Source organism: Peromyscus californicus, unplaced genomic scaffold (assembly GCF_007827085.1).
Source record: "Peromyscus californicus insignis strain IS unplaced genomic scaffold, ASM782708v3 Scaffold_18__1_contigs__length_77618521, whole genome shotgun sequence".
NCBI classification, from domain to species: Eukaryota; Metazoa; Chordata; class Mammalia; order Rodentia; family Cricetidae; genus Peromyscus; species Peromyscus californicus.
The window spans coordinates 264,948-394,487 of NW_026294480.1; the positions used below are offsets into that span (position 1 = coordinate 264,948).

The window sequence follows — 129,540 nt, forward strand, 5'->3', positions numbered from 1 at the left end:
ATTTACTAAAAGTTCATACCAGTTCAGACTTTCCCATGAAAGTCTCTGTGGCTGCAGAGGTAGGGAAACTCGTAAAAAGTTTCTGGCTGTTCCTAGTTGCCAAAGCAACCTGATGCTTCCTTGCTTGCTTCAGCTGGAGGAATCCCACCAGCTGTTTTTGTTTTCTTTGTAGCTGCTATGGGCTATGTTAACTATAAGCTATCCACAGCACTCTACTCTCTGTGCCTCCATCGACTTGAACGCCTGAATCTACCAGCTGTCAGAAATCTCTGGAGGACAGGTGAAGGCAAGGTCAGCAAGAAGAAACAAATATACGAAGTGTAAGTAGTGCAACTTTGAACACACGACACAGCAAAGAGATAGAGAGGTGTGGAGAGACCGAGGTGGCTAAGGAGAGGAACCGAGCAAGGGCAGACGTGAGAGGTGAATCCAGAGAAAAGGGGTGGGTACAGCAGATGCTATATCAGAAGAGAGGGCCGGGAAAGGGCCAAAGGTCAGAAGGCTGAGCCAGGCCAGGATCCGCAATCCCTGGTCATTTTGAGTCTGTCACAAGGGGCAGGACATGCCTCCAAGGAGACTCCCGAAGAACTGCCCGCACAGCAACAGCCTTCAAGGCTACCCTGGTCCCGTCCTTCCGACCCAACCTCGGAAACGGAAGTGACCTCGCTGCACACTTCCGGTCGGGCTCCGGGAGGTGGAAGCAACTTCGCGGACGGTGAGGAACCTCAGTTCTGACGGCCTCGCGTCGTTGAGCTGTGGGCGGGGTTCTGGGCTGGCATAGTGGGCCCCTTCGCGGGTTTGTACTTCGGCGGGGGCCCTACTGTCCGACGATTTTGGCGGCCTTTGGTGTGGCGCCCTGGGCGGGTTTGGGTCTGTCCTCGATGTGCGTCCCCCCTTGGGCGGGGCTGTTTCAACCCTTGAGTTAGTTCCCATTTGCCCCTGTGGCCCCAAATCTGACCGTCCTCAGGCTGCCATTGGAGCCAGGCTTGATGGAGATCCCGTGTCATTTCTTACCGTCTGATTCTCTGTGTTCAGGTTTATAAGTGTATTCTTTCTTGCAAAGGTTTTGTCCGCTTTCCTTAAGCATCCTGTACCACTGCCACTGGACTGCCTTTCACCTGTCAGCTGGAGTGGGTGACACTGTGCCAGCAGGAGTGGTTGGATGTTGAGTTTAACACCTAACCCTGTAAATAAAATTATTTAAAGTAGAATATAGGTTTTAATGTCGTTGGGAATGCTGAGAATAACATGTCAAAGCAAGAAGCAAAAACCTGCAATTGCAATTATTTTTACAATGGAACCTCAACTTTTAAAGAAATAGAGAAGAAAAAATTAAAATAGTCTTGTTAGAAGTGGTTGCCTCTAGAATCCTATGTCTATTGCCTGCTCAGATTTTCTATTTGAGTATATATAATTTTATAATCAGAAGATGAAGATAGTATTTGCAATGCTGTTCCACTTGAGTGAGAAATGCAAAGAGATACACAGGGAGAAGTTACATGACTGAAAATCTACAATGGGTTTTAGTGGTTTTCTGAGACTACATGGGAATGGAGAGTGAAAAGCTCCAGGAGGAGGGTTTGTTTTTTTTTTAAATCACATCTGTGAATATTGAGTAGCTGAAATCAAAGGAAACAATGTTATTAATTTCCCTCATTTGCTAGATACTCAGCACATAGCCTGTGTTGGTCCATGACTAAGGTAGGATTGGATCTCAGATTGAAGGCTGATTGACCTACTAGCTGAACATCAGTGCTTAGGGGAGCAAACTACTTGAGTAAGGAGAGTATGTACCTTTTGCTGTCTTAACTTTATTTTAAAGGTGTTAAAAAGTAAGAAATGGAATCTTGGGTACCCAGAGCAGTGCTAAGGGGGAGTCATAGAACTCATGTTGCCCACTGGGCTGCTGAGGTGTATGTAATAGTCGTTGTCTTCCAGTGACTACTCAATGGGCATGGCCAGCAATGGGGTGACAGCTCCAGAAATGAAAAGTTGGTCTTTTATAGGACGAATACTTGTGATGGAGATGCCTTTGACATAGTCTTAAGTCCCTGTATAAATATCCTGTGTGTGTGCCTCTCTCGTGCCTGTGAGATATCCCTGCTTCTCTCTGTTAAGGTAAAATCTTCCCAGCACTTGAATTCCAAAGATTTGTGGTTTTGTTAAGTTTAGGACCCAAGTTCAGCATTTATTTCTGTGTACTGATTTAAATATCATAGAAATTCTCCTTTAGTTGCACTGTGATCACGTGACCTTTGCATGGTCAGTTTGGTGCCCATCACTTCACCCTTTTTAACATACCTTCTCCTTTGTGTACATAGTGTACCTGTGGTATGATATGTGCAAAGACTCTGCCTGCTTTTTGACCATGAAGGAGACAGACCTGGAGGCTGTTGCAACAGCAGTCCAAAGGGTTGCCGGGATGCTTCAGCGCCCAGACCAGCTGGACAAAGTGGAGCAGTATCGCAGAAGGGAGGCTCGGAAGAAGGCTTCTGTGGAGGCAAGGCTAAAGGTAGGGCAACATAGAAATCACAGGACAGAGTCATTTGTCTTAAGTTTCTGCTCTTCCCTATCCTGCTTGCCTACAGCCCCCTATTTTATGGAGATATTTGTCTCAGTTGAGGTTCCCTCCTCTCAGATGACTCCATCTTGTGTCAAGTTAACATGAAAGTTAGTCAACACAATATAATATATATTATGTGTATATATATTTAAATCTAGATTATGTATATGAGAGAAAACATGGTATTTTTGTCTTTCTTCTTTCTCACTGTTTTCTCTAGTTCCTTTCATTTAGACCAACAGTTCTCAAACTGGGGGTCACAACCCCTTTGGGGGTTGAATGACCCTTTCACAGGGGTTACCTAAGACCATTGCAAAACACAGATATTTACATTACGATTCATGACAGTAGCAACATTACAGTTATGAAGTAGCAACAAAAATAATTTTGTGGTTGGGGGTCACCTCAACATGAGGAACTGTATTAAAGGGTTGAAGCGTTAGGAAGGTTGAAAACTGCTGCTTCAGACTCTTTCTTCACACCTGCTAATCTCCTTTAAATTTCATGGTGTGTTTATCTTTGTGTGTGTACTTAATCTAGTTTCTGCACTTCTGAAAGAAAACATGCAATATTTGTCTTTCTGAATCTGACTTATTTAATGTAAAATGATTTCTAGTTTCTGTCATCTATTTTCCTGCAAATGACATAGTTTCATCCTTCTTTGCAGTTGAATAAAATTCTATTGTGTACTTTATCCATTCATCTGTTGATGGACATCTAAGCCAGTTCTGTGTCTTGGCTCTTGTGAATAGTACAGCAATAAACACTGATGTGCTCATGGTTATCTCTTTGGTATGTGACTTAGACTCTTGGATATATACCTGTGAGTGATACAGCTGGATTGTATGGTAGTTTTATGTTTTGAAGATACCTCCATACTGATTTCAGTGACTATACCAGTTTATAGAACAACCAGCAATGTATAAAGAAGGTTCCTTCCCCACCCCCACCATTGCTATCATTTGTTGTCATTTGTTTCAGTTTAAAAAAGAAAAACGTTTCTTCTTAGATTCATTTATTTCATTTTATATGTATGAGTGTTTTTTCTGCAACTATGTATGTGTACCATATGCTTGCCTGATGCCTGCAGAGGTCATAAGAGGGCATTGGGTCCTCAGGAACTAGAGTTATGAATGGTTGTGAGCCCCCATGTGGGTACCGAGGACTGAAGCCAGGACTGCAGGGGCAAGAAGTGCTCTTAATCACTGAGCCATCATCTCTCCAGCTCCCAGCATTTTTTTTTTTAATAATAGCCATTGTGATCAGAATGAGATAGAATATTAGTGCACTTTTATCTTTTATTTGGCTATTTTTGTTTGTTGTTTTTTTTGTGTGTGTGATGTTTTTGGACATGTACTTCTGGCTGGCTTTGTACTCCCTATGTAGACTAGACTGGCCTCAGTGTCACAGTAGTTCTTTTGCTTTGGGCCTTGACTGCTGACTTTACAGTTGTGTGTCAGTCATCACATCCACATTGAGTATAGTTTTAATTGCATTTTCCTGAAGGCTGATGTTGAACTTTTTGGGTTTTTTGTTGTTGTTTGTTTTTGGTTTTTTGCCATTTGTATTTCTTCTTTTGAGAGCTGTCTGTTTAATTTGTTTGTTTTTTAATGGATGATTTGGGGTTTTTGGTGTTGAATTTTTGAGTTCTTTATGGATGGTCAATATTAATCCCCTGTTAGATATAGAGAAGGCAAAAAAATCTCTTGTTCTGTAGGCTGTCCCTTGACTTTTTTGATTGTTTTCTTTGTTGTTTAGAAGCTTTTTAATTTCTGGCTGTCCTATTTGTCAATTCTTAATTATTACTTCTTGAGCCTGTTTGAGTTCTTTTCAGTGTATGTTTGCCTGCGCTTATATCTTACAGTGTTTCTCTGTTTTCCTCTAGCATTTTCAAAGTTTCAGGTCTTATATTTTACATACATCTTTGATCCATTTTGAATTGATTTTTGTGCAAGGTGAGTGGTAGGGATCTAGTTTTATTCTTCTGCATGTAAATACTGCATTTTCCCAACACTGTTTGTAATGAGACTGCCTTTTCCAATTGTGATTTTGATACCTTTATCAAAAACTAAATGGTTGTAGTTATAATGCATTTATTTTCTTTCCTGTATCATTATTAGCCTATTCCATTGGTTTGTGGGTCTGTTTTTGTGTCAGCACCATGCTGTTTTTATTTCTTTCACTTTGTAGTATAATTTGAAATCCAGAATTGTAATGCCTCAAACTTTGTTCTTCCTGATTAGAATTGCTTTGACTATTTTGAAGTCTTGTGCTTCTGTAACAATTTTAGGATTGCTTTTTATTATTGTTGTTTTGTTTTTACATATCTCTTAGTTCTTTGAAAGTTTTGAGTTTCGCATAATGTGTTTTGATAATATTCATACCTCTAATTCTTCCCAGACCCATCCTCATTTCTCTGTCCAGCCAACTTTGTGTCTTTCTAAAAAAAAAAGAAAAAACAAAACAAAAACAAACAAGCAACAACTTTCCAAGACCAATTTGTGCTGCCCAGATATTCTTAGATGTGTGGTCTTCCGCTGGAGTGTGGTCAACTTACCAAGAGCAATGCTGTTAGAGAAAACTGACCCTTCCTTTCCCAGCAGCTAACAATTGCCAACTGTTCCACTGCTAGGGGTGGGATTGTGTGCCCAACTCCCCTCACTATGCTGGAATTTGGTCTGGTTTGGGCTTGCACAGGTTTTGTGTAGGCTGTCAAAACCACTATGAGTTCAAATGTGCAGCTTCCCTACTATATCCAAAAGATGTTTCCATGTGGTCATCCACTCCCTCTGGCTCTTACATACTTCTGTCACCTCTTCCACAGTGGTCCCTGATTGAACACTGTGGGGAAGAAGGAGCAGTGTACAGTAGATATGTTCCCTTTAGGGCTGAGCATTCTACAGTTTCTTATTCTCTTTTTTCTTTCTCTTTTTCTTTTTTTTTTTTAAATTGGTTTTTCAAAACAGGGTTTCTCTGTGTAGCTTTGCGCCTTTCTTGTAACTCACTCTGTAGCCCAGGCTGGCCTCAAACTCACAGAGATCTTCCTGGCTCTGCCTCCCTAGTGCTGGGATTAAAGGTGTGCACCACCACCGCCCGGCTCAGCAGTTTCTTATTCTCTGCACCTTGGCCAGTCATGAGTTTCTGTGTTAAAGACCATCTACTGAAAATAGAAGCTTCTCAGATGAGGATTGAGTGATGCATTGATCTATCTGTAAAATGATAAATCAATTAGTAATCAATTTAATACTGTGTCCCTTTAGCAAAATAATAGTAGGTTCTCTTCTAAGTCCTATGAACTGTTTAACCATAGGTTCTTGGCCCAGTAATGATGCCAGGTATAGGTTTCATCTTGTGGAGCTGGGTTTAAATCCAAGCAGAAAGTAGTTGGTTACTTCCATGGTGTTTGTGCAATGACTGCACCAGTAGACATGTCTTCACAGGCCAATCATTGTTGTAGCTCACTGAGTTTACGGCTGAGTATGATTGATGATTACTCAGTTTGGGGACATAAGCTTTCAGAGCTTCTGGATTTCATTGGTGTTTATTGTCCCCCTTGTCATCTCTAGTTTTATTAGTTTGGGCCTTTTATCCCCATCTTGGTTTTGTTTGTTTGTTTGTTTTATTGTTTTTTGTTTTTTTTCAAAGAACTAACTCTTTAAATAATTGACTCTATGTATTATCCTTTTAATTTTGATTTCATTAATTTCTGTCCTGTTCTTTATTATTTTTTGATGTCTACTGTTTTTTAATTTTTCTTGTTCCTGTTTTTCTAAGACCTTGAGGTAGATCCTTAGCTAATTGGTTCGAGATCTCTGATTTTTTTCAGGTTCATTCAAAGCTTTTCTCAAGATAGTCTTAACTGTATCCTAAAGGTTCTGATAAATTGTGCCTTCATTTTTACTTACTAAGAATTTTTACATTTCTATCCAGATGTTTTTAATGACCTACTGATCATTCAAGAGAATTTTTTCAGTCTTCCAATTATTTTTATAGTTTCTGTGGTTTCTCTTGCTGTTGATTTTTAGTTTTATTCCATTGTGATATGATAAGATATAAGAAATTATTTGAAATTTTTGTTTTTGTTAAAACTTACTGTATGGACTGAAAGTGATCTATGTTGAAGAAAGTTCCATCGCTTAATGAGAAAAATATTTATTATTCAAATGTTGGATAGGATACTCTGTAGAACCAGGTGTGTCTGAACTGTTATAATGAGTAGTTATGAATGCAGCCCAACATAAAATTATAAGCTTACTTAAAACATGAGATTTAAAAAAAATCCTATTGTGCAGTTGTTGACCAAAAACTTTGTAGGTAACAATATCATGTTGCGGTATCAATAGGTTAGACATGCCTGTGTATAGAAAACCTCTTAAGTCCATTTGATCTGTAGTATAGTTTAACACTGAAATTTGTTTATTGATTTTTAGTCTAGATGATCTATTGATAATAGTGGGATTTTTGATTAAACCATTATTAAAGTATTAGGACCTGTCTGCCTTTTTATGTCCAGTAGTATTTTATGAAATTATGAGACCCATATTTGGTGTGTATATATTTACAATTGTTATATCTTCATATTTTTTAAGATCTTTTTTATTCATTTATCTTGAATTATGTTGTTATTATGCCTCACTTTAAATTTTTTCTTTTTTATTCTTCTTCATATATTATATCCTGACCATAGTTTCCCTTTCTTCTCCTTCCAGCCCCTTTCCCACCACATCTCCTCTCCCCCAGCTCCCCTCCTCCTGCTATTTCCCTTCAGAAAAAAGCAGGCTTCCCAGGGATATCAACCAAACATAGCATATCAAGTCTAGGCACATATCCTCATATCAAAGCTGGACAAGGCAACTCAGCAAGAGGAAAGGGTTCCAAAAGCAAGCAAAAAGTCAGACATTCCCCCGCTCCCACTGTTAGGAGTCTCACAAGAACATCAAGCTACACAACCACTACATATATGCAGAGGACCTAGGTCAGACCCATATAGGCTCCGGGACTGTTGTTCCAGTCTCTGTGAGCCCCTAGGAGCCCTGGTTAGTTGATTCTGTTTGCTGTTTTCTTGTTGTGTCCTTGACTCCTCTGGCTTCTACAGTCCTTCCTCGCCCTCTTCTGCAGGATTCCCCATGCTCTACCTAATGTTTGGCTGTGGATCTCTGCATCTGCTCCTATCAGTTGCTGGATGAAACCTCTCTGATGGCGATTGTGCCAGGCTCTAGTCTATGAGTATAGCAGAACCGCATTAGGAATCATTTCATTGACTTTATTTTTTAATTGGGTCCTAAAAAGACACTTGGTAGAATGTTGCTCTTCACAATCCTCTCTGGATCTATTTATGTTAGAATTTGGGTTTAATTCTTAAAGGAAAAGGCTCTTCTAACTCTTCCAAAGAGTCTTTCCTTCAGCCCTTTGTCAGATATGGGGTTGGTGAAAATCTTTCCCATTCTATAGGCTGCCATTTTGTTGATGATGTCCTTGGCTTTATAGAAGCTTTTCAGTTTATGAGGTCCCATTTATTTTTGATGTTCTAATCAGGAAGTTGTCTCCTGTTTAATGCATTCAAGGCTATTCCCTACTTTCTCTTCTATCAGGTTCAATGTATCTGGTTTTATGTTGAGGTCTTTGATCCACTTGGACTTGAGTTTTGTGCAGGGTGATAGATATGGATTTGTTTGCATTCTTCTACATGCAGACATCCAGTCAGACCAGCACCATTTGTTGAAGATGCTTTATTTTTTTCTGTTGTTTATTTCTGGCTTCTTTGTGAAAGATCAGGTGTCCATAGGTGTGTGGATTGATGTCTAGGTCTTCAGTTTGATTCCATTGATCAACCTGTCTGTTTTTTATGCCAATACCATACAGTTTTTATTACTATAGCTCTGCAGGACAGCTTAAAATAAGGGATGGTGATACAGCTTAAAATCAAGGAACTCCAGAAGTTCTCTTATTGTATAGGTTCATTTTAGCTATCCTGGGTTTTTTTGTTTTTCCATATGAAGTTGAATATTATTCTTTCAAGGTCTGTAATGGATTGTGTTGAAATTTTGATGGGGATTGCATTGAATCTGTAGATTGCTTTTTGTAGTTGGTTTTATTTACTCTTTGGGGGCCCACCACCCAGGTCCCAAATAAATACATGGAGACTTATTCTTACTGATGAATGCCTGGCCTTAGCTTGGCTTATTTCTTGCCATTTTTTCTTAAATTATCCTGTCTACCTTTTACCTCTGAGCATTTACCTTCTTCTATTCTATATACTTTTCTTTCCTTCTTACTCTGTGACTGGTTGTATGGCTGGGTGACTAGCCCCTGGCCTCCTCCTTTTTTCACTCCTCCTTCTCTTTTTTCCTTCTATTTATTCTCTCTGCCTGGTAGCCCTGCCTATCTCTCTCCTGACTAGGTATTGGCCGTTCAGCTCTTTATTAGACCAATCAGGTGCTTTAGTTAGGCAAAGTAACACAGCTTCACAGAGTTAAACAAATGCAACATATCCTTGCATCATTAAACAAATATTCCACAGCATACACAAATGTGACACATCTTTTTATTATTTATTTATTTATTTATTTATTTGTTTGTTTATTATTTTTTGGTTTTTCGAGACAGGGTTTCTCTGTGTAGCTTTGTGCCTTTCCTGGATCTCACTCTGTAGACCAGGCTGGCCTCAAATTCACAGAGATCCGCCTGGCTCTGCCTCCTGAGTGCTGGGATTAAAGGCGTGCACCACTTGACACGTCTTAAATTAATATTCCACAACAGCTTTTGATAAGATGGTTATTTTTATTATGTTAAACCTGCCAATCTATGAGCATGGGTGATCTTTCCATCTTCTGATTTTCTTCAATTTCTTTCTTCAAAGACTTGAAGTATTGTCATACAGGTCTAGTTTGATTGATTAGAGTTACCCCAAGATATTTTATATTATTTGTGGATATTGGTGAAAGGTGTTATTTTTGTGATTTCTCTCAGCCCGTTTGCTATTTGTATATAGGAGAGGTTTTTTTTGTTTTTTGTTTTTTTTTTTTTTTGCTAATCTTGTATCTAGCCATTTCACTGAAGATATTTATCAACTGTAGGAGTTCCTTGGTAGAATTTTGGGGGTCACTTATGTATACTATCATACTATCTGTAAATAACAATACTTTGACTTCTTGCTTTCCAATTTATATCCCCTTGATCTTCTTTAGTTGTCTTATTGCTCTAGCTAGAACTTCAAACACTACATTGAATAGATATGGAGGGAGTGGACAGCCTTGTCTTGTTTGTGATTTTAGTGGAATTGCTTTGAGTTTCTCTCCATTTAGTTTGATGTTGGCTATAGGCTTGGTGTAAATTGCCTTTATTATGTTTAGGTATGTCCCTTGTGTCCCTGATCTCTTCAAGACTTTTATCATAAAGGGATGTTGGATTTTGTCAAAGACTTTTTCAGCATCTAATGAGATGTGGGGGTTTTTTTCTTTCAGTTTGTTTATATGATGAATTACATTGTTAGATTTTTGTATGTTGAACTATCCCTGCATCTCTGGTAGATGATCTTTTTGATGTGTTCTTGGATTTATTTTGAGAGTATTTTTTACATCAATGTTCATGAGGGAAATTGGTCTATAATTCTCTTTTTTTTGTTGAATCTTTGTGTGGTTTGGGTATCAGGGTAATTGTAGCCTCATAGAAAGAGTTTGGCCATGTTCCTTCTGTTTCTATTGTGTGGAATAATTTGAGGAGTATTAGTATTTGCTCTTCTTTGAAAGTCTGGTAGAATTCTGCACTGAAACCATCTTGCCTTGGGCTTTTTTGATTGGGAGACTTTTAATGACTGCTTCTATTTCCTTAGGGGTTATAGGTCTATTTGAATTGTTTTTCTGGTCTTGATTTCATCTGGGTATGTGGTATCAATCAAGAAATCTGTCCATTTCTTTTATGTTTTCTAATTTTGTGGAGTACAGGTTTTGAAGTTTGACCTAATGATTCTCTGGATTTCCGCAGTGTCTGTTGTTATATCCCTCTTTTCATTTCTGATTTTGTTAATTTGGATATTCTCTCTCTACCTTCTAGTTAGTTTGGATAAGTGTTTGTCTATCTTGTTGATTTTCTCAAAGAACCAACTCTTTGTTTCATTGATTCTTTGTATTGCTCTCTTTGTTTCAATTTTATTGATTTTAGCCCTCAATTTGATTATTTACTGCCATCTACTCCTCTTGGGTAGGTTTGCTTCTTTTCGTTCTAGAGCTTTTAGATGTGCTGTTAAGTTGCTAGTATGAGATCTTCCCAATTTCTTTATGAAGGCACTTAGTGCTGTGAACTTTCCTCTTAGCACTATTTTCATTGTGTCCCATAAGTTTGGGTATGTTGTACATTAATTTTCATTGAATTCTAGGAAGTCTTTCTTTCTTTCTTTTTGCCTTGACCCAGTAGCCATTCAGTAGAGAGTTGTTCAGTTTCTATGAGTTTGTAAGCTTTCTGTGGTTTCTGATGTTGTTGAAATCCAGCTTTAATCCATGGTGGTCTGATAGGATATAGGGGGTTATTTCAGGTTTTTTGTATCTGTTGAGACTTGCTTTGTGACAGAATATGTGGTCAGTTTTGGAGAAAGTTCTGTGAGGTGCTGAGAAGAAGGTATATTTGCTGTGGGATGTTCTGTATGGCAAATGTGTTGCTGATTGGTCAATAAATAAAACACTGATTGGCCATTGGCTAGGCAGGAAGTATAGGCGGGACAAGGAGGAGAATAAAGCTGGGAAGTGGAAGGCTGAGTCAGAGAGACACTGCCAGCCGCCATGATGAGAAACAGCATGTGAAGATGCCGGTAAACCACGAGCCATGTGGCAAGGTATAGATTTATAGAAATGGATTAATTTAAGCTGTAAGAACAGTTAGCAAGAAGCCTGCCATGGCCATACAGTTTGTAACCAATATAAGTCTCTGTGTTTACTTGGTCGGGTCTGAGCGGCTGTGGGACTAGCAGGTGAGAGAGATTTGCCCTGACTGTGGGCCAGGCAGGAAAACTCAAGCTACATATATTCTTTTGTGTTTGGGTGAAATGTTCTGTAGATATGTTAGGTCCATTTAGTTCATAATGTCTATTAGCTCCCTTATTTCTCTGTTTAGTTTTTGTCTGGATGACATGTCCATTGGTGAGAGTGGGGTATTGAAGTCTCCTCCTAATAATGTGTGAGGTTTGATGTGTGATTTAAGCTTTAGTAATGTTTCTTTTACAAATGTGGTACCATTGCATTTGGGGCATAGGTGTTAAGAATTGAAACATAATCTTAGTGGATTTTTCCTTTGATGAGTATGAAATGTCCTTCCTCATCTCTTTTGATTAATTTTGATTTGATGTCTATTTGTTAGATACTAGAATAGCTAAACCAGCTTGCTTCTTAGGTCCATTTGCTTGGAAAATCTTTTCCCAACCCTTTACTCTGAGGTAATATCTATCTTTGATGTTGAGGTGTGTTTCTTGTATACAGCAAAAGGATGGATCCTGTTTTCATATCCATTCTGTTAACCTGTGTCTTTTTATTGGGGGAATTGAGTCCATTGATATTGAGAGATATTAATGACCAATGATTATTAATTCCTGTTATTTTGTTGTTGTTGTTGTTGGTGGTGGTGGTGGTGGTGGTGGTGGTGGTGGTACGTGTGTGTGTGTGTGTGTGTGTGTGTGTGTGTGTGTGTGTGTGTTCCTCTTTTTGCTTTGCTGGTGTGAGATTATTTATTTCCCATGTTTTCATGGGTGTAGTTAACTTCCTTGATTTGGAGTTTTCCTTCCAGTACCTTCTGTAGGGCTGAATTTGTGGGTAGATACTGTTTAAATTTGACTTTGTGCAATATCTTGTCTTCTCCATCTATGGTGATTGAAAGTTTTACTGGGTATAGTAATCTGGACTGGCATCTGTGGTCTCTTAGAGTCTCCAAGACATCTCTCCAGGCCCTTCCAGCTTTTAGAGTCTCCGTTGAGAAGTCAGATGTAATTCTAATAGGTCTACCTTTATATGTTACTTGGCCTTTTTCCCTTGCAGCTTTTAATATTCTTTCTTTGTTCTTTATGTTTAATGTTTTGATTATCATGTGGCAAAGGAACTTTCTTTTCTGGTACAATCTATTTGGTGTTCTGTAAGCTTCTTGTACTTTTATAGGCATGTCCTTCTTTAGGTTAGGAAAATTTTCTTCTATGATTTTGTTAAAAATATTTTCTGGGCCTTTGAGCTGTGATTCTTCTTCTTCTGTTCCTGTTATTCTTAGGTTTGGTCTTTTCATAGTGTCCTAGATTTCCTGGATGTTTTGTGTCAGGAATTTTTTAGATTTAATATTTTCTTTGATCAATGTATCTATCTCTTCTATCATATCTTCAGTGCTTGAGATTCTCTCTTCTATCTCTTATATTCTGCTGCTGATGCTTGTGTCTGTAGTTCATGTTCGCTTATCTAGATTTTCCATTTCCAGAATTCATTCAGTTTGCGTTTTCTTTATTTCTTCTATTTCTGTTTGCAGGTCTTGAACAGTTTTATTCATTTCCTTCACCTGTTTTGATTTATTCATTTCTTCCAATTGTTTGTGTTTTCCTGGATTTCCTTTTTTTAAAGATGTATTTATTTATTATGTATACAGTGTTCTGCCTACATGTATGCCTGCACGTCAGAAGAGAGTACCAGAACTCATTATAGATTTCTTTAAGGGATTTATTAATTTCCTCTTTTTTGTTGTTGTTTTGTTTATTTTTTTATTTTTTGAGACAGGGTTTCTCTTTGTAACAGCCCTGGGTGTCCTGGAACTCACTTTGTAGACCAGACTGGCTCTGAACTCACAGAGATCTACCTGTCTCTGTCTCCCAAGTGCTGGGATTAAGGGTATTCATTTCCTCCACCATCTTGATAAAGTTGGTTTTAAGGTCGTTTTCTTGCACTTCCACTGTGTTGGAATATTCCAGCCTTGCTGTGGTAGGATGGCTGGGCTCTGGTGGTGGTATAGTGCCCTGTCTGTTGTTGATTGTGTTCTTACATTGTTGTCTAGGCATCTGGGTTTGGGATGATTGTAGATCTAGGTGCTGATTTCTGTGTTTGTCTTTGTTGAATAGGTGTTTTGTTCTTTGGTTTCTGTTTTCTTTCGTCTTCTAGTCTTTGTGGCATGGATTTCTGGTGACTGGCATGACCTCTGGTCTATCAGGGAATCACCATCTGAGTTGGGGGCTGGAATTCGGGTGGCTAGCTTGGTCTTTGGTTCAGCAGGAAGTCTCTGCCTGAGTTAGGGGATGAGACATGGTAATGAGGAGGAGGAGAGTGGGGATTGGGGGTAGTAGGCAGGGGCACTGAGAGAGTGGTAGTTCTGGGGATGGGCCCACCTATCTGGGGTTTGGCAGCCCACACGGTCTCTGGTCCGGTAGTGAATCTCTGCTTGAGTTAGCTTATCTGTTCTTCTGAATGGTGTGGCCTGTGCCTGAGCAGCTAATATATGCCTGTGCGGGCGGGAGCATAGCAGCGGGTGCTGGTGGTGGTGTGGGAGGGGTGTAAGTGGGGTGGGTCGTTAGGATTCGGAACCAAGGGTGTAGGAGGGTTCTCGAGGGCAGGTCGGCCTCTTTTCTCTGACTGGCCTTGTTATACCTTCTTGGTGGATTGTTCCCTTAATTAATATGCATCTGTATTTATATCTTCTGACTAATTGTGTTTTTAAGACTACTTTATCAAATCTCAGAATAGTGATCTAATTTTTGTTTGAAGTCTACTTTATCCTGTTTCAGAAAAGCTAAGTCACCTTTTCAGCTTTCATTTGTTTGGTAAATCAACCTCTGTCCTGTCATTCTCGTTGTGCATATCCTTGCCAGTAAGGCTTGATTCTTGTAGATAATAGATACTTGGATCCTCTTTTCTCAATCCAGTCAGTTAGTTTGCATCTTTTAATTGGAAAATTAAAGCCATTTTATATTTAGTTATTGAGAGCAGTTGAATTAATGTTTGGTCTTTGCTCTCTCCCTAGCCAGATAGAGTTTTGCTGGTTTACTGAGTTGGATATGATAGAATCTTTGTTCTCCTTTGTTAATCTATTACTTTTTAAATTTATTCTTTACTGTACTCTCCTGAATGAAACATTCCTCCTCCCATGATTCTTTTAAGTATCATTGAAATGTAAAGTATCATTTAAAATGTAACATTGTTCTGTTCCCAGGCAGTATTGAAAAAAAAATTCCTGTGTGAGTCCATTAAATTACTCCTTTTTTTTTTTTTTGAATTGGGTGGTTTTTGTTCTCCTTAAATGATTCTTTCTGAACTTGATTCTCCCTGGGAAAATTTATTCCTTAGGAAATCGTATATGGCTGTCATTGGCTCTGCTTACCTGCATGATGTCTCCCTTAGGCCGCAATCCAGTCACAGCTAGATGGGGTACGCACAGGCCTGAGCCAGCTCCACAGTGCCCTGAATGATGTCAAGGATATCCAGCAGTCACTGGCGGATGTCAGCAAGGACTGGAGGCAGAGCATCAACACCATTGAGAGCCTCAGAGATGTAAAGGATGCAGTGGTGCAGCACAGCCAGCTGGCCGCAGCTGTGGAGAACCTCAAGAATATATTCTCTGGTGAGTGGCAGATAGTAGAGGGGAGTTGGGGGAGGATTGGGGTGGCTGCTAGAACACTATGATGGTACCTTTCCAGACACATACCTGCTTTTCCTACACACACTGGGAGCTCTGTGAGACATGCAGAGGCACACCAGCACTTCTTTGCAATGTACTTTTTAGGCCTATCCTCGAGTGCACAGTAAGCTCGATTCTGCCTGCTCAGATAACTTCTCTGAACATGATTGGAAAGGGTCAGCTGAGCAAAGGTAAATAAGGACCAGTAGAGAGCACACTATTCTGTGTCAGGTGGTGGTACAGTGCACAGCCAGTGCTTTTGGCTGTGGACGAGTGTCTAGGAGTGGTCTGTACAAGAGTAGAGGGGTAGCTGACTGGGTAGGATGAGAGACAGGCCCTGAAAGAGAGGACCTGGAGAACAGCAGTTCTTAAGCTAGGGCAAGTAAGTGCACAGGCCAGCGAGCAGGTGGGATGGGAGCCAGGTGGGTAGAAGAGAGCAGGGTAGGAGTCTCAGTGTAACAGCCAGAGCTGGGAGAATCCTGGGAAAGAGGCAGACTGACTGACTGACTGGCCAGAGCTATCTCTTTGCTACCTGTGTTAGGGAATGCAGAATGCTTCACAGCTCATCCATGTCAGCAGTCTCCAGTCATGAACTCTTTTCAGTATCTAGAAAATCTTGAGAAACATTGGCCAGTTCGCTAGTGATATGACTGGATTAGGGCTTTTCTTTGTAGAGAGATCTGTTCAGATTTTCTACTGTTTTGTTTCTCAGTCTGGTAGGGTTTTGTTTCCAGGAATTTGTTTGATCTGGGTTGTCCAGTTTCTTGGTATTCAGTTTTTCATTGTTCTCTCTTACAGTCTTTTTTTTTTTTTATCAATTTTTGAAAAATTAGTACAAATATTCCTACTTTCTTATCTTAATTAGAATCCTTTTTCTTAGACCATTTGAGCTAAGGGTTTGCCAGTTTCCTTGATCTTTTCAAAGGACCAAGTTGTCTCTATTGATTTTTATTTTCTGTTTTTGTATTCTCTATTTTGTTCATCTATTCTGATCTCTATTATTTCCTTCCTTTTAGCTTTGGGGTTAGTTATTCTTTTTTTAAGATTTGCTTATTTTATGTATATGAGTGTTTGCCTGCATTTATGTTTGTGTACCACATGCATGCTTAGGGCCTACAGAAGTCAGAAAAAGGTATTATATTCCTGTAACTGGAGATGTAGGTGATTGTGAGCCTCTGTGTGGGTGCTGGGAACTGAATCAGGTTCTCTGTAACAACAGCAAGTACTCTTAACCACTGAACCATCTCTCTAACTCATCTTCTTCTTCATCTCCTTAAGTTGTAAAGTTAGGCTGTTGGTTTGAGATCTTTCTTCTTAATGGAAGCTGCTCTAGAAACACGTTTTTCATTGTATCCACTGCTGTGCTGCATCCTCTAAGTTTTGTTATATTTTTATTTTCATTCTTTTCTACATACCTTTCAGTTTCCCTAGGGTTTCTTCTTTTCTCTGTTGATTAAAAGCATTGTTTAATTCAACAGAATTTGTAAATCTTTCAGTTTTCCTTCTGTTACTGATTTCTAACTTTATCTGTTTTCTTTGAAGAAGATACTTTGTACAGCTATATGTTTAAAAATCTACTGAGACTCAATTTGTTACCTAAATGCAGTCTACCTGGAGTCTGTTCCTGTGCAGTTAAGAAGAATATGCATGCTGTTCCATCTTCAGATCTTAAATTCACTAACATTAAAAAACTTTATTTCTACATAACTTCATTCCATCCTTCTTCAGTTTCTTCTTTATACCTTGAATATGTCCAAAACAAAACTGACACTGTATTTGTTTTTCAGATCATATAGAAAACAAAAAATTGTGTTAAATGCTTGCTCTTGTTTTTACTTTTGTTGAGATTTTCCCTACTTCATTTTTTATTTGTTTGGGTTTTATTTTATTTTATGTATTTATATTGATTTTTTATTGATTTTTAGGTGGTCTCATGTAGCTTAGGCTGGTCTTGAACTTGCTATGTAGCTAAATACAACTTGAATTCTTGATCCTCCTGCCTCTATCCCCTAAGTGCCTAAATTACAGGTGTGTGTCACCATTTCTAGCTGAAATGTCTTCATGACTCCCAGTTATTGTCTTTTTACAAGTTATTGTCTGTCTTTCCATTTCTCTCATAGGATTCCCTCTAGCATGTCCTACAGACAGGTCTAATTGTAAATAAAGGTTTTTCAGCTTTTTTTAATTTTGGAATTCTAATTTCTCTCTCACTTTTGAAGGATTGTTTTGCTATAAAAGATAAAAGATTCTTGGTAAAAACTGGGCTTGATGGCTCACCACTGTAGTCCTAGCACTTGAAGGCTAAGGCAGGAAGATTGTTGCAAGTTTGAGGTCAGGATGGGCTATGGATTGAGACCCTATCTTTTAAAAAAAAAAAAGGAAAGAAAGAAAAAGAAAGAGGAAAAAGAAAAACCATTGCTAGGTTGTTTTTGTTTGTTTGTTTGTTTGATTGGTTTTAGTTTTTTTTTTTTTGTGCTTTCAGTATATAATCCCCAAATACATCTGGTGTCCAAAATTTCTGATGAGATATCTGCTAATGATATTTTTTAGGAGTCCTTTTATGTGATAAGTTTCTTCTCTTACTGCTTTCATGGTTCCCTCATTCATTGATTGATTGTATTGCATCTTAGTATGGATCTCTTGGTTTGCCCCTCTTACAGGTCATTGAGCTTCTAAAATATTTACATTAATGTCTTCTACCAAACTTTGGAAGCTCCTAGCCATTATTTCTCTAACGGGTCTCTCCCCTCTTCTCTCTTCTTCTTTTGAGGTTACTACAATATATATGATGGTCTGACTTATCGGTCCATGAGTTCATCTGGGCTCTGTCTACTTCCTTTAGCCTTTTTCTGTCTGTTCCTGATAATTTTCATTATCCTCTCTTAACATTTTCTGGCCCCATCTCCTGCCTGCTCAAATTCACCTTGCACCTACTTTAATAAAACAGTTGTTTTAATTTTTATGTCTGGTAGACCTGCCATCCGGTCTTTTTTGAAGCACTGTGTATTGATTTTTTTTTAAACCTTTGAATGGGGCATGCTGGTAGTGTGTTGTGTGTTCTGTTTCAGGCATTTGATTCTAACATGATAAACCTGGATATTGGGATCTGCCAGAATTCTGGTTTTGGATTGTTTTACACATGATCCATTTATGTCTTTTCTGAGCCTTTTCCTATGCCTGAGTATGCATAGTGATTTTTCTGACATGTCCTATATGTGTGTGTGTGTGTGTGTGTGTGTGTGTGTGTGTGTGTGTGTGTGTGTGTGTATATAGTGTGTGTGTGTGTGTGTGTGTTTGTGCGTACGCGCTTTTGAATGCCCTTATCTGATAGACTTCCAAAGAGATAAAGGAAGGTAGTCATCCTCTTTATTTCCTGGAATTCACATCAGAAATAGTAGCTATAAAATAGTTAGAAGCAGCCTTCAATAATCAGAACATGGATCACCATACTTAAAGCATGGGATTTTTTTCTGAAGCCCACCTTAGCTTGGGAAAGATGACATTCACTGGCTTAGAAAAAAACACATGTAGCTGGACTTGACCATAATTATTTAATTTCCATCTAGGCCTTCTCCTGGGAGTTACTAGCCTTTCATAGACTCTAGCGTTCAGAACCATTAGGGTCTGTTGGGCTGCAAGTAGAGAGATAGATGTCAGGTGCCTCCTGCTTTACCTGCTGTCATCTCTATGTGTACACACAGCCTTTATGCGTTTTAACTGAGTCAACTTGTACCTTTCTCTAGTGCCTGAGATTGTGAGGGAGACCCAAGATCTCATCGAGCAAGGGGCTCTCCTGCAGGCCCACCGGAAGCTAATGGACTTGGAGTGCTCACGGGATGGGCTAATGTGTGAGCAGTACCGCATGGACAGTGGGAATAAACGGGACATGACCCTCATTCATAGCTACTTTGGTGACACACAGGGGCTCTCTGATGAGCTGGCTAAGCAGCTGTGGATGGTGCTGCAAAGATCACTGGTCACTGTCCGCCGCGATCCCACCTTGCTGGTTTCTGTTGTCAGAATCATTGAAAGGGAAGAAAAAATTGACAGAAGGATACTTGATCGAAAAAAGCAAACTGGGTTTGTTCCTCCTGGGAGGCCCAAAAACTGGAAGGAAAAAATGTTTGCTGTCTTGGACAGAACTGTGACAACTAGAATTGAAGGTACACAGGCAGACACCAGAGAGTCTGACAAGATGTGGCTTGTGCGTCACCTGGAGATCATCAGGAAGTATGTCCTGGATGATCTCATCATTGCTAAGAACCTGATGGTCCAGTGCTTCCCTCCCCACTATGAGATCTTTAAGAACCTCCTGAGCATGTACCACCAGGCCTTGAGCACTCGGATGCAGGACCTCGCGTCAGAGGACCTTGAGGCCAATGAGATCGTGAGCCTCTTGACATGGGTCCTAAATACCTATACCAGGTAGAACTGATTTCATGCCTTATGTGTTCTTTTATCTAGAACTTCTAAAAGCACACTGACCAACAGTTTACAAACAGTCACATGCGTTTTGAACTGGTGCCTTTTTCTGGTTTGTGAAAGTCTTTCTGTTCTGCCTGTTGGGGATTACCCTTGAGGATGAACCACATGTGGTTACAGTTGTTTCTACAGGATACTTGATCGAAAAAAGCAAACTGGGTTTGTTCCTCCTGGGAGGCCCAAAAACTGGAAGGAAAAAATGGTCTCTGCTGTCTGCCTTGAGCACTCTGTTGTGTGCCATGGCATTATTTTCTGTGCTCACTGTGTGCATTCTTGCTTCTTCACAGTGATTCCCTGACACAGGTATAGTATTGGAACATTTTATAGATTAGGAGCATGTGGCCCTAGGAAATTCAGTGACTTGTTCAGAGTCACCAGGCTGGTGAAGAAATCACCAAGTTTAGTTTTCCTTACTAGTCCACTGCAACAGTTAATCATCCAAATATAAGCAGTTGTACACTAACTTAGTAGTCCATACCTGTAGTTCCTGAACTCAGAGACTTGAGTGGAAAGATGGTTTGAGCATAACCCGGACAGAATAGCAAGACCTATCTCAAAAATAAAGAAATAGCAACAAGAATATATAGAAAAATATGTAAACCATATATAGAAAAATCAGCTATTCCTTTTGCATTGCAGCTTGAGACTATTACTTTATGTGAAAGAACATGAGCCACTTTATGCATGAAGTAGTTGAAGGTGGACTTTGAAAAAATGTCACTGGGAAGCTATTATGAGATGCTTTAAGATTAGGTAATTAAAATGGTTATTAATTTTAACTTTGCTTGGTTTTATGGGTAGAAAACAATATTGAGTAATATACTGAAATTTCTTTGTTTTTGCCCATCTTGTTACTGTGGAGAAAGAAAGTATGCTTTTAACAGTGAGGTTTATTTTGTCTGTGGTTTTAACTCCTTAGAGTAGTGTGTTTCTTTACCTCAATATGGAAAAATGTGAACAGAATGAAATTGTCAGGCATGGATGATGATCATTATTTGATACCCTTTTTAAAAGATTTATTTTTTAATGCTTTTAATTATATGAAGTTATGAATGTGTGCATATGGTTATGTACATGTGAGTGCAGGTGCCTTTAGATGCCAGAGGTGTTGGATCCGCTGGAACTGGACTTACGGATGGTTGTGAGCTACCTGACATGGGTGCTGAGAAATGAACTCAGCTCCTCTGAAAGAATAGCAAGTGCTCTTAACCACTGAGCCATCTCTCCGGCCCCATTATTTTATAACTTTTACATGTACAGTCCTGGACCTTAGTTTTTAACCACTGTTGGGAGGTCCAAGTAGTCTCCATTATTCCATTCTATAGTCTTTCACCTTGCATAGCTTAGACCATAGTATGTCAGGTGTCCTAGACTTTTCTGAACCCAGTTGCATGAACAAATACATTTTCTCTGAAGTTTAGTATTTGTTTCCCTGCCTTCTGCACAGTAAAATGAATGTTGTCTTTCTTTCCTTGAAGACATGTTTCCTTCAGTAACATTTATTCTTTGCCTTAGTCTCACCTTCATATAGAGATTAGTGATTTTTATGACAGTGCTTAGTGTTCCAAATAACAGTACTTGTCCATTATCTTCTTACTTAATGAGTGTGACAATGACAATTCCTATTTGTCTGGTCCTGGTCTCAGCTCTGGAGACAGTGAGTTAAGACAGACAAACCTTTGTGGACTCTTCCCTGCATTTGAGTGAAAGTTCCCTGTGCATCTGGCACAGTATGATGAGGCCATATTGAGATTATATAAGTGGCTATATAGCCTGCATGGTGACATCATGGAGGGACCTCCAAATCCTTGACAGTTCACTCTGTGCTCTCCATGAGACCTCTGCTCTTCCTGATTTGTGGAGTTGTAGAAGTGTTAGCATCCAGATCTCTAGGATAGTGCATTTACATGTCAAGCCAGACATGTAGACTTACTTGAGAGTGTTCTGTTGTAGTTTGTCCTTTACATCTGGTTTTCACTGTAGTGCAGAGATGATGGGGAATGTGGAACTAGCCCCAGAAGTGGACGTTAATGCCCTGGAGCCTCTACTCTCTTCAAATGTGGTCTCTGAGTTGCTTGACACATACATGTCAACTCTCACGGTGAGTAGAGCAGAAAGTGCTTAGTGGTTGTCTATCTGAAATGTGGTGAGACATCTGAGCTAACTCTCCTCAATAGACTAGCTGTTCCTCTGGGTCTTGTCATGTCCATTTTCTGTTAAAGAAGGGACACCCGACTCTGGTTCTGGAGCTCATTTGAATGCATTTCACAAATGTGCGAGTCTCTTCTGCTGGAGGAGCCAACCTGTGCCACCCACTTGGCTGGCAAGGCTTATGTCTAAGGTAACATGAGCCACTTCAGCACTGTGTTCCAATGAGGGGTGGCAATTTGGGGACCATGGGGCCAGTCTGACATCAGTTTCACAACCAATAGATGGTCTTAGTAAGATGGAAGGTGCAACAAGATGGCATCTAAGCCACTACTGAGGGTCCCTGGGGTCTGGAGACCTGTGTTTTGCTGTGGCCTGAGATGACTGGGCTGCCAAGTCTGTTCTCTAATGGCCTGGGCCTAACCATCAGATGCTGGACATCTGGTTTTGTCCTCCAGCATAATGTTCATCCATAGCCTTCTTGATTGTTTCCCCTCTTTATCTGCAGTTAGGGTTTTGGTGGTCCACATATGCAGAGACCAGTATGAGCACCACACACTAGTGAATTGCATGTGAGGAGCCTGCTCTAGCAGGCTCTATGCTTGGGAGCAAGGGTTGCTGTGAAAAGCTGTATCTGGTCTGGGCAACTGTAAGTGCTGTGTAGAAAAGTGTTAGATATAACTCAGAGCCTGTTCTTTCCTTTTCCATGATATCCAACTCCTAGTCCAACATCATTGCCTGGCTTCGGAAGGCACTGGAAACAGACAAGAAAGACTGGAGCAAAGAGACAGAGCCAGAAGCAGACCAGGATGGCTACTATCAGACTACACTGCCTGCCATTGTGTTCCAGGTACAGGCCCTGAATTTGAAGGTTCCGTTTCCCATGTGGTTAATAGGATCTGTTGGTTTCATAGGCGGAGAATACCTCAGTCTTTACAATGTAGCAAAGATGTCAAGAACACCTCTCCCTGACGTCTCTATCTCTGCTTTCTGGAGCTAAAGAAACTGAGGCTCAGGATTGTACTCACCAAGTCATGTTACCCAGGATCACTGGAGATTTTCCAGAAGATCTTTTTGGGTCTGAACTGGAAGCTAATTATGTGTTGGTTGTGCGTAGTGCTCCCATTTCTGTGCTTATTTACATTCCGTGTTGGTAACAGGTCAAGTCTTGTCTTCAGAATGCCACAATTGAGTTTAATCTGGTGAAATCCAGGGAAGTTGTATAGCATTTTAAAGATACTTTCTTATCACTAGACTGTACTGGATATTAGGTCCATGTTCGTATTGAAGGGACCTGTATTGGCCCAAGACACCCTAAGATCAAGTTCTTGGCCCAAAGATTTATTTGCCCCAGAGATACAAGGGGTAGGGAATAAGAAACAATGGCAGGAGATAAAGGACTAGGGAAGGGGGGATGTGAATAAGTGGGTGGGGAGGAGTATTTGTCCCAGGGGGACAAAGGACTGCCTCTGCTTACAGAGGAGACAGACATGGTCTCTGGACAAATAGCAGTTTATAAAGGTGAAAGGGGAAACCCGGTATTAGGATGAGGTGTTTAATTTTGATTGGACAGGTTAATTTGGGCAGCCACTAGGGACCTTGGGAGTTAGCCTCAGCAGGAGGAAGTGGCCAAATAAGGGAACAGACCTTGATGGCTAGCTTTAGGAATATAATCTAACAGTTTTTTAGCAAGGTGGAGGGAATGGGGGAGAAGGGCAAGGCCTGTCAGAGCCATGTTTGCCATGGTCAGGCTGCCTAGAGTCTTCATGCATAACTAGACATAACTATCATCATAGGCCCCAGCTCTTTGTCAGCCCTCCTGTCACACTGTAGAGGTCTTCATTTCCGTGGTTAGGTTTATTCCTAGATACTTTGTTTTTTGGAGGCTATTGTGAATGGGAATGTGTCCATGATCTCTTTCTTTGTGTATTTGTTGTTGGTGTATAGAAAAGCTCTTGATTTGTTCAGGTTGATTCTGTATGAATTTATTGTTTCTAGACATTTTCTAGTAGAATTTTTGGATCGCTAATATATAATACTATGTCATCTGCAAATGAGATGGTTTAACTCCTTTTCTTATTTGTATAGCTTTAATTTCTTCTCTCGTCTTGTTACTCCAGCTACTGCTTCAAGCATAGTATTGAAAAAAGTGGGAATAATGGACAGCCCTATCTCATTCCCAACTTCAGTGAGATTGCTTCATTTTTTTCTGTATTTAGGATGAAGTTGGCTGTGGTTTTCTTATATATAGCTTTTATTATGTTGTTGTGTTCCCTCTATCCCCCATTCTTTAGGACTTTTATCGTGAAGGCATGTTGGATTTTATCAAAGGCTCTTTCTGTTTCTTTTGAGATGACCATATGATATTTGTCTTTAAATCCATTTATGTGGTTTCTTAAGTAAGTATTTTATTGAGCATTTTGAATCTGTGTTCATCAGATATTTTGGCCTTTAGTTTTATTTTTTATGTTTTTGTTGTCATTTCCTGGTTTTGGTCTCAGAGTGATACTGGCTTGATCGAAGGGTCTCGGGGTCTCTCTCTCTCTCTCTCTCTCACACACACACACACACACACACACACACACACCATTTAAGAATGATTGGCGGATCTCTGTGAGTTCGAGGCCAGCCTGGTCTCCAAAGCGAGTTCCAGGAAAAGGCGCAAAGCTACACAGAGAAACCCTGTCTCGAAAAACCCAAAAAAAAAAAAAAAAAAAGAATGATTGGCTGTAGAGCTTTATTGAAAGTCTGGTATAAATAATTCTTCTGTGACTCCATCTGGTCCTGGCCTTTTTTTTTTTTTAAGCTGGAAGATTTTTATTACTATTTCAATATCCTCATTTGTTATGATTTAATTTTGGTGGTTTGCTAAATCTAGAAATTCATCCATTTCTTTTAAGTTTACCAACCTAATGGGGTACAGATTTTTGAAGTATTCCTTTATAATATTCTAAATATCTTTAGTGTCTGTTGTAATGTTTCCTTGTTCATTTCTGATTCTGTTCATTTGGATCTTCTCTTTTATTTTTTTAAAATTTTTATTGAATTCTGTTTTTCAAGTTCTGGGTTATCTTCAGTATTTCCATCAGCCTTATATTGGTATTTTCCTGGGCATTATTCAGATTTAAATTCTTTTTCCTTAATTTCATTCAGCTGCTTCTTTGTGTCTTCTTTAAATTCCTTGAATTCTTTGATGAATTTTATGTGTTCTTTTGAATTCTGTTTCTTGAGGTTCATCTAGGTAATCCTCAGTGGCAGACATTTTTATAAGGTTTGGTAGATTTTGGAGGAGAGATCAAGGCTTGGTCTTTCATATTGTTTGTATTTTTGTGACATATGGACTTCTTTGTTAGTTCTGTGCCTGACGTGACAAAGCAGGTTGCGGGGGAAGGAAGAGAGAATATGCAGGTGGATTAGGCCTGGAGGTTGGAATTGCTAGGGAGGAATGAAAGCTGGCGGACAAAGGAGACTGGTCTGTGTGCAGGATGTGTGTCTTGGTCCAAGCCTGGAGTGCAGGAGTAGATCTGGCTGAGAAGAGAGGTTGGATGTGGTATGTAGGGACCAGTGGGTCAGGAACAGGCCGGGTGGGTCATAGGAGAAGGCTAGAGGTGGGTTGAGGTGAGGTAGGGTTGGCTAGACTAGGCCAGGGCCCTGGATGAGGGATCTAGACTAGATTCAGCAGGTTGGAAGGGTGTGTTGAGCAGGAAGAGTCAGGCAGATTCACCAAGGTAGACCTTGGAGAAGGATGTCCCAGGTAGAATTTTATTAATGGTGAACATTTTTCTGTACTCTTGTAAGACTATTTCAGATTCTTAAATTTTTCAATTTTTAGATGTTTGAACAGAATCTTCAGGTTGCTGCTCAAATAAGTGAAGATTTGAAAACAAAGGTACTGGTTTTGTGTCTTCAGCAAATGAATTCTTTCCTAAGTAGGTATGTATTTTTGCCATTGATCTAACTTACAAATTATGTGTTTTAAAATTGAGAGCAAAATTTGTTGATTCTAGTATACTATTATTAAAAGATTAACCCCCTTTTGTTGTCCAAAAATACAAAAATATTAAAAAGAAGAAGAAGGGCTGGAGAGATGGCTCAGAGGTTAAGAACACTGGCTGCTCTTCCAGAGATCCTGAGTTCAATTCCCAGCAACCACATGGTGGCTCACAACCATCTATAATGAGATCTAGCGCCCTCTTCTGGCCTGCAGTGCAGACATGCCTGCAGGCAGAACACTGCATACATAATAAAAAAATAAAAAAAATAAAAAAAAATCTTAAAAAAATAAAAAAAAAAAGAAGAAGAAAAAGAAAAGAATGCTAAAATGAAAACATCCTAAACAGATGGGACATGTGACATACTGTGTCCCAGTGGGCCTTTCCCTGTAAATTGTTCACATAAAGATTTTCAAGCCTAGACAGAATACCATGAAATCTGTTCTCCCATCCTATTGGCCCAAGTTCTTCTAAGTCACCCTGTTCTGTTATCCTATTGTCCCCTTTTTGTGACTCCCTTCTACCACTCCAATTCCCAGATGTTGCCATCCATGTCCCAAATTCTCTGCTATAACCACAACAGCATCAATCATACAGTGGGTATCTGATATCTTGTATTAGAGTTCCACTGTGTATTCAAGACTCTCCTTAAAAAATGAAAGAGTGGCATCCTAGGTGTTTGTTTTCCAACTATTTCAGGAATCCAGTTACTATTTTTTTTGTTTCATTTCTTTATAGAGTTTTAAAAAGGGAAATCTTATCAAGTGTGTGATAGTGTTTCTCACACCATTGAGGGTTTTGTGGAGGAGTGGCTTGGGGGCATTGTACTATGGTGTACATGTGGAAGTCAGAGGACAACTGTGTGGGTTGATTCTCTCCTTCTACCTTTATGTGAGTTCCAGGGATCTACCAGATGGACAGGCTTTTGTGACAGGGACCTTTACCTACTGAGTCATTCTCTAGTCCTGTTACATAACTTGTGGAATGAATTGTTCATGAGATAAAGTAAGGTGATACTTTCTTAGTTACATGTTTCAGAATATCTTCATGTCAGAATACCAAACCCTATTTCAAAGCCTGCTACAAAATTATTTTTTAAATTCATTTAACATGATTGACTCTCTACTCTACCATTAATATGGACCATCTAAAAGTATGTTGATGTTTAAAGACTCCTCTGGTCTAAAAGTGGTGATATGAGTTCCCTGACACACATGATGTCTACCTGTCACTAGAGACAGCTTGGGGTTCCCCAATGTGATTTCAGATACAAAGATGAAGCCCAGCTTTACAAAGAAGAACACCTGAGAAACCGGCAACACCCACACTGTTACGTGCAGTACATGATTGCCATCATCAACAACTGCCAGACCTTCAAGTAAGTGGTGTGTGGAACAGAGTGCGACAGAGAGCATGTAAACGTGTCGCTACTTTCCTGAGCCCTTGATGTTTCCTTGCAGAGAATCCATCGTCAGTCTGAAAAGGAAGTACCTAAAAACTGAGGCAGAGGAGGGCCCATGTCTGAGTCAGCCAAGCATGGATGGGATTCTAGATGCTATTGCTAAGGAAGGCTGCAGCAGTCTACTAGAGGAAGTCTTCCTGGATTTAGAGGTGGGCTTGGCTCCTCCACTCCTGGGGCTAGAGCATGGGGTGGTCTCATGCTCTTCTTCAGGCTACACTGTAGCCTGCCTCATGTAGAAGCGATGTGTGAGCTGAGATGTTCCCTTGCATCTGTACTAAGCTACAGTGGGAGGGCCACTCTCAGGGAGGGGTGACCCCGGGCATTGTGCCAGATGAAGATTTATATGATCACTTTGTGCCTTTCAGCAACATCTGAATGAGCTGATGACAAAGAAGTGGCTGTTGGGGTCAAATGCTGTGGACATCATCTGTGTCACTGTAGAAGACTATTTCAATGACTTTGCCAAAATTAAAAAGCCATATAAAAAGGTAAACAAATGGGTTGTAGCACACTGGAGCCTGCCTCCCATCTGGTTTATAATTCAATGTCAAAATAGCTCTCTGCTTACGATAACACGCCAATGTTCGTGTGATCTAAAGAAGGTGTGGTGATGGGCTTGGGTAAAGACTGGAATGTTCTTTTGAGGAACATAATGGTGTCTGACAGTCTTGGTCTAAAGTCTTTGGGCTTGTTGGTTTGTTTCTACCAATGTTAGAGCTTGTTGTCTTTGCCAGTCGTCTTTACCTCCTGGTATGTTTGTGATCTCTGATTTTTATTTTATGTGTAGATGATGGGTGTTAAGGAAAAAGGCTATTATCTGGGGAAATTATATGCACTTCCCAGGCATGTCTTAGCTCCAGTCTTGGCCTCCTTACAATTTGATTTAGTTGATGATGTATGTTCCTTTGTCTTCCTTAGAGACTTGTGCAGCCCTTCCCCAGTGTGATAGCAAGCCTGTGGGTCTAATGGTTATGTGTGATTCTCCATTTTGAATCAGGGACAATAGCCCACCCCATTCGTGGAGAGCAGACTCCATTACAAAAGCTACAGCCACCAACCATCACATCAGTGGTTGTACAGTTAAGGGATCTGACTGACTTAAGTATCTCCTTCAGTAAGGCTCCATCACCTCTGTGTAGGGAGTCTGATCTCTTTAACAAGCCAGCTTTCTCGTACTTCTACCCGTGTTGGTTCTAGACTTTTCCTTTGCTTTGTAATGCTCCAGAGGTTTCTTTTCTCCTTTGAGTCTTTCCTAAAGATTCATAAGATATTCTGTGGTTGTTTTGTTTTGTTTTAGCAGAGGTACATGTTGTTTTGGTTTTTCTACTAATCTGAGGCTGCCTATGGATGAGGTACCACTAAGGAGCTAAGCTCCTCCTGCTAAAGCCAGCCTGTCAGTCCATGAGTCCAAAGTTTGTTGGACTCCGGCAGTTCCTCAATTCCAGCTCTACTCTGTATTGGGTTGAGTGTCTCAGGGGCAGGCAGAGTTGGAGCCTCCAAAGGAGTTGGCCCTGAGGCTAGGGCACACATCAAGCAAGTACTAGCCTGGTGTCTGTTAACGAGGGTCACTTTGTCCATGATAGGATGTCCCTAGAATAATGATGCTGGAGGCAAGTTCTCCTAAGTCCGTCTGATTTTCAGATGGAATGTAAGCATCAAGACTGCACAGGCCATGTGTGAGTCCTTTTTTGCTCCTGTGTGTAACGAGTCTTTTTCTGTCCTGCCAGTCAGCTCCCAAATAATGGCACAGAAACTTCTTATTAATTATGAAAGCTCAGCCTATAGCTTAGGCTTGTTCCTAACTAGCTCTTATAACTTAAATTAACCTATATTTTTATTAATCTATCTTCTACCATGTGGCTTTTACCTCTGTCTCATTCTGTGTGTCTGATTCATTCTGCGTCTGGCTGGCTTCTCTGCCTTTCTTCTTCCAAGAGTCCTCTCTGACCCTGGAAGTCCCACTTAACCTCTTCCTGCCTAGCTATTGGGCATTCAGCTCTTTATTAAACCAATCACAGCAGTATATCTTCACACAGTGTACAAATATCCCACAACACCTGTGCACATGCTGTGCTGACAGTTGGCCTATCATAACTCCTGTCACCATGTGCAGCCAGGAGAGTCCAAAACTTTATGGTGAAATTCAAGTATGCTTAATTGGCTTAATATACTTACTTTAAAATCCCACCAAAAATATGGCCAGGTGTGGTACTCTGGAGGCTAAGACAGGAGTGTTGTGAGTTTGAGGCCAGCCTGGACTATATAGCTAAACCATGTCTCAACAGAAAAAAAAAATCCAAGTAAGTTGTTGAACAGGACCAGCCTGTTTGCAGGTCATCTTAGGTTTGATGAGAACATATGTGTGTCTTAGCACCATGTAATCTGCAACTGACTACACGTTTCTCTACAGAGGATGACAGCTGAGGCACACAGGCGTGTGGTGGTAGAATACCTTCGGGCTGTCATGCAGAAGCGTATCTCCTTTCGAAGTGCTGAAGAGCGCAAGGAGGGTGCTGAGAAGATGGTCAGAGAGGCTGAACAGCTCCGCTTTCTGTTCCGGAAGCTGGCATCTGTGAGTATTGAAGCCATGGGCTAAGCTCCAGGATGGTGGATGTCAGGTTACAGAGTTGTGTTGTCCAATAGCTTGCTTTTGGTTTCTATGCCTGGACTGTTTAGGCCAGTTTATGGGATCCAGCAGCATCAAGAACCAGTAGACAGTTAGTTGTGTCTGTCAAGAGGAGAGTCTTGTCCAGAGCCTGCCCAGCTTCACAACTGATAAATAAATTTCCACAGAGGCTGACACTTTAAGGCAACTCTCAAGACTTTTCTGGTGGCAGCCCATATGTACTTCATAGAGTAACTCATCTCTTCCTGTCCGTCTGCCCTCACCTGTTTGCTCTCTAAGATTCTAGTTGCCTAACTCCTAACTCAGTAACCTAACTAATAACATAACTCCTTGGCTCGAGTGGCCATGACTTGATACTACTCCACCAGGCCTTTTTCCTTTTTCCTGGCTAGAGACCAAGTAGTGACTGACCAAATCACCTTGTGAGATTGGCCCCTGATCCTTGGTCAAAATGAATCTTGGGGTGTTTACATAGAAGAGCAAGGTGCCCAGCCTGAAAAGGAGTTTGGAGATGTCAAGATCAAGTTGGGACTAGTGCAAAAGATTGTGTTTAGGGCTGTCCCTCACACTGGTACTGTTTTCCAGGGATTTGGTGAAGATGCGGATGGACACTGTGATACAATAGTTGCAGTGGCAGAGGTTATTAAGCTCACAGACCCTTCTCTGCTTTATCTAGAAGTCTCGACTCTGGTCAGCAAATATCCAGACATCAGGTAAAGGCTGAGCATCTTCATCAGCAAGTAGCACAACAGGTTATTCCTACTGCCCTCAGGGAGATAAGCTGTGAGCTTCAGGAGTTAGACAGTACATGCATGCCAACTAGATACGAAGAGAAAGGTTGTCAGGGCTGTAGTGGTGAGGTCTGTGTAGCCTTCCACCAGCCCTACCTGATGTTAGCAGAATCTGGCTGAGGTCTGTAGCCTTGTAGCCAAGCTTTTGTGCCTGAATGAGTGGAGGTCAGAAGGCAAGCCTAATGGTATAAGTTAGGTAGTGTTGGCAAGTGTCTTAGTTAGGGTTGTATTGCTATGAAGAGACACCAGGACCATGTTATTAAAAGGAAAATATTTAATTGGGGCTAGCTTACAGTTTCAGAGGTTTAGTCCATTATCATGGCGGAACATGGTGGCATGCAGGCAGACATGGTGCTGGAGAAGGAGCTAAGAGTTCTGCATCTTGATCCACAGGCAGCAGAAGCAACTATGTCACTGGGTGGTGTAGCTTGAGCATAGGAGACCTCAAAGCCCACCCCCACAGTGACACATTTCCTCCAATGAGGCCACAACTACTCCAACAAGGCCACACCTCCTAATAGTGCCACTCCCCATGGGGGCCATTTTCTTTCCAACCACAACAGGAAGGATTGAGTATTGCATCTTTGATGAGTGGAGTGGGGAAGGTTGTGATCACTGGAGTGGTCTGAAAGGTGATCTTAAACCCTATGATCTAAAGAAAGAAAGTGACATGTTGTGTGTGGCCAGGACTTCCTCAAATATATGTGTACTCAGTATCAGGCTGAGGGAAGGGGTGTCTGCTCCATGTCCTTCTACATGCTGTGCTGGCTTCAGGCCATGCCTTTGTGATCTCCATTCTAGGAACCTGCCATTTCCTTTAAGGGTGAGCATGGCTAAATTGTCTCATTGGCACTATTAGAAGAGCAAGAGTCCTAAACCCTCCAGAGTCATCCTTCCCTGGTTAGGCATTCTTGACACAAATAGTTAGAAAAGCAGAATTTAAAATGTCCTTTGCATGTTGCAGAGAGAAAGTAAGATGAAATTTTAGATATCTCTCTTCTGTAAAAGAAGAGAGGCCTTTTGTGGCTGTCAGTTTCCCACCCTGTGAATGTCACCTGTGGAGACTGAAGGAGCTGAGAGAAAATGGAGGCTCATGCTGATTTCTCTCCCACAGAGATGACCACATTGGTGCACTGTTGGCGGTGCGAGGAGATGCCAGCCGGGACATGAAACAGACTATCATGGAGACACTGGAACAGGGCCCCATGCAAGCAAGCCCCAACTATGTGCCCATCTTCAAGGAGATCGTTGTGCCAAGTCTGAATGTGGCAAAACTCCTTAAGTAGCCCTGTCCTCCACTGCCTCATGTGTCTTCGCTGTGTGTCTTCCTGTTGCCACCCTAAGAAGCAAATGTATTAAAACAAAAGTCCTTCTCTGGGTGCTCAGTATAACATCAGTGTCATGTGCCTGTCTTCTGTGGCATCATACTGTTCTCTACTATGAAACCTTCTTGGTGACTTGTCATTGTGAAAAGATGTGTAATGGATGTCACGTGCTCTTCCCTGCTGAAGTCTTGCTCTGCTTAGTCAACACACTTTGAACCTCTGCCACTTAATTAAAGGAAAGGAAAGCCAGAGAGCTTCTCATTCCTAGTTGTAGGTTGTTCTGACTGGTTGTGATGCTGCCATGTCTAGAAGCTACAGGTTATCAGGTCTCAGCTGACTTGTGAGTAGTCCTGAGCAGTCTCTGGGGCCAAGATCTACCCTGGCCTTTCTGCCTTTCTGGCTGTCCCTAGACCAGCTGCTCAGTCCTCTTGGCGGGGGGAAAACAAAACAAAAACCTTACCTGCTGAACCAGTGATCCCTACCCAGGTAAGCACAACCTCATATGGGTTGAGTGCCATCTTGGTCAGTTATACCAGAAGAATGAGAATTGTCATAAGTAAAAATTTTGCTCAAGGTATATATGAAAATGAGTATTTAAAATATGTGTTAAGATCTATATAGCATGCTTAGTGAGCCAAGGTCACTACAGTCCTCTCCCTAATTTAGCCCGCAAGTGTTGGCCTTCAGTGGTGGCATTATTTTGCACATTAACTTTAAGCTAATTAATAGGATTATATTCAGAATAAATATAGTTCTATATTTAGGCCCCATGTCTTGTGGACATGGTCTGCAGAGGGTGGTCTGCTTACTTGTTACCTGGGAAAGGTAATGCCTGGGTTCCTTTGTCCACAGCTCTCCGTGTACATAGATGGTTGTCCTTTCCTCCTTGTTCCAGAGCTCCAGGGACTACCTAAATTAAACACTGGTGGAAGGCCTGGAAGGACCTGTCTATCTGCCGGGCCTTGCACTACATGGCCACCCTTGAATGTGTGGGCTAATGCTGTATTTTCTTTCTACTCTTGATGGCAATGTTAATATTCTTTTTTTATTTAATTCTTACAAGGTATGAAAAATTCACAAATAACCCTTTTTCTAAGTGGAAATAAGTAAAAATTCCTCTGGAACTCAGAAGAAACATGGATTTCCTGAGGGTCTGGCTGGTATTGTGTGGCTCCAGGGCCTGCTGAACAGTCTGCTCAATGTGAATGACAACTGGGCAGTGCTTATTAAATGTGCACTGAGAAGTGTTGACCAATAGCAGTGACCCTTGTAGTGACAAATTTCTCACTGCAGGCTGATGCTGCTGTCTAGGGTAGACATTAGGATGACCATTGAATGCCCATGTGGTTAAGCCCATTTGTCTGTCTGGCCCTGGAGGTCAACAGAGGACAGAGGAAATCATGTTCCTGAACAGTGGGTAGTAGGATCATGGAGACAGGATAGGGATTGTTCAAAGTCAAGGGGTGATACCAGGCTATGTACCATTGGGTAGACAGTGTCCATTGTGATACCAGGGGAAGGCAGGGACGGAGAACCTTTTTAGAGGACACCCATGTACAGGATTGGATAGGCTATTCCAGTGAGTGGGTTGTGGCTGTATATATACCAAAGTTTATGATGTCTGCTTCCTGAACAGGGATGTAGGGCTGCCATCTGCTAACAGGGAAGTGTTTTGAGAACACTCACCAGGTATTGGTTTCATCCTCCATGAAATGAGCTGTTACCCCATGAAAGAATGTCTTCCAAATTAGCAGAGTCCCTTGATTGTTGACTGTCTTAATCACTGATTCCTCTGCTGTGAAGAGACGCCATGATCCAAGGCAACTATTATAAAATAAAGCACTTAAATGGGGACTTGCTTACAGTTTCAGACTTTATGAGTTGCCCTGTCTGTGTTCTTTGCTAGTTTACCCATTATATCCAGTTATCATGGTGGGGAGCATAGTAGTATGCAGTCAGGTGCTCTGAGTTACTGAGAGCTGTGTCCTGGTCTGTAGGCAGAGAGAAAGAGAGACTCTGAGCTTGACATGGGTTTTTGGAACTTCATAGCCCACCCCCACCCCATGATACACTTCCTCCAACAAGGCCACACCCCCTAATTCTTTCAAATAGTTTCACTCCCTGGTGACTAAGCATTCAAATATATGAGCTCATGGAGGCCATTCTTATTCAAACCACCACATTTATTTTATTTAGTGGATTCCAGAATGATTAGATGTCCCAGGTCATGCTGGGTACCCAGTGAGGTGGAGAAACAGCTACCGGATGCTATTTCATCCTCCTTTCCTTATATCTGTTGATGCACAGTTCAGGTTGGTGGGTGAGGTTCCTCTAAAGAAAGAAAGGATGGGCATCCTGGGTAGTTGGGTGCAAGTTGCCAGAACCAGGCCACCTCAGCAGGCCTTTAATCTAGAGTGCAGGAAAAGCTGAACAAGCAGAGCCACCCTGGCTCACTTCCTTTCTTACTTCAATGGACTGACTTGTGATCCCTAAGAAGAAAGAAATGAGGTCTTAACCTTAGAACCTTGAGTCAGACTTGGGTTGAAAGTAGAATCATTACAAGTGTGATGTATATCAAGGTATTATAAAGTCACATGAGAATAGTGTATGTATTTAAGTGGAGATGCCAGCAGCCCTTAAAACCAAGACAAGACCTTTTCCGACCCCTGGACTTCAGATTTCTGCCTCTATGGCATGAAACAGACTCTATGAGTTGCCCAGTCTGTGTTCTTTGCTAGTTTCCCCATTATATCCACTTTAGATAACTGTAAACTTAACAGTTGAGACTCCTCTTGTAGATAGCCAATATTGGGATTCTGCTTTGATATGCAATTTTTTAAATAGTATCTTTAAATTAAAATAAAAATGTGTTGCGGGACCTCTAGACCTAATGTTTAACAGGCTCCACCACACATCTCTGCCTTGTACTGTCTTGTCTCAACCCACAGAGACCCTCCTTGGCCACCAGGCTTGGTGCCCTTTCTCACCATTCCTTCCCACTCACCCACTTTGATGTCTCTAGCACCTCAGCCACCGCCTCAGCCATGATAGGTGCTGTTTCCACCACCCACTGCCCATTCGGCCACAGGAAGTTGTTCCGTTGGAAGCTCCACCTCAGTCCCCCTTCTTCCTCTGCAAACCCTGCCCCTCAGAAAGCCCACCAAGCAGGGTATTTAAACTCAGTCCATAGAACTGCCATGGGATTTCTCCTCCTCCCTCCCCCACCTCACTTCTGGGGGGCTTGAGAGTCACCAGAGAGTGCTTTGCTCATTAAACCTAGACTTTTAATTCAGCTTGATCTGGCTTATTGTGTTGGCAGAGAAACCTACTACTGGGGATTCAAAATATCAGAAGTCTCTGATCTATTTTATATCTGCAAGATGCTAAATTGGGGGCTTTCCATAGATGTGTTCAACAGCTTCCCACCCCTAATAGGGTGGCCTCAGAAACACCATCTGTTGATCTTAATTTTTAATGCATAACAAACTGTTCCTAAATTATCCTGGATATTATTTTCATTTATAAACAAAGTTTGCACCCAGAATGCCTTGAAATGTTTTTTTAATAGACTTAGACAAGCAGTCACTGCAGTTCTGCTGATGGACTTCCTGTACAGATGCTGCCCAGTGCACAGGAGGGGCATCTTAAGGCACATTATTCTGTGATCAGAATTAAACAAAGTTAAACGATGGTTATGTTCACAACATTAATACACATTTTTAACCACTCAAAATATATTTCTAGTTTTGATGAAATTCTTTAAATTTCCTTTCACAAAAAGATCAGTAATACATAGTATATTGAACACTGTAATAAAATTATTTTCAAGAAAATACAGATGTGGAAATACAAATTTCCTAAATTTGTATACTTTGCAGTACCACAAAGTAGGTGAAAGTTCAGTATTAAATAAATAGATATTCTCTCCTAATAAAAAACTTTTACAACAGTTTTCCTAAGGAAATACATTCATAGGATTTTACATTCTATTGTACAACAATGACAGGAACAGGGGGGTCCTCAACTATGAAATGGAGCCACTGTGTCATCTAAGCACAGGAAACAGGTTTTTGTGAATGAGGCTTTCTTGTCAAAACTGATTCCATGTGGCTATGCCCAGGTGTGGTTCACAAGCTCAAAGGACATGGCCTGAGCACAGCTCAAACACAGGGACAGAGTGTCCAAAGATTCATCACCTGGCTGCTAGCTTTGGTATCTGTGGGTATCTGTTGCAAGGTGACAGCCGCTGAGGTACTGTCTAGTCAGACCTGGCTTCTAATTCTGCAGTAGGAATTAGACCCCAGGTCCAACAGATCAGGTGGTGTGTTAAGGCAGTGTCCTGGCACAGACAGGCATGAGGAACTTGTCTTCAAAGCAGGGGCTGGCAGGTGCCCCTCAGAACACCCCTGGTACAGTAGCCAGGCACAGCCTACCTAGGAGGTACTCAAGTGGCAGCTCCAGAGCAGTCTGGTGGAATTACTGGCCACAGCATTCATTTTACAGTGGCTGGACTTCATTTCAGAAGTAGTCAAAACGCTGCAAGGGAGAGGGCTGTGGAAATCAGATGCTGAGCATCTAATGGCTGAGTCTGAGCTAGCCAGTCAACAGTGTACTGACAGGTTCAGTTAGGGAACAACACTCTGAAGCAGAATGCAGTATGTTGAGCAAACTTGCTTTGTTTTCATTCACTTCTCAATTTGTGAACAGGAAATTGTCCACTCTTCCTAGCCATGATTCAACTGCAGCATTAATACAAATTGACGGACCTTCCTGTGACTCCTGTGAACGGAACTGTCAGCCTTGTTCCTGAGACACAGTATTTAGTTTCCTGAGCAGAAAGCTGCGTGGTTTGTTTCAGAAGTCTCCAGGAAGTCCCTAAGTCCACCTTTAGCCTCATCTCAGTCTCCCTCAAGTGAGATCCTGTGGTGCAGGCCAAGTGACCTGGAAGCAAAACTCAGGTGACTCTTCAAGATTGGACTTCTGAGGAAAGGTAATGAGGGATGAGGGCCCGCCCTCTTACCACTCCACAGGGACAGTGCTCTAAGACTGAGGCCCTGAAGTCCTGGAGGCAGGGGGAAAATGCCCAGACAATGGGTTCCTGTATGCCCCCTCCTGGGTGATGTAGAGCCCTTCTATGTCCCCAGCTCTCCCCTGCCATCAGTAGATGAAGCCAGAGAGCTAGCTATAGTTCTGACCAAAGTTTCTTGTGGACACCCTGTAGTCCTCTAGCTCAGGCAGCCGGGCCATCTGCAGTGTTCCCAACTTAGGGACAGCTCAGGCGAGAAACCTTGTTTGTGCGGGCAAGGCTCAGGGTGGGAGGGGCTGAACAGATATTTCTGCAGTTGATCCTACAAGCCACAAGGTGGTGGGGCAGTCTGGAGAACTAATTTGGAAGGAGTCAGAGAGGGGGGCCTCGGGAGCATGTATCTCTGGGGATGCACAAGAACCTGCTGTCCATTTAGTGTGCGGCTGATCTGGGCGGTGCAACTTCCACAAGTCTTAATTTTTAGACCTTTGTACCAGCAGTGATAAGAGGTCCGCCACAGGCCTCTCAGGGGTCTTCCTGCAAACACTAACAAGTACGCGCCTGGGCCGTGTGTGTGTGTGTGTGTGTGTGTGTGTGTGTGTGTGTGTGTGTGTGTGTGTGTGTGTGTGTGTGTGTGTGTGTGTGTGGAGTTGGGGCAACACTAACAAGTACGCGCCTGGGCCGTGTGTGTGTGTGTGTGTGTGTGTGTGTGTGTGGAGTTGGGGGCACAGCACCTGGGCCGTGTGTGTGTGTGTGTGTGTGTGTGTGTGTGTGTGTGTGTGTGTGTGTATGTGTGTGTGGAGTTGGGGGCACAGCACCTCGGAGCAGTAGGGACTGAACCAGGGCAAGAAAACGGCGGAGGCAGTGTGGTATCCTAGGGATGCCCGGTGGATGAAAAGTTCTTCCTAGGTCATAAGACTCCCAGAGAGCAGTGGACCTTAAGAAACCTTAGCTGGTTGAGGGAGGGACCACTAAGGAGACCCTCGGAGCTGGCCGCCGGCCAAGCAACGATCACAACGGCGTCTCTTCTTGCTCCAGAGCGTGTGGCGGCAGTTCTGTAGAGCCCGGAAGAGAAGCGAGCTTAAGCAGGGCAGGGCGGCGGCGTGGGCGAGGCCTCTGGAAGGAGCGCCGACTGTGTACACGGCGCGCAGCCGCAGACCGAGCATGCGCGCTGGGCAGGGCCCGCTGTTCTGGACCCGTCCCGGGTTCACCAGAGGCAAAATTGGCAGGCGAGATGCGCTCAGGTGGGGCGGGGCTCGGGGCACGTGGGCTAGCCAGCCGTAAGGGGAGCACGAGCTGCTGGGCCGCAGCGGATGGCCAACGTGGGGACAAGCTTCCGGTAAGCGGCGTATCCGAGCCCGTGTCACCTGCGGGAAGACAGGGTGTGAGTAGCTCCCAGTCCAGAGGAACACTGACCTACGGAAACCTGTACTCAGCCCAGGATTCCCTTCCGCCTGATTTTGCTGTTCCCCTGTGGCATGCCCAAAACTAGGTGCCGGCTCAAGTGCGAGGAGGGACCCCTGACCTTCCACACCATATGGGGCATTTTCTGTTGTACACTACTGTAGAGCTGCAGGAAGTTCTAGCCAGTGTCAATGAACCTTCCTAGGCAGCTGTGCACCTGTGCACCATGCAGCCAGCAGATCTGGATTACTCCCGATTTTCTGACACTTTCAAACCCTGCCCTTGATAGCAATCCCCTCTATAGGGGCATCAGTGTCATACCCACCCCCTGGGTACTACTGCTCTACCCCAGAAACCTATCACAAGCTTCTAGGCACACAAGGCTCTGCTTCAAAACAGTAGGGTTTAAGAATGATGAAAAAAGCTAGGCCTTTAATCCCAGCACTCAGGAGGCAGAGGCAGGCAGATTTCTGAGTTCCAGACCTGCCTGGTCTACAAAGCTAGTTACAGGACAGCCAAGGCTACACAGGGAAACCCTGTCTCAAAAGGGGGGTGGAGGGTGCTCAGAGACAGAAACAAGGAGCAGGTGGAAGAGCACTGGAGCCATGCAGGTTTCCTGTCCCTGCTACATCATTTCAAAATTGGATTTTCTTAGGAAAGAGCCACTGTTTATATATACACCCATGTAAAGTGCTATCAGGCCTGGCCAGCAGGGCTGGCCAGAATTTCCAATTGTGAAGGAGTGTGCTTCATTTCATTTCCCACTAGACTAATAAAAAGCTTCTACAAATGTCTACCAGACGGAAAAAAAAATTTTCATTTTCATCTGAAATGAGCATGAGACCTGACCACAGGATACTTCTGTTGCCCAGGCTGGCCTCAAACCCTTAGTCCTCCTACCTATCCCTTGTAAATGCTGGGGTTACAGGCATACACCACCATGCCAGGCTTCAAATGTATCTGGCTGCTGCACATTAGCTAGAGAAGCAGACTCAAATGGGAATCCTCCATCAGTCTCCTAAGAAACACACAGCAGGACAGAGGACTAAGACAGAGTCTACAGAGTGAAGAAAGCTGCTGGAGTCTGAAGAAGTGCAGGTCCAGGAGAGAGGCCTGGAGGCAGTAGCTGGGAAGAGAGCAGCGTTAGAGGAAGAAGCCAGTTACATGTGTGTGGACTCAGGGGAAGTGGGTTGGAGCTGTTCCTCGGCGCCATCGGCCAGCAGGAAGGAATCCACTGATTTGTTGCTGAGGCGGAATGGCGTCAGACGGCGGAAGTTGCTGGGAGAGTTGGGAATCTGGACACGGGCCCTCTGGGAGGGCACCACGGTCTCCCCAGGGGACAGCCAAGGTGGCACCCTGGATAGGATGCTTGGATCCAAGTCCTCGTCAGGGGAGAACACAGGATTATCAATTCCTAAGAGAAAGGGCAGGTGGTCAACCTTTGAGAACTACCCCCGGGGCAGTAGGAGACTGGGTGGATAGGCTCTGTACTGGGTGACTATGTCAACTCTTCTTGTGGCTACCACCTTCAGGGTAACCTGGATGGTCAGACTTAGTCACTTAACCCTCATCCCATACCTTTTCTCTACATTTGAGACCCATATAGTCTAGACAAGTTGGGCAACATCTTTCCTCTCAGAGCTGGCCTATTCTTCCAGATAACTTGCCATCTGCTCTGGGGAGACATCTAGGTGAGGAGGTGACACCTCCTAGACCTATAGTAAGCCTCCCAGGCCTTTGGTTTCTCCAGTGACTCACTTGGGGCAGCAGGGACATCTCTCCCACTGGCCTCTCCTATCTCACCTGCCCCAGAGTCAGAGGTTACATCCTTGGTGACATTGGCCAGAAACTCGATGCCCCCACTGGTCTCTTCATAGTTGGTGGCCTCCTCAGGCTCTGAAAGTTCCAAATCTGGATAGCAGAGGGAAAAAGTACTTTGGGTAAGGATAACTCAAGTTTTTTATGGCTGGTGGTATCCCTCCCTTAACTGCCACACACACACACACACACACACACACACACACACACACACACACACACACACACACACACACACACATACACACACAGGTGGATTTTCACAGCACCTGGCCAGCCCAGTGTCCAAGTGGCTGGGGTCAGCTGTGCAAAGGCCTGAGCCACTCCTATGGCTTCCTTTTGTGACCCCAACCATACATGGCCTTTGGGAAGGTCTGTTAGATAGGAGGGGCAAGGACCTCAAGGCCCTCAATGAAAAGGATAGAGAAAGACCACTTTTAAAGAAGATGTGTGTGTGTGTGTGTGTGTGTGTGTGTGTGTGTGTGTGTGTGTGTGTGTGTGTTGAGTGCCCATGGAGGCCAAAAGAGGTTGTTAGATTCCCTGGAGTTGGAGTCACAGGTGGCTTAAGCTGCCGTATGTGGGTGGTAGGCCCTGAACTTGGGTCCTCTGGAAGAGCAGCGACCACTCTTAACCAGTGAGCTGCCTCTCCATCTCTACGGTACAGCAACAGGAGGGTCAGAAGAGAGCACTAAGAGTGTCTGGCCTAGTTGTAACCCCCAACAAGGGATGCATGGAGGCCCATGTCAGAACCCCTGGGTACAGCCACCGGTAGAGGCTGGAGTCTCTCCTGAATGAAGCACATGCAGAGAAGCAGGTCTTACCTTTCTCCTTGATGATGAAGTTGTGTGCCAGGTTCTCCATAGGCAGCTTCCCATTAGGAATGCTGCTGTTCCTCTGTGGACAAGTATGAGCTCTTACAGATGTACCGACAACCAGACCCCTACTTGCTGGCACTTTGTCTTTTGTCCTAGACCCCAAGGGTTTCTACTCTGCTGTTCACCTGGCAGTTTGCCTGGCCAGCAGGATCACAGAGAGTTCCCTGACCCTTCCCAGTATTCAGAAACCCACCAACAACCACTGCCCCCACTGTCCCCACCATCCCTCACCCGCTTCTGTGCACGCTCCCTCTTGTACAGCTTGGCTCCCTTCTTGTTCTGGTTGATGCCTAGCTTAGCTGACTTAAAGGACTCCAGACGCTTCTTCATGGTCCTGTGAAAGATTTCCTTGTCCTGCTTTTCATCCTCGTTGGGTGTTAGCTCATGCCGACTATAGAGATGCTTGTACTGTGGGAGCAACTGGCAGTCAGTTGGGCCTATATGGCCCAGGTGGGTCACAAAGTCTCCAGCTCAACCCTGTAGACCCCTTGTCTGAGAAGGAGGCAGACATTGCTCTAGGTGTGGGCTTGGTTCCACCAGCCACAGCACACGAAAGGATGACAAAGGCTTACCTTGTGGGATAGGAGGGCTCTAGGTGGTTCATCCCCTGGTACTCACCTCCTGCCGAGGCTTATACAGGTACTGCTGCAGTGTGTGGTGGGTAACCATGTCCTCAGTGTCACGGATGCTTCTCCGCCTCTGCTCCAAGGACTGCATATCCAGGCATACAGTACTGACATTCTCCCTCCTGCATGGACCAGCATTGAACCCAGGGGAATAGCTACATAGAGGTCTCCTGCCATGCCTAGATACCTGGTAGTCCTTTCCCACACTGCTCAGATGGTCTCCCAGAATGACTGCATATCCAGGCATATAGTACTGACATTCTCCCTCCTGCATGGACCAGCATTGAACCCAGGGGAATAGCTACATAGAGGTCTCCTGCCATGCCTAGATACCTGGTAGTCCTTTCCCACACTGCTCAGATGGTCTCCCAGAATGCCTTCTAGACTTCTGTTAGGTTGAACCCCATTACCACCCATTCCCCTCCACAGCCCAACTATGAGTCCTAAGGCCCACAGCCTCTCCTAAGCACTAGAAAGTTAGAACAGCCACCATCATAAGAACTGGCCATTAGTTCCCAGGGGCAAAGGGCATGAAATGCTGGACCAGATATGGCATCTGCTGATATCCCTTCTTGCCCTTCTCCTCTCTAATATCAGTGCACCACAAACACAGTCCTGCTGACTGCTAAATAAAGGTTTGCTCCCACAGATGGGGATGCAGGCATCTTTCTGTACCTGTCTCCTACCCTGGTCCACTCACACTGTCCTGACTCAGTTGCCTTAGGACCTGCAGAAGGAGCTAGTAGGCTTAAGAGTCATGAGAGAGATGCTTTTAAGGAGTACCCTTTCCCACGGTTTATAAACTGGTCACGTACAAGAGATAGGAGACAGATGCTTCCACAGTAGATGGGCGGGGTGTGCTGAAGTCCACATTGACCATATTGTCCGTACTTGGGGAGCGAATGAAGGCCAGGGACCCACGGCGCTCTCCCTACAAGGAGGACATAGATTCATTAGTACTCAGGTATGACCCTTAGGCAGCACCTGCCACATAGAAGACAAAAAATCCTGTGACCAAGCTCAAGGGCCTGTGGGCTCTGGGAGGCAGAGATGGACCCTGTCTACTGTCAAGGGACACCTCACAGCTCAGCAAGGGCCAAGATGCAGAGTAGGAGCTAGGGTTAGGTTCATGTAGAGGTCATCAGAGCATCACTTTCGAGAAGCAGAGCCTTAGAGTTGAGCAGACAAAATAGTAGGTAGAAACAGAATCTCTTAAAGGACACTGAAAAGTCTAGGGTGTACCACCCCCACTTGAAGGTTGGGGAGAGAGAGTTTTTGTCCCCACCAGAGCCACCAACCCACAGGCCTTAGTTTGGATGCAAGTCAAAACCACACAGAACAGAGCTGGATAGGAAGCAGAATTACTGGAGGATAGAGAAGCTGAATCCGCAAAGTGAGCTGCTTCTGAGGGTCACAGACAACAGTACACTGTGGCCTCAGGTAGAGTCCCTAAGGGACAGCTTGTGCCAGGGTTAGGAGGGTGTTGGTGTGTCAGGTGTGTTCCATCCTTCACCATGTCAACACATCATTGCACTTTATAGTTTGTGAGGTTCTCCCTTGGGAGCCCTTCAAAGAGGGTGGGATTGTGTAGATATCCTGGTGATAGGACTTGGGACTTGGCTTGGACTACCTACTCCAGGGTATTTGACTTATCACTGGTATGGGCTGGGGCTTTTGGGTCTTTTTCTTCCAAATCCACTGTTCTTTGTATTCTTTTTGCCACTCATCGTCCTCAGGTGTGGACAGTCATCTCTCCCATGTCATCGATGATGCCAGGCACTCCCCACCCCAAGGGGATATCAGGAAAGAAGTCAGGTGACCCTTAGGGCAGAGGCTTAGGGCTGAAATGGTGATGGGATTCCTGGACAGATGGTCAAGGTAATGGAGACAAGAATCACAGGACTGATATAGACAAACCACCCATGTAGGACTTGGAGCCATCTCTCCCAACAGTGATGGGAATGATGGCACAAAGCTCAAGACATTCTGGCTGGTGCAGTGGGGAACAGGAGTGAGGCTCAGGGCCCTGACTAGTGTGGAGTCAGAGCTAAAGAGCCTCTCAGAGACTGAGAGAAAGTGACAAGTAAATGCTGCCAGAGACCTCAGCCCACCCTTTCATTCTTATCCTCCATCCATGTCATGGTGCCAAGGTCACCCAGGGTCATAAAAGGTTGGAATTCTTTGTAAGTTCTGACTAAGACTGGAGGCATCTTGGATTGAACACCACAATATTATTTGGGTGGCAATGGCCATGGGGTCATATGGTGCCTTGTTTGACCTATGTCTATTGATGAAGGATGCCATGGGGCCCAGATAGGAGTGGGTGGGTCATGAATGCACTTGCCACAAGATAGTCGTATGTATGTCATTGGAGGAGTTAATATGAATGTATAATGTGTGTCTGTGTTGTATCTATGTATACGCATGTGTTCCTAAGTACATATGTATGTATGTATGTATGAGTGCACATATACCCAGGTATGTGTGTGTTCATATATGTTTATGTGAGCATTCCTATAGATTTGGGTGTGTATATATCAGCCATGTGTATGCACATGTAAGGCTGCTCCTTAAGGTTGTCAGCCAGTAGGAAGTATCTACCAACTTGTTGCTGAGTACAGCATACACGTGTGAATGGGTAGAGGACCTGGGCTCATTACTGTCTATTTCCCAACCTTTTCCATTCTTTTTAGGGAAAATCCAGGCATTCACACTCCTCCAGAGCCTGGTCACCATGCTCAGTTCCACCAAAACCACAGTATATAGTCACTGTGCCTGTGCCTCTGATGCCTGAGTGACAGAGCACTCTGACATGCCCTGTTCCCAGAGTACAACTCCAAGCCTCACATGAGCCTTTGCAGTAAGCCATCCAGGCACAGAGGACAAGGGTCACTCACCACTGCCCTCTGCCCATGCCCTAGACCACAGGTATGTCTTACTTTAGCTCTCAACTGTAGCAAAGGGACAAATGTGATATTTTAGTACCTCAGCCACATAGCTAATAGCATCCTTCAAATTCAGCTCATGGAAAACGTTCAGAATCCGATCTCGAGATTTTTGAGCCGATCTTCTCATGAGGACTTTGCTGAGGAACTTCCTATCAAAATTGGACCACCTGGGGGACAAAAGATTGCATCAGCACTGGGAGTCTGGGGCTGCTTGCCCCACATGGACAAGAACAAGGTCAGAACAGACAAATGTCTGCAGAGCTAGGCCCAACATGGGGCCATTTTTTTTTTTCTCCTGGGTTTTATTTTTTGTAACAACCGGAAAGTGAGTTTTAAAGTGAAAAGTTGTCAGGCCACCTCAGGTCTTACTCTTTGCTTTCTCCTATTTGACAGAGGCTGGCAGTGGAACTAAATGCCATTTTCGAGTGACACAATGATCAGGTTTCCAAGTGGCCACCTCACCCTCCAAGTGCTATGAGGACAGGACCAAGATTAAGACAACAGCAGCTATAGTTCCAACTCCTGACACATCACTGTCTAGGGTGCATTACTCAACTTAACTCTGCAGCCTCACATGGACTCTAGGTAATTATCTCAAAACAGGTATTAACAAGTGTCAATTAACTGCTTTAGTCATATAGTTTTAAGTACCACTTTATGTTGTAGTAAAATATAAATGAGTGATTTCTATTTCATAAACAAGGTAATTTTAAGTATCAATAAACACACCTTTCCTCTGTGAATGAAATAGGGAAGTGATTTATTTTCCTGATTTTTAATATCTACATTATTTAAGTTTAGCATTAATTGGTCAGTAAAAGAGTATCTCTATGCCTGGGAAGATCATCAGGAATAAGATTCAGGTCCCTGAATTGGTGACTGCTCTGTCCTCTCAGACAGTATTAACTTTGTTTTCACTTGCCTGCACCCACTAGTCTAGTGCACACTTAAGCCCTTAACCTGGGAATGGGGACCTGAGAAGGTGTCCATACGTTGTCCTCTGTTCATTTTTCTCCCCAACATAAACACTTCAGGACCAGCCTACGACCCAGACAGTTTGTCTCTGGCTCTTTTGAATGGAGAGGTCCTCCAGAAATGGTGTTTTGTGGCTCTTGACTTGTGGCTTCCAGTGTTTTTAGTGGCCCTGTCTGTACGTCTGGGACCCAGCGTTCTATGTTTGAGGGGTCACTGGTAAAAGAAGGAATGTTACAGCTTAGGCTACTTACTTATCTCTGAGATAATTGTGTCCAATTTGTCCTGAGATGTCCTCAATGGCTGAGAGGATGTGGTCGAAAGCCTTTCAGAGGAAAGAAACCAGTTGGCCTCCATCCTCACCCCAGCCTGCCCAGGCTGTTCACGTCCACCCTCTCCTTACCCGGCCATGGAGCTTCTCGTTGAGCTTCGGCTCACGCTGCTCACTCCTCTTCACCTTTAGCCACTGCACCAGGGGCTTGATGGTCAGGCCCTGAAAGACCACCCCACTGATTCTGGTGCCAGGCAGGATCCCCGTACCCCTCCCCAGAGCCCTCTAACCCCAAACCAGACAGACATTAGATCTCTTCTCCCACTGTAGACAGCACAGGGACCTGTGTGAATCCATTGGCACTGCTCTATAAAAAGATGCCCCAAAGCCCCTGTGCTGTGGGCGTCCGTATGGACATCAGAACCTCCCTGCTGTCACTTTGACCAGCCAGATGCAAAGGTGTAGTAGGTGCCTGTTAGGGCCTGACCAATCAGCAGTCAGGAAGTAACTAGGTCTGTTCTCATAAGTCCTGGCCAGAAAGTAACACTTTTAGGACAAATTATGCTATGTCCCCTGTGGGGCCACATGAAAACCTACAAAATGCTCCTAATTACTAAAATTACAAAAACCAATTAAAGTATGGAATCTGGAAACAATCAACCTACAGGGTTGAGGTAGGGCCAGTTGCTTAGGATCAAGGCTCGGCACCCTGCAGCAATGCCCTGGGCAAACTGAGCCACACCTGAAAGATGACTGTGAAGAAGACCACGATGAGGGTGGTGCTAACAAACAGATTTTTCTCCTTGACTTTTTTCTCATCCAGAAGTACCACCAAGGCATAGGCCACGGCCCCACGCAGGCCACCATAGGACATGACCACCTGGTCAATGGTCTCTAGCTGCACCATGCGGTAACGATTCAGGATCCAGGTCTGCAGAACAACACCTGTAGCGAGAGGTCACTCAGCTCCATGGCTGCTTTCCCCAGGGTTCCCTAAAGCCTTTTGACCCTCTGTCCTTTTGACCCTTGGCTGACTGTGAAGGCCTGGGCAGTGGGTCTATCCCCAGGGGCACCACTGGCCCTCTGTAGGACAAGGCAACAGTGCTGCTCTCACCACAGCTTCTATCTCCCATTCCTTGATCCTGTGCCTTGGTACCTCATTGGTCCCCATGCTGCACCCTAAGAAATCTTGGCCTTTTACAGTGGTTGGACTTGTTACTGAGCTGCCCTGGGGCCCTCGAATCTGTTATCTAAACTAAGGGAGCCTAGACACTTCCTTGAGTGCTCCTAACCCTCACCAATGGCTCGGTATACAGAAATGAAGACCAGCGTCAGCAACACAAAAGCCGTGTTCCATGTCCAAATGAGGGGGTCCACAGCTGAGATGCCCAGGAACATGAAGATGATGGTCTCTGCTCCACTGGCCAGCATCTTCATGGTGTAGCGCACAGTGGTGGCCGACTGCTCTGAGATGTTGGCCTTCACGTACTTCTGACAGCAGATGCCGCAAAAGGTGATGCTGGAGGAGGGGCAGTGTGAGGTTTTCCTGCCGCTAGTCAGGCAGGCTGATGCCTCAGACTAGATGTTTCCAGGCCCAGATCCTGCCATCCCTACTTCCTCGGGTGGCATTATAGGCCTTTGCATCCCAGAATGTAATCTATAATGGACAGTCCTGTGTTGTGTGAACCCTGTTCTTCCTGAGATCAATGCCCTGAGCTGGGTCTACCCAGCTGCTCTCATGCTCTAAGACTAGATGCGAAGTTTCAATGAAGAAACAGCCTTCAAGCCTTGTGAGCCTATTGGTAGCTGATTGGTAACCAGGTCATATTAGCCTTTGGAGAAGCTTGGGGCCAACTTTGGGGTCAGGAGGCTTCTGCCTGAGTGTGAGGCTGCATGCCAGCAGAGGCTCTGATGGGGTTTCTGGACAGATCATTCTTGAATCACAAGCCACAGCACACACCTACCCCATCCTCTCAGTAGGCACCTGTCTAGCCAAGGACAATTCTGAGGACTTATCAACTTCTTATTTTAAAAAAATTAGAGCCGGGTGGTGGTGGCACATGCCTTTAATTCTAGCACTCAGGAGGCAGAGGCAGATCTCTGTGAGTTTAAGGCCAGCCTTAAACTACAGAGCTAGTTCCAGGACAGCCAAAGCTGTACAAAGAAACCCTGTCTCAAAAGAACAAAAAACAAAAATTAAATTGACTTCTTTGCCCCTGCCAATGACTTTTACCCAACTATGAAAGCCATGGAAGTGGAAACTACACAATGATCTTGTTCCAAGGAGGAGACAGTAGGCAGGGACCAGGCTCACTCCCACCACCCCTTCACCAGGATGATGGCAAGAAACCCAATATACCCTTTGCTCACAGTGGCACCTCCTGCCAGGGTTTGAGTGCAGGGGATCTCTGGCACACCACCAGCTAGAAAGCCACATACCCAGCCCAGCCAACAGCAGAAGGTTATTCCTTGAGGAGACTTACGCCAGGATGGCTGACAAGGACAGCATCTCGGAGGTCAGATAGGACAGGTAGGAAATGACAAAGACGAAGCCAGGCTCGATGATACGCACATGCTTGGTGAAGCGAGTCACCAAGGACAGCAGGAAGGCGAAGATAACACCCACCAGAGTCCCCCCTAGGCTCACCACGAAGAAGGACACTGTGAAAGAAAGGAATGAATGGTCCTTTGTGGCTGGTGACCTGAGTGAAGCTTACCAGGTTGGCTGGTCATTCCTCATGGAGGGCTCCTGGTAACTGCTCACAGCAATGCTGAAAGTTTAGGAAATGAGGCAACTTTGCTCTCTATGGAGAGAGTGTCTTGTCTCCAAGCTTAGTGCAGGAGGCAGAGGACAGAGGCATGGTACACAGGAGACAGGATCCCATGGTAGGGGGCATTGCCTTGACATCTCTGCAGGCTTGGGTCAGTAACAAGGTCTGAACCCTGTGTCCTTATACACTGTCCATCTGTCCTTGCCTAGGGAGACCTGGGTTGACTGTCCATATCCCTTCTCAGGAGAACACACAGGATCCCCCAGGACCTTCATCCAGTAGTGTTTATGTGGTGTTCTGGGAAAGGAACCCAGCCTGGTAAGTAACCAGAACATAGGTTAGAAACCCCAGGATAGCAGAAGCCTTAGGGATTCTATTCTGGAGAGGAAACAAGCCTCTGTACTCTCTGACCACTAGATTTGAGACAGGCCAGGCAGGAACCCTCCCAATACGTACCTATGCCTTTCACACAATCCACGCCAGTCACCTTGTCACCACCCAGCGTCACAAAAGACTCAAAAACATTGTACAAGACCTAAGGGTACAGAAGACAGGAACACATCTGGTCAGCCCTGCATCCACACTGATCCCTCCCTGTCCAATGCCCCCACTTTTCTGGATTTGGGCCCCAGAGTTGACACCTGAAATAACTAAAAACACTTGTAAAGCCAGCACAAAGTGACAATGTTCAACAAGAAAGGATCAGAGGATCCAGCAAATGGGATGTGCAGACAGATGAGTGTCCCAGATCCAAGGAAACAGGCCCAATCTCTGACTCTTGTTCTATGCTCTTGCAGATGTGTTCAAGGAACATTGAGGCAGATGTGCAGACTGTTTAAGCACAACCGTGATGGGCACTGAGTCTCAGCAAGCCCTCTGTGGAGCTGTGCTTGTTTATAAGGATGAAGGTAGGCAAGGCATGAACCATGAGGGCAGGAGTAACTCTTGGTCCACAGGAGGCATTGAGGCCACTGTGGCTCAGGAATGCTGAGAGCTATTTTCTGAGTTTCAGACTAGGTCTCAAATAGGCCATCAGAGCCTCCTGTACACACAGAAGTCTGATACAATGCACCCTGAAGTTCTCCTACACTCCAAGGGAGCATAAGACATGGGGAATTTCTTAGGAACTACAGGCAATTTCAGAGGGCAGAAGAAACCAAACACACTTCCTCAGGTGTCAGCTAAGTGCTTGGGTCCATTCTTACCAGTTAATCCCTCATCCCCTCCCACAGACCTGTAGTCCATCGGGGGACAGGTAGGGCTGCACTGAAGCAGCAGCAGTGGTCATGTTTCATGAACATGCTTCTCGTTTCCAGCATAAACACAACCTCATCTTTGTGGAGACCTTATGCTTACTCCACTGCATGGGTCTGAGAAGCCCCAGATGCCATCAGGGGAATCTTGACTCACTGGAGGAGCTGAATGTGTTTCCTCCTAGAGTCCTGACCACAAGGCCTCAGAATGCAGCTGTTTGATAGGAAGTCTTCAAAGAGGAAGCTAAGGCTAAGGTTAAATGAGATCAATAGAGTAGATCTTGGTGTATAAGAAGAATGCAGGAGAGAGAGAGAGAGAGAGAGAGAGAGAGAGAGAGAGAGAGAGAGAGAGAATGACCATGTGAAGACACAGAGAAGATAGCATCTGTAGGCCAAGGAAAGAGGCTTCCAGAGCCAGCTGCCATGCTTGGTTCTCAGCCTCCAGCCTTCAGCATGGAGACAATAAATTCTCACTGTTTAAGCCCCAGGCTTCTCTGGTATTTTGTTATGGTGGGCCCAATAGATTAATGGAATTCCTGCAAGATTTTGTTGTTTGTTTATTCATCTGTTTCTTAGGAAATAGTGTGTAGTAGCAAGTGTGGGTCCAACGTTATAGATCTCCACTCTGGGGGAGGTGGATATGGGTATTTCAACAGGGCAGCATTACCTCTAAAGGCATGAAATGGGTGGGCCTAAGACTGTAAAAGAGAAATTGGATGGAGCTGAGTTAGGAAGCCAGAAGAAGGTCAGAGCCTGCCCCCCAACTTATACCCCAATGCTGCTGCACCAATGAGAAGGGACAGATGAAGGACACACCATGCAAGGGTCGGACATCCTAGGTTGCAAACATGAGAGACCATGTATAGCTAGTGACCCTCTTACTAGCTTATCTATCTGAGGCATATTGGTAATGCCCACTTGTCAGGGTATTCTAGAACCTCCAAGCAAGTGAAATGTTCTGAAGCTACCCCAGGGACCCTGCCATCACTCACCACAGTCACTGCATCATTCAGCAGTGACTCTCCAAAAACAATGATGAAAAGAACTTCATTGACATGGACTTCCTCAAACACAGCCAACACAGCCACTGGGTCCACAGCAGCAATGAGACTACCAAAAAGCAGGAAATCCAGTAGTCCAATCTTCAGCTCACCTGCAAGAGATGTGGACCATGGGACAAGGGCTAGCCACCTGGCTCCCTCTGTCCAAATCCCACATCTACCAGGTCCCTAGGAGATCGGAGGCATCAGGAATAAAGGCTTGGCACAACTCTTCCCAGGAACACCCAGTGACAGAGAATCTCAGAGACTGGAGCTCACAGCCAGACACCTCAGAATGTGTAAAGCTACACAGTTCCCCATGTAGTACTTTTTTGAGCTTGGGCAGAACTTGCCATCCCTTGGGGCCAAGGAATGAACCTTGGGAAGTAAGTGCCCCAGGTATCCAGTATGCCCCAGAAAAGAGTAGAGGGCACAGGACAGAGTGATCTCTGTAGTGACTTGAGCCCCATATGTCTATGATTACTAAACTCTGCTGCCTTCAGCTAGGACCAGAGCCTTCTGGAGTTTCCATTTAGAAATGGACCACACACTTGACTGCCACACTATATATGCCCTGCCCAGCTTTCCAGAGCAAACTAGCTTCTGGGCCAGCCTTGAAATACCTTTGCAGGCCTGGCCTCTTGTTCTAGAATCTTGACTGAACCAGAGTACATTCCAAACATAAGCTGGATCCCACAGATATACAATCCACTGAATCAGGACTGGCCTCCCTGCCTGGACAGTGCGCCCACATTTACCTTATGCCTGGAACTAATGACCTACAAGATAGCTGGTCCAAGCTGACTCTCCCAGTAAGGGTGAGTGAGCCCCTCCTTGAGCTGCTGACTACAGAGACTGGCCACTGCCTAGGCAAACCTGGGTATTATACCATCAGCCAAAGTCACAGAGGAAAGGGAGCTCATGGGCTAAGTATGATCTTTCTGGTCAGCCTTGACTAGCTAGGTCCCAAAGGTGGAACACAGGTCAACATCCTGTGTCTATCATGGGAGTGTCTGTAGGCAGTGATGTACAACAATACTGGTTATGAAAAGACACTGTGGTATAACAATTCTTCATGGCTATGGGGTAGTAGGAAGATGGGCCTAGATGTCCCTGGAGATTAAAATGCTCTAGATTTTGGTGACCATGTAATTTCTAGTGTAAGCACATTTGCCAAGGTTCAGTCACCTATTTAAAGGCCTGTGCTTATACCATAAGTCAGTCTGCTAGAGGCTTCTCCATGTACCCCAAAAACAGCTCCAGGAACATCACATGCCGGGATCTTGTGGGTGACAGGACTGTCAAGAGAGGGCCAGCATGACCCTGGAAGGGGTGTGGGTATTAGATTACAGAAGTCCCCATTCTGTATCCCAAGATATCCTCCAGGACCAGAGGCATCCAGCCATCTTAGATGTGTCCCATCACCTTATGGCATCACCAATGTGACCAGCAGTACCCACCCCACAGCAAGATGCCTAGTTTTAGAAGCCAGACAGGTCCTTACCCTTGGTATCTAGTGATGCTGGACAGCAGAGACTCAAGGGAGCTCCCTAAAATGATAAGATCCCAAGAAATTGATAGTTCCTGGGTTTACTGCTCCCTGTTTCTCATTGGTCTCTAGGATTTCAAGGGCCTCATTCACTCAGTGAATGTGCCAAAGGGAAAGTCCCGACTCTGAGTCCTCCTGTGAACACCTACTCACTTCTGTTCAGGCATCACCTGCTGCCTTCCTGCTGAACAAAGATTCAGCACAGAGGGTGGGGGGTTCCCAGGAGGTAACCAAGGCTAAGTGAAGTAATCACTAGCAAATTTGAGCAGAAACAGCACAAAACCACTCAAGACTTTGGGGTGCTCTACTCTGTAATTCACTCATGAGTCTAGGAACAGTCCACTTTCATCTCTGCTGGTTTACACCACTCTGCCAACTATGACAGGAGTAAGAGCAGCTGCCTATGCATACCTACCCACTCTACTAGGCTGTGTGGTCACAAATCTGTTCTGAACATGACACAAAAACTTTAGCTTGCAGATGTCCCAAGGAAGCTAATTATAAACTGAACCTTCTTACAAATACCAGGCTATTTACATAAGTAGTTCCCAGAGACAATGCCCATCATCCTTAGACCCAACCCTTCTACATCTGTGATCTGCACCCTTACCTTGGCTCAGCAAAGTAACTTGAACTCACCCAGAGGGCAATATATAGACTTACCCATTAGGCCACTGAGGAAGACACCATAGAGGGACAATCCTGTGGTGGCTGCATTCCATATAGTGCCAATGACAGCATATAGCAGAATGGTGCCCAGGTTACCAAAGAAGAGTCGATTGGGCATGAAGTATCCAGCATCCAACACAATAGGGGGCAGCAGGTAGAAGAAGAAGAGCGTGGGTGTGAGTGTGAAGGAGGCAATGTGGTCAGCTGCCCAGACGATGCCGCCTAGCACCAGGCCCAGAACGATGAGCAGAGCGCTCTCAGGGACGATACTGGTGACCTTGTGGGACAGGTGAAAGACTGTGGGAAGGAAAGAGGGTCAGGAAGATCAGGGCTTATAAGGGACCACAATGGCAAAGAGAAGATCTGGAGACAAAGTCCCCCAGAGGAATGGGAGGGGTCGGGGAAGACACACATACACACACCCCAGCAAGGTATCCATGAGATCAGTGTGGTCACTGGTTTCTTGCAAGCTTGATTATCAAGAAGCCAACTAGTTTCCACCCAGGGTTTTGAAGACCCTTCCTGTAAGAGCTGCTATCAGTGGTTCTCAATCTGTGGGTCACAACCCCCAAAACCATTAGAAAACACAGATATTTACATTAAATTCATAAAGTAGTAAAATTACAGCTGTGGCTTGTTCTTCGTCTCTGATCTTCCAGCGTTCACCCCAATACCGGCTCCAGGTTTGATTTTATTAATAAGTACCTTTAAGATTCATGCTACATGAAGTAGCAAGAACTATAATTGTATGGTTGGGGGTCACCAACCATAGCATGAGGACTGTATTAAAGGGCTGCAGCATCAGGAAGGCTGAGAACCACAGCAATAGATGGACCTCTTCCTTGGTACCTGGATAATGTAAAGTTTTCTGTCTCCCCAGCCACCCACAGCTGATGGTGGATGAGAGCAATGTTGATGATGAGAAGGTCCTTCTGGAGATGAGTTGTTCCCACCCACAGCTGGCACACATAGACAGAGCCAAGGCCAAGAGCTGGATAGAGCTCAGCCATACCAAGCCAGGTCTCTACCTTTTGGAATTTCCATGTTCACACAAGGGTGACAAAGTTTGTGCACTGGATGACAGAACCTCCCACCCCATGACAGATTCCACAGGTGGAGGCTACATAGCAACTGAGAGGAAGTGACCTAAGTTGGACAGATGGACATCCCTTGCCTCCCAGGTAGGAACCCCCTCCAATTTGACCTGGCTGTTCCTTTGCAGTCACCTTTAGGAGACCCATGCTCCTCATGTCCCCCATTACTCCTTTGGGGTCACAGCCATTTAGGAGTAGCAGCTCCTACAGCAAGGGTCTCCAGAACCCCAGGCAGAAACTGGTTGACTTCCTGATATTCAAGCTTGCAGGAAACCTGTGGCCACCCACCTCAAGCCCTTCAGACCCCTCAGTCTCCTCAGCCATCATCAACCCTGCTAGAGTTTGACAGGTGCTCAGCTCCGCCCTGTAAAGAAGCACAGCAATTCCCGTGAATCTTGTGTCTGATTGTACTCAAAGGAAAGGTGATTATAATTCCTAAGCTAAGCCTGATTTTAACACATTTGGAATGCTGACAGACAAGGCTGCCTCCTTTGGCTTAAGAAATGTTTTGTATAATCAAATTCATTCACCAAAGCTGTTATGTTGATAATATCTCTGAAATCTAAAAAAAAAAAAAATGTGTGTGCTCCCCCAGCCCCCCACTCCCCACCCCTACCTGCAAACATCCAAAATCCCTCTCAGGCCAGGTAGTATGGTAATCAACCAGAGTCTGACCTCAGAAAAAGCATTTCCTGATTGGTCTGATGATGGTGGGGCCTGCGGGATGTTTTTGGACCCACCCTTCTAAACTGGATAGCCTGGACAGGGCTCCCTGGCTGGTTTCTCCACAGATGATTGCAGAGATTGCAGGGATTAGGTGGGCCCCTCCACCCGTGGGGTGGAGGTTGCTACTGTCCTTACATAAAATGATGTCTAAGCCCTTTCCAAGCCTGGAGAGAAGCAAGTGTGAGATCAGGTTGGCACCTCAATATCAACCTTCTAGCCTATCACCAGAAATCACCGACATAACAGAGACTGTGTCACATCATTGGTTACCACCTGTAGTCACCAGTCCAGACTCTGAGTTCCAGGGAAGGTCAGGTTTTAGCTGGCATAGACAGGTAGGTTGTGCTTTGGGGGTTTGAAGGACTGTCTGCCTATGCTCCACAGATGCTTTCCCCATCCCAGGTGCACATCTTACCAATTTGAATCAAGTTTCTCTTCTCCCCTCTGAGAGTTTCCACTAATACAAGGTGGAGTTAACTATAGGGCCTGTCCTGTAACTAAAGGCTGGGCAAGCCCACAAACATGATGTAATGTCCAGACCATGCTGGATGCCTGAGACAAGTCTATAAGAGAAGGTACCAGCTCAGAATGAGGGAAGCTGCTGAAGGGGGGTTGCCCAGGGAAGTTTCTTGATTCCTTGGGGCCCTGCCCAGGGTTATCCAGTCTTTTGAGGTACCAGGGCCACAAGCAGGAAAATATCTGGAAGGTCTGGTACTGTCTCTACTCCAAGGAGAGGCCATGATATGGATGAGAAGATCCTAAATATGTCCCCCCAGGGAGCTGGGGACAAATATGTGTGGCATCACCATCTGCATACAGAAAGCTTGCCTCCTCACTCTGGACCCTATCTATGGCTATGGGCAAGGGCAGCCCAAGAATTCCAGCAAGATTTGACAACCAGCTTGGGACTCCCAGACCCAGCGGGTCCTGAACCGTCCTAGGGTTCTGCATTTTTAGACCCAAAGGAGTTGTGCTGAGGAGTTCCTATGGACAATGGGGTGAGACTGTGATGCCAGAGGAATTCTAAGAACCTATGCCTTGGCATTCCACCTCCCTGAGTCGTCTTCCTACTAACTATAAAAATTGAGCTCTGGGTCCAAAGGCTGTGTTCAGAAATGTCTGGAGCCCCTGTTTCCTCAAAGATGGGCAGCAGCTGCTCCATGACCATAGCTTCCCAAGTGTTCTGGTTGTGGTTCAACTTCTTTTTCAAGGGTGGAAGCCATGCCTTACCTTATCTCTGTCCTCCAATCCCACAAGACCCATGTGTACCAGAAGCTGTGTAGAAGCCACAGAGTCCATATGCATGTCCTGCCTTTCTTCACACCCTGGACTGGCTCCAGTTGGGGGGTCATGTTTCTGCCATGCCCTACTGAGAAATCTGGTGGCCTGTCCCTTTGAGTCACTAAAGTGTGAGACTCTTTGATGAAGGGCCATGAAAAGGGACCAGAAAACCTCTGAGCTCTGACCACACCCAAGCTGTGAGGTTGCCTTCTGCTCAGGACTTTGATCTTTTCCTACACCCTCTCTCCATAATATAGACCACAAATCTCTCACCTCTGTGGAGTTCCCTTTGACAGCTGAGACTAGGGAAGGTACCAGAGTCATTCTTATCTCTAGAACAACAAGGCAAGTCTGCCCTTTAGACACTATCAGCTAATCCCTCCAGTGTGGTTGCTGGTCACTGTAAGATCTCAACAACTGGAGTACAGGTAAATGGAAGACAGGCTGGCTTCAGATCACTTGCTCTTCTTTGGAAGTAGGTCCTGAAAAATCCCAGGAAAATGATAACCTCTTTATTTCTCTGAACATCCATCTATGTGTGGTGTAGATGGGATGTACCTCTGTCCTTTGCCATCTCTGTGATAGAAGGACCAACTTTTAATATACATTTCCACACATGAAAGAAGCCAGAAGAGTGATGGACTATATGTTCTTAGGTCCAAAGTGTCTCCTTCAAGAGTGCTGCTGCCCCCTGCCTACCTCATAGTCCAATACCTCATTGGGGACTGAACCCTGCTTTCTTTTACTATTTGTGGGTGCTGGGTATCTTTTCATGTTTAAGATACTTCCTGTTATTGTCTGTGAGCTGTTATTTACAGAATTTGATTGCTTCTTCATTTGGGCGCTAATTCTTTTCATAAACTGAGCTGTAAAATCCTGATCCCTTCCTTGACTGCCCACAACCATCCTTTCAAGCATGCCCGTGCAGGCCTGATGTGTCCTGGTCCTATCAGGGTTTGCCTTGATGTATTCTGGGTAATATCTGTTCCTGGAACCTCAAGTGGACATTGCTCCTGGTGCTTCAGGAAGGGATCAGGTCAGTCTGTTCTGCTCATTTTATTTTCAATGTCACAAGTTTTCTGTAAAAGACTCGTTTCATCCTTAAGAATGACCTGAGAACAGATCTTAACATGAATGCCCCCACTATCAGCCTGTGGTTTTTGTTTCTTCTATTTCCAGGGAGCTTCCTGAACTCCAGAGCAGGTGGCTGGCTCCATGACCTTTGGTAGTTCTCCATGAACTGGTGGAGTGGAGGTACTGGCAGTTCCTGCGATGGTATGAAATGGAGCAGCAGGCATCCACACCTGGACAGTCCCAGGCTTCCTTCCCTGCGTCCCTCTGATCATCTCATTTTCACTGAAAAGTCTCACGCCGTTCACCGTGCAGTTCTGTGAGCTGAGCCATCTCTCGATGCTTCCTGCTGTTCTCATTCATTTCTCAGTCCTGACTTTGGTGGGCTCATGCACCATTCTCAAGGCTCTGAAATCACACCCAGGTTATCTTGTCTAGCAATGGACTCTAGGTTCTGGAATCTACACTCTGACTCTGGATCTGGTGAATCTGGGGTGTTGTTCATCTTCCCTGGGTCTGGAAACTTTCCTGGTTCATGGTGTCACTAGTTGCCCCTGAGCAATCTCTGTGCATTGTGTTCTTGCTGGACTTGAACAGTTTTTCTACTGACCTCAGCCACCTTTTCTGGGGCCTGTGTGTTCTTCTGGGCTGGATGCCTCCTCTACTCCTCATTCTTCTGTAGCCAGTTTTGCCATGACCATAGGGCAAAAATCTCAGAGATCTTGCTCTGGGCCTCAGTGGCCCTGGGCTGGCAATTAATCATCTGCTCTAGGCTGGGATCATCCTCACTCAGTGGTAGAATACCTGGATTGGGGCCCATAGGGCCCACTTGTCACAGCCTAGAGCAGCCTAGTCTGTGCTGGCTCTTGTGTGTCCCTATGACTACCTCCTAAGCAGCAATCTGCATTGTAATTAGCTACTTAAGCCAGAGGTTCAATAGGCTTTAAGTAGCAATTTGCTAGTAGCTCAACAATTACAGACATAATGAGCATTTTAGAAATTAGTAAGCCAGCTACTGCAGAGCAATCCTACAGTAAGTAGTACCTGCTTCCTGGTGCTGTAAGGGTAAAGATCTGTAGTTGGCCACACAGGTCTGATGTCATTCACATACAGGAAGGGCCTGTATGACTCAAGTATGAGTTATAGTGGGTCTGGACCAGCATCTTGCAAGGTGCTGGGTGCATTTCTGCTGTGGTCTGTTGCCTTAGGGATGACAATGTAGGTTGCAGGTTGCTGGTGAAACGTACACTATACACCAGGCCTTTCTTCCTTCCTGTACCCTCTGCCCATATCACAGATGTGTCTACCAGAGGTGCACCGGTACAATCTGAGAAGTAGGTGCTGCTGCCCCTGCATTGTGGCTTTTGAGGAAGCAAGGTAGGAGGAGGACCTGGTGGAGCCTAAGGAAGCGGTTTCAGTGGCTCTTCACAATGATGGTCTTTATCTGTGTATGACTGGTCCTTATGTTGCCTGAAAGCCCAGTATTGGGAGCATGGAGATGCTGTACAGAATGGAAGGAGAATTTCTTCCCCACAGGGGAGACACACACACACACACACACACACACACACACACACACACACAGCCCATCTACCTGCACAGGACAGGAGCTGGGTAACTGACATGAGGATTAGGCATGTAGTGTGGCCTTCTACACTGAAATTCTCAAGTCTACAAGCTGTTAGGGAAAGTGTGACCTATAGGCTACAAGAGCTGTGCTGGGCTTTACATCCTAAACATACCCAAAGGCTATGAGATAAAAGCTTGGCTCCCAGGATGGTGCTGTTATAGAGCTTGTAGAAGGTAGAAGCCTAGATCATGGGAAGTCTAGCCTTGAGGGAGTTTATGACAGCTTACTCTCCTTTATTTTTTCCTTTCTTTCTAAAGATTTGTTTTACTTTCATTTATGTGTATATGTGTAACTGCATGTGTTTTTATGTGTGCCACACAGAGGCCAGAGGGCACCAAATGCCCTAGAACTGAAGTTACAGGAGTTTTCAAGCTACCTGATATGGGTACTGGGAATGGAATTTGAGTCCTCTACAAGAGCAGTAAGTACTGTTAACCCCTAAGCCATTTCTCTAGCCCCTCTCCTTTGTTTCTTTATGGCCCTAGTCATGAGGTTAGAGGTTTTGCTTGATTGCATAACATGTTTCTGTCAAGATTTGTTGCCACGGTTCAAGAGCAATAGGCCAAGCAGGGTCTGGAACCTCCAGAGCCACGAACCTAAATAAGTTATTTATCCTGGTAAGTAGTTCATCTCAGGCTTTTGTTATAGTGATAGAAAGCTGACCAGAACAGCAGCAGAGGATATCTGAGACCCTGAGACAGAAAGAGCAAACACCCTGCTGCATTTGCTGTCCCAGGGATTGACAATGGTCCAGAATCTATCAGAATGTATTCTACTGGGGTTGGGCTCAGTTGTGTAACTGCCAAAGCCAGAACTAAAGCAAGCTTCATAGAAACAAGAGCCAGTAACAACAGGCAACAGGGAGAGGGTCTTCTTAGAGAACAAATAAAATATTCTAGGAACAAGGAAACCAGAGAGGATAGAGTTGGGTCCTGATCCCCGGTGTCAGCTGAGGATATTCCACTGGGCAGGTATAATAGAGGGACATCCAAGCCCACGAGTAACTTATTGCTGAGGCTCAGAGTCACAGTTAATTAAGCACAAAATGGTACAGCCATCTGATGGTGACAACAGACAGCAAATGCTTTAGTTATAATTACACTCTCTGACTGAAGTGAAAGGTCTAAGCATTCATAAACAGATACTTTGGGACTAGGCACCAGGAAGAGCAGACACTTCTCAGGGTCTCCAGCTGACCCTGACCCCCTCACACTTTAGCAATGCAGCTGGGGACAGGCCTTGGTCAGGCCCAGAGTCAGCCCCACTGCCAAGGATCTTTCAAGGTGACAGGCAGATTTAGCTGAGTCCTTGCAAATGCAGCAGCACAGTAAATCCCTTGGTTTTACTTTAACAGGTACAAGCCTTAGAGAATTAAACTCTGCCTAACAGAGCAACTGGACCGAGCAGTGAAAATCTGCCCGGAGGAAAGAAGGGGAAGCGCCTGACATGGGCCCCCTCCTTGTGCAGCAGACCAGGTCAGGGTCAGACATGAGCTTACACATGCATGTGCAGTTTCCTGTGCTCACGTGGGTACATAGAGAAAAGCACATAGATGGCATAAGCACACTCACACACTAGACATAAGATCCTCAAGTGAACCACGGAAAAGGGCCAGAGTCTACTGTAAAGCCAGCAAGTCAGACCAGCTGCCTCGCCTGCACACAGAAGACCCTGTTTTTCTGACCTCAATATTACTTCTGTTTTCAGCTGAGCCCACTGGGCACCTTGCAAGAATTTCAGTAAGTATGTCAGGTACAGCTCCAGGGCAGGAGGTAAAGATATTTATAGTTCACCTGGAGTCTAGCCAATTCCTCCTCCTGCCTGCATCCCACTAGGCAAGTACCTGGAAGTTCACCCTGGTCAGGGTGGACCTGGTTTCTTCTGTTGTAGGCAGGGAGCCCCTCTATGAGCCAGGCCTTCTTCAGGCCTGATAAGTTTGGAGAACAACATTCTAAAGTCTAGCCATGCTGCTTACAAATGGCAAGGTATTTTCAGCACTGTTCATTTACAAAACCTAGGGAAACACTGCTCATTTCTAAATTGGTAAAATGTCGGTGGCTTTCCAGGAAAGCAGTGTCTCCTTCTGCTCTAAGCCATGGCAAGCAACAGAAGCAAGGTTCTCCTGCAGCCCCACAGATCTGTACTGAGAGATGGCTCCAGAGCCCTTCATGTGTTTGTAGGGTCTCCTTATTGGCTACCAACTATGGAAGTTAATATTTTGGCTTATTTTATATCCTCATTACCATACAGCTCTATTTTACATCTACTCAAACTAATATTTTTGTGGAAAATTGCTCAGATAGGCTGAAGTACAGTTCCTTAAAGAACCACTGTGACCTGAACTAACTCAAAATTCTGCTCCAAGCTGAAAACTTGGAGACTGCTTGCCTTTGGTGGCTTCTGAGGGTTACAACACAAGATTGGAGTAGGGTATTGACTCAAACAGAATATAAGGTAAAGTAGTTCATCAGAGTCTAGTCAGAGTCAGGTGAAAGTAAGAGACCCATGGCTAGTGCCTCATCCTGTGCTCCTCTTGTTGCCCCAGGGTACTGCCTACCAACATGGCAGGCATCTACCACTTCGCAGTTGTTTCTAATGGTACTGACCACAAATGTGTGCCTTAACAGCGACAGGTAACTGCTTATTAAGTGTACAGAGTGGGGACAGCTTGGGCCTGCGGTATAGTCAGAAGCCAGCCAGGTATCAGCCCTGCCCATCCTCTCCAAAGTGTCTCCCAAGAGCCACCATACCCTCAGCCTGCTTTGAGGTCATGCTACTCCTATAATCCACCACTTACAACAGATGGTGAGTTTCCAGGCTTAGTGTAACACAAATCTTACAAGGTCTTTTAGTGAAAAAAAAAAAAAAAAGCCAGAGCCAGATATTGGGGTGAAACCTGAAAGATCAGAGAAGCAGAACAGCCAGCCACTAGCTTACCTCTAGTTACAAAACCCTCAGCCTCACAGCTTACTTTATGATCTCACAATTGACTGTAACTTAAAACTTGAGAGAAAAGTTTTAATAATCACATCTAATGATTGGTTGCTGGAGCAGCTTCTGTTGTTCCAATTCACCCACAAATAACAGTTACAAACGTTGAGAGAAACATACAAACAACAGGCTGAAACTAGGGGGACAGTCAGACCTAAGGAAGGAACAGCCTGGAGGCTTCCATGCCATCCTGAATCTTCCTAAGCACAGGTCCCAGCCACAGCTGAGCAACCAGATGAGCCTACCAGAAACCTTCTGGCCACTGGCTAGAAAGCTAGGAGACAAAGATCCAAGCAGCAAATAAAAAGAGAGCAGCAAAGCTCAGTAAGGAAAGAGCCCGATACAGGAACCTCATAGTCACTGAAAAATCCTAACCACCAGTCAGTTCCTGTAATCTCCTGTGAATCACACAGGAGTATGGTGGGTCCCATGCTGTCAACTAGAGCTAAAAAGCAGAATAAATATCAGTCAGAATAGGAACAGACAGTACTTGGAGTTTCAGTCCACATAAAGGTCAGTTGCCTGGCAAGACCATTGTGGTGACATATTGTGTACCCTAATAAACTTGCCTGGGGATCAGAGGACAGAGCCAGCCACTAGATTAGACATAGAGGTCAGGCAGTGATGGCACACACTTTTAATCCCAGCACTTGAGATCTCATGCCTTTGCTTAGGAAGCACACATGCCTTGAATCCCAGGAAGTAATATGGCAGGGCAGAGAAAGGTATAGAAGGCGTGAGGAAACAGGAACTCACTCTCTTTAGGCTGAGGATTTAGTAGAGGTAAGAACTAGCGGCTGGCTGTTCTGCTTCTCTGATCTTTCAGCTTTCACCCTGATATCTGGCTCTGAGTTTTTTATTGTAAGACCATCTAAGATTCGAACAACAGACCATCACCTTAAAAAGCAGTTATCTCCAGAGGGACATAGTAGCACACAGTCTCTGCAGGGTATAAGTCACAGTGTCTTGGACACAATTAAAAATTATTAGACATATGAAGAAGTAGAAAAATAGGACCAGCCATAAAACAACTGATGAGGACCTCACAGTGATGCAGACACTGGAACTATCAAATAAGGACTTTAAAACAGCTTTAAAAACAGTAAAAATATTCGAAGAAAATGTAATTATTTGAAAAAAATCTGAGAATTGGAGTAGGATATAGGTTAGCAATTTTTCTTTGAAAGAGAAATATTAATGTCACAAGATTCATGGGATTCACAAATGATTAGCTCTGCAGAACACTGCTGTATTGTATGCAAACAAAAGGGCAAGGCTGTGAAGATTTGTTCTAATAAAATTTTATTTAAATAAATAGGTGACTGGTCCATGGACCATGGTTTCTTGACCCCTAGAATATGCTATCAAAAAAATTCAAATGGAAATTCTGGAGTTGAAGAATGCAATATCTGAAATAAAAGTGTAGACTAATTTCACAGCATAGAAATGGAGCTAGAGTTTGCAATTTGAAGGCATGCCAGTCGAAATGACACAACCTGAGGTAGAAGGAGAAAACATGCTTTTGTTAATTAGGAAGATGCCATGGTCTGCAGGACGGTATCAAAAAGTCTAATGCATGTGTGTAGTAGGGCTCTAGAATGAGGGGAAAAGCAAGCAATGAGAGAATTTTGAAAAAAAAAATAGTAGTAGAAAATGGCCCCAGCTTGGTAGGAGACATGCTTATGGAGTTGAGAAATTCTGCCAACTTCAAACAGTGTAAATTTTTAAAAGTTACACTCTATAGGACCATTAAATTCAAATAGTTAAAAACCAAAACTGAGAAAATAGTAAATACAAATAACTGTTTCTTTTTGTTTTTATCCCATCAAAGGACAGGAAAAGAACATAGGTCTGTTGTAAGTCTACCAACACTGTTACCTCTTTTGTCTCAGAGATCATCTGTCTTCAGGATAGTTTTTACAGAGGCCTGGAGCCTGACTCTGACATATCAGATGTCCTCAGGACCCCTCCTCATTTCACTTTCCACTGCACTACACTTTTAGAACATCATGCTTTTGAAGCAGATGCCATGAATGATGTTCTAACTGATCACAAACACTCAGCAATTCTGTTTTTCCTTTGGTTTATCAACAACCACATAGTGCTGTGTTGAAGCTGCAGATGAGCAGGACAAAGTCCCTCATGCTACTTGTAGGAAGGTCATTGCCAGCACATCCTGTAGTGGCTGGACCTCAGACATGGGCACCCTCCACACAAGGGGCACCCACATCTCTATGATGTTGCAGAAATATTTTTTATACTTCCTGTAAACAGTGGGCATTTCAGGAGAAGTTGGGGGTGGCTGGGATACTGACAGGCACACAGTGTCATCTGAGGGCAGAGGCAGCACTCAAGAAGTACCTCCACTATCTTGGTTTCTCCTTCAACACTTGAGCAAATGGTTACCTGAGAGGACTTAAGGAGCTGGACACATGTAGGATGGACTGGGCTTTGGCTCGCTAAGGTATCTATGGTAGAGAAGTGGGGCTGTGCCTTCCTATGTTGCTTCAATGTGCTAGGCACCCATCAAGGAGGTCCCTGCAATGAGAGGTTCTGTGTAGCCTCCACAACTGTAAGCTCTGCCCTCATTCCTATCATATCTGGTCCTCCCTGAGCCCATAGTCCTCCAGGAGATCCTTGTTATTTATCATGATGGGCTGAGATGGCACTGAAGGAAGCCTCTCGGGTGGGAACTGTGGACAAGCCCTGGCTTTCTGAAGCAGATCCCTTGGGGACCTCAAGGACCTGAACTTCAATCTTTACTGCTGACCAGGTTGCATGTTTTAAATGTAGAGACTGAAAGGCAAGTAGAAGATACAACCAGCTCCTAGACAGCAATGAGACATGGCCAGAGTGACTTTTTTCCCTTGTCCCTGAAGCCCAGAGAAGAGCCCTTAGGTCCCTAGTCTTCTTTTCACATAGACCTCCAAACCTGTCCTGTCTGTGCCTACCAGGACCTCACAAACTATGAGTTATCTGGCCATCAGCTCCCTAAGGGCAGAACTGACTCACCGGGTACCTGGTAGGGATCTTGGATAGAGAATGTAGTCTTAGGTTCTTTTACACAGGTGACACTGTGAGGTTGAGTCCAGGGCCTTCAAGTTTGGAAGGGAACCCACTGTCAGGTTGGAGATTAGGGGTAAGCAGTGGGCAAGGCACACCAAGACTCAGTCGGTACAGGAGGGTAACTGTGCATAGTGGCATTGAGACAGGGTAACTGAGCCCAGCTATGATGGCTGCAGCTAACATACATGAGGACTGGAGGAGCAGAGTTCACAACTAAGCCAACACAGGTGGCCTGGCACCACCCAGGACTTCCCTAAACCATGAAAAGTGCCAGAGGCCAGGCAAGCCAGGGCCACCTCCTTTTCAAGAACAGAGTCTGTCATATCACAGAAAGCCACTGTGAGAGGAACATGGGCCTGACAGAAGAGTAACCCCAAGGTCAAATCGACATAAAATTCACTAAAGCAAAGATTCTTAAAGGACAGGAGACACAGGTGGATGTTCTAAGAGCTACAAAGAGTTTACAAGCATACTCCCTGTGGGGGAGAAGGTATGAACCTTGCTGACCTTCATACCTTCATGTGAAAAATTCCAGCAAAGCATTTTCTCTGAAAACTTCTTTTGTGCAGATAAACTGTGTGGCAATGTCCCAAGGCTGCTGTTCATTGGGCCTGTGCCCATTCACATGGTCATGGTCACTACCACCTGGGAGCTTACAACTTGTCTCCAAAGTCAGGACTTTGTCACCATTCACTTCCTGGATACAAAGCAGGAACTCATCAGGACTACTGAGCTTTGCTGTTCATATGGCACAGGCAGATGATAAGTTGGAACTCTGAAGACTAAAAAAAAAAAAAAGCCATAGAGTGGCCCAGAAGCACAGGCCCTCACTGAGGGCAGGGTTTGAGACACTGGGCATTGGTACGTGAAAATGTTGATGGGTTGGTGGCAGACTTCATGTCAGCAGCCCACCCTTCAGCTAGTTGCTCCTCTGAGACAAATGGTTCAGAGCCCATAGGGGCCTCCTGAGGGCCCCCACCAACACCTACCTCCCTGGGACAAGGTGACCCTGCAAGGTACAAACAGCCCCTATCTGTGGAGCCAGAAGGGCACGGTCCCTGCACACCTAAGGGCTCTCTGTTCCCAGGACTTGCCTGTTCACTACCTAATAGGTAGTTCTATCTTTGGACTTGGTTTCCTGGTGTAAGATGACAATCTCATCTTTTGTGGATGTTGTGAAGATGAAAACTGGATCCCCAAAGAGCAAGTGCATTACTTTATTTTTGAACCCAAAGAAAATGAAAGGCCAGAGGGCTTATTTATTGTCTTTATTCCCAAGGATTTTGCATGGGCCTAAAAGAAGTAGGGAGCTCTCCACACAGATACAGCACTGACATATCCCTGTTCCAGGTTCCAGTGAAGTTTTGTACCTCCAGCACATGGCCCTTCCCAAGGACGGACTCTAAGACTCTTGGGAAATAGCAAGAGATGCTCAAACATAAAGGGCTAGAGTAGAGGAATGATGGACACTAGCATGCTGAGGAAGAGTGTGACATTGAAAGGAGATACATGCAGGGACTCAAGACCTCTTGGGGTGGGTGTGGTGGTGCATGCCTGTAATCTTATGGGGAGGCAGGCAGAGGGATCATCAAAGAAAGAAAAAGAAGAGAAAGAGAAATGGGGAAGGGAGAGAGACCTCTTAAAAGTAAACAACACAAGAGCAGTAATTTTAAAAATCAGCAGAAGACCTGAAAGATGAAATTAAGAAATTCTATCAGAAAAATAGAAGAAAGAGAATACATATGTTGAAGAGCCATGCTTCTAGACTAAATGGCAGAAAATACATGACTCCATAAAGCAAGTAGACCTGCCCCCAAGATACTATTATAAACAGAACGGATACTACATCATGGAGAGGAATCCCTGTACAAACAATGCTGAGGAAGGCTTCCAAGGTCAGAAATCAACCATGAAAGAAGCCAAGCAGTATCTCCAACTCCACACAGAAAAGCGCTTACAGACTGCACCTCTTTGTCCCCAGAGTGGCCAGGCTATAACATCTCAATAACCACCAGGTTGCTTCCTAGCCCTGGACCTGTGGCCCTGACTAGAAGGCTCAGGGAACGCTGCAGAAGAACATACATTAAAAAGAGGGACCTCAGTACAAAAGCATAAGATGCAAAGATGGCCCAGGTCAACCGGGACAGTGCCAGGGGACCAGGCAAGGCTGGGCAAGGAGGCTCTGAATCTCTAAAGAAGAAAATGAGAGCCTCAGAACTCAAGCAGAGCACAGCAGCATATGGCTTGAGCAAAAATTCCCTGACTAGCACATAGAAAATGATGCCAACAGTGCTGGTCAGATGGATCAGCAGGTAAAGGCACTTGCGACTAAGCCAAGTGACCTGACTTTGATACTTGGGACCCACATGGTAGAAGGAGAGAACTAGTTCCTGAAAGTTGTCCTCTGGCCATCACACACATGCTATGGCATGAGCACATGCACTTGCACACGTGTGTATGCACACACAAATATAATTACATCAATAACAAAAAGAGGCCCAATAACTTCAGGTAAAACAGAAAACTGCATGGACAATGGAGAAGCAATTACTGTGGAGAATTTTGCAGTTAGAGTAACTACACCCCTAGAATGTAATGGAAGACAGAAGACCCAAGATCATAGTGTGGGTTGGGCAGCCAGAGAGCATTCCAAAATCAACCTGGACAGGAGGATAGTTGAACATGACACTCTGTCCTAAGCTTACTTAGTCATCTTGGGAAGTAGGGACAAAGAAGCAGTGCAGAGGCTGCCTCTTTCCAAACAAATTCTAGAATTGATTGAGTCTCTGTGCTGATAGCCAAAAGATGATACAGCGGCTGTACTAGCAGCACTCTGCTAGCTGATGAGAGTTTGCAGGATGTAGTGTTTACTCAGAGATTCTGGGCCCTCTCCTACCCTGAGGGTACATGCAGTACAATGAAGACCGAAGCAGGAAGCCATGGGATAAAGGATCAGCAGCTTGATGGGAAACAGAAAAACACAAGGCAAGAGAAACAAATGTGTAGAGAAGAGTACAGAAAGGCCCAATGGTGGTAGGGTATATCAAGAGGTTTCATCGTAGAGCATGCCACTTCCTCTGGTAACTACAGTACTCCAGGATTCCCTATGGCTCCCACTGTCCTGTATCTGTGTTGTGTATCTGTGACCCCATCACCTGTTAACCCAGATCTTCTGTATTTTTTGGCCAGATTCTCTTCCCCCATCTCTGTAAGCACCATCTTCTTATCTCATGGGCTCACATTAAAATTCCTTCCCAGGAGGGAAGATCATTCATTTACTTATTCATATGTGATATTTTGGCAAAATACACTTAATTACCTAACACACAGCAAAGCCACAGGCTACACCCAAGTCCCTATAGGCCTTGTTTGCTGATATCAAGAGTGTCACAGATGATATGTTTGCCTATGTAGAAAGTCCAAAAAAAATCAACAAAGGATTTCTGGAACTAATGAGTGACTTCAGCAAGGTAACAAAACGCAACACTCATACAAAAAATCCACTACTTTTCTACACAACAGCAAAAGAACTATTTGAAATTTAAAACACTCTGCTATATACCTTAGCACAAACTGAAACATAAATCACTCTCCTCTGAAATGAGAAGATACACATTTAAAAAGCCATAAACTTTGATGGAATAAATCAGATAACAATAAATTAGGGTGTTCCATGTTTGTGGATTAGAAGTCTGAATTCTGTCAAAATGCTGGTTCTTCACCACTTCATTGCAGCAGGTTACTTTGTGTAGTCAGACATCCTGGTCTGCAGTTCATCTGGAGAGGCAGAAGCCTGGAAACAAATGCTCAGTGCTGAAGGAAGACAAGTAAAACTGACGCCACAGTGGCCAGACCTGATGCAGTTGGGCTTTTGGAACTGCCCAGTGCTGGGAGAGCAGACAGATCACTACCTAAGATGACAGCAGAGAGACACCTGCAAATACCACTTAGGGAGATTCAACAGAAACAGATGGTTTTCCAACAAATAGGACTGAAATAATTGGACATGTAGATGTGAAAATATGAATCTAAACACAGATCCTACAGCCTGCCTTTTAAAAAAAACAACAAAACTAACTTAAAATGGACTAAACACATGAAAGTAAAACACAAAAGCCCCAATTAAATTAATTAAAAACTTGGGAGAAAATCTGTGGCTATTCACCTGGCAAAAATTAATATCTAGAATATATAAGATATAAAACAGCAAAAGAACTTCTTAAAAGAAGTACAAGTGGCCAATAAATATTAACACATTAAAAAATGTTCAACATCCTTAACTATGCCATAAACACAATTAAAACTACACTGAGGTTCCATCTTTCTCTTTTCAGAATGGTAGTCAAGAAAACAAGCAACAGACACTTCAGAGGACGTTGTGGAAAGAGACCCTAACTGCTAGTGGGGATGTAAATTTGTCAGTCATGAAAATGTGGTACAAAAACAAATGAAGTTTCATTCAACCATTAAAAAAATTAAATCATTTGGAGGAAAATAGATGGAGATCCTCATATTAAATAAAATAATCAAGACACAGAAGGACAAATAGGACATGTCTTCTCTAACATGTGGTGTGATAGTTAATCTTGATTGTCAACTTAATGGAATTTAGAATCTCCTAGGAGGCGTATCTCTGGGTGTGTCTATGAGGGTCTTTCTAGAGAGGTTTAACCAAGGTGGAAAGACCCACCCCAAATGTGGGCAGCACTATTCCAAGGGCTGGAGAAAGTAGGCTGAGCATCAGCATCCATCTCTCTCTGCTTCCTGGCTATGGGTGCTCTACCTACTAACTGAGGACCACCTGGCAATTGATGGCTGCTTGTTGGGGCTGGAGTCATGTTTCTTCAAAGGTATGGGCACTGGTAGATTGGCCGGGTTCTGGTGGATGGATCTATATCCATGTGATTGCAGGCAGCACTATCTGGACTGGGTGAGTTTTAAAAAAATTAAATAAGGAAAGGAAATAAAGGTGGGAAGGGAGGTGTGTGTGTGTGTGTGTGTGTGTGTGTGTGTGTGTGTGTGTGTGTGAGAGAGAGAGAGAGAGAGAGAGAGAGAGAGAGAGAGAGAGAGAGAGAGAGAGAGAGAGAGACTGTGTGTGTGTACTAGGACATGCATGTAGAGGTCTGAAGATAACTTCCAAGAGTCAGTTCTTGCCCTTCTACCACTTCTACCATCTGGGTTCCAGGAATGGAACTCAGGTGATCAGTCTTTTTAAAACCCGGGCTAGTGAGCAGGTAAAGGTACTTGCTGTCAAGCATAATGGCTTGAGTTCAATCTCCAGGACCCACATAGGGGAAGGAAAGGACTGACTCCTACAAGTTGTTCTCTGACCTCCACAAACATTCCTTAGCATACATACATATGGTGTCCAGCTTGGGAATGGCGTTTCTATCCACTGTGTGTCTATCTTGGCATTTTTGTTTATTGACTGCCATTATGTTCTGTAACCCTCTCAGATACCAGGTACCTTGTAAGTATCTCATCTGCTGAGCCCATTTCTTACCACTTCTCCATAGAGAGATGCAGATGCTGGCGCATGTCCTGTGACGAGCCTAAAGCATTGGGGAGAGAAGAGCTTGTCCCTGTACAGACAGTTTAACCAGACTGCCGTGAGTGCTTTTCAGGTGCTGTGACATATACAGGTAGGAACCAGCAGTGTCCAAGTTCAGGTGTAGGAGGCACTTCATTGACATCTGTGTTTCCAGGAGCCTGAATGCACAGTGTTTCCTTGGAGAATATACCATCTATCTTCATTTGTCCCTCCCTGAAGTCCTGGAACTTTACTCCAAGTCTCATTCCTCTCAGGATTTCTAATTCTAGAGGTTGGAGTCACCTCCATGGACTGACTGGATGGGGAACCACTGGTCTCTTAGATGAGGTGATGAAATGGGGCCCAGAGATGGCACTACCTGGACAAAGTATGCTTATACATTCCTTCAACAGTCTAGGTGTGGGGGCAAGAATGTGAGCAGTATGAATATGCACACGCAAAATCACCCACACTTATATACACACAGGTGGCTGTGTGTGCACTCACATGCTCAGCATAATCAGTAATGGGTCTGTGCTGTTTGCACACACAGGCATACTTCCTAAGAGGCCTATGGACTCCTGGATCCACATCTCACTGGCTAGCTTATATCCTCCATCCCCAGTTCTCCCAGTCTTTCTTGTGTGACTAAGATAAGCCACATTGCTTCCACCTGGCAGTTGGGGCTCCCCAAGTTCCAGGGTCCTCACTTGTGTTCACTTCCCTGCCTCACTGTCTCTTGGGCAGCTACCCCAAAGTTGGAGCTCAGGAGGCCCAGAGAGGGCTAGGAGAAAGGCCTAAGATACTAACTTCTATGGGTTCAGGTTGAAGGACAAATCAGCCCTAGAACAGCAGGAGAGCTGCTATGGGTCCCCTGAACAAGCCTGGGCCAAATCTAAGAACAAAGCCTTCAGCAACTAGTGATTTTCCACTCCTCCTTTTCTTCAAAAAGTCCCTAAAAACAGGCTTTTTAATGTTCCCATTTTGCCTTGAAAGAAACTCTTTCCCAGAAGAGAATACAAAACTAACTGGACTTTGGCACATCAACTCAGCAGGTGGTAAATCCTGCAGGTTTCCCAACTTGCCCAGGAGGGGAGAGAGGACCAGGCCACTCCACCTCATTGGAGACTTCCCTCTTTAGGGAGAGCCTGAAAATCTGACCTGGAAATGATGCTGGTTTTGCCCTCATCTAGAGAAAGCTCCCAGAGCTGCATTGCTGGCTCCACACAAGCCTTCAGGATATATGGCTAGGGAAGTGAGCCTGGCAGGTGCTCCTAAACGCCTCCTTCTCAAGGGCTGAGTGTTCTTCAGGGGGCCCCAGGCAAAGTCCACACCCTTTACCCAACAATGAGCCGCCTCCATCTGTCCCTGACCACACCTCCTCCAATCAACAATGCAACCCCAATGATCCTGGTCCTGATATTCTCAGAGTTTACCCCATCTGCCCCTACTTCTTGGGTCTCTAGGGCTTGAGCTCGTGTCTAATCCCTTTACTCTGAAGCTCTTCTTACAGTGTTCAAGATGAGCTACTCCCTCTGAATTTCTAGCAGCTCTCTAGCCCCTCAGTCTGAACTCTGTCCCCTGTAGCCAGCAGTCTGAGGGCTCTTCTTCAGATAGGAGATCCTTCTTAGAGAAATGACACTCAGTGACAGACGTGGACAAGAGGAATAACCATCTAGAAGCAAAAGCCAATGTACACACGCCTGACAGACCTCACCTGTCCAGATGCTAGATTGACACTCAGATGTGACACCCATACTACTCTAAGCTTATGGCCCCTTGACTGCCATGCCTGAAAACATGTCATCAAGGATGCCATGCACAGGAAATTGGGTGGAAGTTTGGGGAAGAATTTCACTAAGGACTTAGGAATCTCTTCCTTGAACTCAGAACCAAAGGGGTGCTGGGAACTTAAGGTAGGAAGCCAGGTTCATCAGCATGTCATTTACTCATCTATGCATAAACATATCCATGTACTCAACCAGTTGTTTATGCTCAATCTCGCATGCATTCACTCCCAGACCTACAGAAGCCTTGCTAGGTACAGACAGATTAGCCACCAGAGACTCAATAAGAAGAAAATTGCACACTTGCTTGAGTCAAAAGAGCTTGGAGTTAGGGAATACCTTCTTGAGAAATACCTTCCTCAAGAGCTGGAGTAGCCTAGAGATTTCTAAGCTGGGAAGAGGTGGGGTAGTAGGAAGCCGGGCATGGAAGGATAAGGCTAGGAATGAGGGAGGTAGTCTGGACTCCAGCTGGAGCTGAAGAAAGACTTAACTGAAATTCAGCTGGCACCTAGCTCAGAGCCATGAGACACTCACTGGCAGCCTTCCCCCTTATTCCCTCCTATCCCTCAATGATGGCATTCCACTTCCAGGCTAGGAAGAGCTGTGTAATGTTCTCAACTCACCAGTACTTGCCCATCCATATCCCTGGCTAGAGGCCTGAGAAGAGTAAAGCCTAGAGAAGAGCAGAAGGAGAAGGAGATGAGAGGAGAGGGAAAGAGGTTAGGGGGCATGAGGGACAGCAGGGTAAGGTGCAGCTCAGGCAGGCAGCTGGGCCTTCTTAGCTCCTCATGGTAGGGAGGTAACCAGGAGAATGGATAGGAACTCCCAGCTGCCCACTCTGATCAGAGAAGCCACACCTACCCCAACTTTGAGAGGAGATGAGGGGTGTTGTTCAGCCTCAGCACTGAGATGTGGCACCCTAAAACATGGTGCCCTGAACCCTACAAGCCATGGCACAATAATCCCAGGGACCTCTATATCCTACAACACAGAAGATAAAAAGCCTTTCTCTAATGGAAGCTCCAAAGCTGGGTGGAGACAGGACAGCTGAGCTGATCCTAACCTTGGCAGACTCATCCCAAACACATTGAGGACCCCATGGAAGACTCAGGACATGCATATCCATGGGAACCCTAACTATAAAGTACCCCAAGCTAAGACCCTTGTTCCCAAAGAAACCTAAAGGAAAGTCCCAACAGATGACAGACTATAGGGATAGAGAAGAATCCCACAGCCATGACGTGACATGAAGCCACCTGAATGGTTAGGTTATCTGGGCCCAGAGGTGCATTGTAGCAGCCTGGCTTGTTAGAGTGAGCAGTTTGTTGAGGGCTAGAAGGGTACTTGTTCCCCATAGTGAGGTTTTCCAGGACAAGGGTCCTAGAAGGCCTAATGGTTCTCTCTAGGTGGCAGCAGGAGGAGCAGTGTGGCATAGTCACCCATACACATAGGCAGGACTAGTCAGGGCACACCCCTGCAGTGCTACAGCACGTCCTAACCTTTTCTCTCTTTCCTTAGGAACCTTCAGCTTCAAATGCTGCATGGTATGACAGCTCAAGCAACTATCCAGGGACAGTTCCCAAAATAAGACTTTATACCGTCAGTGACTCCCAGCAGATTCTAGAGAATCCCCTCAGCCACATGAGTTCTGCTCTATGGCCTGCCCCTAGGCTGTCTCCCCCTACTGCCTATGCCTCACTGACATAGCCCTCACACCATTCTGTTCTGGTCTGAGAGGCTCCCGATTCCTTACTGATGGGACTCAGCTGGGTTGGTCGCTATTACTGGATCCCCTTCACCGAGCACCTCTGGAGGACCTAGGGGATGTCATTTTTGTAGCCATACAATGACCTCCTCCCATACTTTCCCCAGTTTTAGAGGCGGCACTGCTCCCAGCACAGCAGCAAGGACCCGAGAGCTGTGTGATGAAAACCCTGCTGTAGCCTCTCCTCTCCATGAGTCTGGGCAAACTCCTCACCTCCCTGAAGCCCAGAAGAAGCTCTGATTGCTCTCCCCACAGCCTCTCTGGTCTTACATTCTGTCTTGCAACCAAAGCAGTGGTCTGAGAGGCCAGTCATGACTGAGGCCCACCCACTACACAGCTCAGCAGGGACCAAAGTCCTCTGAAGCCTGCAGGTAAGTTGGTTGTCTTCCCCAGCACTGTCTTGGCCTCTTCCCAGTTTCTTTTCAGTCTCTCTTCAGCCTTTCCAGAAGTTCCCACTAGCCTTTCCTTCTACTCTCCTTCCAATCTCTCCACCAACTCCCCTGGCATCCCTTCAGACTCCTGCCCTGCTTTCCCTACCCTCCTTCCAATCTCTCCACCAACTCCCCTGGCATTCCTTCAGACTCCTGCCCTGCTTTCCTTCTACCCTCCTTTCAGTCCCTACCTGTTCCGCTTCTCTCTTTTTTCTCTTCCTGCAGGACAGCTTCCTCCTATATGCTCCTGAAGCTGCCTAGGCCCGCCCTCGGTAGAGTCTGACACCGAGTGCTGCCTGTGTCCTGACATGGACCCTTGTAGCATAGCACCTACCCAGCCTTGAGTCCCAACATTGTGGCCATAGGTTAGGGACTCCCAAATGGGAGTGTGTGGACAGAGAAGGGAGCACCTCACCCACTGAGGATGAACTCTGGCCTTCCACCACAGACAATCAGACCTTCCCAGTCTACCACCCCTGTGCTGTAGACAGGTACCCTGGCCTTGACATCCCTGCCCTTGGCCTTCCTCAGTCCCCTACTGCAGTAATCACACTACCTGTGTTCTAGGGTCCATGTCTTACTCCCCAGCTGGGTCAACACCAGCTGGAAGAATTATGACCTCCTAACCACAAGGTTGGGCTGGGAGTTACAGACAATCAGAAGAAAACATGAATCCCATCAGTATAAGGCCTTCCCATTGTCTCCTGGAAGGTAGTTCCTGTACAACTTGAGGATGAAGTAGTGTGGACAGTCCTGAACACTTTTAAAGTACATAGTATTTAACCAGTGAGAGCCATGTCCTTGTCTGGGAGCTGTGGAGGAGTTAGCTATACTACCCAAATTCACACATGTATCAGCTATGGGCCTATGTTCAGGACAGAGCTGTGTGTGAGGGGTCTATGATGGGGCATCTGAGGCTGGTTATACAGAGAGGGAATCTGGGAGGTTTCTGAAGAACAAGTCAAAGTCAGCAGGGATCTGAATGAATCCAGAGTTCACAGCTGAGGGAAGAGTTATAAGGCAAGAGCTAGGTGTGGAAGTCCCTGTTACCAAGAAGTTGGTTCTTAAAGCCAGGCAGGGTAGAGCTGAACCTGCAGATTGTTTCTCTCAGCTTCTCTCTCTTCTTGCTTCTGTAGTGGACCTCCAGGGTGGACAATGGGTGCCTGGTGGGGTCTGATTAGAGTAAATCTTCCCTAAGAGCTAGTACTGGTGACGATGTGATGCAGTTGCCTATGGTTGGGATTGAAAGAGATGGAACTTGGGGACAGAGGCTTTGGTCCTTAGAGGAGAGGGTCTTGTGGACTGGTGGAGTCTGAAAGGTGAGGAGATGTCTGCTCCCTGGAATGCAGCTATATTTGAGGAACCTCCTTGGAAAAATCCCCAGTGCCAGGGTCTTGACTGAATATGCCGGTGACTTGCAGTACAGTGCAGGGAGTTGGCCAGCAAGGGCCAACGCCTGCAGGTTTAAGCAGGGAAGGATGTTGGAGGACAAAGCAGGGTCTGGTGGGGGTGCTTGGAAGGATCAGCAAGAGCCACCAGGAGGCCTTGGGGACCTGGGAAGGATTGTCTCCATAAGTTCTAGAATTCAGGTGTGAGGTAAAATTGAATGACAGGGAACACCTGGGCCCACTAGACTACTTAAGATAGAGATGTCCTTCTGCAGAGCTGCCTGTCCACTGGTGATCCTCTTGACTAACACTAGTGGCCAGTCCTTCTGGGGGCAAGTTCAAGTCCCCTAGAGACCCTCAGAGCTATAGCCCTTAGGGATCAGGCTACCCCTTAGTTAGTCAGTGTGCTGACCCAATATGAAGCATGGCAGATAAACCTGGCTGCTGCTGACTTGAGACACTAAGCTCCAAATCTGTACTCCAGAGGTACAGAGAGTGGTTCCTAGATAACACAGAAGGCACACACCCACTCAACATTGGGATGCTGCAGCCCATGGAGAAGCAAGTGAGCTGGATGTAAGGGCCTTCTTGGAATCTCCTGGACCTTCCTAAACACTCTGTATGAAGAAGTCAGTACTGTCTAGTCACAGCAACAGACAGCACCGACCTTACTGAAAAAACCCAATCAGACAGCATATGCAAGGAGAAGCAAGTGCCAGATCCACAGGCTAAACAGATGGGAGGAGGAGGAGGGGGGGGGAGGAGGAGGAGGAGGAAGAGGAAGAGAAGAAGGAGGAGGAGGAGGAGGAGGAGGAGGAGGAGGAGGAGAAGAAGAAGAAGAAGAAGAAGAAGAAGAAGAAGAAGAAGAAGAAGAAGAAGAAGAAGAAGAAGAAGAAAAAGAAGAAGAAGAAGAAGAAGAAGAAGAAGAAGAAGAAGAAGAAGAAGAAGAAGAAGAAGAAGAAGAAGAAGAAGCCTTCATTAACTAGGCGCTCTGAGTCTGAGCTCTCTAAATGTTCTCTCCATAGCTCACCCCTCCCTTTGCTCTGCTAAAGAGGCACACTCCATCCCAGGTCACTGGAGGGCCTCTTCTATTCCAGATCCCCAATGGAAACTGGCAGGCTAGGGATCTCTACATCTGTTCTTGCTCTCCTCACACAGGGGTCTAGTGAATTCCACAGGGACCACATCCTCACCACCTCCAGAAAGATTATGAAGATTTGATCTTCTTAAAAATTTTAAGAAGTCTGACCTTCCTCTCACCTTGCCAGGAACTCCTTCAATCCCACTTCCCAGATTCACTGAGCCAGTTGAGAGAGGAGAACCATCCTCCTCTTCAGACAGGAGGTCATGAGTTTCCCTGGATTTAATCAAAAGCTAGTTATTTAGTTATTTTTACTACTCTGGACTGAGACTTCATGCCAGTGCCATTTACAAGTAAGTTCTCTCAGTGCAATACCAAGCCCCAAAGTACCCAGTAGGGCAGCAGCTAGAGAAGGATTGGGGCAGAACAGGGCCATGAGTCTGCGACTGTGGGGTCAACGTTTACCCTGTAGGACCGGAGTGTGATTCCTCCAGTTAGCTGGTGTGCTTCTCCAACCAACACCAGCACCAACTCTCCCTGGATGTGCCTCTTCCCCAGAAAGGGATACATTCAAGGGCAAAGGCAGGTGGTACAGACTCTAAGGGCATGTCATGAGATACCATGATCCATAAAACCCCAGGCCACTTACCGATTTTTGCCAAGCTTGCCACGAGAATCCAAAGCGCGATGATGTATGGATCCTGGACGTGGTGCCATTTGAAGGTAATCACCTGGAAGGTCCCATCTGCGCTCGGTTCTTCCTCAGCAGCCCTCGCCCCTCGCAGGCTGGTCAGTGCCAGCACCAGCAGCGGCTTCCAGCCTGGTCTCAGAACCCAGTGCCACATCGCGGCTGCTCAGCTCTGGGAGCCAACAGGCATACCGTGGTGAGTTCCTGCTGCGTTCTCTGCCGCAGCGCTCTGCGCCGATCCGGGAGCTGGCAACAGTCAGGTCCCCCGGCCCGGTCCGGCCGGGTGGCCTTTAATCCCGCTGCCCCCCTCCCGCGCCAGGGCGGGGCTTTCCCGCCCCCGCTGCGCACACGTGAACGCAAACAGTTCAGCGTTAGAGGCACTCGCGCCAGCCTGCTCACACCCACCGAGTTGGTTGAGCCCCTGCCTGGAAGTGTGGGCTCTCCGGGTGCTGTGGACTCCTGAGCTAGCAACCAGGACCAGTGGATTTCGATGTCCTCGAGGTCGCTCGCCCCCAAGGTCGAGCGGTACCCAGCCCACTGACTCTACCTGATAAATGGGACCTGCTTCTCCTACATTGGCTCCCTCAGCAGCCGGATGGTTTCGCTAGTTTCGCTGTTCGCTGCATCCTGTTATATACACACAGCAAGGCCCCTCTTCATTGAGAACCTGGAGTCTGTGGGTATCACACTTTGTCATCTAAGTAAACTTGAAGCAGTATAGAAAGACAGAGAAAATGAAGTGGACATGGGACAGGAAAGGGGCTTCTCATTCCAGAGTATCCTCAAGCCTCTGGCGAAGTGAAAGTCAAGAATTCCATCACAATTAAAAATTGCTGTGAACTTTGCATAAACAGACAATATTCCTTTTATAGGGATTTTTTTTTTAAAAAAATGGTAAAATGGCAGTGAACCATGTTTAATGTCCAAGCATATATGACTTTAATCCCTTTCCCAGATATAAGCCTGCAATTTTCTGGAAATCTCACAAATAAGATTGTAGACTTTGTTTATAGAAAAAGAAGAAGAAAAATAGTCATAGTGTGGTGCTGCATGGCTGTGATATCAGCATTGGGAGGTGAACGAGGAGTCCAAAGTAAGCCTTGGCTGTGTAACAAAGTTGAGCCAGTTTGGGATACACGAGACCCTGACTGGAAGAGACACAACAAAAAGCCGTGTTTTAACCCCCTTGCACAATCCTAATCACCTGTAACCCTACTCAGTGCACCTTAGAGCCCACCCACAATCTCATTTAGGAAAAAAAATTCATAGCAACCCTTAAAATATAACTTCAGAAGTCACCACCAAAATTATATACGTGGCTACTATCAAGACACTCTAAAAGTGACTCCTGAGAACCCCATACCCATACACTTATATTGTCCTTTGTACATATGCTGTCTGTTTCCCTGAATTCCTTTTTCTGTTAACCCCTAGGCCTAAATCTGTTACAATCTTTTAATAAACTACAGCTTTGCTTCACACGGACTTTCTCTAAAATTCTTTCTGTCACAATCAAGAAGCCCAACTTCACCTGAGTGGAGTTCTCAAGCTACAGATGCTGTGCCTCCGGCCCTTGTTGCCAGCCAACTTACACTCTGTAACACAATGCAGTGCTTATCAGCTCCTAAGTCCTGTGTATTGTGGCCTGAGAGTCTGCTCTCCATGACAGCAATCCTTACCTGTGGCCTGTGACCACAGAGCACACTCCCGTTGTCCCCTCTGTCCTTTCTGTCCATGGGCGTTAGAATCCCTCCTTAGTCAGGGTTGCAATCTAGGTGCTTACTTGTGTATCTTAGCTCCCTGTGAGAGCTGACTTTCCAAACCCCTTCTCCCCTCCCAAGCCTACCCTTCAACCATAGACCCTGGCAGCTCCTTTTCCAACCACACTCAATCCTTGGAAACCCTTGGCTAGACACCCTTCAGGACCTTCAGACATATTCTAGGACTTTCTATTGGGGTACCCAACCCAGAGGACAGGTCCAGTTCTCCCTGGATTCAGTCCACCCTCAGACCATAGTCCCTTGCTGATGCCCCCCTACTTGCCCAGGTAGGCAACACCCTTCTCTGAGGCTCCAGACATCCCTCCTCATGTTCACTACCTGGACTCCCTGAGGTCTTGCTCTAGTATCTAGTGTTTTGATACTGGGCTCCTGACTCCTTGCCAGCTCTGCTCCTCAGCTTAGCTCAGTCATCAGCTGCTGGACTGTCTATCCATGGACTGTCTGTCCTCTCTGTAGAATGTCTACTTCATAAGTGAGGGGCTGCAGCAGTGGCAAGGCTGATCCCCAGGACTTGGAATAGTGTCTGGTCTACAGTACCATGTATGAAATACTGAGTAGGTGAATGGGAGACTGACTAGACAGTGATTGGTGGTTGGACCCAGGACAGGCAGGGCTACCTTTTAGCATCTAAAGCATACAGATCAGGGCTTCTAGGAGGGAAGTACTGGGCTGAGTGGCTTTAGTTTTTGTCTCCCTGTTTTATGCTGATGGGTGTTGGCTTGAACGATGGTAGGGTTAAGTGGTAGGTGATGAGTGTTGGGGCAGAGGATGGGTGGTTGGACTGAGCCAATCACAGGGCCTGGTATAGAATGGGGCATCACAACTCTGTAATTGGCCACCAGGTTTGCTTACTTGGGTATCTTGTATGGTGAGTTTCTGGAATTGCTCCTGTGGTCAAACTGAACCTGCTGTTCCTAGTCACATTCTCAGCCTCCTGTCCCAGAGGAAAGCTAGAAGAATGAGAACAGTCTTATTCACAGTTCAGATGTTCCTGGATAAAGCCTAAGGTGAAGCATACTTTCGAAATGCTCTCCTTGTATTACACAGGAAAGTCAGATCCCATGACAATAGTGTGTCCATGATGTCAAATGGCCCTCCAAGGATTTTATCTGTTCCTGCCTAACCTGAGAGCCTGCAGCCAAGAGCCCACACAATTCAAACAGAAGCTGAACAGCATTACAATGCACATATGGGAACTCAAGATGAACATTGGTTCCATCCCTGACCATTAGTGTGAGGTACCACTTACACTACAAGCCGTCTAAGAGAAGGGAAAGTGTGTCTAATGGAGGCAGAGAAAGCAAGGAGCCCCTGCAATGTCACAGAGAAGAGCAAGGCACCCTCATAACCCACTACCCATTGCTCAGGTGAGAGCTTGGCTATGTGGCAGGGCTTGTGGGCACTTGGAAACAAATGGACATATGCCTCAGGCTTGCTAGAAGGCTCCAGTAATTAGTGTTCCCACACTCCGGTGACTGAGAAAGAGTTATGGACAACAGCCATGGTAAAAAACTGTCATGATAGGTATGTGATATTGCATCTCATCAGTGGACTGGGGCCAGGATGCAGGCAGCTCTCATGGCCTGCTTTTATTCTGCAAGGCTGTGGCCTTAGAAAGCCTAAGCCATCCCACAGGCACCCATCCACATTTGGTAAACCGTATGAACAGTGACGCCTGTGGTGATTTGATAGCTGCTGACTACCTCCTCCTGAGCTCAGGCTGGCATGTGTAGCCTTCTTGAGGCCTAGACCTTCTGGAGCTCTTGGGCGTTTTCTTGTACACACCTGGAGGGCCCATGATTAAACTGGAGCTCAGAGATATTGAGAAGCAGTCCAAGAAAACTAATAAACCCACAAGCCCCTGAGCTTCAAAATTAAGGAAATGAAAGTGCACAACATCTCGTTTGACATATTAACTTCTGATTATGAAGTTCATTTGCATGGTTTGTGAAAACTTGTGTATAAAGTGGCTAATGGTTGCAAATCTACTTGTTTGTTGACAATACATGAAAGACAAAAACGTTAATTTTCAGCATAAATTCAAGAGGTTTGAGAACCTTATACACACATTGCCTACAGATTACCACCTTGGGTGTAGAAGAAGCTTGGAGGAAGAAGGGTTCGTTAGAGAGCTGCCCTTGCCTCCCATCTTGTGCTGTGTATTGAAGGTGCCCACGGGTGCAGGCACTTAGAGTTAGAAGAGGTCCACCTGGGAGCTCTTCCAGGAACCAAAACCCAAATCACCACTCAAGGCAGAGTTATTGTTACTTTTTTTAATTTTTTTTTTTTTTTGGTTGCTAACATACAATTGCAAATTGCATTTCTCAAAAACAAATGAGCATCATGCTTTTGAGTCTGCCTATTGGTGCCTTTAACATTCCCTGTTCAAGCCCGGGCCTTTGCCCAGTCTGGAACTTGCAGGAGAGTCACTCCGAACACTTGACCTGTATTCTTCTCCAGCCTGTGTTATATAGGCCTGGGATAGTCAGGTTGCTGTCACAGCGGTGTGTGCTGTGGCTCTGGATCCTTGGAAACCTTGGAGCTGATAAGGCTAGGCACATCAGAGGCTAACCCAGCAACAGAGCCACTACAGGGTAACAGGGTGTTTGCTGTGTTGCCAATCCCAGATGGCTCTCAGTGGGTGGGAGCTGAGGCTAGAGGCTGCTCTGTCTCTACTGCATTGCATTCCAAAGTAAGGGTTAGAGCCAGTAGGCTGCCAGGTCTCAGGACCAGGACTTGTACAGCTCCTAGCCCTGCGCTGCTCTTCCTGTCACCAATAATCTCCCAGTTGTCACCTGTCACCCACCCAATAATCTCCCAGTTGTCACCTGTCACCCACCTACGCCCACTCCATGAGGCTTCATGTTTCCTGAGAAGTCTCCTGGTTCTTGATCATCTTCACGGGGTTTTCAGCTCTCTTCCTTGCTAGATCTGATTCCTACATTTAGTGCCCCAGTTCAAGGGCCATCATGATGTACCCCTCTTTTTCGTGGCCCCTGGGCCGGGTCCCCACCTGTATGGTCCCCTATTGGGAGAGAACTCCACAAATCGTGCACAAGCCCTGTAGTGCAGCCAAGACTCTGACAGCCTTATAGAAAAAGATCACATGGGCCTGGGACCCGTATTTCCCAACCTGACCCCAGGTAGCAGGGTGCCCGACTGTCCCCAGGCTAACCACTATGGGAAAGAACAAGGCCTAAAACATTCTGTAGACTGAACTGTGACACAAAGTCACCAAACTGCATTCAGCTGATGAAAAACTCAACAAGCTGTGGCCAAGCTGGGCAGGCAGGCAGGACAGCTTGCAAACTGTAAAAAAATAATAATAATTCCTCCAACCTGACAGCTGGAAGACGAACTTCCTCCGAGCAGCAGAGGAAGCATGAGAACAGGGGACATCGTAGGTACCTCCAGCACTCTACGCATCCATGTGTCTCAGTTGAACCTCCTGTTATGAAAGCTGCACTTGGAGAATAAGGAAGGGAATAGACCAAATTCCAAAGAACTCACAGGCAAATCACCATCATGCAGGCACAACTTGCACCACATGGGGACCCAGTACACTATAGTGTGTCATCGTTTATATGGCCTGATGACTTCACCTTAGGCTTAGTTGGTATGGACACACTGTGATGTTTGCAGAAAGCCAAATTCCACCTTCAGCCGTGCAGGTTGGCTCTCCTCTCTGCACTGATGTGCTCTAGGTCTTGTTCACACAAATATTGGTGGTAATTTATGTCCCCCAAGTCACACACTTGGGTGATCATCCAGACATTCTCCTCTGACTCCCTTCGGAACCCTCAGGATCTTTGGAGTGTGTTCAACCAGATTCAGGCCAATCTTGCATGCTGAGCTTGTGCATCTGCCTCATTACAGAAACTGTGATCTTGATTTTTTTCTAATGTTTTCCTGTAGGTGGGGGGGGGTGGGTGTCATGAATCACACTGAAGACAAGACAGCTCTTTTACCTGTGGGCTTGGCTGACACACCAGAACCATCTCATGGTCTTCAAGGCCCCCACAAACACTCATAATCAAGTGTATCTGGTAGGAGCAGACTGAAAACAAGCAGCCCTGGTGTCTCAGGGGAGGGGTATCACGAAAATGTCCCACCTCTCTGCATTTCCTATTCCACTCTGTAAAATGAGGAGTCCTTGACATCTTCATGAGGTTTACTATTGGATACCAGCCTGTGTGTGGTGTTGTCTGCTTAGCCTACTGTCTCGGTTGCTCTCAGACAGCCTACCGGTTTTAGAGGCCCAGCACTTGGTCACTAGTACAAGCCAAGCCTCTCCGCTCTGGATGGGTTCTGTTAATGGAGCATCCATTCAACCAATCTTAATTTAATTATTTTGTGCAATTCTAACCCTCCTGGAGAAAATCTGAGACCTTGGCTACTCTTTGGACTTCCATTTTTGAATCAGAAAGGGAGGGCAGTCCCCAGGTACTCCTGAACAGTAGCCTAACATAAGAGTAGAGTGCTCTGGACCTGGCTGATCTCAGATCCCACCTGTCTGAGACAAGATCTGATTTTATCCACCAGCTTTAGTTGCTCCATGTGTCTGTGTTTCACCTGCATGAGCAGCAACAAGTAAACCAAGAGGCCTTCTCTGCATTTGTATTGTACCCCTTGAAGATGCCTGACAACATAGTCATGACCCATAGCAGGCAGTGCCAATCCAACTCCTGTACTTCAGACCTCCTGGAGCGGGAATGACATGCAACTCCCCTATCAGCCAAGGAGAAAGCTCCAGAGACGGGAACAACCCAGGGTGCTGGAAAATGGCCAAGTCTCCTTGGGCCTGAAAAGTGCAGCTGTCCCAGTTGTCAAGGGCCCCTGCCTTGTCTAGAGATCAATGGTCTTAAGCCTTGAAAAGCTGGATGACAATAGGCGCAACAGAGGAAAGCTGCTGGACTTTGTCTATGTCTGATATGGTGTGTGCTGAAGGATTTAGGGTGGCACTGCCTTTGGAGCACTGTGCACATGAAGAGATCCCATCCTCTGGGCCCAGCATGGACCCCTGGATGTTGGGATGAGCTCTACTCATAACAAGCAAACACAGTTTTGTTTGCAGAATTATTCCTGATATTCTTTCTTAAGAATGCTGGGGAATTTCCCTGATGAATGATACTTTTGTTCATAGGAACAAGTCCAGAGATCCCAGTAGCATGCTATAAAAAATGGTCATGCACTTGTCACCAGTGGCATTCTTAAGTACAGCAGAGGCTAAAGTCTGTCAGCAGGCTTCCACATCACAGTGTGTTGCAAATCCACAGGGAACCAGGAGTCAAAATTAGCCCCCAGTTAGACAACTTCCCTTGGTACCAGGGAGACTTGTTGGGGCAATAAAGTTATCCTCTGGAAGGTAAGAAGTGGCCACCCCCAGAAGCAGGGTGGACCCCACTTTTCCATCAGAAGCTCAGGCAGGGGCTGACTGCAGTGGGTATGACAAGCTGCAGCCGCTGTCACACCACATTCGCCTCCTCTGTTTTGCTTTTAACATAGCCGATCTGGATTGGTGGGAACCACAAGGAGTAAATGAGCCAACTGGTTGCCCACCAAGCCCAGAGCAATCAGACTAGGAAGAAATCTGTCCACACACCTGGCTTGGAGGGCCTCTTTGAATACTGGAAAAGAGATTAAGGACTTTTACTAACAGTCTCTGACCCAGATCTGCACTCCAAAGGCAGAGGACATCAGACAAAGGGCCTCAGGGAAAACCCCAGGTCTTATGTTCCTGGCCACTACTGTCAAGGACTCTGTCCACATGGAAGAGAAAAGGCATCACCTAAACCGAAGGTAGTGCTGGACCCTGAAAGCAGGGCAGCATCAAGGTTGCTCAACAGACGGTGGAAATTTTTCAGAGAGGAGTATCTGCAGTTGTGGAAGGATGGGGAATTCCTAGGCAGAGGCCAGAATACAACTCATTTGCACACATTAGCCTTTCAGATTGGAATGTCACTCATGCCAGACCCTGGTGGCACAGAATAGTTTCTGGGGAAGGACTCTGTGTCCCAGCACATAAGGGCCCCTTGGCTCCTTCCAACCCCACAGACTCTTCCCTTAAATCTGTCATCACATTCAAGGACTACAGACGTGGGACTCCACATACTAGCCCAACTCAAGCAGGGAAAGGAGAGGAATGCCAACTGAGCCAATCATTCCAGGGGACAGCAAGTGGGCTGCCAGCCAGCCTTCCCTGTGAGCTGGGCCTGGGAACCCTGTGGGATGCACACAGCTCAGCTGGAGCTGGCCCTTCCTGAGACCCTGCTTCACCCCAATCCACTGTTCTTTCTCCACCAGGAGGGGACCTATTCCATCAGGAGTGCAACTCTGCAGCCCCACCCAGACCCACCTGAGACCTTGCAGGAGGAACTCAGCCATACTGTCACCCCAGGTGGGTACAGGTTGTCCTGGACCAGCCCTGGCTGGGCTTAGGTCAATTGGGTTATAAAGGAGACATGGTCGTGCTGGGCATAAACCCTGACTTCTTCCTAGAACCAGGATTTGTGGGTTTATGGAGTGTAATCCCGAGGGAGGATTAGGCTGCCAGCACCATCTGAGTCACCATTTTAGTGGCCCTGGAGAGGGTGTGGGAGCCTCTCCCCACCTGGGCAGCCCACCTGGGCAAGGGGAACTGGGAGGGAAGAGGAAGAGACCTCTTTCAAGATCTGCTGTGCAAGACATCATTCAGAAATATCTCCCCCAGCAGCTTTAGCTGAGGAGAGGGGGGCACCAGTAACCAGATTTTGAAGTCTTGCTGCCAGGAACACCAGCTGTGAGTTTATATTTCAGGAATAATATTTTCAAAGATCAATCTCATGCTTCCACTATTTCAGCTTGTGAAAACAAGGGTGTTTTCCTTGGACATGGGTGTGGGGTATGTTCCCCTCCCTGAGTGAAGTGGCCTCTTGGCAGCTTTAGATGCAAGATGACACATCACTCATACCCTAGCCATACTGCCCTAATGTCAGAGTGTCTGAATACACATCGCATGGATTCTGGTTTCCACTCTAGCTCAGCAGCACCTCCCTGATAAGAATATCTCTCAGGGTCTCTCTTCAGCATCTGTCCTTATGGGCACAGCCAGGGTGCTCTGACTGCACAAGATAGAAGGGACTACTGGGAAGGAATGTGCCCTCCTTGAACTGAACACCCACTAGTGCTCCCTGTCTCCTACAGCACTGGCTGCTGTGGGCCCCTGTAGTAGGCCACGTGGATGGCCCTTTGTGCTTGTCTGCACATGAATGCACTCATTGTTCTGTCTATGAGTTTCCCTATTTAGAGACTGGTATTATATACACAGAAAAACAACAACAGCCTCTAGCTGGCACCCCCTTATGTACCCTCACCTGGATTTCATTTGATACCCCTGGGAAACATGAAGGCAGGCTGGCCTGGCATTCACATTGTATTCCTAATCCCATTTTAAAGCCAGGAAGCTGAAGGCTTTGGTAGCTGGCCTAGGGCCGCTGGATCACAGAACCAGTGTTCTGCACCCATCCAGCCCTGATGCCCACCCTCTGCTGCTTATGCCTTGGACATTTTCACTAAGAGGCAGAGATTCTGCCCATACCAAGGGCCTGTGGAATCTACACCACATTTGCCATATACAAGGACAAGTTTGTAGCTATCTACTCTAGGAAAAAGTCAAGAATCCAGGCTCAGTGAAGGCAAATGTAGGTAAATGGCACCCTGAGTATAAGTCCTATAAGGGTGTTCTATAGGCACAGAAGGCTATTTGTAATGAACCTAAACAAACCACCTTCCAGGCACAAGGCTAATATGGAGCTTGGTCAGTATAACACACTCACCCTGCTGAGCTGCAGGTAGCTGGTAGACAAGGGTGGCAAGGTATTAAAGAAGTTGATGACTGGGACAATGAATTGGTTTATTTATTCCAATAGCTCTGACAGCAATGTTCTGTTAGTCATTGGTTGGTCACAGACTGTGGTGATTTGAATAAGAAGGGCTCCCATAGGCTCGTATATTTGGATGCTTCGTCACCAGGGAGTGGTAATATCTGAAAGGATTAGAAGGATTAGTCGATGTGGATTTGTTGGAGGAAGTGTATCATGGAATGAGGGTTGGCTTTGAGGTTTCAAAAGCTCATGATGCCAAGCCCAGAGTCTCTCTCTCTTTCTCTGCCTGTGGATCAATACGTAGCTCTCAACTACTGCTCCAGCACTATGCCTGCTACCATACTCGCTGCCATGATGGTCATGGACTAAACTTCTAAAACTGTAAGCAAGTCCCCAATTAAATGCTTCCTCTTCTAATAATTGCCTTGGTCATGGTGTCTCTTCATATACTTAGAACAGTGACTGAGATAGAAGTTGGTACCAGGGAGTGGGGTATTGCTGTGATAAGCCTGCCTGTGCTTTCATTTGGAGGAATAGGGAATACTTTGGGACTTTGGACTAGAAAAGTGGTTGAATGCTTTAGGCTGGGTTAATGGGCCACTCTAGTAGGAGTTTGGAAACCAGTAGTGCTAAGAGTGATATAAATTATAATGGCCCAGCTCCAGAGGTTTCAGAAGGAAAAAAATATCAGTAAATGGCCTAGAAACCATTCTTGTGATATTTTGGTAAAGAATGTGATTACTTTTTCCCTTCATAAAAATCTTCCTAAGAATAGATTGAAGAGTTTTGAATTAATGACATTGGAAGAGAAGATTTCAAGAGAGTCTAGTATTGACACTGTCCTGTGGTTGTTAGTAATCACTCTTATGCAGATCTATAATGAAAAGAAACAAGCTGAATAAAGAGAAATACAAAAATCTACAGTTTGAGGAGAAAAGGAACACCAGGAAAGGTGATCTTGGAGCCAAATCGTGTGCTCAAGGAAAAAAAAAAAATAAAGAAAAGCCTGATACTAAATGGGATAAAGGAAACGGTGACCTCAGGGCAAGACCCCCACCCAGTTAAGCTTCCAACTTGTGAAAAGGAGTTAAAGAAAAGCTTAATCAGTGAAGGAAACCATCAACAACAGAAAGCTGATGCAAATGCAATTGAGCAAAAGAGCGAAGTTCCAGCACCACATCAAGCAGCAGAATTTGGCAGCTTCAGCTACATGGTTTTGGCTTTGTCAAAAATGTAAGACAGGGCTTAACAGATTCTCCTTCCATGGCTAAGGAAAACTGTTGAGGTCAGGGTGTGACAGGGGTATCTCTGCATGGAGGCCCAGAAAGGCTATTGCATGAAGCTGCGAAGATGAAGCCTTGATTGTGTTAGAGATCCCAAAATGTTGGAGATGCTAGAGTCATGGGATACCTGCTGAGGAAAGCTGCAGACTGGGTATAAAACCAGCCTAAGAGAGAGAATATGTTGCAGCCAACAAAGCTGAAAGGAGTTGGAGATCTGAAGAGTACTTTGACATGAGACATAGAGATGTAGAATTTGGAGTTTGCTTTGCTGTTTTTTGGTTTTGTTTTGGCCCAGTATTTCCTTACTATGCTCCCTTTCCTCCCTTTTGGAATGCATAATCTGTGTGATTGTATGTTGGAAGTATGTGATTTGTTTTTTTTATTTTGATTTTACAGGGGGTTACAGTTAAGAGATTGCCATGAATCTCAAAAGAGACTTTGAACTTTGGACTTTTAAACAATGTTGAGACTGTGATAGACTATGGGGACTTTTGAAGTTGAACTGAATGCATTTTTTTCATTATGATATGGTCACAGGCCTATGGGGGCCAGGAGTGGAATGTAGTGGTTTGAATAAGAATGGCTCTCATAGGCTCATATATTTGAATGCTTAGTCACCAGGGAGTGACAGTATTTGAAAGGATTAGAAGGATTAGGAGGTGTGGATTTGTTGGAGGAAGTATGTCACTGGTGGTATCTTTGAGGTTTCAAAAGCCCATGCCAAGGCCAGAGTCTCTCTCTCTGCCTATGGATCAGGATGTAGCTCTCAGCTACTGCTTCAGCACCTGCATGCATGCTGCCATGCTTCCTACTATAATAATAATGGACTAAACCTCTGAAACTGTAAGCAAGCCCCCAATTAAGTGCTTTCTCTTCTAATAGTTGCTTGCTTTGGTCATGGTGTCTCTTCACAGAAATAAAACAATGACTAAGACACAGACCATGGTCATTGTCCCCAGCTTCAGCACAGATTCTCAACTCAGAGCTACCTAGTCCCCTGCCACCAGTGGTTCATGCTCCTCAAACCAGTAGTCAGCATGCTCGAGACATTACGTGGGGTGCCTGTTGGGTGTTGGGGTAAGGGTCCAGGAGTCTTGGTTGTCTCTGAGCAGCATATGGACATACATGGAGAGCAGCAGGGTCATCAGTTTACCACACACACCTTTGTGATGTTGTTGTCTGGGTTAGGGTTTGACTTGTCAGGCATGCATGGGCAGAAGGACAGCTATACACAGGCCACAGCTTCTTCTGACTTCCTTCAGGCTCTGGCTGGCCAAGTGACTAAATATTTGCTGAAGAGCAAAGTTGTTTCTCTGTTAATGCCACAAGTTCTCCAAGCTACAATCCATGTTTCAAGGCTGTGGCAGCTGTGGTTCTGATCGACTGGTGATTACAGGGCACCGAATATTTTCTTCTAGGTTTGTTTTCAGAGATTCCTAAATCTAGGCTCATGAAGCCCATAATATGGCTACAGTCAACTGGGCCAGATATCAGAGCATCCAACACCAAGTGATGGGGCTTTCCCTGTTGTGCAGCAGCTCCTCCAAGCAGCTTTGATCACTAGACTGAGCACAGGAGATTGTTCTGGTGGAAGCTCCACCCCAGCCTCTGGCACCCTGGCATCCATATACCCGAAGAGTCTGGAATGTTCTGGTGGAAGGTCCACCTCAACTCCCCTCCTCCATCTATTTCCCCAAACCTGCCCCCTCAAAGCCTGCCAAACAAGGACCCTCCCCTAGAGATGCTCAAGACCACACTCATAGGGTATTTAAACTGCATCCCAGAAAACAGACTCGTGGTTTTCTGGTCTCTCATCCCCATCTCCTCCCTATGGGATTGGAGAATCACCCGAGAACACTTTACCCATTAAACCGGGGCTTTTTCTAAATTCGGTCTGATTTGGTCTGGTTTGGCCTACTGGGGTGCAAAAACTTTTCAGAGATGTAATGGGATAGGACAGGGCATGGAGCCACAATCCTCAACTGTATCTGCATGGAGACTGTCCTTCTCAGGACTTGCTGTCTGAAACAGAATAAGTTAAAGCATATGTGTGCTGGTGTAAGTATGATCTAGGGTGCAGACAGGAATTTTGCTTCAACCTCTTCAGCTTAAGGACCTCAGGTAGGAGCTGACTCTGTGGTACCAGGCTCATGAGTCTGTTCTCCTTTTATTTGTTGTTGCCTGAACAATTTTCCCTCCTATATCAGCTCATAGAAAGCTCAAAGGGTTCTACCAGGGGCTCTGCCTGCCTTCCCAAGGAACAAAGTGACTTCACTGATGGAATGATCATGACAGAAGGGCAGAGTTGAAAAAAGTTCCCATCAGCTCCCTTTCCTCGCATTAATTCTTCTGTGCCCTGGGAAGGGACAGAACACCTGCCCCCAGAGCCTCTACTTCTCTATTGGCAGCCAGGTCTCTCCATAGTCCATACATCTACCATAGCACTCTATCATCTCCCATACTCTCAGGACTGTCTGGGAGGGACCCAGTTTATGGCAGACTATATTCCTGCCATAACCTGCCTGCAGGAAGGGAGCTACTGACTCAGGAACTGAATAGCTGTGATGAGAAAAAAAAAAAGGCTTCTCTAGGCAGGAAGATCCTGACTCAGCCTGGGCTCCTGTGGTGGGTGGCTGCTTATATAAATGAGTACTTCACCGTGGCCTGAGACTAGGTGGACAATGAGATAAAGTCAGTAATACAACTCCCAGAAGAGTTTCCAATAGAGCCAGGTCCAAAGAATCCCAAAGTGGGCCCCCCAGTGTGGTGGGTACAGACAGGAGAGGGGCAAGACCTAGGTAACTCCACACCTTTCCCTGGTGTGTTGTCAGGGGTCATTGGCTCCCTTCCCTCATGACCTTGGCATCTCACAATGAGAGAAGGCTCTTATCAGCTTTCCTTCTCCTCATTAAATCCTTATCGAACAATAGCTCTGGCACTGATGAGATACTGAAGGGTGTGGAATTATATATTAACTTGTTCTAATTAATGTTTATGATACAGGGTGCTGTGTGCCACTAGCCACAACAACAGCTTTCATTCAATGGTGACCAGCACCTCTCTTACCCTCCTGGGCCATAGGACTAGCCAGCCTGGAAAGCTGCCTCTATAATCCTTGGCCTCCCAGGCTGACTGAGGTTCCCCACCAGAGGCCTCCCTCAGCTCCCATGAAGCTGTCCTCAGATTCCTTCCCTGCTTCACTTCTGAGCAATGTTGGGCAGTGGAGATGCCACTACCTTGAACCCAGTCACTGTCTCTACACTAACCCTGCAAAGGGTCTGGTTGAAGTGGAAAGAAAAGCCTCAACCCAGCCCAAGTTCCTCACTTATTTCATTTACCATGACACCAGCTACAAATGGTCCCCTCCCCTCTCTGTGCAAGTGTTCAGTCTCCACCTCCAATTCTCTCTGACAAGCTCTCCAAAAGCAGTTTGTTCAGGGTTGCATGTGGTTTCCATGCTGCCATCTCCCACCACTGGAGCAAGATTCCGTTGCCCTCTACCTCCTGCCCGCCTTCCACTTCCAATGGAACCAAGGACGCTTCTGTCTTCATGGTCTCCAAACAGTATCTCTCAGGCCTCAGGGTCTTTTCTTGATGAAGGGTCTCAGTTTCCAGAGGTATCCTCTAACCTTTGGACCCTCCCAGCCTCTCTTCCAAATACTCCAGTTTCTCTCTTGGGATCCCAGATTCATCCAGACATGATAAGATTTCATCCACAATAATGAAGACAGCAGTCATGTCTGTGTTAAGTAGGTCAGGACAACAGTGAGCTGCTCACAAGAGTGAGCTTTGGAGATCAACACAGAATGCCCCAAGAGAACTCAGTGAAGCAAGCTGTGGAATAGGCCCCACAGAACACTGCAGATTGCTGTGGCCATGCAAAGGGCACTTCTAGGAGCCCAGACGCACTGCAGACCTGGACAGCTTGAGTGAGGAAGGTGCATACTGGGAAGCCTCAGGGTGACCTTGACTGAGGAGAAGCCAGCTGCCAAGTATGACCATGAAGGCCAGGAATCCTCAGGGTAGGTACGCTAGACATCAAAGTCAGGGGGCTACCAAGGGACAAGAACGTCACCAGTATAGGGACATACACTGCCTGGCTTTGAGGAAGTCTGGGAACACTAGAATAGAAGTGACTCTAAAGGAGGAAGCTTAGTGCTGGGGATCACCCACTGATGTCCTGATGGCCTAGTGCTGGGAACCACCAAGAAGGGATTCTCCAGGAGATGCACTACCTTTGAGAATTTTTCCCCCTCTGGAGCTGAGGACCAAACCCAGGGCCTTGCGCTTGCTAGGCAAGCACTCTACTACTGAGCTAAATCACCAACCACCCTTTGAGAATTTTGCCTCTGTGATCAGGCCTCCAGTTCATCAAAACACAGCTTTCAGTTTCCAAGAGCGTGCGATGCAGATGGTGAAACTACCTATGGGCCCAGCTTACAAGGAATTTTTTCTTGGCATAGTGAATTCCAAAGTTCCAGCCAGGCCCGCCAGGGAGAGAAGCCTCAAGGTGAGACTACAGAGGCAGACTGTGACACAGGATGAGATTATGCTGAAAGGTAGTTGGGTTGTCCTCACCAGTCTGTCACTGAGCCATCATCAGGTACCCTGGCTCTTCTCCATTAGGGCTTCTTTTCTCTTCCAGTGAAGCTTCTAGTATCCCTAGGGAGGGACTCTAGGGGTGTGTCCCCAGCCTTTTCAAAGGAGAGCACACTGTGAACGGCACAGGTCCTGCTGCCTGCTGCCAGGCCATACCACAGCAAACCTGGGTGTGTGCCCACTTTGTGGCATAGCTCTCCGACGGACTAGACACAGCCCAGTGTCTGCAGGGGTAAGACCTACCTGGGCTGACCTTTGTGGTTGTTAAATTTGTCCGTAGAATCAGTCATATATGGGTACTATGACAGGGCTAGGATCAGGCTCTTCTATCTTAGCTTCCTGGTATTCTTCCAGTCCACAAGGCATGCTGGACTGAGGGGATCAGATATGTAAAAGGAGGAAAGAGGTGGGACAGAAAACCAGAAAGCCTGGACCTCTGTCTGTAGACCTCATATACACTCATCAGGGCAGAGCTGCATCTAGATAGCTTTTTCTTGACAAAAATCCCAACTTCATACTGGAGAGCAGCATGCATTTCTCAGAACTCAGAGGGTGGGACTGTGTTCCAGGCTTCTTATCACTTCATAGGAATCCAGAAGGTCTAAATCTGTGGCAACACTGCCCTTGCTTCCCCACATGACTATTATTGTCTGTTGCTTATCCCTAAATGAGGGTCTGGGACCAAGTTTAAGACCAGTGGTAGACTTCATCTCCTGGGTAGCCTCACTCTGTGGGAAGCAGGTATCTAAGGAGAGGCTAAGCCCAGAGCCAGGTCCATCCTGGATAGCAGAGCCCTCACTGCTGTGTAGCCCTGGGTCCCTCCCATCCTTCTGTACCCATGCTCCTTCACCAACATCCCTTCTGGGCTACAGTGGGCCTTTGGGTGGGGCCTAGAGGTTCAGGGCTCTAGCAGCATCAAGACTGGGCATAGTCTCTCCTGGGTTGACTGAAGTATGCATTGCTGTTGGCTACCGGTAAGGCAATGAGAACAACCTGAGTGTCCCAGGGCCACCTTGGTTCTACCCCGTCCTACTGAGATTGGAGATGACCCAGACTCTCATATGGTGATTTGGGATCTGCCATCCACCCTGGAGAGGATCTGTTTTCCAATCACAAGCCTGACTTTAAGTCTGGGCAGTCCTCAGCCTAAGGTTGGTGGCAGGTCCCTCAACTGACCTCCTTGGACCCAAGATCAGAGCAGTTATACAAAGGGCAGTCTAGCAATGCTACTGTAACAAGGGTATTCCATGGAGCTGGGTTCAATAGGAGTAGGAGAAACCAGAAGGGCTGAGCTTAGAGTACTAGGTGAGCCTTCCAGCGAGATGTGGGAGTGTCTGAGGTATGTGTGTGTGTGGTGTGTTCAGGAGGAAAGACACAGAATGCACTCACAGGTGACAACATAGTCATTAGATTATGGAGGAACAAGCTCAAGCCCCTGAAGCAGAGGTAGGCAGGCCACGGTCAGGTGTGCAGTAGCCTGGCGAGGATGCAGAGGTCAGGAATACTCATTTTCCAAGGTCACTTATGGAAGAATCCTGAACACAGAGAAGGTGGTTCTGTGGTGACTGTTAGAAAGATAAGGTGCCTAGAGAAGGCACCACCACCGCTGAAGGATTCTTCCAGGAACTGTGGGTCATGGCATGCAATGAAACTGTCTTTTGAGAGAAATGGGAAAAGAGTACGGGGAGTCAAGTGGGAGCCATCCACAGTGCAGGTGATCCTGGGACCAAGAAGAGAAAAAGTAAGAAATACAACACTACCTCTGTGAGGGACCCCAAGCATAGGTGACCAGGATGTGGAGATGAACCTGGAGTGGAATAGAGGCTCTCTGAGAGAGGCAAGAGGAGCCAAGCTGCCAGGGGAAGGAATCAGGGAACATGGCCCACGATAGCTTCCATGATATTGGAGGCATGTACACTGTTCTCCTCAGGTCCCTAATCACAAAGCATCAGGGATAGTGGCTCTGACTGGTTATCATCATAATGGACATTCTTGGAGCTGAGAGCTATCTGAGATGCCAGTGTGCCTGTTCTTAAGGGAACTCTGGGCAACTGCTTTAATGACCCCTCTGTCTACTCCTGTTGCTCCCTCTCTAGCCCTGCAGGAGGCTGAGCTATCCTTTTAAAAGGTGGACCAAGTCATTTTCCTGTTACAGCCCTTCGAGAAATAAAACGTTCACCCTGACCTGCCCCTTCTGAGGGAATCAGAGCAGGGAGGACCCTCCTACTGGCCAGTATGTTCCCCTCACACTCTCAGGCGGGTAAAAGCCCAGGATAGAGCAGGAGTGTGAGACAGAAGCTTGTGATTGGAATTGTGATGATTTCCCCTCAATGACCCTGTCCAGGGCTCAGAGGAGACCAATAGCTACTGATCTAACCTCTGTAGGCCTCTCAAGGTCTTCTGAATCCTAATCAGTAAAAGAGAAATGTTTCCCTTCCAGGAACTGGGCCATTCTCAAAAGCCACATCCAGTCTCACCTGTATTCCCAGCCAGCAGGACTACTATCAGTAAAGTCAGGAAACTGGGAATTATTCCACCACCTCACCTTTAGTCTCTTTCACACTGGGAGAAGGTGAAGGGCCAGGAAGCCAACAGGTCTGCCAAACAGGCCAATGCTACATGGAGGCCTAGAGAGGGTGGGGGCCTCTCACTTCCACTTCCTCGCGTCATTTAGGTTTATTTGCTTTTAAACTGCACTCGTGGAGCCAGAGGGCGGTGTGACCTGTAGCTGGGCTGAAATCACAAGCTGGGCTTTGGGCCTTGGATCCTAGGGAGGAGAGCAAACAGGGCCGAGTGCTTAGAAGTCCTCCTGGGGATCAGCCTCCTTCCCACAGACGTGCTCTTGGTGGGGCTGTGGGTAGCCCTTGGTGAACCACAAAGCAGTGAACTGCCAGCCAAAGAAAGGCAGTTGCTTCTTGCTATGTGATCAAGACTGTGGTTACTGATTCCTCCCAGGGTTCTATCTAGCTAGGCCATAAGGGAAGTCCCAGCTGTCACACAAGCTAGATAGGGCCCAAAAGACACCAAAGGAGTCTAACCTGAGGCCAAGTAGAGGAGTCCTTGCCTAGAGCATGCTGGTTCTGTCACTCTTTCTTCCTCTGCCACTAGCCTCTGGAATAAAGAGATTATTGCAATATTTCCTCAAAATCTCAAGCCCTCAAACAAACCATAAATGAATAAGCAGACCTTGTCCTTCTTTCCTATATTTTGTTTGACTTTTTGAGACATGATCTTTCTACATATCCTAAGCTAGCCTCAAACTCACAATCTTTTAGCCTCAGCCTCCCATGTGCTGGGATTCTAGGTATACCTAGCTTTCTATACCCTTTCTTTGCTGTCTATGCCTCTATCTCTTTCTCTTTTTCTGCTGTATTTCATATGTGTTTGTATATGTGCAAGTATACCTACGTGTGTGCATATGTATATGGAAAACAGACATCATCCTCACAAGTTGTCCATCTTTTTATTTAATAAATGACCTCTTCACTGGGACCTGAGTCTCCCCAAGTAGACTAGGCTAGCTGGCCAGAGAACCTTGGAGATCTGCCCGTCTCTGCCTCCTTAGCACTAGGATTAGAAGCCCACACCACCACCTGGCTTTTTACCTGGGTGCTGGGAATAAAACTTGGGTCCCCCTGCTTGTGTAGCAAGCACTTTATAATCTGAGCTACCTCCCCAACCCCAACCCAACTCTGCCTCTCTAGAAGTGTGGTTGTTTGGGTACCCCTGTCAGAGTTAGTCCCTGGTGATTAGGAACCAGATCAGCTCATTGACAGCCCTGGTTGGTGAGGGATCCTGATCAGCATGGAGCTCTGACAGTGCAAAGCTCCTGGATAGCTGCCCAGATGTCTCTTTCATGCATGATGCCATTTGTGGGCACCCAGGGTTGCCTTATGGTGAAAGATTCTGCTTCACAATGGAGGATTAGCAAGTGCTCTGAGTTGGGACATGTATTCTCATGCCTCAAAAATCTGCTCCAGTAATCTCTTCAGACTAGCAAATCTTCTACTATCTAGTCCTAGACTTTTCTACCCCTTCCCTTGATCATCCACGCCCTGTCATAGCCTCTGAAAGTAGTTTTACAGTTTATAGTTTTAAAGTAGCTCAATAGTCTTATAACCACTGGTCATCACTGGCTAGCTGCCCAAGTGGTCAGAGGGCCTGCACTCTGTGGATGACTTAAGGCTAGTGTGTTCCTTGGACTACCTACTAGCAAAATCAAGATAACCACAGATTACTTGAGGCCAGGAGTGAGGCAGAAGACTAACTTTCTATTAAAGGAATTTGAGGAGTCTCTTTCCCTCTTGGGAAAAGATCAGGGACTACAGCTATGCCCAAGGCCTCAAGCTGCAAGCACCCTGCCCTCCCCAACCCCATCCATGTACAGTCATCTATGGAGCTTACAGAGTCTATGCCTATAGCTTGAACTGGTTCATAAGCCCCTGGTCATCGAGTAGAACTGTAAGTCTATGCTCTTGTCCAGCCTCTATAGTTCCTGGAAAGCTTGGACAGCTTTGGGAAGATACCGGGAAAGAGGAGGTATAGGAAAGTCACTTTCTTGGCCCCTGCCAAGGCCAGAGCAGCTGCCAGGGGCTTATCAGGAGGAAAGTCCACTCAAGGCCACACCTGTCCTGGTATGACCCCAAGTTTGACATTAAAGAAACCCTATGATTTTGCTGGGGGTTTTAGTCTGAAGTATGGGTGTGCCAGTGGGACCTTGGGTCACATAGTGACCGCATAGTAACAGTGTCCCAATGGGACGCCCCCATACCAGCAGCTCCAGTCCCAGGCAGCCAGACCTCAAGGTCTTCCTGTTCACTCTGCCCTTTCCCTTACTGGAGGCCAAGGCTCAGAGCCTCATGCACTCATCAGCCTTGCTCTGGGTTGGGACACTGTATGCTCGTGCCTCAATGAGTTTAGGATGGGGTAAGCATGTCGGGAGACAGCCACTCCTACTAATAAAGTTCACAGAATTACAAGGCTTGGACTTTGTGACATCTGATTATTCCTGCCGCTCAGACAGCCACACAAACTTCCTGCTCCTGAAATAAGGCAGGAAAGGTCCCTTCACAGTGTAACCTTGCTCCTCAGACCCAGGCCCTCTCAATGCTTAGAGCACAGCACCTGCCTATATCTGCCTTCATCTACAACAGATTAAGACCTCGGTTTGTGTGGAGAGGCAAGAGGCTCCCAAGGGTTCAGCTAGAGGTCCTCAGCCCACAAGGAGAAACAAGACCAGTCCAGAAGGCAGAGGAGACATTGCTGTGGGGGTCTTTAAAGAGCCACAGGACCTAGGGAAGGAGAGAGTTGCCATGAATTAGAGCTCTGGGTATTTCACAGACTAAACATTAGAATCACTGGCATGAGGCTCATTTGCATGCCAGGTAACTAAGGCAGGCCCCACTTTCTTAACACCTTAGAGCCCATTCATGCCCCAAGCTTAGTACACAACACTGGATGTCAGTCTGGCAGCCACAGCCCAGAGTTTTTGGCTGTCAGGTGGTAAGGCTGAGGTTCAGCAGTAGACAGACCTCTGCTTTGATGATGGTGGAGACTAAGATGAAAAGATGGAGTGCTCACTCTGGAAAAGCTCTGGGTCAATGTCCTCATAGTTCAGGAACATGTTAACTTGATGCAGCACCTGCCCAGGCAGTAGGACTTCTCACAGATCCCAAAAGGTGGGTGCCCAAATTCAGGTATGCTCTAGAGGGTATGAGTTGTTAAAATAAAGGGGAGGGAAAGGCCACCCTGGCAATCCAATGGCTTTACACACATCTACAGTGTATCTCAGCAGAAGGAATGGAGTGTGGTCCCTGCCTAATATTTTCTGAATGGCCAGCTGACAACCACACCACCTTAAGGAGAGTAATCCAATTTCCACAGATCTATGGTGCCACTTCTGTGACAGGCTAGTCCCCACATAAATGGTCATCTATTTCTGGAGTTTAACTCTTTCCTGGCCTATTTTCACATCAGCCCCATACTTACCATGTACCTGAAGTCAGTATGGGCCCTTATGTGGTGAACTCAGCAAATAAAAAGTTATAAATAAGCAATGCTATAACTGAATTTTAAGGATATGGAAAACTATGTGATGTCAGGAGAAAAAACTCAGACCCACATTCACTGTGATTGTTATTAAATAGAAAAGTAATATCATATAATAGATGTGTGCAGAAAAGTATCTGGGCAGACATGTAGTCTGGCCTTACTGTACACTGCAAGCTGAGATTTAGGATACATTGTATTTATTTTTATTAACTTTTACTTTTTTATCTAAAGCTTCCTTTTTCTTTTTATATTGAATACAGATGACATGGGAGCAAAGAAAAAATTTTTTAAAGTAGGTTATTTTAAAAGATTATTTTTAACAACTATTTTAGCTGAGGCCTCTTCCAAGTAAGAAGGAGTAGCCAGGACCAGGATTACAGTACCAGTGGTCTGAACCAAATAGACTCAGAAATAAGACATGAAGCAAAAGCTTTCAAGACAATGGACATCAGGCATTGTGAAGCATGATCTCTAATATATGGGAAGCAAATTATCACTATATAGTAAATATCATTATAATGTGTGTAGGAAAAGCGTGTAACAGAAACGACCCAAAGTCCAGGAGGGAAGAAATGGAAAACAGTTGTAAGATCCTCAGTTCAATGTTGTCACGTGAAGGTAGACTATGATTAATCATAGATGTGCATCATAGATTATAATACAACAAAAACAAAACCAGACTCTAAAGGAAATAGAATGGGATCATAGAAAAAAGAAAACAAAAAGATGACAAAGAGTGGATGGAACAAATACAAAACAAAAAAATACTTCTTTAAACTCTACCTTTCACAATCACATTAAATATAAACGGTTTAAACACTACAAAAAAAGGAGTGTCAGATTGGAGGTGGGGACATCTCAGGCCCAATTATCTGCTTCTTACAAAAAAAAAATGGAAAACCAACAAATAAAAAAAACACAAGTTAAGATAAAATTAGAGTCTGGGAGGAAAACCACATTGTGTTGGTGCTAATCAAAGAAAGTGAGCATGGCTAAAGTCATGTCAAAGTTGGAAAGAATTCAAGAGAGCACAATAGGATGAAAGGTTGTGTACACAATGTATACAATGGAATACAACTGGCCTGGGAACAGGACTACGGCTGTGCTTCAGATCAGAGCTGGATCTCAGAACAGTTCTTCGGAGTGAAGGCAGAAGGACAAAAAAAATAGATAAATAAAAGTAACAATGTATAATCACATTTCTGTGAGAGTTCTAGAAGATGAAAACTAGGTATCAGTGACAGGGTGAGCCAGTTTGACTGTGCTGAGATGAGGTATGGACACGGAGGGAACTTCAGGGACACAAGGACCTATGGGTGATGGAGACATCTCTTATCTTGTTTATGGTGGTACTTTCTCCAGTGGAGACACATGTCAGAACATCGAATTGATGCTTTATGGGGTTGATTGTATGTCAATTGCCCCTCAGTAAAGCTGTTAAATAAAAAGTGGGTGAGTGAGGAACTTTATATCAGTTCTTATATTTAGAAAAAAATGACCTCCACAGTCCAGTGCTATGCAGCTCCCAGTGACCCTTGCCAGAATAAAGGTCTGCTCATTCTTGTTCTAGTGCAAGGTCCAAGTCTTTACATCTTTCCTCCTAAGCTATGTGTGCAGGAGGAGAAAAATCACTAGGGAAAGAGGAGACTGGGCTCTGGTAGGAAAACCACAGCATAACCTCAGCAAAGCTGCTGATGGTAGTTAGTGAAATGTCATCTGGGAGGTGCTGCCCTCTGAGCACCCTTCCCCCTGGGATTCCTGTTCATTCTTCATATGGCTAAGCTGAAGAGGCTGGCCAGACACATTGAAAGAAGAACTGGAAATCAGGCAACAGGGGCATCCAGCCTTGCTCTACTCTTCCTAAGAACTTTCTTTCCATTTTGACTTTTTATGCACATCAGCAAGTACTGCTTCCACCTCCTGGGGCATCTCCCAGGTTGTCAACTCTTGCTTCACTCAGATTGTAGAGCATTTTTACAACAGGGGAAATAAACGAATATTATCTTTCACCAAATCACAAGGCACCATATTTATTTAGGGTGTACACCCCTACCTACTTCCCAAAGAAATTTCAAGCAAGTTATAAAATCATCCCCAGCATAGAACAACATAACTAAAAATAGAAAAGAAACTCAGCAGCCAGCCTCTTCTGGGTGCCTGGGAGGTTACGGAAGACAAATACTGGAGTGGTCTCTGAAATGACGTGTGGCTACCTCACTGGGTGACCTTGCACTTCTACGAGGCTCTGCTTCCGCATGCACAGCCTGGGACAATGCTGCCTCCACACATTGCTATCTCCTGAATAATCAGCACAGCAATTCCAGTCAGCACGGGGCAGGCATGGCAACTGGGCAATCTGCCTTCAGGAGCCATATCTTAATGTGCAGCAGCTGGGGAGGCTGGTGACTTACCCCAGAGAGTGAGACCCTTAAGGAATTGTCTTTTCCCTTAAGGAGGGTAAACTGATAGAGCCTCTGGGAGAACCTGCATCCACTGGTTGCTTGGGGAACAGAAGCAGGATCTTCTACCCAGATGCCCAGCCATGCTGAAAGAAGCTCTGATTCCAGGGATCCTGGACCTGACCCTTAGGCGTGAATCCCTAAACTCTCACCAAACCTCTGCTCACCTCCAATGACAGGGGCTCTTTGTACAGGCAGAAACATCATCAGTGGCCCCTGTATTACCAGTCCAGTATAAGGTAATTATGTGTGGGAAAGGCCAAGTTCAACTGAGCATGGCTCCTAGATGTGTCCATGTAGGACCTACAGGGGAAGGGAAGCATAAAATCTAGCTTGTGGCTTCAATTGCTCCTGTCTCAAACGAATGGTATGGACAATATGGTGGCATATTCCTATAATTCCAGCACCTGGGAGTCAGAGGAAGGAGGATTTCCAAAAGTTTGAGGTCAGTCTGGTCTATAGAGTGAGTCTGAGGCCAGCCAGAGCTACATAGCAAGACTGTGCCTGAAAAGAGTCCAGGAGCTGGGGAAATGGCTCATCCAGTAAACCCCTTGCCTTGGCAGGCATAAGAACATCAGCATAGAGCTTAGCACCCACATGCGAACTGGTTGTACTGGCATGAGCCTGTAATCCCAGCACTCAGGAGTCCAGGTGTAGACAGGCTTGGAGCTCACTGACGAGCCAGTCTAGCCAATCAGGTTCAGTGATAGTCCCTGTCTCAAAAACTAAGATAGAGAGCCATAAAGGGAGATACCCAATGTAACCACATAACTTCTGGCTTCCACATGTTCAGGTATACACACACACACACACACACACACACACACACACACACACACACACGGACATAAATAGCCAAAAATCAAGAACAAAGGCTCAAAATAGCAACAAAATCCCTCATAATGTGAAGGTGAAAACAGCTTCAGGATCTGTAGTGAGAAACAGCCGCAGGCCAAAGGAAGCCAGCCATGTGCTGAACTAGGCTGGGTCTGGGCCACTGGGGAAATACCTGTGGTGGGGCAGCCTTCTCTCTGCAGGGTTTCTGGGCCACCAGAAAATGAGGGTCCCAACCTCTTGGAATCTTTCAGGACTGTCTAGTAGGGTAGAAAAGAGCACAAGATTGAACTTCACACCAGTGTGAGCATCGTTTTTGGCCCTGCCACACTCTGCAGGGGAACCGTGGGCAAGTCTGTGTGCTAACCTGCCCCTGGACTGAGGCTTGAACCACAGGAGTCTTAGACAGGCCAGTGCTTGTTAGTCCTGGAGGAACAGGAGCCACAAAGGAGCCACAGGTTGTGTCTGTGCCTGAGTACTAAGCCATGAGCCATTCTGCTGTTCTACTACCTCTGACACCAACCTAGAAACTTGTCAGTGCTAGAAAAATCTCCAACACTAGAGTAATGTTGAAAATTGGTACAAGGCCTCAAATAGTGACCGAAGAGGGCCAGGTAAACCTCCACCTCAGCATGGCACCTAGAAACACATCCTGTCCGATCCCTGACAGAGAAGCCAGGCAGAGCATTGTAGGCAGGAGATGGCACAGCCCAGGAAGCCACCGTGGTATCTACAGCTACATCCATGGAGGTTTCTGGGGGTCAGGGACCACAGAAACAGAAGTTCTGAGAAGTCCTGGCCCCTTATATTCTACTGTTTCCTGGGGCCTACAATAATGGGGAGGTGGGACTGAGGAAGAGGCAACAGACTCTCATCCCTAACCTGCCCCACCTTTCCCAAGGGTGATTTTTTTTTTCAGCTGTGGTTTCTGACTTCTAATCATTATTTCTGATAAAAATTAAATACAGGGGGAGGAGAACAAAATGAGCACATATGATTCCAAGGCAAATAAAAAATGATTAGTAGAGCAGAGTCCCCTTGAGCTCACTGCTGGTGGCCCTGAAGAGGTGACTGCCTGCCCCCTGCTGGCTGGGGTATAGTAGAGGCCCTTGGAAGGAGAGCCATTGGTTGCTCACAGGTAGTTTAAGATGTGAGGGACAGCTGTGGAGAGAATATGGCAGGCTTTGTTGTGTATATTGAGGCAAATCTCCACCCCAGATCCAGCATTTCCAGACTCTACCATGCACAAACCCAGCCCTGTATAGACCAAGCCTTGCCCTGACTCCAGGCTTGAACAGATGCCACCCCTGTGCAAGTATCAGTCAGGTAAATACATGACAAAGATTTTCTCTCATGATTTGTTTTCATTGTACAGAGACTCTTTAGTGTAGATGCAATCTCATTTTCAATTTTTACTCAATTCCACTGCCCTATATAAATATCTTAAAACATTTCCCTGTGTTTTCCCCTAGTAATTAGTTTCTCTTCCTCTTCTTCTCCTCCTCCTCCTCTTCCTCCTCCTGCTGCTGCTGCTTCTGCTTCTGCTTCTCCTCTTCCTCCTCCTCCGCCCCTCCTCCTCCTCTTCTTTCAGTGTTAAGAATAGAATACAGGACTTAGCATATGATAGGCAGGTGCTCTTCCAGATACAGCCTCTGTCCTGAGTTTAGATCTTACACTTAGGAATTTTATTCTTTCTTTATGTATTTATTTATTTATTATTGGACAAGATGAGAGATGGTGTTCAAATACATATGGATACCCAGTTTCCCAGCATCAGTTGTTGAAGATCCTGTTTTATCAATGTATATTTTGGGTGCCCTTGTTGAGATTCAGTTGTCTATAGCTTGGTGGGTTTATTCCTGGATTCCCTGTCCTGCTCCATTCGTCTACATGTCTATTTTTATGTTATTCCACACTGTTTTTGTTACTCTTTCTCTGTTATGTAGCTTGAGATTAGGTATTATGACATCCCCAGCACTGCTGTTCTCACTCAGGATTGGTTGTTTTGGCTATTCTGAATTTAAGTATCTTTATACATTTTAAAATCATTTATTCTAGTTATATGAAGAATGTCATTGGTGCTTTGATGGTGGAGTATGTTGAATATGTAGATTTCTTTGTAGTGTGTACATTTTAGCAATAGTATTACTTCTAATCCACTAACACAGGAGACCTTTCCACCCTTTTGCTTCTTTATTTCCTTTTATTGGAATTCTATAATTACCATTGTAGAGGTCCTTCACATTCTTGGTTAAATTTATTCTTGGTTTTATTTTACTTATTTTTTGTGGTTATAGTAAATGTGATTGATGTTATGATTTCTTTCTCAGTGAGTTTGTTATTGGCATATAAAAACCATACTGGAGAGGGTGTGGAGAATGAACTCATACACAAGGCTGCCTGGAGTGTAAGCTAGTACAGCCACTGGAGGACATTATGGAGGCCCCCAAAACACAAAATCTAGAACTATCATATGATTCCACATCTGCCTACATATACAAAGGAAATTAAATCATCATACTAGACAGACACCTGCATACCTGCATTTGTTGTACTATTCTCAAGAGCCAAGATATAGAATCAGCTTAAGTAGGTATCCATCAATAGAAAAATGGATAAATGAAATGTGAAATATATATATATACATATATATGCACACACAATAGAATATTATTAAGCCATAAAGAAAGACAAAATATTGACATTTTCAGCAAAATACATGAAGCTGCAAGACATGTTAATGGGAGAGGAGCTAGATACAGGTGTACCTATTCTTGCTTGTGTACAGCCCAAAAATGTCAATCTGGATGTAGGAGTATTTATTAGAGATTGGAGCAAAGGAGGGGAAATGATGGGAGGCTGGATTTGATCAGTACACATTGTATACATGTGTGGAAATATCACACAGAATGCCACTAATGTGTACACTTAATGAGGACCTCAAGGTAGGTGACCAAGAGCCCTCAGAGGAGTCACCATCCTTGAAATGCAGTTCTTGTTCCCTAACTGGGGTGGTTGGGGAGCAGACCTGAGACCACCAGTAAAATGATGGTTTCTGCAGTCTCTCTGATATTCCAGGCTGTCCCCAAATGTTGGTGTTCAGTTGGCTTAAATGGAGTGATGAGGAAGAGAAAATTAGTATGGTTCCATATATATGGCTTGAGGACAGAGTTCTCTCCCTGAGGAGGCCAAATGCTAAAAGATAGGAAGGATCAAAGCCCCAGAACACACACATTTCCTTCCCTCACTTCCCCTGGGAAGGCTACTGCGTAGGCTGTACAAGACATCCCACAGCACACTTGTGCTCTGGGCTGATAGGGAAGTGACACTGCCTGCACCCTTCACCACAGTCACCTCCTACACTGGGCGGTTCTGTGTCAAGCACAGTTCTTTATACACACATGAGCCTCCTGAGCACACTTGAGGCTGCTGCTAGTAATTTTATAAGTCAGGAGACCCAGCTCTGTGATCCTCTGTGGCCCTGAACTTCCTCCAAAATGGCACAGAGTGTAGGGAGGTCCTGGGTCCCTGACACAGTTGGAAGGAAACAAGGCCCTCCAAGGGCATCATTCCACATACTTTAAAATGGCCCACTAGCTTATCATTAATGGAACAAACATATGCATACTTGTTAAAACAACAGCTTAGTAAGAACCATGTGGGTTTCAGGGGAGGTAGGTTAGTGGAAAAGTACCACTGAACCACGCAAAGACACAAAGGAAAAGCTTCACAGCAGATTAATCTCATGTTTTAACACATTTCTCAAGGAAAAAAATTCAGACAAAAGCTACTGACCAGGAGAAGTTGAGCACAGCTCAGAAAACTGAACAAAGATCCATACATTGGGAGCAGAGTTCTGTAAGGACATGCTATGATCTCCTGCTACTCTTGAGCCAGTGCTCACCCTCCTGTGTAAATTTCAGTCCAACTGGCCAATTTGTGTTCATATGCCCCAATGGGATTATGATTGGAATTGCATTCCATTTATAAATAGTTTTTGAAATTTGTCTCCAAAGAAGCCACAAGGTATTTACAGATCACTTTCAAAGAAATTATGTGTTCTGGTCACTTTTTTGTCAATTTGACCCAAGCTAGAGTTATTTGGGAAGATGGACTTTTGACTGAGAAAACACCCCATAAGATTGACTGATAGGCAAGTCTATCAGGCATTTCCTTGATTGATGTGGGAGGGTCCAGCCCACCGCCTTGGGTAATGCTACCTAGGAAGGTGGTCCTGGATGGTTCAGGAAAGCAAACTGAGCAAGCCATGAGGAGAAAGCCAGTGCACAGCACTCCTTCATAGATTCTGCTTCAGTTTCTGCCCCCAGGTTCCTTGCTGTGATTTCCCTGGGTGATGGACAACAACTGTAAGATAAAATAAACTCTTTTCTCTCTGAGTTACTTTGATCATAGTGTTTATTATGTGTGTGCAGGTATATGTGCATATATGAATGTGGAGGAGGCCAGAAGTCAACTTAAGTTGGCCATCCACCTGTTTTGGGACAGTGTCTCTCACCTCTCAGCGGGGGCCTATAGTTTTCTGATTAGAGTAGGCTGGCTGACTAGTGAGCCCCAGGGGTCTGCCTGTCTCCACCTCTACAGCACCTCTCCAGTTACAAGAGCACATTAGCTTTTGAACGTGGGCTTTGTGGATCAGATTCAGGTCTTCACGCTTGTCCAGTAAACGCTTTACTGACTGAGCTATCTCTACAGACCAAAATGTGAATGACTTCTGAAAAGGAACTCCGCTGACTTTGGATCCTGCTCCTGCTGTGATGCCCTGCCACCACAAAGGAGAGATGAAGTTTCTGGGGAGCCAGTGCAGATCCACTGCAGATCCGCTGCAGACAATACAGATGGAAGGTCAGTGTACCAGGACTCAGAGGAAATGAGATTTGTGATGTTGGGGGGTGGGGCAGGCTGAGTCTCATTGCATCAGAAGCAACATCAGTGTGCACAGGACTGATTGGGATTGGGGGGAGGGGGCGTGTCCTATGATGAAAGACATTGGGAGACAGATAATACATGGCTAGATGGTATCAATAATTCTTCATTGCAAGTTAGGTAAAATCAGTCAGTTTTCACAATTGAAACTTGTAGAGAAGTTTGTTAGTCATACCTTGACTAGCAAAACTTTAAAGATGTGCAACATATACTCAGTTGAATAAACAGAAGTAAAACGATCCATTTCAGCCCTTTAACTTCCCCTAAAGAAAGGGACATGACCAAGGGCTGGATGATGCTCCAGAGTAAGGCCCTCTCCTCCTCATCTACTTCTTAGAATCCAGGAGCTTCCTTGCTGGAGATGAAATAGGAAGGAAAGCTAATAGCAGGTTGGTTAGTCTAAAGGCCTTGCACTTCAGCTGGGTCCTCACTTGGTGCAAACTATGGAAGATTCTTGGGAGCAAAGACTTGATTGTGCAAGAATAGGCTCATCTGTGGATTCAGTGCAATCTCAGTTGGTTTAGGCCACACTAGGGGAATTCATTCCAAATAGTACACAGACCTGCACGAGTCCTTCCTAATAATCCAGAATAGTGTAGAAGACAAGAAGGTCAGGAATATGCAAACCTTAGAGGATTTGCAATATTACCAAGTAGGACAGCCCAGTTCAGCATGAAACTGGAAGATGAGTTTCATGTAGAAACTCAGAGCGTGGCAAACCACATATGACCATATGGGGATGGGCATAGTAATGGACTCTCTCTAGAAGGTGTGGAAAGTCAACACAAAGGTGCTAGAACAATTGGGCATCTGTCTGGGAAAAAAATAGGCAATCATTGGAAAGATTCCTTAAATTGAACACAAATATATTAACCACAAAGAAAAAATTGTAAGTTTGCATTAAAGTAAAAATTCCTGTTTAATCAAAAAACAAAACAAAACAAAACAGAAAAAAATGAACTTAGGAATCTGAAAGACACCCAGATTTGAGAATAATGTGGCCATACCTCAGTGACAAGATCTAGATCATATCAAGAGATCCCCCAAAAAAGAGGAAGAAGGTGGTCCAAAGACTCAAAGAGGTGTGCCACAGAAAAGAAACCACCAGTTGTTAATAAGACAGCACTCGGTTCATCAGTAGTAGGAAGTGCAAACTAAACTCAAGTGAGATGCCACCAGAAGGTCCACAGGTCAAAGGCCAGATGACGTCAGGAGTACATGAGGATGTGGGTCTAGAGGGAGTCCCATCTCATGGGAAGATTTGGTGAGATTTCTCCAGTTGGGGCAATTCCTGCCCAAGTCCAGTGTCCACATGCATAATGAGAAAGTCACTATAGCCTCACTGTCTTAGCAGATTTTTACAGTCATCAGCACGGCTTGGTAGAAGGAGTGCATCTCCCAGCATTGCTGGAGCAGGCTCAGTGGAGTATAGTAAATGTCTGTCCACAGACTCATTACAGATTACCTCTGAAAGCCCCTGACCCTTTGCACAGCACTAAAGAGACCTATATGCTCACACTTCCAATGCCAGCAGGACAGGGTCTATGTCTCCATCCTTGAGAACACAGACATCTGCCACTGCAGTGGTCTGAGCAGCTCTGCTGAGTTGTGCTAAGGGAGTAACAAGCCCTAAGGTCAGGTGGTTTGGCCGGCAGGCTCACCCTAGATCTTATCTCCCCCACCCCCATCCCATAGGATCTAATGAGACTGCTCATAGCTGAGGATGTACCCCATCCAGGAATAAGACACTTCCCACCACTGCCTCGTTTCTCTTTTGGATAAATTATCCAGGGCTCCTCCTCTCTTTGTCTCCAGCTATGTCAGCCCCAGGAAGTCTCAGACACAAGTCACACCCCGGTTCACACACTGGCATCCTCCTCACTCCTCCTGACCTTCCATCCGGTTCACACACAGTTCCTCCTCACTCCTCCTGACCTTACATCCGGTTCACACACAGTTCCTCCTCCTCCTCCTCCTCCTGACCTGTTAACTTCCCCACTGCTTCTAAACCATATTTCATCCCTGTTCCCTAAAACTCCAGGTCAAATGATACCACCCCTGGCAGGTCACTCATCATCTGAAACGTTAGAGGCTAGTTCATTGTGAGCCTTTACGTTGGTTTCTGTCTGACTTGGTGGTTTTGAAACTCACAAAGAACTCTTGAGCTTTGATTTCTTAGTCCTAGAACTCTGTGGGGTCCTTGTAGTACACTCGGTAGCTCCACCTTAATATCCAGGCTTCCCTTACTACTTTGTGTTCCCGGTCCACTTCCTCTGTAACTTCATGCTGTGATCCTGGCATACCAATATTTTCTGCTTCATCCTCTGGACACCTTCTCTACAGGTTGTTCCTTACCTACATGGATCTTGGGCACTCTGCCTGCTCTGTGCACCCAGAATAGAGAGAAATTCCTCCAAGGCCTTTAACCACTCATCTCATCTGGGGACCTACATCCTCCTTCCAGGCAAGATGGAGATATTCCCACCCAATGTGTAGGTCACCTCTGCTACAAACTCACTGCTCCCTCTCCTGCCACTCCACTCCCACCCACATTTCGCCTCCTCTCCTGTAGATGACCCCTACAATGTATGAATTTCTATGACTTCCTCCCATCTTAGAATAAGCCAGAGAGCAAGTTTCCCTCCCCAACTCCTCTGAGTATTTCTTGCACAGTATCTTTCCCCTAACATGGAGAGTCCAATTCACAGTGGCCACAGGATGGCCCCTAGGCTCCTCTAGGCCTCCCCACTTATGGGATACTCTCTAGCCTCCTCTTCTCAAGGTCCCAGCAGCCCAGTTAACCTTCCTGGGGCTATATGGAGGCTCAGTTGCTTCTCAAGTTTCTTCACCATCTATACAATAAACTTCTGCCATGGGCCTGTTTCCCCTCCAGAAGGAGTCTCTGTAGTCAAGGGCTATTCATCTATTTGTCTAGAGCACACACACAGGAACCCTGGGACAAGAATGAGGCCCCAAGATTGCAGAGGGCTGTGACTCCTTGGCACACAAAGGTCCTGAGAAGAGTATGATTCCTTGGCATGCCGGAACCCTGGGAAGTATGAGACCTTAGTAAACAGGAACCACAAGAGGGCTGTGAGCCTTTGACATACAGAAACCCTGGGAAACGTATGACCTCGGCACAAAGAAAACCTGAGAAGGGTATGAGACATTGGTACATGGAAACTGTAGGAGGTGTGTAAGAACTTGGTACAAGGAGAACATGGGAGAAGTGTGAGGTGGTGCCCATGGCCCTGTGAAGGCCATCAGCCAGACCTCAGGCTCGATATGTTTATTTTGTTCATCCTGGAAGCTAGATTCTCCTGCTAAGTGTCCCACTTGCCTAAGGACCAGTGGGCCTCAGCTCTAGCCTGCTGTATTTTGCTGATTTCCCGCCTCAGAGGGGCAAGGTCTACCCTCTTATGACTCTCATCTCCAAGCTCTTCCTGTAAGTGTTCTTCTGAAGGAATACTTCACTAGAATGTAACTCCAATGCCCTGAATCCCCAAATCCAGCTCCTGAGTCCTGCCACATGTCCTATCAGTGGGCTCTGGGACACCAGGAACCCACTTGCTCACTTGGAGTGTTTGCAGCAAATAAGAAGTAAAGGCAGCATTAGCTCACCCAGGCTTTGCATCCAAGCTGTGAAAACCCGTTCAGGGTTGTTGGGTATCAAAAGGGCATGTGAGGGGTGAGGAGGGCCTAGGTTTCTTCGGTTATGGTAGATGACGCCCACATACACACACGGAACTCCAAGAGGATGGAGACCATGGCCACAGTAGTGTGACATTCCCTCTTCCTAAGAGGGCAGAGGGCAGTTCCTACCTTCTGTGTGGTGAGCTCATTTTCCCCAGGTGTGTGACATGTAAGGTTGCTGGGCATGTGTTGGCTGGGGAGGAGTGGAGAAAGGCTGCCCCAGTCATGGGGATGACTTCTCTGTTGAGGAGCTCTGGTCTCGGTCAGGCTTCCAGGTCAGGCTTCCACTTGACATGCCGTTTCTTCACATACTCTTTAATGTGTCAACAGACCTAATGGCCAAGTGGGGCTGAACCAGCCCCTGCATCTGCTGCCAATAAGAGTGACCAGCACTGACTGCCAAGAAGTGTCCCAGCTCAGTGGGTCCTATGGTGATATTTTATTTGTATTAAAATGTTATTTGTATGTTAATAAATAAAGTTGCCTGGGGGTCAGAGCTATTAGCAAGCCATAGGAAAACAGGGCAGTGGTGGCGTACTCTTGTAATCCCAGCACTTGGTAGGCAGAGCTGGGTAAGTCTCTGTGTGTTCAGGGATACAGCCATTATTGGATACACATGCCTTTAGTCTTAATACCAATCATGGAAAACCTGGAGGCCTAAACAGACAGGCCGTGAGGAGGCGGTCATGTGGTTGGGTTTACAACCAATGAGAAGGCAGAACAGGGACTCTATATAAAGACTTTAACACAGGGGTAGCTCTGGTTCGGAGAGGTAGGACCACCGCAGGAGGAAGGGTAAGTTTTAGCTCTTAGCTCTGACCTCTTGGCTTTCTTCTTTGCATTGGTTCTGTGTTTCTTATTTAATAAGAAGGTTTGTTACATCTACATTCGGCGCCCAACGAGACAAGAATCCATTAAAAACCGCTTGGCTTGGCTTGGCTTGGCGGCAGGTCCGGTTTCCGGCCTGGGTGGCCCGGCTGCCTAGCTCTGGCCCAGGCCTGACTGACCCGCAGCTGGAGTTACTTGCAACTGCTACAAACAACTCAGGCCTGCTCTGCCGAATAGGGCCCCTGCCTGTAAACCCAAGGCTTGACTCGGCTCAAGCGGCTACGCTTTCTCTCTCTCTCTCTCTCTCTCTCTCTCTCTCTCTCTCTCTCTCTCTCTGGATTCACACCTCGAACACCAGGTGGCTGTTTTGAAATTCCCTGGAATTCTACTGTTCTACCCAGACTTGGTAAGTCAATTAACATATCTATTTAAAAGAGAATTTTTTTCTACATTAAAAAAATGGGCTTTATGTGTACATTGGAAGAAAATTGGGCTTTGTTTGAAATTTTAGGCACTCTGACAATGGAACAACTATATGAAAAGATTAATATTGATCGAATTATTCAGTTTATTACTTTTCTTATCCTCATTTTACTATTTAAAAAGATAGTCAACTTAAGTGCCAGGATAACAGTCTTAGAAAAACCTGTTAAACCAGTAAAGATGAATTATAGAGAAATTCAAATTCAGACAGAAGAAATAAATAGTGAAGTTGTTTCAAAATTGGATCATAAGGTTACAGAAAGAAAGCCAGTTTTCACACAATCACCCTTAATTTATCCGGTAGCCGTACAGCAGCTACCTGATGAAGAGAATGAACAAAATACTTGGGCTCCAGTTAAAATGTTAGACTTACAAAGATTTAAGGAGGCAATAGCATCTTATGGCATGCACTCCCCATATGTAAAGCAAATGTTAAACACCTGGTCAACTTGTAATAGGATTATACCAAAGGACTGGCGGGAATTGGCACAGGCTGTTCTTGAACCCGGACAAAATCTCCAGTGGAAAATGTGGTTCAATAATGAGGCTAAAAATATAGAAAAACAATGGAGGGATAGCAGAATACAAGTCTGCCAGGATCAGCTTATTGGAGAAGGCCAATATGCTTCAGTAGAAACACAATGTTTATATGATGTCCAAACCCTAGTTCTATGTCAAACGGCAGCTTTGAATGCATGGGACAGAGTTGAAGAACCAGGAAAAAAAACTGAGTCATTTACAAAGGTTATACAGGGCCCAAAAGAATCTTTCACAGATTTCTTACAAAGATTGACTTCAGCAGTACAGAAAATGGTCCCGAATTCAGAGGCTAGTCAGATAATAATTGAATCTTTGGCCTTTGAGAATGGAAATGCAGCATGCAAAAGAATAATCAGGCCGTTAAAGGCAAGATCTGCACCTTTGGAAGATTGGATTAGAGATACAGTTAATGTTGAGGCTTATGACCATGATGATATGTGGGTAGGAAAAGCAATTTCAAAAGGTTTGAGAAATGTTAGATGTTTTGGATGTGGAAAGCAAGGACATTTGAAAAGGGATTGTAAACAGGTCATTCCTAGAAATAATGTTTCTTCAAGGAACACTGGCAACAGAATGCCCCTTCCTTCTGGAGTATACAGAAGGTGTGGTAAGGGAAAACACTGGACCAACGAATGTAGATCAACAAGGGACAGACAGGGTAATCCTCTGCCTCGAGCTTCGGGAAACTCCCAGAGGGGCCTCAGGCAGGCCCCCACAGTAAATCCAGTTCAAACCTTTCCTGCAGTTGTAGAGGAAACCCCTACTCAAAGCAACTAAATAACTAAATGTCTATTGGAATAAATCATGTTAGTCAAGATGATGAAACAGAGAAAAAACATAAAGAAAATTTTTTTGGCAAACTTCTATTAATGAACAAAGACCAAAACTAACAATAAAGATAAATGGTGTTTTGTTGTCTGGTCTGGTAGACACAGGTGCTGACATTACCATAATTGCACCAGAATTTTGGCATTCAACTTGGCCTCTTCAGGAGGTAAATGTTCAACTGTTAGGAATTGGGACATTATCTCAAGTGAAACAAAGTGCAAGATGGCTTGAATGTATAGGTCCAGAAGGACAGAAAGGAAAATTAAAACCATGTCATACAAGAACAGGGCACAACAACTGATAATTTTCCAAAAACACTAACAACTCTACCTTTAAAATGGTCAACAGACAAGCCTGTATGGGTTCAGCAATGGCCTTTAACAACAGAGAAACTCCAGGCTTTACAAGAGCTGGTGGAAGAACAGTTAAATGCTCAGCATATTGAAGAATCAACCAGCCCTTGGAATTCTCCTGTATTTGTTATTAAAAAGAAATCTGGTAAATGGAGAATGGTAACAGACCTTAGAGCAATTAACAAAGTAATTCAGCCAATGGGCTCTTTACAATCTGGAATTCCTTTGCCTACTCTGTTACCAAAAGGCTAGCCTCTCATAGTTATTGATTTAAAAGACTGTTTCTTTTCAATACCCTTACAAGAAAAAGACAGAGAAAGATTTGCTTTCACAGTGCCTGCTTATAATAATTCTCAACCGGTTAAAAGATTTCAATGGAGGGTTCTCCCACAGGGAATGTTGAATAGCCCAACTTTGTGCCAATATTTTGTAAAACAGCCATTAGAAGTGGTATGTAAAAAAATTTCCTAAATCTATAATTTATCATTATATGGATGATATTTTATTAGCTGACTCAAATGCAGATACTTTAGAATGTTTGAAGAAGGATTAAGATACATCAGGTTTGACCAGCCAAGACCCCCTGAAAGGTCTCTGATAACACCAAGGCCCAGATGATCCAACATCCAGAATGGTTTGAAGGCAACTGGCTCAGACAATACAGCCTCATGGACTATTCCATAATCCTAAAATTTTCTTTGTATCCCCATAAGATACAGCACCCCCCTCCAGCAAGAAGTAGTAAGAGAAGCTATGCCCAAATTCCCAAATTATATGTAATTTTACTTTGTTAAGGTTAAAACCTTCCTTTTTGAAAAAAAAAAGGGGGGGGGAAGTGCTGTGGGATGTTCTGTATGGCAAATGTGTTGCTGATTAGTCAATAAATAAAACACTGATTGGCCATTGGCTAGGCAGGAAGTGTAGGCGGGACAAGGAGGAGAATAAAGCTGGGAAGTGGAAGGCTGAGTCAGAGAGACACTGCCAGCCACCATGATGAGAAACAGCATGTGAAGATGCCGGTAAGCCATGAGCCATGTGGCAAGGTATAAATTTATAGAAATGGATTAATTTAAGCTGTAAGAACAGTTAGCAAGAAGCCTGCCATGGCCATACAGTTTGTAACTAATATAAGTCTCTGTGTTTACTTGGTCGGGTCTGAGCGGCTGTGGGACTGGCAGGTGAGAGAGATTTGCCCTGACTGTGGGCCAGGCAGGAAAACTCAAGCAACAGGGTCCTCCTAAAAAAGATCAGAATCTTGTCCCCAACACTCTGTTTTCCTCATCTTAATTTGATCGTTCCAGGTAGTGGTCAGCTCTCATTTAGTTAGATACAACAGCCCTAAATCAGATTCTGCCTTAGAGATGAATTATCAATTCTGTGTAGTTTTACTCATTGGGTATATGGTTTGGTACAGACAATGGTATTAAACCTCAATCTTTTTTCATAGGTGGCATCAAATCTAAGGAAGATACCAAGCACTTAGATGGGACAGCTGACCACATGCAAGGGACATGTTCCTATCTGTGCAGCTTGTACACGGATGGACAGCAGTCAGGCATATGACTCCTTCCCAACTGTGGATAAGGGATTGCTATAAGCATCTGTATGTACTCAGGGGCTACCTCAACCCAGTGTAGTCAGAACACATTTCACTTCAGTGTCTCCTCAAAATACAACAGGCTTCAAAGCATAGCCTCTTTTTTCCTGACCAGCTGAGAGATTGTGTGGACTGAGAGCCCAGAGGGCATCTGGGTCTCTATGAAGCTATGAGAAGATCACTGAGTGACTAGGGCCAATATATGCATACCAGGGCTTTGGAGGCCCATTCCTATATGGGAAAAACAAGGCTACTACATTATTCATGGTACCTAGAAAGTAGAACATGAAATAGATAAAGCTCTATTAATGAACATAGAACAAAAACCTCAAGCCCATGCAGGCTGCTTACCTAGGACAGAGAGAAGAGCCACCAAGGTCCATGCAGTGGTGAGGAAGGGGACCCTCACAGAGAGCCACTGTAGACTGACCACTGAGTACCCACTGCTGTTCCAAGGATGGAAAAGCTCTGGACCCAAGCCTGGGCCAGAAAGTGCCTGGGGGTAAGCACTACCCACCAGACAGGCCAGCAGAACAAGGGTACATAGACTGTCTGACTTCCATGTCCACATGTTGGGGAGTATGCTCCACAAGGCTGAGTTTCTACCTGAGTTTCTCAACAGGTAATCCTGATCTGAAAAGGCACATACCCAGCTGCTCTATAGCTATCAGAGGGACCCTCCGCTTTACTGACCACAGGCCCAGCCTTGTTCTAGGCAGCCCATGTCTCCTGCCATCTCAAGACATCTCCCTACAAAGCAGCAGGCCACTTCCTCCAGGCAGGAGTTCAAAGCCTTTGCCCACTTCCCTGTCCTGGGAGATAAAAGGCTACCTGTCCACAGAGATTAGTTACTGCTGTCACATAAAATAACCGTGGATGAAGAAGCAGGGTTTAATTGGCTCTTATCGAGTGTTCTGGTCCCTGATAGGAGCACCACATGAGACAAGAGAAACTTCAGATAACACCCAATTCAAGTCAGCAGCCTATGGGGGCTGTAGCAAAGGGTGTCCACAGAGCCCCAACTCCTCCTCAGGTTTCTGAGACACCCCCCAGAGCATTTGCTCTTTTCAGGCCCTTTTACTCCCCATCCTGTTTGGGGCCCTTAATTCAACTGGTTCTTGGTGCCACTGACTCTCCAACTTACTTATGGTCAGGTAGCCTTACTGTAGTGTAAGATCTCTGTGCACATGGTTCCTAGAGGTATGCTCTGCACAGTTGAGCCAGAGCATACCAGGAGAGGGAACAGAAACAGCACATGGCCCATGAGAAATGGAAGTGTGGTCATCCAGAGAGCCTGATGAGGCGGGACCTGTGCTGAGGGCAGCTGGTATCTTAATGTCAGAGAAGTCTAATTTGCAAGAGAGACAGTCATGTTAAACTGACTCATACTGGAATTGGAGAAAACCATGTTATACCCAAAATGAATCGGGGTATGTGGAAATAAAGTCTAGATATAATCATGTGTTGTCTGAGTATGCATGTATCTGAGTGTGCACATAAATGTGTTCCCCATTTCTGGCCTAGGAGGGGCAAGAAGTGAAATGCCGTCTGTAGCAAGCCACAGCCAGTACTCACATTGTATTTTCTGAGAGCCTTCTCTACTAGGAGTGTACTGGGCTGGGCTTGGTGGCATGTGCCTTTAATCCAAGCTCTTGTGAGGCAGAGGCAGGCGGATCTCTGAGTTCCAGGCCAGTGTGGTCTACAGAGTGAGTTCCAGGACAGCCAGGGCTACACAGAGAAACCCTGTCTCGAAAACAAAACAAACAAACAAATAAAATAAAATAAAATAAAATAAAGAAGAGGAGGAGGAGGAGGAGGAGACTCTAGCTGAACACAGAAAGTTTGAGATGAGCCAGAATATCTCACTTCAAAGAGTCAGGAAGCAATCAAGAAACAGCAGTCCTGTGAAAAGAGGTGTGGTGCCACCCTAGACCTCCACTGACAAATTGAGTTCCGTTTATCAAAGTGGGTCATAATAGTCCTGCAACTGTTATCCGAGCAATAAATTTCAGAGGAAAGAAGATGTTTGCATAGTCTTAGAGAACCTCACACAAAATGCTTATATGTTTAACAAAATGCCACCTTCATCCAGAGGATCCATGACCATGACCAATAGGATGCGTGCCAGCAACAGAGAGTGGGAGATGTGCACCTGTGCTGCTATGGAGACCTGACCTGAGGCCAGCCTCTAGGAAACAGCATATCCAAATGGAGAGGTATCTTGCCCAGACACACTGAAGCCTTCAAGGGTGCAAAGGACAACTATAGGCCCTGATAGGTTTCCAGAAGGGTCTTTACCAGGAACACAGGGAGGGACATTCTAGATTCTAAGCTCATGTCCAGACCTAGAGATAAATGGGAAGTAAGGCCCTGAGCAACCTCTGGAATAGTCAGAGGGAATAGTTCCACTCTGTCTAGCCTTCCTAGAAAAGTACAGTTTTTAAAACACATTATTTTTTAAAACCTTACAGAGCTGAGGGTTAGGCCCTAGATTCCATCTTCAGTACTAAAAAAAATCTTACAGATAAATGTTTACGTAGAAAAATACATACTTTACTTCTGCTTCTGGTAATGTTATAGAAAGTAATAGTAGATTTCTGTTCTAATAACTAGAAAAAGCCACTTAAATAATAAACTTAGATGAACTAAGCCATAGCAAGTCATGGATCTCCACAGAAGGGAAGTGTCTCCAGAGTTAGGGAAAGAGAACTTTTGGTGCACATGGTAGGGTACTCTACTTTTGAAAACAAAAGGTAGAACCCGGTGATGAAGGTAAAACCAGGTCCAAGCAATAGTTAAAGGGCCAAGGCCAACGAGTTCCTCAACTGACATCACCATGCATTCAAGAACCTTGGAGAAGCCACAGCATGTACTCAGAGACTCGCTTTGATCACACTGTGGTCAGACCCTCTAGCCAATGTCAAGACGTTAATAGGATAGTATAGAAAGATCAGGGGCACATTTATGCTGATAAATTCAGCAACTTACAAAATAAATAATTTTAAAACTGCAATTTACTAAAATTGACATTGATAGGACAGATAAATTTGACAGTCCTGGGTCTATTAAGACCTTGATTTGTTATCAACTTTTCCACAAGAAAATCCAAAGCTAGATGGTATTAAAAATGAATTCTGCCAAGTTGGTGAAGATATAATAGAAGCACTTAATAAATATTCCAAACTGTCTGGGAAAGAGATATTTCCAGCATGATTTGTGAGACAGCTGTACTCTGATATCAAGAATTGGCAAAATCTTTATGAAAATGTTTCGATCAACATCCATCATGAAATAGGCACAAAACATTGGCCGGAAAAGTACCTGTAAGCACAACTCAAACATTTTTTAAAGCAAGGTAGAGGTTATCAAGGAATCCAAGATTACTTTGCCATTTTACAATCAAATCGATGTATTTCACTGTATTAAATTGGGAAAATGTCTAATCTCAATAGAGAAGAAAGAACACTTAATGAAATTCAAAATTTTTATAAAATGAGGGTTGGTAGGATGGCTCAGCAGGTAAAAGTGCTTGCCAAACACCTGATGACTTGAGTTTGATCCTGGGAACCCAGAGTAGAAGGAGAGAACCAATGTTCCAAAGTTGTCCTCTGACCTTCACACAAACACACATGCATGCACACATGCACACATGTACACAAAATAAACATAATTAAAAAAATTATACAAGACAAAAGTCTCTCAGCAACAAAAGACATCAGTGTGAGACATACAGCTGACATTGCACTGTACACAATTCAGTGTTTCACCTGCAATGGGAACATAGCAAGGGATCCACCTGAGTCATTTTACTTCACTTGTGGATGGTCCTAGTGCAATAAAGAAAGGAATAAAGAAGAACAAATGTTAGGGGGAAAGTGAAACATTGCTATTTACTAGTATCATTATTTATATAACTAATTTCCAAAGTTCTTCAAAACAAGTGCTTGAACTGATGTGGATTTAGCAGCATCTTAGAACATACATGAGTTATTTTTTGTACACTAGCAACAAATTTCAAATTGTTCAGTCTACAATAGCATCACAACTATAAGGTACTTTGATCTAATTTAACAAAAGATGTTTTGTATACCTGATTAGTTGAACAAACATCTTTCAGGAATTGGAACTTTCACTAGTATTAATTAAGATGTCATTTCTATCCAGATTTGTCTCTAGGTTCAGAATTATACTAAAAGTATCCCATGAGGTCTGAGATTGGTCCAAGATGGGCTGGATCCAAGAAAGGTAGAATTGGAGTAGGAATCAGAGGGACCTTGATTTAAACAACAACAACAAATCAATCCTTTGATCTCAATAAGTGACAGCAGTGAGCAACCATTCTACCTCTTAGGTGGCTCAGATAGGAACCCCACCAGTTGTTGCATAGCCTTGGTGAAAGGAACAGAAAGCACAGAGAGACTATATGGACAGGCAGAGCCACACAGCCCAGTAGAGGTGAGTCTGTGGTCTAACTGATAATTCTTATTCTTACCTATACATTTGAGTATCATCCACAGCTTCATAGTTCTTTTCCTATCACCATTTTGTTTGTTGAAGGGCTTAAGCAGACTTAAGGTTCTTTATGAATTCTGAGTTGAGAAAAACTTGCTGATCCCAGCCTGTGCCCTACCCTAAAGCACAGCTTCTTATAGGTGGATCATAATTTCACAGAAGACAGATAACTGAATATTCGGGCTGCAAACAAAACTGGCAACAGTAGAAGGTTGTGAAGACACAATACTTAAAACCTGACTCAAAATTAAAAATATCGTGTATATGGTGTGTTTGCCGGTGCTGACCTGTGTTGTATTGCACAACCTCACTGCAGCCTTGATTCTGGAAAAAACATGTGTGTTTTTCACTGTGCATGCCATCATACCACATAACACCAAGGGATACTGCCTGTTAATACCTTGACTCAGATTCAAGATTATTGTACGTTATGAATTACTAAGTTTTTTTTACCATGTATATAGAGATTTCTGTTCTTCAAGAACCAATTGTTTAATTATGGAAAAAAATTTTAGTGTTTTGACTGGGCCCTCCTACATCAATTAGCAATTAAGAAAATGCCTCACAAATGTGCCTGCAGGCCAATATGATGGAGGCAACTCCTTAATTGAGGTTCCCTCTTCACAGGTGTGTCTAGTTTGTGTCAGGGTGACAAAACTAACTGTGACAAAGACATTGCTTTATGCCCTGCACTGTCAAGTATTTAGCAAGATTTAATTCTTTATTTAAAAATAAAAAGCACATCTCATCAGTATGTGACCCTTTTGTTTTTAACAAGTGTTTAACTATATGTATACCAAAGAATTGTTTTAAAATAAAATATTTTATATTTTATCATCACAAAATGTTCAATACACACACACACACACACACACACACACACAGAGAGAGAGAGAGAGAGAGAGAGAGAGAGAGAGAGAGAGAGAGAGAGAGAGAGAGAGATCTTATATATCTCTTACACAGGTTTGTGTAAAATTTTTTTATGTGAAAAGAGTCACAAGTTTAAAAAGTTTAAGAAGCCCTGCTCTTGGGATGGGGAAGTAGCTCAATGGGTAAGTCACTTTTTGTGTAAACATGGGGACCTGAGTTTGGGTCCCCAGCATCTGTTTTAAAGGCTGAATACAGTAGTGCATAGCTGTAATCCCGTGCTGGAGGGGGCGGAGAAGTAGAGAGAGATGGATCCCAGGGCCTTGCTGGCTAGCTTGTCTAGACAAAACAGACAACTTATGGGTCAATGGGGAGACTTCAAAGAATAAGGTGGAGAGTAACAAGGGGAAATTACCTCAATTTCTGGCCTCCTCATATGTATACTCAGGCACTTGTATCTGCATGCACATTTTTTTAATTAAAAAGGAAGCTCTGTCCTGAAGAACTGGGGGCCCCTGAAAGTATCTTGAAACAGTTTGAGGTGATGAGTCAGGTGGTGCTGATTAGTGGACCAGGTCATGCTTTGGCTCCTTGCCAGGTGTGGTCCAGGTGTTTCCATCAGCCTTTTTCTAACCAGTTGGCTGGACTTGTCCTCTCCCCAGTTTCCTGGGAGCTAGGACCAGCCCCATCTTCCAGAAGCAATACCCTAAGTCTGTGATGTGGACATCTGATGCTGCATCCCATCCTGGTCCTAGGACCTCTGCCACTCCCATCACTGAGACTACATTAAACTCATTTTCTAGCAGACAGTCTACCTATGGACCAGAGCTCTCTCACTCAGCAAGGGCCCAGCATGCATACTTAATTTAGTTCCCTCAGGCCTAAGAAGGTTAGCACAGTCAATTCTCAACAATGGCATATCCATCCAGTTGTTGCTTTATAGCCTGAGTGTCTGAAAAACTCAAAGAGTGTTGTGGAGTAATCTTTTGTACACTGTAAAAGATGTGTCACTCAGACTGGTTTTAATAAAAAGCAGAATGGCCAATGACTAGGCAGGATTTTGGGGGCAGAGAAGATGCTGGGAAGAAGATGGGAGGAGACACTGGGGATGAAGAGCAAGCAGAATGGGCTTTACAAAGTAAAGATAACTGATCCATGTACAAGAACATAAATTAATAGAAATTGGTTAATTTAAGTTATAAGAGCTAGTTAGAAACAAGCCTAAGCTATTGGCTGAGTTTTCATAATTAACAATAATTCTCCATGCCATGATTTGGGAGATGGCTGGCAGGACAGAGAAAGACTCGCTACAAAAGAGGACTACCGAGTCCTTCTAGAAGGTCAGGAGTCAGCTGAGCCTGTGAACAATGTAACTCTTAAGCAGGTGTCAGGTCCTTGTCTTTTGATGGAAGCTGCCTTCAATCAGTGTTTGAAAGAGAGTTTTTTGTGTGTGCTGTCCTGTAGGCACTCACATGACAGTGAGCACCTAGCACTTTCTTCTTTGCTCCTGAAAGTGCCTGTGTTTAGTATTTTCAAACCTAGGTCTTCCTAGGTCTTCATGTGAGTCTCTCACCAATCTAGTATCCACTGTGCTCCTGTTTGTACATCTGTGGGAAGCTCTGGTGGTCTGGACCTTCAAATCTTGGCTGTGGACCACAGGATCATCTGCCCTGAGCTGACTCACACACATGTAAGGAGATGGGTGGGCAGGCCACAGGATCCGAGGAGGGTCAGCTCATGTGTTCCTTTGCTTTTGAAGTTGCAAATGGAGTTACACTGGAGGACAGACATCACCATCTTCAACTGGGAGCATAGCAAACCGCTGGGAGCAAGTGACACAGGAGGTGGAAGAAAAGGAAGGTGGCGTGCAGCATCCCTGTGACCTTTGGAGGGAAGAGTGGGGATCACTGCAGCTGGCTTCCCTCGTGCCGTTCCACATTGATCTAGACATATTGTACATCTGCCACTGGCTGAAGTTCTAAAAGAAAATAAATAAGAAATAAATAAAACTTCTGAAAAGGAGGGTGTGGTCACCCTTTTGTTCCCTCTTTGTGCTTCAATAAGGCTGATTGGCACGTAACATAAGACAGGTACAGTTCATACCTTGGTAAGATGGTAAAAAAAATAGCAGAGTGGAATGTTCCTGGGGAAGTGATGACATATGAAGGTCTGTATGCTGAACTGTGATGGTGTGTTGAGTGATACAAGGAGCCAGCACGACTCTCAAGAAATGTTAATGAATTACTGAGGTGCAAAATGCCATGTCTCTCCCTTGACACAAATCTTCTCACCACAAACACAGATGAAGCAAATATGGCAAGGATGGCAGTGGTTGAAGGAAAAGTGGTGTCTGTACATGGTTTCCATGTCTTGGTGCTGCTTGGGGTGTTAATTTGTCATTAACTCACAGTTCTGACATCCCAGATACATATTGTGCACCATATGAAAAGACATGGATAGAAGGTCACCCTAAGGAAGAGCCACAGCAACACTGACTTCTGTCCTATTCTAAGGGAAGTGTGTCAGAAGTGACATTTCATTCTAAATAATACATTCAATCTAATAATGGCAATGTAAAAAATTTCCATTTTCCCCATGTGTGGAGTGAAAAGACCCCAGAGAACAGGAGAGACTATGCCGACCTCCCCTCTCCTCTTTTTCTTCAATATAAAATGGCACAGAATATACATTACGATTTTAAAAGGGAAGAAAAGAAGCATAGTGAAGAAATATTGGACCAAAGCAAAACTAAAAACCAGCAAAGCAAACTCTGAAGTTCACATTTCCATGTCTGATGTCAAAGTGTTCTTCAGATCTCAGGCTCCTTTCAGCTTTGTTGTGTGACACGGCAAAGATTCCTACATCTTGTCTCAGTTAAAGCCATCTTTGGTTTAACCTGAAATAGGCCCCCTCTTTTCCTACCCGCACTGTGAGAAGTCCCATGGGAAAGTACTCAACCCTGTGCTAGAAAACTCAGGGTTGAAAGGCCCCAGCTAACTGCATGTTTTTGGCTTCTGTTACACTGCTTGCTTGCTTTACTTCTCCCTGAAACTGCCAACCATGGTGTAGTTTTCTGTGTTCTTTGCCTTTAAAAGCTTCCTGTAAAATACATTCAAGGATTCTCTCTAAAAATTGTTTCTCTCTGGCTTAGTTCAGACTCAATTCAGACTTTATCATGCTGAGTGGTCTTTGGGTCTCTACCCCACAGCAGTTGACTGCATCATACTTCTTTTCCTTGAGTTGGTTCCACACCCAGACTGCAGCTTTCCTTGGCAGGTAGTCCATGACTCTAGCATTTCCAACATCTTGGGGTCTCCAACACAATCTAGGCTTCACCTTCACAGCTTCAGGCAATGGCCTCTCTGGGCCTCCATGCAGGGACACACCTAGCCTCAATGGTTTTCCTTAACTATGGTAAGAGATTCCACACCCCTTTCTTGTATTTTTGACTCTAAAGTCAGAACTACATGGCTGAAGCTGCCAAGTTCTGCTGCTTGATGGGGCTGGAACTTGGCTTCTTGTTCAACTATATTTTCATCAGCTTTCTGTTGTTAATGGTTTCCTTGCTAATAAAGTTTTCCTTTAATTCTTTTTTGACAAGTTGGAAATCTAGCTAGGTGGGGTCTTGCCTTGAAGTCACCACTGCACTTATTCCATTTAGTTGAGGTGCTTTGATGGATACTCTTTTTTATATTTAAATCTGTTCTGAGATGAAGAAACCCAATCTTTAAGCCAGTTATCTCTGGACTCAACAAATTCCAACCAAGTATTAACGAATAAGGATTACAGAAAGACTCTCCCAAGGAAACACCTCCCACTGACTAAGGAAAAATCAGCACATAAGTCTACTAAATAAGCAGATAAGTAAAGTTTTACTGTTTTCTCCTCCCTCATTAAAAAGACATACCTCATTGTCTTCAGTTCTATTCAGCCTTTGCCTCTACCTTCCTATACACCCACAATGAAAACTCTAGATCATGTGCTAAATCACTTATGTTATAAAAATCATTGTTTTCCATAGCAGTGCTAGGATGATCATTTAGCTTCCACTTTTATTCCATCTACAGCACTAGAGGACATCGTTTGGCATATTCAAACTATTACTAAATACACTCAGAAGACTTTAGATGACATCATCTAGGAAATTCCTCTTCTTTTAAAATTTTTTATAATGTATACGTGTGTGTGTGTGTGTGTGTGTGTGTGTGTGTGATGTACATGTATGAGTACAGGCACATGTGTCCCAACAGAGGTATGGAGATCAGAGGAAACCTTTCAGAAGTCAGTTTTCTCCTGCTGTGGGCTCTGAAATCAAACGCAGGTCATCAGGGTTGTAGAGCAAGCACTTCAGCCCACTGAGCCATTGCCCCAGCCCTTGCTTCCCTCTTTAACTCTGAGGTCAGATGATGAAAACAGCAATTATGAAAAACCATAGAGCGTCGGGGCTGGGGAGATGGCTCAACTGGAAAGTGTTTGCAGCTTTACCAACTGAGGACCTGAATTCCACCTGCATTCCCAGCACCCACTTTTGGTTGTTTTTGTTTTGTTTCGTTTTTAGGTTTGGCCTGTAATCCCAGTGCTAGCAGTGCTAGGACTCAGCAATAGGAGGATTCCTAAGGTTTGATGCTTTTGGTTGAATTACAGAGCTCCTGGTTCATTGAGAGACAAGAGACTCTGTAACAAACAAACAAACAAATAAATAAATAAATAAATGTGGAGCCATGTGTGATGGTGCACACCTTTAGCCCCAGCATTGTGCGTTCATGGCCAGCCTTGTCTGTATAGTGAATTTCAGAACACCCAGGCCAACATACAAAGACCTGTCAGGTCCAAAGGGAATCCCAATTCCCCAAAATGACAGTCTTTGCTTGGCTCAAACTGGACTATAGCAGGAGCAGCGTTCCTCAGGAACCTGTGAAATGGGTTTCTGCCTGCCAGAAAGGGCTACTTCCCTTTGATTACATATCAAAGCCTATTCACATATACCTCTTATGCATTTCCTGGCTCTTCTCACCTCCTCCTCTACCCTAAACTCTGAAGCTGTTCTAGTTCACGGCCTTTTCTCCCCTCAACTACTAATAACCTACATGATTTTTCCACTACCTGCTTCTCTAGTCCTGGCCTTGGTCAGTCTGCTTTTTCTCTCTGCTCTGGACTCTTACAGACGCCTCTGGCTATTCTCTCTCTCTTACCTACAATAAAATCCTTCCCCTACTCATGGAGCAGTCATTTCAGCAGTTTCTTTACTGAGACCTTGTTTACAAGACCCTGACTCAAAATATAAATAAATAAATAAATAAATAAATAAATAAATAAATAAATAAATAATAAGCAATTGAGGAAGATATCTGGTATCACCCCCTGGCCTCTACATAAAAGTGCACACATGTGCTCATACACACTTCCTTAAACAAACATAAACACACAAACAAAACAATAACAGCAAAAAGAGTACCCTTAAGGTTGTTCAGATGGGCACTCATACGAGTATTAAGGTTAAATGCTTTGTGTATATTACTGGTAATTACACCAATGTCTCATCTGCTGTACAAGATCTACAAAACCAGATTAAAATCTCATCAGGTACTACCATTCCTTCTGGAGAAAAGTTTTACAACAGAACCTTCAGTTTTCATTGTAGAAGTGGTTATTTGTATTATAATCTTAGTGCTAAGCCCATCAGTCTTTGTACCTGTGTGCATCACTGCTGCTATAATTTTATCTCCTCTATTTTCAGTCAATTCACCCTCTTATGGCCCAACAACAATATAACTCTGCATACCTGCGTCTCCTTGATCATTCTAGAAGGCCTAAAAATAAACAAGAGTGAAGACATTGAATATTAGAACTGCCCACTGATGGAATAAGTAATATAAAGAAATAAATAAAAGAATGACTCAAGAAGATACTACTTCTAAATTCAAGTGCCAGAAAAAGAAGCCTTTTTTAAAAAAAAAATTATTTTTACTTTATGTATGTATGAATGCTCTATCTGCATGTATACCTTTACACCAGAAGAGGGCATCAGATCCCACTGTAGATGGTTATGAGCCACCATGTGGTTGCTGGAAAGTGAACTGAGGACCTCTGGAAGAGCAGCCAGTGCTCTTAACCTCTGAGCAATCTCTCTGGCAGCACAGATCTGATCCCGAGAGAATGTTGGGTTTCTGAGACATTTCCACTTAGAAGTTTGTCTTCTCCTTCGCACAAAATGGCCTACTGAGCAAAGAACTGCCCTTGCCTTGACTGCTGACAATATGAATGCTGACCCTTCTAAACGCGCAGGACACAAGGAAAAGCGACTATTGAACTCTGCCAAGACAGGTTAAGATAGTCTTTCAAAATACCTGCTTCTGAAAATGGTCTGACAGATACTCTAGGCCTGTAGCCAATTTGAATGCACCTATGATACTGAGAAACTTTAGGTGACTGTCCAGGCTGCCAGCTGTCTCTGTCTACTCTTCCAAGATTCCTGAAAGTTGCTTGCGTCCTTCTCCCATTTCTCAGGTATTATTATATTCCTTCTCAGGTCTTTGATGGGATTGAAGACTAACAGTTATAGTTACAATCTTCTTGTATATTAGCTAGAACATATTAAGTATTAGATTCAGGTTCTTCAGGATAGGCATCTTCATCTTTTGGAATGATCTCTGTAACATGCCATTTACCTATGCTCCAGACTTCTCTGGATTTTAGTATGTGTCTCTTGTTTGATGTTGTTTTTGTTGGTTGTAGTTCCATCTTGTCTAGGTCATTACTCCTTATTCCTCCTGAACAATATTTGATAATCATTCCTATTGTATATAGTTTTGTATTAGGTTAGAACTTTCTTATTTAGACAAAAGGGGGAGATGTAGTGGGTAGCTGTTCCAGCTTTGACCTTGAAGCAATGTCCCTAGTGAGGCAGCAGGTAACTGCCATACCTGCCTATGACCTGCCCCTGGGGCATGGCTGAGAAGAGACCCTTTAAGACCCGAGATGCGGATGTGCTGGCTGTGGTGGCTGTGGTGATCCTGGATGCTGGATTGCAGACCAAATCAGAATTCTCCAGAGAACCATGCTGGATTGCACCTTAGCTCTCCTGGATCCTGTAACTGACCCTTTATTGGTTGTAATTTACCCTGAAATAAACCTCTTTTAATTACCAGATAAACTACATGGAATTGCCTTGTTAACTGCTGCTATAGCCCACATTCCAGAATCACATGCTCCCCCATCTCCTACCCCACCCTCAATCATCATCATCACTAAAAGCCAATGCAACACAACATTACTAAAGGCCGAAGCAACAAGTTCCTTGTCACCACTGTTGTGTATTCTCCTGTTGTAAATTCTCCATACCTCCCCCCATAAAGTCCACATTGTAACGGCCTGTTCCCACTCCACCCCCTTCCCCCTGTCTCCTTTTCTCTATTATCCCCGATCAGAGGCAGCCTTCTGCACCCCACTCTCCCCAATAAATCTCTCACATAAGGTCTGTTGTCTGGTGTGATTTCTGCAGCATTCCTTGGCCTTCCTTGACCCTCCTATTACCATAGTATCCTTATGTCACAAAACCCGTATGCTGAATCCTTCATGTACCATGTCAGATCAACTTGACATCCTTCTTCATTGCAGAGTCTCAATTCTAGAGTGGGCATTATTAGAAAGTACCAAGCTTGCCAGGCAGTGGTGGTGCACACTTTTTAATCCCAGCACTCTGGAGGCAGAGACAGGCGAATGGGATATCTGTGAGTTCGAGGCCAGCTTGGTGTACAGAGGGAGTTCCAGGACAGGCTTCAAAGCTACACAGAGAAACCCTGTCTCAAACTTTACCCCACCCCACCCCCCCAAAAAAAAAGAAAGAAAGAAAAGAAAGTAACAGCTTGAAAGTCACTGGAAATGGATCTCTCCTTTTATGATCAGCTTTAGGCCCTATCTTCTGTGTCCTTGTTAACACAATGATTTTATTTTATTTTATTTTTTTGGTTTTTCGAGACAGGGTTTCTCTGTGTAGCTTTGCGCCTCTCCTGGAACTCACTTGGTAGCCCAGGCTGGCCTTGAACTCACAGAGATCCGCCTGGCTCTGCCTCCCGAGTGCTGGGATTAAAGGTGTGCGCCACCACCGCCCGGCTAACACAATGATTTTAAAGAAGGGGAAAGTATCACAAAAGCTGTCCTTCAAATTTAAAATATCATATGAAAGAATAGCTACAGATGAGAAGAAGGTGGAGGTAGCAGGACTTTAAGACCCATTAAAGAAAAGCTGTTTCTTAGTAGTAA

General features: G+C 44.9%; 2 protein-coding genes and 1 long non-coding RNA gene across 4 annotated transcripts; 2 read left to right on the top strand and 1 right to left on the bottom strand.

The window, feature by feature from the left end:
* The first annotated feature begins 584 nt into the window (after positions 1-584).
* On the top strand, positions 585-33,867 carry Exoc3 (exocyst complex component 3). The gene is made up of 13 exons (XM_052742882.1): positions 585-715; positions 2,322-2,512; positions 14,911-15,130; positions 18,931-19,612; positions 21,653-21,770; positions 22,542-22,667; positions 25,650-25,750; positions 27,077-27,187; positions 27,270-27,420; positions 27,637-27,759; positions 29,682-29,843; positions 30,483-30,610; positions 31,803-33,867. Exons 2-13 carry the CDS (start codon positions 2,339-2,341, stop codon positions 31,972-31,974), a joined length of 2,268 nt encoding a protein of 755 aa, XP_052598842.1. The 5' UTR covers positions 585-715; positions 2,322-2,338; the 3' UTR covers positions 31,975-33,867.
* A 3,930-nt stretch (positions 33,868-37,797) lies between these two features.
* On the bottom strand, positions 37,798-79,237 carry Slc9a3 (solute carrier family 9 member A3). Of its 2 annotated transcripts, none has more exons than XM_052742879.1 (16): positions 77,726-79,237; positions 53,230-53,532; positions 50,970-51,130; positions 49,181-49,259; positions 48,437-48,614; positions 47,252-47,472; positions 46,696-46,898; positions 46,086-46,175; positions 45,937-46,007; positions 44,748-44,877; positions 42,578-42,693; positions 41,755-41,884; positions 41,368-41,544; positions 41,083-41,155; positions 40,247-40,354; positions 37,798-38,406 (listed from the first exon to the last, which is right to left on the bottom strand). In XM_052742879.1, exons 1-16 carry the CDS (start codon positions 77,919-77,921, stop codon positions 38,051-38,053), a joined length of 2,592 nt encoding a protein of 863 aa, XP_052598839.1. In that variant the 5' UTR covers positions 77,922-79,237; the 3' UTR covers positions 37,798-38,050. The 2 variants fall into 2 exon arrangements, with proteins under 2 accessions (XP_052598839.1, XP_052598840.1); XM_052742880.1 differs by lacking the exon at positions 37,798-38,406 and adding an exon at positions 38,828-39,857.
* Positions 38,285-76,730, top strand: LOC128113314 (uncharacterized). The gene is made up of 10 exons (XR_008219409.1): positions 38,285-38,378; positions 44,456-44,690; positions 44,784-44,945; positions 45,104-45,295; positions 48,934-49,042; positions 49,522-49,632; positions 54,116-54,416; positions 57,516-57,611; positions 59,359-74,547; positions 74,833-76,730. It is a non-coding gene; the product is annotated as an uncharacterized LOC128113314 (long non-coding RNA).
* Positions 79,238-129,540: the final 50,303 nt, after the last annotated feature.

What these genes read in the sequence shown, in the direction of transcription:
- Slc9a3 (XM_052742879.1), bottom strand. Translation starts at nt 77,921, where the DNA reads ATGTGGCACTGGGTTCTGAGACCAGGCTGGAAGCCGCTGCTGGTGCTG. An exon ending in CTATTAGCTATGTGGCTGAG is followed by an intron (nt 42,694 to 44,747) that starts GTACTAAAATAT and finishes TCCTCCTTGTAG; the next exon opens with GGAGAGCGCCGTGGGTCCCT. An exon ending in CTTCATCATCAAGGAGAAAG is followed by an intron (nt 40,355 to 41,082) that starts GTAAGACCTGCT and finishes TCTGCTATCCAG; the next exon opens with ATTTGGAACTTTCAGAGCCT.
- Exoc3 (XM_052742882.1), top strand. Translation starts at nt 2,339, where the DNA reads ATGTGCAAAGACTCTGCCTGCTTTTTGACCATGAAGGAGACAGACCTG. An exon ending in CCTCAAGAATATATTCTCTG is followed by an intron (nt 15,131 to 18,930) that starts GTGAGTGGCAGA and finishes ACCTTTCTCTAG; the next exon opens with TGCCTGAGATTGTGAGGGAG. An exon ending in GTCCTAAATACCTATACCAG is followed by an intron (nt 19,613 to 21,652) that starts GTAGAACTGATT and finishes TTTTCACTGTAG; the next exon opens with TGCAGAGATGATGGGGAATG.